The sequence below is a fragment of the Hylobates moloch genome, unplaced genomic scaffold (genome assembly GCF_009828535.3).
Source record: "Hylobates moloch isolate HMO894 unplaced genomic scaffold, HMol_V3 SCAFFOLD_2, whole genome shotgun sequence".
Lineage (NCBI taxonomy): Eukaryota > Metazoa > Chordata > Mammalia > Primates > Hylobatidae > Hylobates > Hylobates moloch.
The window spans coordinates 168,528,859-168,653,639 of record NW_026652277.1 but is presented as its reverse complement, the minus strand read 5'-3'; the positions used below and the strand labels follow the sequence as shown (position 1 = coordinate 168,653,639).

General features: G+C 41.9%; 1 protein-coding gene across 1 annotated transcript; it reads right to left on the bottom strand.

Moving 5' to 3' along the window:
* Positions 1-3,914: 3,914 nt before the first annotated feature.
* On the bottom strand, positions 3,915-110,190 carry SLC22A3 (solute carrier family 22 member 3). The gene is made up of 11 exons (XM_032161939.2): positions 109,754-110,190; positions 57,953-58,056; positions 48,742-48,896; positions 47,029-47,197; positions 45,734-45,851; positions 19,633-19,730; positions 19,299-19,513; positions 13,632-13,740; positions 12,759-12,871; positions 8,678-8,777; positions 3,915-5,437 (listed from the first exon to the last, which is right to left on the bottom strand). Exons 1-11 carry the CDS (start codon positions 110,180-110,182, stop codon positions 5,377-5,379), a joined length of 1,671 nt encoding a protein of 556 aa, XP_032017830.1. The 5' UTR covers positions 110,183-110,190; the 3' UTR covers positions 3,915-5,376.
* Positions 110,191-124,781: the final 14,591 nt, after the last annotated feature.

The following is a 124,781-nucleotide window of genomic DNA, read 5'->3' as shown; positions in this document are numbered from 1 at the left end:
GAGGAGTCACACAACATAGCTCAGATCTGTTTATCAATTTTCTATATGTTAATGACATTAGATCAATGGGTGTTCTCAGCTTCTCAGAGGGAGGTCAAAATTCTCCCTCTCTCTCCTTCATGTTTCCAGACCTTTCTTGACTTGGATATTCCAAATGCAGAGTAGATGTTGAGGCCAAGGGGCTCTTCCGTGTCAGCCCCATCTGCAATCACTGGGCTGATCCTGTGGCCCTCTCCCCAGGGCCCAATGAGGGAGGGCTTCAATCCTCAAGGTCACCTGTGGCCCCTCTGCCCTCAGAGGTGCCATCTCTACATTGGCCACTGGATGGCAGCACATACTCACAGACCGCATCAATTTCCTGGCAACTAGTGGTGGGTTTACCTCCTTATCAGGATGTTTGCCTTGCTCTGAGAGCAGATCTGAGAGCAGTGATATCTAACTTAATTTTCAGCAAAATATGTTGAAAAGGGTGCTCCCTCACACATCTACACAGTCCAGGTCATGCACCCCCTGCCCGATGCTTGGTAGTCAGGAGGAGCTTCCTCCATGCAGCTCCTTCTCGGCTAGGGCTGAGCTGGGCTCTGGAGCCAGGCTCTGGGAAGAGCGTCTTCTAGGCTGCTCATGTAAACTCCAGACTCAGTGTCAGTTTTCTGAACCTCAGACAGTGATCTAGGTGCAGTCCAATACTTTGGGGGAAGAAAGAGAGAGTGCCTCAGCTTTTGCCTGTGTCATGCTCACAAAGCAAAATATTTTGAGAAATTCTAATCAAAGCTGGGCTTGCAAAATTGGAAAACGATTATTTGTGAGAGCACTGAGACATCCCTTGGCGTGTCCATCTGGAAAAACAGCATTCCCTCTGGAAATTTAGCAGATGTTCTGTTTCAATTTGGCAAAGGAAATAAAGCAGTTTTTCACAAAAGAAAAACTACAACTAGGAGAATTGTCCCTAGTTGTATTTCTTCTCCCTAATTGTCAAGGAAGTGTAAATCAGAAAATGAATCAGGACAATTTCCACCTACTATGTTAGCTAATCTTTTAAAAATTGAATACTCACAAGGGTGAGGCGAATTAATTGTTTCCAGTAACATTTTATACTGTCACACCCTTTTAGAAAATAATTTGGGAGTGTTACTGCGAGATAGAAATATGTCTGTATAATTATGGGAACTTAGACTTCAGAAAATAATAAGAAACAAGAATGAACTTTATGAACAAACATGTGGGAGGTTGGAAGCAAGAGTGGGGCCGATGTGCACAGGGAGGAAGCATCTGGGCAGTGGCTCCGCAGACCCAGGCTCAAGTTGAGCTACACAACCTCCTTATGCCTCAGTTTCCTCAACTGTAGAACAGGAATGATAAAAGTGCCTGTTTCATAAGACTGTTGTGAGGATGAAGTGAGATACACCACATTAAGAGCTTGTGCCTGGAAAGGTTAATTCTTAGTAAATGATGACTGTTCTTTTTTATTGCAATAAAATATACATAACATAGAGTTACTATTTTAACTGTTTTGCAGGGTACCAGTGAGTGGCATTCAGTACATTCACAATGGTGTGCAACCATCACCATATTTTCAGAACATTTTCCTCATCCTAGAAGGACACCTCATGCCCATTAAGCAGTCACTCCCCATTAAAATATTAATTATGAAGATTGTAGCGTTTTTAAAAAAACTCATGATATACCTTGATTGAAAAAATCAGTGTATAAATTGAGCATTATGATGTAAGTAGTAAAGAAGCATATAAAAAATCTGAAAAAGTATATAAAAAGAATAGCAATTGCATTTCTCAGACTTTCTTTACATTGTAAAAATCATTTTCGTACTTTCAAAACAAAAGCAAAAAGTACACAAACAACAACCAACTGTAAAGCACCACGACAAAGCCCAGATTGTTAAATCCAGGTCTCAGGAACACATAATCATATATGATGTTTACACTCTCCAGGGTCAGAGAGTCCAGTGGCATTGGGAGCTGCCTCATGTTCTGCAGCCTCACAGACGGACAGGAGGTCCAGCACCGCTGCTCTGTTCTTCTGGTTTTCCTCCTGAACATGTTTTGGGTGCAGTAACAATTTCTTTCGTCTTTTTAAACACAGGTACCTTTGGAAGGTAGCCCAGCTTCTTGTGATTGAGAATAAAGTGTGCAATCGCTATGAGTATCTGAATGGAAGAGTCAAATCCACCGAGCTCTGTGCTGGGCATTTGGCTGGAGGCATTGACAGTTGCAAGGTAAGAAAAGATCAAGAGACCAAAGTTAGTCTTGTGCTCTCCCTTATCGGTCTCAGCCCGTTAGACTTGAGTCCCAAAGTGGCAAATTCTAGAAGGATTTGTCAACGTTAGACCCCAGTCTAAGTGTTGCTTAGAAACTCCCTAGATCTGTCCCTGAATGTGTATTCAGATAATCTAAGGGGATGTCTTGGAGCTTGAGTTCCAGATCGGTAGCAAGGGAGTTTTAAGTGCCATAACTACTTCAGGCCACTCACCCTCCTGGGGTGTGCTGGTGGCCAGGGACTAAAGTGGTGATTTTTCCGGTAGGGAAGGAGGTAGAGGGTACAGGACAGAGACCAACTGCACACACTTTACAGAGATGCCCAGGCTAGCCCAGTCTAAAGGAAACAGCAACATAGGAAGGGATGTGTGCAGGATTCACAAAAGATCTTTTTTACCCCCCGGAAAAACTAAGTGGTGTGGTTTCGCTGAATAGATTTGCTAAGTACTTAAGCACTGCAGATGCTCAAGTAATATGCTCATAAGTTCCTTTCTGATTTCAATTACTGGGAAAATGTACATATGGATAATAGATGGATGCCATAATAAAAGGCTGGCAGCCTAACCCTCACATGAATTTTTCCCCCCCTCTATTTACGGTGACAGTGGAGGGCCTCTGGTTTGCTTTGAGAAGGACAAATACATTTTACAAGGAATCACTTCTTGGGGTCTTGGCTGTGCACGCCCCAATAAGGCTGGTGTCTATGCTCGTGTTTCAAGGTTTGTTACTTGGATTGAGGGAGTGATGAGAAATAATTAATTGGACGGGAGACAGAGTGAAGCACTGACTCACCTAGAGGCTGGATGTGGGTAGGGATTTAGCATGCTGGAAATAACTGACAGTAATCAAACAAAGACACTGTCCCCAGCTACCAGCTATGCCAAACCTCGGCATTTTTTGTATTATTTTCTAACTGCTGGATTCTGTAATAAGGTGACATAGTTATGACATTTGTTAAAAATAAACCCTGTACCTAAACTTTGAGTAAATTTTGGTTTTGGTCTTCAACATTTTCATGCTCTTTGTTCATCCCACCAATTTTAAATGGGCAGACTGAGGAGGTTGTGCTGTTTTTGATAAGGAACAGTGCACAAAGGACTGAGCAGGCTGCGAGGTCACAGAGGGCAGAGCCGAAAAGTCCTAGGAAGTTGTCCACGCATTTACCTCATCAGCTAACGAGGGCTTGACATGCATTTTTACTGTCTTTATTCCCATCACTGAGATGAATGTTTTCAAAGCTGCAACATGTATAGGGAGTCATGTGGACCCATTCTGTTACTGGGAATGAAATCTGTCACTGACTGCTTGACTTGAGCCCAGGGGACACGGAGCAGAGAGCTGTATATGATGGAGTGAACCAGTCCACGGACGTGTAACACAAGACCAGCTGAGAATCTGAATGTTATTCTGGGGCACATGTGAGTCTAGGATTGGTGCCAAGAGCATGTAAATGAATAACAAGCAAATATTGAAGGTGGACCACTTATTTCCCATTGCTAATTGCCTGCCCGGTTTTGAAACACTCTGCAGTACACACGGTCACAGGAGAATGACCTGTGGGAGAGACACATGTTTAGAAGGAAGAGAAAGGACAAGTGTACATTTTTATGATTTAAAATTTTAATTGTTACCAAACAAAAATATCCACTCAAAATACAATTCAACAATGCAACAGTCATCTTACAGCAGAGAAAAGCAAAACTGCAAGTGACTGTGAATAAAGGGTGAATGTAGTCTCAAATCCTCAAAGAGTTGTGTTTATTTCATCGACAAATAGATTATTCGTATTCAATTCTGATGTGTTTTAAAGATTAAGATGCTCATTTTACAATTAGCACACATGTGTATATTGTCACCTGTTCTCCTTACAAAAATGTTCTTCCTCATGGTTAATGTTTCCCTTTGGTACCAGTTTTGCCTGTTCACATAAAGTATTTCATTTTTAAAACCCAGCATAAAATATAGAGTGCATCTGAAAAGATATTGAATATAACATACAAAGCAGAACACACACGTTCCACATTTCAAAAGCCTCGATAACAAAAAAGAAAGATCAAATCCCTTATTAGTCTCTGTAAAGTCATTTATAAAGCTCCTACTGATCCTGTTAAGCATGGATATAATTGACCTTTCTTTTAAATTAAAATGTAAGCTTTTCCCCAAGACATGTCAAAGTGAATAGGAATTGTCCATGTTTTTCACTTTTGACCATGGGCACCATCGGAACTGAACTCACAAATATAAGAAAAATATCCCTTCACTTTTAAAATCCTAAGACCCAGAAATCAGAATCCATGGGATTTGTTTAGTAAAGAAGGGAATCTGTGGCTTTAGGCATCCACTAAAGGAGAGCCAAAAATGTCCCAAATAATCTCAGAACCACAGCATCATTTTGCAAATAACAGAGCCAAGTCCTCAGATTGCACAGCAGATTGGTTCTTATTGCTGGAACAGGGCCTAAACCATGCCCGGAACCCCAGATGTTACAGAGGAGGTGGACGGGAGGGACTCCTGACCTGTTCACATTGCGAAGGTGTGCAGAAACCAAGGTGAGCAGAAGACATGAATGCTCACACCCTGTGGCCCAGGTGCCTGTGATTCAGCCTTCTCATTAACAGGATTCCCAAATCTCCATCCTCCATGCAGTCTTCAGAATGGTCAGCTAGGGGCTTAGTCCCTTGACTGATCAGATTTGATGAACACATTTCTGTACAACTTTCTCAAATCCTTGGTCGGCACATCCCACATTCTTGATGGAGCTGTCATGAGAATCAGGCGGGGGGCTTCTCTTGTCTCTCTTTAGCCTAATGGGTCAGAGACCACAGGGAACACAAGAAAAACCCAGGAAGGGCTGTGCAGCACCTGACAGGTTCTTTGTTAAACTGGCTACATATCATGTGTTCCCAGAAACTTCAACAGCATTACAAATCCTAACTCATCCAACATTATATAAAAATACTCTGGATAGATTGAGGTCTTTATACAGTATTACAACAGCGCGGCATGATGTAGCTGAAATGCACACGTGCATCTCCGCAAGGCACAGCTTTGCAAGGAGGATCAGCTCCTGGATAGCTCCTTCTTTCTGTCTTTGTCGGGGGCCTCAAAGGTGAGAGCTGGAAACTGGGGTTTTCTTATTCCTGCCACATTTACAGTAATGTGGACTGAAAAAACAAAGGAGAAAGTCTTTAGGAAAGATTATGTAACTAGTTAGAAGAGGGTGTTCTGTTATTATTTAATAGTATAGCTGGTTTTGATCAAATACATTCATGCATAAACCCAACTCTAAGGTAACAACAATATCTGTCTCCAGGCTCATTTTTTATCTGTGTTCAGACCTTAGACAGGGGTGTTGCGGGAAGTCAGGGACCCTGAATGGAGGGACCAGCTGGAGGCACAGCAGAGGAACATAAATTGTGAAGATTTCATTTTGCTATGGACATTTATCAGTTCCCCAAATTAATACTTTTACAATTTCTTATGCCTGTCTTTACTTCAATCTCTGAACATAAATTGTGAAATTTCTTATGCCTGTCTTTACTTCAATCTCTGAACATAAATTGTGAAGATTTCATTTTAATATGGACATTTATCAGTTCCCAAAATTAATACTTTTATAATTTCTTATGCTTCTCTTACTTTAATCTCTTAATCTTGTTATCTTTGTAAGCTGAGGATGTACGTCACCTCAGGACCACTACTGTGTTAACTGTACAAACTGATTATAAAACATGTGTGTTTGACCAATATGAAATCAGCGCACCTTGAAACAGAACAGAGTAACAGCGATTTTCAGGGAACAAGAGAAGACAACCATAAGGCCTGAATGCCTGTGGGGTCGGGCAGAATACAGCCATATTTTTCTTCTTGCAGAGAGCCTATAAATGGACATGCAAGTAGGGAAGATATTGCTAAATTCCTTTCCTAGAAAGGAATAATAATAATTAAGACCCTGGGAAAGGAATGCGTTCCTGGGGTGAGGTCTATAAACAGCCGCTCTGGGAGAGTCTGCCTTATGCGGTTGAGATAAGGACTGAGATATGCCCTGGTCTCCTGCAGTACCCTCAGGCTTACTAGGATTGGGAAACCCCGCCCTGGTAAATTTGAGGTCAGACTGGTTCTCTGCTCTTGAACCCTGTTTTCTGTTGTTTAAGATGTTTATTAAGACAATACATGCACCGCTGAACATAGACCCTTTTCAGTCATTCTGCTTTTGCTCTTTGTCTTGTGATCTTTGTTTTTGCCCTTTGCCTTGTGATGTTTGTTCTCCATTTTGCCCTTCGAAGCATGTGATCTTTGTACCTACTCCGTGTTCTTACACCCTCTCCCCTTTGAAACCCTTAATAAAAACTTGCTGGCTTTAAGGCTCAGGTGGGCATCACAGTCCTACTGATATGTGATGTCACCCCCAGCGGCCCAGCTGTAAAATTCCTCTCTTTGTACTCTTTTTATTTCTCAGTTGGCCGACACTTACGGAAAATAGAAAGAACCTACGCTGAAATACTGGGGGCTGGTTCCTCTGATACAGGGGTTTGTTAGCATTATAGCGTTTAAGTTCTTCATGAACTTCTACTGAATTAACATATATTTGGAAATGAGCTGTTAACATGAACAAAAACCAGCAGAAATGATAAAATAATCCAGTATGATTTTTAAAAGGGAAATGCTAACAAGTTTTAGTAGTTTAGCACTAAGTAATTTTTGCAGAGTAAATAATCATGGATCACAATCAATGTGCTTAATTTGTAGCACTGTAAACCATACTTCTACTAGATTTTTTTTCATGTATAGAGACTAGGTATAATAACCTAACTTTTCATTATGAAAAATTATAAACAGAAAAAAATTAGAATCTAGGTACCTTAAATTTTTGCTGGTATAATCCTGCATGTTTATATGTTAGTTGGGTATTGATTTTCCTTGCACACCATTTAGACAACCCCCTTCCACCCACATTCCCCAAGCCAAAAACAAACAAAAACAAAAACAAAAAAAACCTCTCCTAGCTGTTTATTTTTAATGTGACTGAAGCGGTAGAAGAGTCTTGATTTCAGAGGACTCCCTTTTCTTCCATTTTTTCCTGATGAGTTTGCAAATCTGACCCCTGATTGTTTTGGGGATAAAGAATGAAAGCATCACTCTCACTTTGTAAACAGACAGCAGTCAATGGAATAGAATCAAAGGGAAGAAAGCTGTTCCTCAGTATTTTTTATATATTAAAAATATTTAGAGCTCCATGTTCTTAATTCCTAGGTCATTATTAAGATTGCTTTTTAGTTGTTAAATTAGCTATTACATCATTTTTTAAAACTACACAAGCAACACAAGACTACGTGTTCTAATTTTTAAAGAAAATCAAACAGTACAGAAGTCCCTGGCAAGAAAGTGATGGTCCTCCCTTCCCTACCCCTCTTCCCAGCCCATTTGTGTCTGCAGAGGGCATATATTATTATTTTACATCTTGTACTATACATTCTCATATTCATATCTCTATCTTTTTAGTGAAAAAATTTCAAACAATTAGAAAGAATTTGTGTAATGTGAATTTTTCTTGACATAACTCCTCACGTTAATATATTGGCTGGGTATTACTTTTACTTATACCCTATTTAAACACCCCCCTCCAAAACTCAATCTCTCTATATCTTCCTACTAATGTTTATTATCTGTCATCTATTATCTATTTATCTATCCACCTATCTATCCAGACATTACCTATCATCTATCTATCTATCTATCTATCTATCTATCTATCTATCTATCTCTATCGTCTATCATCTATTATTTATCATTTATCTACTATCACTTATCTATGATTATCATCTATTGTATCTATCTATCTATCATCCATCTACCTATTATCTATCATCTACCTATTATCTATCATCTGTGTGTCATCTGTCTTCCTATCCAGCTGCAGAGAGAAACCACCTTTGGTTTTAGTTTTTTATAAATACTATAGCATGTTGTTCAGTGACATTTCACTTTGTAATCAGTCTTGAAAACCTGCCTATGCCATTCCATCTAGACAGACTCGATGCGTCCTCACTCTGTAGAGTAAGCCACACTGTTAATCCCCTGCTGCTGTATGTCCCAGAAATTTCCACTTTCCCATATCAGCAGTTCCTGCCTTTAGATCACTTCTGAGTCTTAGCACCTTACATGAAAATGCTTCTCTCTTCACAACCACATTAAAAAAAATAATGCATACTCTTATCTAGCTTTGGAGGGTTTTTTTTTTACGTTAACCTTTTGTATCTACTTTGAATTTTTTGCTTATGATATTAGATGAGGATTTATTCTTATTTTTTTCCCTGTGGATATTCAATTTTCTCAACATCATTCTTTCCCCAGTGGTTTTAAATGTTGCTTTTATTTAGGGTGCATTGAATTTTGTACAGTACCTGCCAAGTTTTTCTACATCATCCACTGTCTCTGGCAAGGCAATACCCTTGGTTTCAGGCAAAAGCATCACGAGGCCACCACAGATGGATGCTAGGATACCTATGGAATAGGGGAAAGGTGTTACTGCCCCAGGAAGACACAGCTGGGCCCTCTCCCATGGGCCTGGTCACTCTGAAGCCACCATGTTGCTCACTGGAGTAGCTCTCAACCACAGCAACCTCTGCATCCCAGATCAATGCCCCAGCTCTCCCTTACCACAGCCTCAGAGGTTCTCTCCCTTCCTCAAACCCTAAGTAGCACCATGGCCCCTGTATACCTGGCAGACATGTGTTCACTCACACATCTCACAGTGATTGACTGAGTTCCTTCTTAGGGTCCAACACCCAAGGCCTTCTCTCCTGCATCGCAGGGAAACAGAAGTGCTGGAGGGGAATCCCCTCTGTGCCTGCTCACTGACACTGTCACTTACCTGCTCCTCTCCCTCCAATTCCTCCTGTCACCTTACAGTGGAAAACTTGTCCTGGTGTCTACTCCGGGACCAGCCTTCTCCTAGGCCTGTCTCTTTGGGCTCCTCACTGTAGGGATCAACCCTTCCTCCAGTATCTCCAACCTAGTGGGAGAAGCTTTCAAACACATTCAGACCTTTCCTGTTTGACCAGCCTTCTCTCAATCTCACCTCATCCTTCCATTACCATCCTTTCTTTTTCTGCTCTTTAGAACCAAACTTCTTGAAAAGCCACCCTCCCCTATTTTCTCCACTTCTTTGTAGCCTAGTGGTGTGCTGGTAAATGCTTAACAACCCTCTTTGGGCAATCAAGCCCTGATTGGCAGCATCTGCCAATGTGCATGGTGTAAATGCTCCCACTGTGGGCCCTTCAGGCTAATGACACAACATCCCTGCCTGTGCCACTAGGAAGAGATGCAGGAGCCCCATCAATGGGGCTTCCACCATAAAGATGCAGCAGACACAATCTCGGGTACACAGGTAATACTGAAGATGTAGTAGCTGAATTAGGGACTGATGAGTGTTGGGTATTTATTGCCTCTGTTTCTCATATATTTCATATTCTTTACTTTTTGATGATATCTGTGCTTGATGACTGGCTTACAAAATTCTTGAAAATGTAGCTGATATGGTTTGGCTCTGGGTCTCCACCCAAATCTCATCTCGAATTGTAATCCCCACATGTTGAGGGAGGGACCTGGTGGGAGGTGACTGGATCGTGGGGGAAGTTCCCCCATGCTGTTCTCGTGATAGTGAGTGAGTTCCCATGAGATCTGATGGATTTATAAGTGGTAATTTTCCTTGCTCTTCTCTTACCTGCCACCATGTAGGACGTGCCTGTTTCCCCTTCCACCATGATTGTAAGTTTCCTGAGGCTTCCCCAGCCATGTGAAACTGTGAGTCAATTAAACCTCTTTTCTTTATAAATTACCCAGTCTTGGGCAGTTATTTATAGCAGTGGCAAACGAACTAATATGGTGGCAGTTGGCCCTGGTGAGTGGGAGGTGCCAGCACCAGCATAGCACCATGCTCCAGGTCCTGCCTCTGCCTACCCTCCTCTGGACTCAGCCTGTATACTCCCTGGCTCTGCTTCAGTCAGGTTGCTTCTGCCTCTTGCTGGCCACCAGATCCACGTGTGCTACTTTCAGTCCTTAGGATGGACCTGGTCTTGTGCCCTCCTGCCTCGGGCTTCTCACTTGGTTTCCACTTCCTTGGCCACCTCCTCTCCTTCTGCCTAGGTCTGTCACTTTGCCACCCCTCAGGTCTCTGTCCTAGGCCTCTGCTTTCCTCTTGCTTTGTCCTGATTTTCTGGGGGGGCCTGGGCCACTCCCTCAGCTTCAACCGTTCTCTACTGCCAGGTGACTTCCAGCTCTACATCCCGAGGCCACACTTCCCTCCTGAGCTCAGCAGTCTTGAGCCTGCTGGTTTCTAGTTCCACTTGAACTCTTCCAGGTGCCTCAAATTATGCACAGCTGACACAGAGCCCCATCACCCTGCAGACCCCCAACCTTGCTGCTACAGTGCCTGTGCCACCTGCATTTCCCCAGGCACCTGGGCTTCTCAGCTCACCATGCCTTCTCCCTGTGCCCATCAGTGATCCCATCTTGCCCAGCTGGTTTCTAAGATGTTTACTCAATCTGTCCACCCTCTCCATTCCCATTGCCATCGCTTTATTAGAAGAAGCCACTGTGATCTCCTGATGATGACATCCTTGAATTGTCACCCCCAACATGGTCCCTTCAACCCACTTGCATATCTACCATCAGAAGGACGATGCTGGGGGGTCCTTCCAACCCACTTGCATATCTGTGTTTCTACAATGCAAGGCCAGCTCTGTCCACCTCAGGGTGAAACTGTCCAGTCACTTTCCACTGCTGAGTGTATAAAGAGCAAAGCCTTGGCATGTCCTTGAGGCCCTTCCAGATCCAGCCCCTGCCCTGCCCTGGCACTGCCTCTCTTCAGGCCCAGCTCACAACTGCACTCCATCCTCTAGCACCAGGTGCTTGAGGATGCAGCATCCTCTTGCTTTGAACTTTCCACTGCCTGGAGCACAGGCAGCCCCTCTCAGCCTAGACATTGCTTCCTTCCTCCCTGGCCTGCTCCCTTCCACTCAGGGGTCAAGGGTCCCTGTGACCCTTCTCATAGGAGCCTCTGCTTTCAGGGTCTCAGCATTTATCACATTCTGTTGTCACTGTGTTTTTAGAAATTTGGCTGTCTCCCCTCGCAGTCTCAGGCCCCACCTGCCTGCCACTGGGCTGTGGGCTGCAGTCCTGAAGGTCATGTGTCCTGTCTCCTGGACTACTCTGTCTTTGCTGGACGGTGGCACTTTCTGCTTTTTCATGCTGACCACAGAATTAACACTCAGCTTGATGACCAAATCCCATACAATAATTTGAGGTGATCCTGTATTGAGGTCACTGGTATCAAGTGGTAGAAGCTGACTCTCTGTCCCTCACACTGTCAAAGGACTTTTGCATGAACCAGAAGGTCTGTCCTCATGGGCTCAGTATTTTCATTCAAATTTCAACTGCTGAACAATAAATGAAAAACATTCTCTACCAGAAGCAAGGAAGCAGAGGTAGAGAAAGGGTTGGGGGAGAAAGGGGCCAACCCATATCCTTTACTGCAGAAGAAGGCACAGGGGAAGTGTGTGAAGCCCAGGCAGGACAGTTGGAGCAGCCCTGGAGAAGTGGGACACTGAATTCCCCAAGGTCTCTCCTAGACTGTGATTCTGTCCCTTCACAAGTCCTATGGAAGGTGGAGGTAGGAGGAGGGGTGCGCTCGAGGGACCTGGAGGAGGTGATGGAATGTGTGCCTGGGGTACTGCGTCCCCTACTCCCTCCGCATGGATTTTTAGCATCAAGCCAATGAAGATATGATATCAATAGAGAGAGAACACCAGAAAAACAATTAGATATTAGGCTTATTTTTGTTATTTTTTATTATTTATTTATTTTAGAGATAGGTTCTTACTCTGTTGCCCAGGCTGGAGTGCAATGGCATGAACATAGCTCACTGCAGCCTTGATCCTCCTGCCTCAGCATCCTGAGTAGCTTGGACTACAGGCACCCATGGATCACCACGCCTAGCTAATTTTTTAATTTTTGTCGAGGCAGTCTTGCTATGTTGCCCAAGCTGGTCTCGAACTCCTAGTCCCAAGCAGTCCTCCCATTTTGGTCTTACAGGAGTGAGCCACTGCACCTGGCCCTCATTTTTAAACATATTGAATATTTAATTTAGTCCCCTGAAAATTATTGGTTATGTTCTCCAATACCATAAAAGTTTCATAGCATTTAACTCAGAACCCAAAGAATGCTAATTGAACATTATTTATCACTACCCTTTAATATAAAGTAAATTAAAACCATTCATTATAACTGAATTGGCTCCTCAAAACTGAAATAGTTATTATAATAAGATGAAATGAATATCATAATTATCAATGAAATAGTTATTATAATAAGATAAATGACTATCATTATCATTATCATTATCAAACCTAATAATTATTATAGGTTTCTTTTAATACAAAGAATGTAGATGGAGGCTCTTAAGAACAGCAAATGAGTTCTTACCGAAGATGATCAGAGGTAGTTCTAGCCACACGGCTGCTAGCCGAAAGAGCAGAAATGGGGCTATGATTCCCCCAAAATCACACAGACCTGAACAGAGCGAAACTCCGAAATTTCTGTTGAATGAAAAGTAATTTTAATTGAAAACTATTTCAACAAGTGACTTCAAGATAATCAACATATTCAGACATATTAAAAAACCAAAGGAAGTGTGAAGATACTTTGCATTTTCTAACTTTGAAAACGACCACTCTTGTGAACTCTAAGCAAAACATTTCCATTCTGCACATTTCAGTGAGGCTAGTGAGGAAGTCTCCAGCGTAGGTGGAGTGTGTTTGTTATCCATCAACCCACTGCTCTGCCTGCTCTGGGTCACTTTGTGCCACTTTGGTTTCCTCATATGAGGGGGAAGTGTGCCCAGGGAATGCTTCCCCAGCAGAGGAGGTCGATTTGCACCAATCTGTGCACACTGTTTCATTTCGTCCTTCATAACCAGCCGCTCGCCACTGCAATGCATGTAATGCAGTCAAAGAGAGGCCATAGTCTTGCAGCAGGTGATGCTGATGGATGCAGATGTAACCCACAGTCTAAGCAAGGGCACCTAGAGGTCTTCTGGTTCCAAGTCAAGTGCCTTTCCTCGAAACCGTAACAGTGTGTGAAGATATTAATATGAGAAATACTTCTATCACAAAATGCAGCAGGCAGCAATATAGAAAGCAGTGATAACTGAAAGCATATCTTCTTTACTGGCTGGATTCAGCCCAGGCTAATATATCACTGAGCTAAGGAAACGATTTCATAGTTTTTAACTAAATCAACTGAAAACACTGGTCTACCGAGTTACTTAGGAGAAACTATAATGTTTGTTAGAATTACCGTAATGTTGTTGGGTACAATTCTGAATTTACCAAATAAACAATTTCAAAGGCCATGGTTATCCCTAGTCTTCCCAGGGTAGCCACTGTGGTCCTCAACCATGCTATTCCTGCAAACACAGAAAGTTTGAAAGGGAGGAGTTAGGGGTCTGATTTCATTAACATTTTACAGAACAACAAAAGGTATTTGCTTAGTGGCCCCCAGTCTGAAGTCTTTGCCAATTTTAAGTACAAATGATAGAACTTTCTAATAACGTAACCAAATTTCAACAACAATGAAACTAGATGATAGGTAATATTTTAGAGTGCTAGATGCCTTTCTGAGCAGGTTGGATTATAGGAAGTACAATTCAAGAACCGTTTGTTGAGCATGAGTAGCCACTACATTGGAACACTGTTCCAGGCAATGACCTCCTAGAGAGCCGGAGCACACTGGCGTTTTGTCCGGGAGGTAGTTTCCAGTCATGCCTTTGAGCCACCACGTTCCCACAGCTGGTGCCCAGCTGTTCTTTCTGTGCATACCTTGCGGTGGTGACACAAGGAATAGCCATTCCTAGCACACCAGGGGAGCTCCTCACGTGAGCTGACCTTGGTTTCTAGAGTGGAGCAAGCTCTGAGGACCAGGATCTTTGGAAGGGGACATCTATTCTGTGTGTTACCACTAAGGCAATTGTCACTCATGGTCTTCTTCATCCCCCATTGTACTACTTCCCTCAATAAACCATCCAGAAGGAGCCACATTCATCAATGCTAATTGGTTCATCCATTTTAAAATGAACTGTTTTAGGACTGCTTTGGTTGTATGAAGAAATTTTCCTTTCCTCCCTACTAACTAGTGGGAAATGCCAAACATTCTATATTAAATATTTTATTTCTTTTATGTTTTAAGGGCAGAGGAGTTAACCATTTTTACTCTAAAAAGTCACTGCTCTAGCTTTCCTAGAAGTTGTGCAATTGATGTCATCCTTTCCTAGGGGATTTAGTATTGAGGACATAGGTCTGCATGAACAAGACCATATCTGCTCTCCAAAGCAAAACGAAGCAAGTCCAGTGTTCATGTGCCTTTCATTTTCCGTTTATACCCAACACATATGCTCATTTAGCACTAAATAGTCCTCCTGTTTTCTAGGGGAATTATTGAACCTTCCTGAATATATAATTTTTTAGTAGAAATAAATGAGGATGAAAGAAGAGAATCAAGCTCAGTAGACTTCCGTGTGTTCTCTCTAGAGAACAGCCAACTCAAAAAAAAAAAAAAAAAAAAAAAAAAAAGCTAAAATTCATTAAATAAAACAATTGCCCAGGAGCACAAGTGTAAGAAAAAGATGGCTCAAGAATCCAAGCCATTTCTGGGAGTCTGCAGTTTACATATTTTGACTGCAAACTGGCCAAGGACATCCTGGTGCACTTGATGTTTTTCCCACATGAGAACCCTTGTAGCTGTCACGTTAACGGTTACATCAGGCAGTGAGGAGGCCAGGGTTGCGCTGAAGTGCTGGGCCACTGTCTGCTCTGGAGCAGAAGGTTTGTCAACACGTGTTATTTAGGCTTTGCTTCTTTATGAAGGCCAAGAAAAGGGGGAGTGGAGACTAGGTAATGCATTCCACCCCATCTTTCAATGAGCATGTGGTACTGGGAGGGGAAAGTGGGAGCAGAGGTTCAGATTCCCTGGGTCCCAGCCCAGTGGGACCATCTCTTGCCACTCCCAGGCTGCAGTGAAGGCTGCCTGCTACCTAGGAAACAGCTTCACTATCCAGGTTGGGTTCCTCCATTGTAGGTTTCTTTTCACTAAATCAGGATTGCTCTAAAATTGAGTCCCACTGACAAATTCAAGGGCAATTTGGGTTTATAACCGAGGCAAGGTGTTTCATGGAAAAATCCAAACAAAAGCCAGAGACCAAATTAAAACACACACACACACTCCTACCATGATAAACATATGTGATTAACTCAGATAAATAGCCAGTCAATTCAGTAAAACATTCAGAAAACGCCAAGTTGCCCCATTTGTGGAGATGTGGTCTGTCTTGAACATTGACCTTAATCTGAAAGACTCCCAATTTTTTTCCAAGCAGTAGAGTCCAGTATCAAACTACACTGGAACAGAGATTTTGTTGAAATGTGTAACCAAAGAAAAGTTTCTAAGGCATTGCATGGTTCATTAACTAAAGAGTGAAAAGAAAACTATTAGGAAGTACAAATAAATATATACACACACAAAAATTCTTGATTCCAGTAATAAGCTAAATTCATTTTGAGGTGGGCATAGATGTCTTTTGGTAGCAATGACAAAAACCACAGGGCAATTTAAAAATGAGTACTGAAACTAAAATTGTCTTCCACAGAGTCATATGAGAACACAGAAAATGTTTTCTTCTGAATGTGGATTTGGTCAAGCTACTAGAGATTATTGGGAATAATACCTCAATTACTGAAGAAAGGATGCAGGACTTAAACAAAACTTTGTACGTTCTCTGAATGGATCATCTACTCTGAGTTCTGAAATAAAGTGTAGTGAGAAATTCTAGTAAAAATGTCTAAATTAAGATACATGAATTCACTTTTCAGTTAAAGAAAAATAAAAGTGGAAGACAAGTTTTCCAGTTCAAGAAGACGACTTATCCAAATTGCTAGGTTTGTGGCCATCCTAAAGAAACTCAAATTAAAGATGGCAGACAGGTATGGATAAAGAAAGGTCTTTATTTTCCAGACATTAATGAGCGTTAAAAAAATTGGGGCTAGAAGCAGTGAGTCTGAGATGAGAATGCAGCCAGAAATACTATTTCTTCTTCCAGAATTCCATTCTTTAGACCATGAAAAGTTGGGTCGAGTGGAGGGAAAGCTGATTAAAGTGTTTGCTGTGAGACAATTTTAGAGCTGGTTTCTCCAAAAACTCATCTGTATTCTCCCCAGGGGCTGGCGACCTACTGCTGACGTCAGGAATGGCTGAGCAGAAAAGCCTTTCTTGTGCTAATTAACCAGTCGCTGGAATCAAATCCAATAGGTCTTTAAATTGGAAGGACTCAAGGGAGGATCCTCTGTTAATATTTGGAACTCAGTTTAGGGATTTGAAATGTATTCTTGCCAGTCAGTCATGACTGACATGACTATAAAAGCAGCCAAGTCTGCAGAAGGTAAAAATAAAATGTGTCTAGAATAAGAGCAATTCGTTTTCAGTCTTGCTGAGAACAATTCTAAAGCTTCAATCAGGAAATTATATCTATAAAATAAAACAGGTTAGACAAGGGAGAACAGTCTGTTCTTGGTGTTATATTTTCCAATACATGAAAGTATTCTCTACAAAATAGTTTTATGACTATCTGGCTAGTTACTTCTATCTTGATTTGGACACACAGCCTTGAATGCTTTCTGGGGTCATTCTGAATGCAACAGTCATTAAAGTTATCCCAATCAATCTAGGACCAGAGAAAATCTTCTAGAGTAAAGTATATATATATCATGAAATGAGGGGACACTCTTAAGTTATGCATCTTTCTCTCTACATTTCTAATTTCATACACAATGAATATTTCATTCATTCCTAGTCCACATACGATGAGAACAGGGGACTTCATCTCAGGGAGCTACATTTTATGTTATATTCAAAGTACCAAAGTAAAATAGAACAGTAACGTCTCCAATGTTTGCGATTTTTCGCTCTTCTTAAATTATACAATTTTGAGGGCAGGAATTATGTCTATTTTGTGCACCTCTCCATCCCCCTCCTAGTTCAGTGGCTGGCAATTAGTCAATAATAAATAGATATGTATTAAGAGATAGCTATTGTACAGATCGTCCAACTCTTAGAATATGTTAATTCCATGTAGTGGGTTGAACAGTGTCTCCCCAAATTCATGTCTACCTGGAACCTCAAGGCTGCCACATTTGGAAACAAGGTCTTTGCAGATGTAATTAGTCAAAGTGACACTGACACAAGCAGAGAAGAGAATGTCCTGTGAATATGGAGGCAGAGATAGGAGTGACGCCAAGGAGCTGCAGGGATTACCAGAGAGAGGCATGAAGAGACCCTCCCCGAGAACCTCTGGACATAAGCACCCTTGGATGCCTTGATTCTAGACTCCCAGCCTCCACACCCCTGAGAGCATAAATGTCTGTTTTTTCAAGCCGGTGAGTTTGTGGTACTTATTACAGCAGCCCTGGGAAGTGAATGCACTCAAGGAAAACAAGAGAAATGTAAATAGGTGGTTGCTGTTTATCATCGAACATTCCAACATATCAGGGGACTTGTACATTATGTGTGTATGTGTGTGTGTGTGTGTTCTGAATATTGGCATTCCTGTAATTTTATTCAAATAGGGTATACCTGGTGTTTTAAGAATTCATAAACCTTCATTTAATTAATAAACTCATCTGTAAATGTCTGACTATTCTGATTCCCACTATATTATCCATTTCTTGGCTGGTCCTCAGAGGATTTTCAAAGAAAGACAGCCTTTCTTGTGTAGACACAGAGGACGCCTGGAGAATCCAGCTTTCTCTGTAATCCCCACTTCGCCCCCTCTGGAAGAGGGAAAAGATGAACTTGCTCTACTTCACATATCCCCCGGGATGTGAAGCCCTCCTCTTCCCAGTCCCTGGTGTGCTCTAGGGTAAGGATCTTCTGGGTGCAGCTCACCACACGTCAGGAGTCACGGCACCCTCTACTTCCTTCTAGCCTGCACCCCATCTACCAGGCATGGAGCTCTGAAAAATTTAACTCTGCAACATCTCTGAAATGAAATGACCCTCTCTCATCTAGGCCTGACTGCCCCAATTGTAACTCCTGCTCTCAGCATCTCCCCCTGCTTATAGCCGTCTCTAAACTGTTGCAGTTATGCCAAGCTCACTCCTCCTCCACAAGCTCGCAGGACCACCTGCAGGGCCGGTCATGCTGGTGACAGATCATTTCTCAGGCTCGTTGCCTGGATTCCAGTCACAGCAGTGAACCCTCAGTTCCTGCATGCACAAAGGTGTTTCATACTTCTGGAAACTCTTCTCTAGTTTGGAAACATCCGTCCTCTCTCTCCCTGATATCTGGCACATTTGAGTCTTCACGCATGTTTAGTTCTCATTGCTGGGAACCTTTTCTTGAATCTCCTTCTGGATTGATCACTCCTCCCCAGTCTATTTTTTTATATTTCTAAATCTTGTAAATAATTTACTTAGTTTCTAGATCTTGCAAATAATTCATGACAATAAGGATCGTGACAGTATTAAAGTATCTGTGTCCCTTAATAGATTGTGAACCATTCGAAGTCAAGAACTGCATTCTTCTTCTATGTGTAACCTCAGCATTTAGCATGGTGCCAGCAGCATGACAGAGGCTCAAGAAATAAGTTAAACAACATCAGAGATATCACAAAAGTAAGTCACATAAAGATGATTAACAGAAACCACATCACTATCAGCTAGATTGGGCACAATATCTATTTCATTCATAAATGATCCTAGCAATTGAGAGAAGAGAATCATCTACAGAACCAATCTCTTACTTCAAAATTTTTACGCTGATTAAGCAGAAAATGGAGTGACATCACAAAAGCTTGCCTGGTGCCAAGACTGTGATTCGATTGCACATTTCCTAAGAACAAGTGGCTCCCTATACTTGATTGTGGATTTAGGTGTTTTCAAGTCCTTTGGCTGCCAAACAGATGTGGGGTAAGATTACCTTCTGGTAAGAATGCAGTGACAAGGCATGCCACCCCTGCCACTATATTGCTTGCCGCAAAGGGGAGGCGTCGTCCAAGGCGCTCAATGGTTAGTAAGATCAAGAGAGCTCCCGGCAGTTCCACCACGCCCGAGATGAAAAAGTCTATATAGAGGTTGCCTCCTATAATTCCCAGGCGCATGACAAGTCCTTGATACACCACTGCGCTTGTGAACCTGTAGCAACATTGAAAGACACCAGAGAACAAGTAAGAGATAACTTCAAGCTGATTTGAAGGAAGGGATGTGTTGTAAATTTAACGCAAGCTTTTAAATCCAACACAAGTCAAACTTACCAAGCAAACATAAGAATAAGTGTGCATTTCCTCATTTGGGGAGTTCTCACCAGATCTAAAAAGGATGGATTACTAACTTCCTCATCTGTAACAGTGATCTATATAAGAAAAGCAGATTTCAGTAGCAATAGACAGAAAAGAAAAAAACACCTGCGTAGTATAGACTTGTCATTAACCAGAATCAAATGATCTTACTGAAGTGACTAGGGGCTTTCATAATATCTTAAAAGCTGACAATTAAAACACTTCTGCTCTGGCATTTAGAACACATCAAATTCTCAAAGATAGGACTGCTGCACTGAGAATCTGTTCTTAGGATAATTTCAGTACTTTATGTTAAACTGCTCTGTGTGTTCTAAAGTAGAATACACATGCACATTTATTACATTGGGGGAAATGAGAATCAGGGCGGGTGAAGCAAGTGGGATCCAACCAATTAAGGGTTTCTTTATAAACTAAATCCTCAAATCTGACTTTCACAAACAAAATAGGGTAATGTTAAGTTTAAGAGCAAGCACCAAAGGTATTATTTTGCTTTTGTCCATTTATTGTAATCTAGCATCTTTTTGATCCAGAAAAATTCAGCTCACCTCTAGCTGGCCATCCAAGAAGTTGGTCTTTTCAGTTCAATTCAACAAATACTGCTATTGGCCAACTACGTACAAGACACTGAAAAAAGTGAAGCTGGAGAGGACACCCCCGATCCCCACACCCTGCCTCCAGTCTAACATGTGGAAGCATCAGAGCGTGATCCCCTGCAGTGACCACAGCTCCAGTTTCCTGTGCTTGTCAGTCTCTTACCTCTGCATGGAGGGCTCTTTGACCTCCTCAGTCCTGATTTTACCTCTGCTGGGAAGCCTTTCCTAGCCTCAGATAGAACTGATGGCTCCCAAATTCTGCCTCTACTTCCCGGACCTCTATCCTAGCGCCTGTACAATAGCACTCCCCTGTGGGTCTGGAGCTCTTGGAAGGCAGGGAGTGCATTGTCACACCAAGCAAAGGGCCTGGTGTTCAACAACTGTTTGTGTAATGACTAAGTGCTGAAGCAAGAAGTCAAGTGCCCTGGTCGTATCTGCTCCTCAGTGTTGTCCTCGGTCTCTCTCCTCCTATTAAACAAAAATGCTGGCTACTAAGGACAAGACCCCTGCTGTCTATTTGTACAACTCCAAATTTGGCCCAGATTGAATGAAAATCTAGGCACATTTTCCCCAAAGCTTTGAGCCAAAGTCTCTACCAGTAATCACAGGAATTTGACTTAGAGCATATGCACACTGATAGTACCTTGTCAATCACAGATTCTAAACAGTAAATTCAATAGATCAACCAAAGCTTGATAACTTATGCCTATCCTTGCTCCAAGGAAAGTCACACACACACAAAAGTAGACTGCAAAATGAATGCCTTTGGTCACTTTCTTTTCCAAAGTCTTCACAATCCTATATTTCTTCTATACCAAGACACATTGGTTTTCTACATTTTAATATCTCTTAATTGGAAGGTGTCCTATAACTGAGCTGATAAGAAAGAAATGTGTCCCAGTTTAAACAACATGGTTTCCTTTACTTAGTGGTACATAAAATGACTATGTGTCTTAAAATCAATAGTGTCTAGAGTCAACAAAACAATAGTTTCCATGACAATCGCTGTGGAAGACTGCTGATTGATTCCACCATCCATTCTTCCCTTCCCTCTTTTGAGAATACGTAGAATTTTAGTTGGGCATATGGCAGCCTAGTGAGAGTCATTTTTTCTATCCTCTTTTTCAACTGTGAGTTGCACTGTGATTAAGACCTCAGCAATGAGGTGGTTGCGGGGGTCATGTGTATAAGTTCTAGGTCTCCGCATTTAAAAAGGTAATAACTTGCTGGAAAAAGATGCCGGTGAGCTTCAACCATACAACCTGTGTAGGCGATGGTGGAGATGCAAGATAAATGGAACTCATGGAGCAGAGCTGCCTCGCTAGAGCTGGGCTGCTCACCTCTGGGTGGGTGTGCTAGAGAGAAAGACACTTTTATCTTTTGCATCACTGTATTTTCGGGGCCTTGTTTCATTAGCAAGTTGACCTGGATCTTAACTAATATAATGTCTATTAAGATGACCCCTGAGCTAACCTTCTAAATTTGAAGACCCACATGAGGGATTTTTCTGTGTCTACCTTAAACTTTGCTGCTCAAAAAACAGGACAGGAATATCAAAAGTGAAAGATAACTTGATATATTACAAAAATACATTATGGTATAGTTTGTTGCCAAAATGTTTTCTATAATTCATTTCTATGTGTTAATACATTAAAATGGCTAGTGTTCGTGGAGTGTGTGATATTAGATTCTGGACTAAGCACTTTATGTGGATTATTTTAAGTCTCATCAAAGCTCTATAAAGTTAGTACTTTTGTTAATCTTATTCTATAAATAAGGAAAACAAGGCTTAGGACTTTAAGGAGTGAATAGTAGACAGGTAAACCAGCCAGGAATTGAAACCAGGCAACTGATTGCTGAGCCTATGCTCCTGATCCCCACACGGCACTGCTGAATATATTTCATTCTAGAAACATTCTTGATAGTTAATGGTCACATCTAAATATTTTTAAAGAAAGACACTGTGCACTTGACCTAAAACTGAATCTTTAATTAAAAAATTGTTCTATGAAAAAAATTTGACTGGATAATTTAGATTTTAAAGATCTTTAAATTCAGGATTAAAACCACCTGTCCTGCGAGGACAATGTTTCTGCACGAAAGTATCACCACCAACTTGTTCCCATGAGTTTTTCCTTTTACTGAGGGCTTTTCCACAACTCGGACTTGGGGCTGCCGGGCAGTGTCAGTCTCAGACTCTTCTCTCTCCAGGGATTCCCTGACAGGATCCCTTGTCTACATACCAACACCACTGTCCATTCAGCACACACAGGTGGCAATACTTTTTTCTTTGCTTTTCAAAAGAAATATTCACAGCAATTTATTACTAGCTCTCTTTTATTTCCTCTTCAGACTTCTGCTGAGAGCTATGACTTCTATCCACCAGCTATGAGTCTGAACAAATTCACTCTCACTCAAGTTTCCAGTTCTAGCATCCCAGAGTTGAAGGGAAATCCTACATCACGTATTTCAAGATCTCTGGTCAGTTCAGGTAGATAGTTTGACATTTTAAAAAAATTAAAAAAAATTTTTTTTGAGATAAGGTCTCTCTCTGTCACCTAGGCTGGAGTGTAGCGGTGTAATCATGACTCACTACAGCCTCAACCTCCCTGGCTCAAGCAATCCTCCCACCTCAGCCTCCTGAGTAGCTGGTACCACAGGTGCATGCCACAGCACCTGGCTTGTTATTATTATTATTACTAGTAGCAGTAGTAGTAGTAGTAGTAGTAGTAGTAGTAGTAGTAGTAGTAGTAGTAGAGAGAGGGTCTTGCTGTGTTACCCAGGCTGGTCTTGAACTCCTGGGCTTGAACAATTCTCCTGACTTGGCCTCCCAAAATGTTGGGATTACAGGCATTAGCCATCATGCCCAGCCTAATTTGACGTTTAAACACATTTGTAGATTTTTCAGTTGTTCATGATTCTTCACTGTCTTTAAGTGATAAAATAAAGGAGCATCTCTTGCTTTCATGTTAGCGCTGTAGATAATTGCCTTTCTCTGGCAGATCTCCAGTCACTCAATGACCATAGAATTATGACATGTTAGATTTTGACAAGAAAATAAAGATCTTATGTATTAACCCAGAGGTTGGCGAACCTTTTCTGCAAAGAGCTATATATTAAATATTTTTGGTTTTGTGAGCTCTAAGACCTCTGTTGGGACTACTTAACTTTACCATTGTAGTGTGGAAACAGTCATAGACAATACATAAATGGCTTCCAATAAAACGTTATTTACAAAAACAGGTTGCCTGCATGTCTGGCCTCCAAGCTGTAGTTTGCTGACCCCTGAATGAGAGGCTTAGTGCTGGAGCAACTTGTACAGATACTACTATCATTCCTATTACAGAGAGAAAGAAGTTGAGGTGGAGGAAAGCTATGTACCTTACCCAAGGAGGACACACAGACATTAAGAAGATGAACCAGGAGGTTGATAGCAGTCTGTATTTTTAACCATTATGCTGTAATGTGTCTGCAGTATGTAGAACAAAATATTTATTTTTTATAAGTATGCCGTATCATTTCATTAATTACTTTCTTCTTTTCAGCTACAAATATTCTCTGAAAATTAAAAATTAAGCCTACATTGGGAGGCCAAGGCGGGCAGATCATGAGGTCAGGAGTTTGAGACCAGCCTGGCCAACATGGTGAAACCCCGTCTCTACTAAAAATACAAAAAATGCTGGGCTTGGTGGTGAGCATCTGTAATCCCAGCTACTTGGGAGGCTGAGGCAGGAGAATCGTTTGAACCTGGGAGTCAGAGTTGCAGTGAGCTGAGATTGTGCCATTGCATTCTGGCCTGGGTGTCGGGGAGACTCCGTCTCAAAAAAAAAAAAAAAAAAAAAAAAAATTAAGCCTACATTATTTTCGTAACAAAAAAAAAGCTCACTTTTAAAGTCATGGACTTAAATTAGACACAGTGTACCCAAATGTTGACTTCCTTCTCTTTCCTAACAGAACTCCCACTACACTCTCCTGCACCATCAATTCATATGTCTATGGGAGCTGACTCTGCTTCTAGTTGTAGGGAGAGGCCTGATTAGGGAAATCATGTCCTCCATGTCAGTGACTGGGCACGTGACCCAATTTGAACCAATGAGAAATGGGCATACAACCCAATTCGGGCCAATGAGAAATGGACTTCTGGGAAAGTCCTTCATTGCTCTTAAGTCAGAAGTTCCTGAAGAAATCTTTTTTACTTCCTTCAAGGAATGAATGAGGAAACTGTGGGCTCAAATACATCTTAGCAGTCATCTTACACCGATAAGACAAGTCTTAAGATGAAGCTATCCTGTCAGCAGGATGGAGAGAGGGGAAGAAAACCATGGTTTAATGAGATTGTTGAGATCCTGGTCTGGCCAACCCTGAATGCTGCTGTTGCTAGAATTCCAGACACACGAGCCAGTGAATGTCCTTATTGTCCAAACCTATTTAAGTTGGTTTTCTGTTACTTGTTGCCAAAAGCAGAATTATCTGAAGAATCCAACCCAGAACAATGCTTTTGCTTTAATAATTGAATATTTTAGGCATTTTTTTTTAGCAAATAGTTAAAATAATTGCTTCTATACTCCAATCCACTCCATAAAAATAGCTGGTATAAGTATTAATTTCAAACTTTTAGGAGTTAAAACAGAGTGGTAATGCGACCTCTGCTTTTCCAGACCACGAGTTTACTGCCTCATATATATCATCTACCAAAAAAAAAAAAAAATACGAGGTGTTGATAACGAATGAAGGGAGTCAGGATCATGAAACCAGTCTTCCCTGTCCAGTGAATGAAAGGATTAAGAGTACTTCCAAGCAAGTACATATTTTGCTACATTTAAGGACAAATCCAGCTGGTCTTTGATTTACTAACATCTCCACAGTGACGCAGATATTCTGAAAGATGACCCACTTTCTAGGCATCCAAAGGCCTTGAGAGACTTAAAACTGTATCTTGGATGGAATTCATCCAGGAAAATTTTGGCAACTCCTGTGCCGTGGCGGCCGCCACTATTATTCTTTTACAATAACTTCTAGCTCTATATCTGTGCTGATTTTCTGTTGCCAAAGGGTTACTAAATTTTGCCTGGTCTGAGTCAGACACAAAAAAAACCAAAATGCTATACCAGTTTTAAAATTGTTTTTAAAAAATTGCTTTATTACCTCACATACCATTCACATGCACTTTATGATATTTACATGTAATTTATGTACAATAAACTTCAGCAATTCTAAGTGCACGCTTTGAAGACTTTTGACAAATATATAGTCTTATAACCACCACCACAAGCATGGTACAGACCCTTTCCATGATCCCCAAAAGTTTCCTTGTGTCTCAGTGAAGTCAGTCGCCTCCCCCCACTCTGGGCTCTGGAAACCCAGATCTGCTTTCTGTAATGACAGTTTTGCTTTTTTCTAGAATTTCATAGAAACAGAATCAACAATGTCTCACTTGGCGTCCCATTTTGTCATACCTTTTGTGCTGTCTAAATGGGGGATGCTGGTTTTGATTTGAAGCAAAGGGAGAAAAGGGTGATGTTCCGGGTAACACTATCTGTTCGGAGGTTTGTTGCCTAGTATCGACACTCTACTCATAGGAAAAGGTATCGCTCAAGGTTAAACTGCAGAGGTTAGTTTCCTTGTATTTATTTAATGAGCTGAATTGCTATTTGCCCTATTCATCTCTTTGATTATCTTTTAATTCTGCCAAGACTGTGTTTTCCATCAACAATGATGTACTCCATATTAAAAGAACACTTTATTCGTCTTTCTTTGATTAATTCAGCTCTCTTTGCAATTCTTCCTGGTGAAACATTTCTTCAAGTTGACATCTTAATTTAAATTGCCAAAGAAGAGAAAGACATTATAAATAACCACCTGTTATAAATATGATGGTCAGAGCTCCCCATGTGGAGGACTGGTCTCAGGTCAAAAAGAAGACAGTCAGGGTCAGGCCAGACATGTGGTATTCTACTCAGAACATTTTTTTACTAGCATGTTATTTAAACTCTTTGAGCCTTAGTTTTCTCATCGGTAGCAGGAGAATAATAATATTCAAATATATTATTTCAATATTATTATTAAATATTATTCATTTATCAAATCACACCTTATTAGTGTTTTGAAAATTCATTTAAATAACCCATCTATCTATATAGATACATAGATATGTGTACATATACACAGATACATACAAGTGTGTATATATATACATATATGCACCTATACACACACACACACACACACACACCTGGCACACAATATGTCATAGTAACAGATGCTGTCAACATTAATCTTATGTTTTATAACATTTGAGAGTTACTTTACTTTCAGGTGATAATTCACCCAGCACTTTTTCCTTTAGTAATTAGTGGCTAATGCTGTGACACATAAAGGGAGATGCTTTTAAAGGTCCTCAGATAAAGAGAATGGTTGCTCTGCCTTTTTTTTTTAAGAAATGAATTTCTTTTTATGTTGAATTTTCTTAAGTATACCAGATGTATTTAATGTTGATTTGGAACTGTGGATCTAACAGGCTTAAGGTAGGATAATTTTTCATGAATGTGCACACCGGCAAATACCACGTACGCAACCTTGCAACTCAAAGTATGACCCACAAGTCAGCAGCGTCGGTCTCTCCTGGGAGCCTGCTGAACAAGCCCTGCCCCAGATCTAGAGAGAGAATCTGCATTTTAACCACATCCCCAGGAGACTAGCATGAGAAGCACTAAGAGTGAAGGAACAGCAATCCCACCTCATCGGCTCACTCCCATTGTTTACTTCCACCTGGGGCTCTGGGTGCAGAAATGTGAGTCCTCCCAGGTTTAGGAGGGAGAAATACATTTACCAGCAGGGTTTACCATGGGCAGGGGGAAGGGGACGGTGTTAACAGCTGCTTGTTTAGCCTTGTGATTTCGTCTGGTTGTTCTCAATAGGAGACTTCTTCATCAGTTGCTGTATTTCACAAGGAAAGGTGACACCGATAAGAAAGAAAACTTATTTGCTCTTGAGTATAATACTGTGATTTATTCGGTGAATGTGTCATCACTAGTTCCCTAAAGACTCTGCTCTCTAGAAACTTTTAATCTCTAAGAAGTTTGTGTGAATAAAATGTTATTTGAGGTCTTTGGGCTCACCGATTGGGGGAGCCAGAAACCGCCTTCAAAAGTTAAAGTACCCATTGGTCTTACAGACAAGCATCAGGAACCAGAGGGCCTGGTGGGGCTGGGAGGAAGCTCGGCAGTGACAGCTGAGGTGCTCATGTCCTTCCATCCCACTGCCCAGTGGATAATGAGCTCAGTAGTCAGATGCGGACCAGCCCAGAATAGCCAGGAGTAAGCACGTCACATTACAGAGCTGTGGCCAGCTTCTGGATGGAAATAGCACTACCTGGTAGCCATAAAAGAGAATTTGCCAAATTACCTGTAGTACTTTGGCAATTTTTGAAAACCTCCTTATCCTTTAAAACAAGAGTAGATAAAATATTTACCATGCAAGAGCATATATGATGGAGAAATAGTTGTATTAAAATTATCACAAATGTTTGATGTTTTTTAAGGTAGTTAAAAATAAATCCCAGTCCTCTGGACCAGTGCTGTCCAGTAAGAATATAATGTGAGCCACACAAGTACGTTTACATTTTCTAGTGGCCACATTAAAAAACATAAAGAGAAACGGGGAAATTAATTTATAATACATTTCATTTAATCCAATATATCCAAAACATCATTTCAAGGTGTAACCAATATGAAATTATTCATGAGGCATTCTATACTCTTTGCTTCCTATTAAATCTTTGAAATCCATTGTACAGTTTACTTGACAGCACATCTCAGTTCAGACTGGCCACATCTCAAGTGTTTGACTGCACATGAGGCTAGGAGCTACCATGCTGCACCGAGCGAGTCTGGTCACCTGCAGCCCAGGTGGCTCTTTCATTGAGACACTGCATGGAGAAGATAGTTTATTCCATTAGTTTGGGTTGGCCTGAAAGAGTGCCCCAGTCCCCCACCTCCTAGATGACTGGGCATGCTGCCCAGAACAGCAAATGGGCCTCTATCTATGCAGTCCCAGGAGGGACCCAGAGGGCAGCCTCAGTATTGGCAAAGGTTAACGGATTGCAGCTGTGGGTCACATGTTGGAACATTTCTTCATTTCTTAAAAGCAAAGCTGAGAGTGTTTTATTTTTATTTTTTGTTTGTGTGTGTGGGTGGGGGGGTGGGGAAGGGAGCCTGTTGACGTAAGAGGAGAAAGGAAAAAAGAAGAGAATGTACTCTCAGTTCTAAAACTCTGACTCTAAAGGCTCAGAAATTAAGGGAATATGCATCAAAACTTGCATGGACTGAATCCAACATGTCATTGAAAGCTCCAGCAGCACCTATGCCAACAGTCATCACGGAAACAGAAAGTTTCTAAATATCACATTTTTGAAATGCCCAGTGCCTGAAACTATGGTAGCATGTATGGATACACAAAATTTTCAGTTCCATGAAGAGGCAAATTGAGTGTCTATAAGACACTGGCCAGCCAAAGTTGTTTTGAAGAGAGAAAAAAAGCAAGTTTGAGTGAATTCAAGCAAATCCTCTGCTTTATCACAAGTAAAAATCAAAACTACACACTTCTGCCCAGAACAATTCTTATCATCACTTCTTCTCAGTCTTCGGAATGCTTTGGGAATTATTTCAACAGGAACATGGTCTTTAACATCATCATCAATAACATATGAGCTCATCAGACCACCTGTCCACTCGCCAGCTGAGGGAACTGTTCCAGCCATTGGGTGTGGGCAGGATTCCAGGATCCCTGCAACCTTGTCCCACTAGATTCCTGGTAGGTGTCTCCTGTTGGGGCCTGGGCACATAAGGCCCTTCCTCCACTGTCTTGGGTTGGCAGTGCTTTCTGCACAGGTCAAGGACAGCCAGGGTGACATCAGCCCCAGTCACTGAGTGCTCAGGGCAAGGGTGACTGGGGCAAGTCCCGACTACATTCTCAAAGAGCCAGTAGCTGGGGCTTGATGCCGCCTATGTTCCTCCATCCCTTTTCTCAGGAAAATGGAGCCTTCCCTTGTTTCCTGCATTTTTCCTGCATGTTTTCTTGGCAAGCCGGCAGTGGGGGTCTCTGCCTTGCCCTCAACCTTCCCCATCAGCTCGGGTCACAAGCTTCTCCTCCATTGCTGCATGCTCAGGGTGCTTTGTCTTCATCCTGGCTCTGACCTGGTCCCTGCCTACTGGGAGAGTCCTGACTGCCCTTCGATTTCTTCTGTTTTCCATGTGCTCCAGTGAAGGTACAAAGAATCTCACCAGTAACTAGAGATGTGCAACTTAAAGCACTGAGGGGGCTGGAAAAATTAGGTAACTGGAGCATACTAAATCTAGATGTGGACAATAGGGACCCACAGGTCCCACTAGTGGGGTAGACACAGAAAGCAAGCTGGCGTTATTCAGGGTATGAAGCTTGCCTGCACACCAAGACCCAAGGGATCCGCTTCTAGGCCTTGAACTCCCTGGAGAACCATACACAGGTCAGAAGAGGACATGTATGAAAACACCAAACACAATTATTGAAGGCAACCCAGGTGCCCGTCATTAGGAAGATGGAGACCAGAGACACAGCAGGTGTGGCCTAATGAAAATCACACGACAGTTGGAAGCAATGCACTCACACATGAACAAGTTGGGTAGACATTTAAAACACATAGTTGAGTAAAAAAGTAAGAAATACAAGATCTGGAGTGGCACAATGCCATTTATATCACCTGAATACACACAGCACGCTCCACTTCATAAGAACACATTAATAGCAAACGTATAAATCAGACACATTAGAGTGGGAACCTACCGAGGGAAGAGTGGGGATAGAGGAGGAAGGGGAGGAGAAAATCAAGCAGGACATGAGACGAGTGTTGCACAGCCCAATGATGCCTGACCCATGCACAGAGTTCTAAGTAACCCAACTCTGCGCCCCTCAAAAAACAAGAACCAAAACCACAAGAACCAAAACTACTGTCATCTTGGAATTTCCTCCATTTTCAGTGCTTCCAAATTTGTCAAATAGCCAAATTTTGCCTTCCTTATGTAACTCAGAAAGCCTTTGGTTTTGTTTGAAAATGCTGAGAAGTATTCCAGAGAAAGTCAGGTATAGCTGAAGAATTTGAAGATCAGTTTAGATGAACCTCAAAATAAAGATCACAATTATTTAATCAGTTTTGGAGTTTGTGGGTTGCTTACTTTTCTGGTTCTTGATTTGAAGAATATTTTCTGCATATGGTAACTCATTGTTCACTGGTACGTCCTTTGTGCTGCTTAAGGCAGAACGTTTAGAGATAGATGAGATTCTCTTATGTACCAGCCATAAGCCAGTAGCACACACCATCTCTGGAATTCCAATCCTGAATGTTCTTGACAGTGAAGCATGTTATGTCTCATGGCTGGTCTCTGGGCCATGGTAATTAATCTGCATTAATATTATATTGTGTTCATTATTTATTCAAGTTTGAACTGTGACTTGATTTATCATATTCCAACAAATATATAGACTAGTTTCCATAATTAATAGCTGTACTTACCCTACCTAGATTTCAATGTGAACGTCTATGTGTACATCAATCAAAATTAAAACACACTGTGGTGATTTCCAGACATATAAGACATGTCTTATATGCATGTTCTTCAACTTTGTGTTTAGTTGTATTGTGCATATCTATATGATGAAAGTAAGTATAGTTAAATAAAGACCTATTATTAGGAGGAAGAGATGGAAAACAGCCCAAAAAAGGAAAAAGGAAAAAGGAAAGCAACTATAGAGGATTAGAGAAAATAGAAGGCATCTTGAATGCATCTGGGGAGACATTTTTGAAAGTGAACATTGCACAGAGGTTATTTTAAAAATAGATGCCTTGAATACAGCGCCCAGTAACTATCTGCGGAATAAATGGAGGAACAAATGAAGATAAATGACTGCTGCATTGTGTATATCCATACACTTTCGTTTCTGGGACAACCTCATGTCAGTGACATTAAAATAGTTTTTCTAAACATGTGGTGATCCAATAAGAATTCTGTGATTCAGTTTTTAATGTGAAAAATTTTTCACTTCAATAACTTAATACTAAACTCGTTTAAATTTAGAAGTTGGCTATTTCTGGACAACAAAATGTACCAAGTTGTTTACAGAATTGTGGAAAGAAAGGGGATGGCAGCAAGCAACCCTACATGAAGTTGATACTATATTTCACTTAATTGACATCAAAAACCTGTCCCCTGCTAACTTGAGAGCAGCCTGTATCAATGTAGTGCATAAACTGTTATGAACTGCAGATGGAACACCTGAAATGTCTTTAGAAAAATGTGTCTAGATCAGATCTCAAAGAGAAGTGTGTAAGCCTGGCGGAACACACATACTAATCAAAATATGTGTGTAAGTATTCAATCTCTATTTCACCCTGTGCCATAAAAATAATTGTGCTGAGTATTCCATAAGCCTTCCTCAGTCTTCCTAAAGATCTAAACTATTTGTGATGTGTTGGCTCTGAAATATAAGCCGGAAAAGGCCAAGATTCATCTTTGAGAGACAGGCAATTGGGAACCTTGGTACTCAACCCATCCTATTCACCTTTGAGAGACAGTAGGCAGTTGGGAGCCACAGCACTCAATCCACCCTACTTAACATGTAGAATTTGTCCCTAAGGCCAGTGGAAGATAAAAATATAAGGAACTCAAGTTATTTTATTGAATGAAAGAAATGAAGGGATCCTAGAAGTTGTTGTCATGAAGTTTATGTATGTCAAGACTCTCAGCAACAGGTAGAGACACCTTATTTGTGCTTACAGTGACTCATCCTTTTTGAGTATGAGGATGTCTGATTAATGTCAAAAAAATTTAAAGATTGCCCACATGACAGGAATTGTGCTCTTCACTTCTGTTCTTTGAGACCACATAATGACACAAATTTACTATGATTTAATAACACCTTTCAATTTATTATTGGGTATTAATTCTAACTGTATTTAATTTTATCTGAGGAAAGTACATTTTTTTTTATCCAAGATGTATTAATTCATTCAACAGACAAGGCTTGGTTGCTAATGGTTTGTGGACATTTGCAATAACTCCATAGTCCCTAGGATCTGTGGCCCACTGGGACAGATTCTTTTGTCAACTCCGGGGCTGAGGTTACAGAGGCTAGGAGACAGGAATGTGTTAACAAGAATATCCAGGATTCCCTGTCTGCTTACCCTCCATGTTCATCACTAAAGAAGTTGACATATGTAGAAAGCTGAAACTGGATCCCTTCCTTACACGTTATACAAAAATTAATTCAAGATGGAATAAAGACTTAAATCTTAGACCTAAAACCATAAAAACCCTAGAAGAAAACCTAGGCAATACCATTCAGGACATAGGCATAGGCAAGGACTTCATGTCTAAAACACCAAAAGCAATGGCAACAAAAGCCAAAATTGACAAATGGGATCTAATTAAACTAAGGAGCTTCTGCACAGCAAAAGAAATCACCATCAGAGTGAACAGGCAACCTACAGAATGGGAGAAAAGTTTTGCAATCTACTCATCTGACAAAGGGCTAATATCCAGAATCTACAAAGAACTCAAACAAATTTACAAGAAAAAAACAACCCCATCTACAAGTGGGCAAAGGATATGAACAGACACTTCTCAAAAGAAGACATTTATGCAGCCAACAGACACATGAAAAAATGCTCATCATCACTGGCCATCAGAGAAATGCAAATCAAAACCACAATGAGATACCATCTCACACCAGTTAGAATGGCCATCATTAAAAAGTCAGGAAACAACAGGTGCTGGAGAGGATGCAGAGAAATAGGAACACTTTCACACTGTTGGTGGGGCTGTAAACTAGTTCAACCATTGTGGAAGACAGTGTGGCAATTCCTCAAGGATCTAGAACTAGAAATACCATTTGACCCAGCCATCCCATTACTGGGTATATACCCAAAGTATTATAAATCATGCCACTATAAAGGCACATGCACATGTATGTTTATTGCAGCACTATTCACAATAGCAAAGACTTGGAACCAAGCCCAATGTCCAACAATGATAGACTGGATTAAGAAAATGTGGCACATATACACCATGGAATACTATGCAGCCGTAAAAAAGGATGAGTTCATGTCCTTTGTAGGGACATGGATGAAGCTAGAAACCATCATTCTCAGCAAACTATCACAAGAACAAAAAACCAAACACCATATGTTCTCACTCACAAGAACACTTGGACACAGGAAGGGGAACATCACACACCGGGGCCTGTTGTGGGGTGGGGGAAGGGGTGACGGAAAGCATTAGGAGATATACCTAATGTAAATGACGAGTTAATGGGTGCAGCACACCAACATGGCACATATAAACATATGTAACAAATCTGCATGTTGTGCACATGTACCCTAGAACTTAAAGTATAATAATAATAAAAAAAGAAGGTGACATAATTTTGCTGTTACACAAAAGATTCCTGTAGCAGAAAAACATCCTTGGTTCTGGCTGTTTTCCCTAACATCATCTAAGTTCTTCTCCTGCAAAGGATAAAAGGACTTCAGCAGCGATTAACACCTCCTTTATTCAGACACCTTACAAAGACTTTGTCTCAATCTGTTTGCCTTTCTGTATATGAAATTATATTTCCTTCCCTCAAATAACACCAAATTCAGAGAAAAAAGAAAACAGTGCAGGCCCATCTTATTTTTTCCAAACCAAGTAATCTAGCCATCTCTGCATTGCATGGGCCTCATGGTGTTTGTATGAGTGGGTGACTCCCACCATCAGTCCCCACATGAAGAAGTGTTGCTATGCGAACACAACCCAGGTGTTCATCCACCCATTTATGAGATGGATCTTAATTTTAATTCTTTCTAGGGAAAGCAGGATTGATTCCATGAAAATCCAGCACCCGATACCTTTTTTATCATCTTCCCGGATGGGACCTCAAGAGACTGAATGACAATGTGTTTTCTCACTTACTTACTTTTTAGTACAATTTCCTCCAGCTTCATCTACATCAAAGGGGCACATCTGTGTACGCCAACGTTCAATCTAGTGCTGGGGAATTTAAATGAATTTCATCTGCTCCTCGAGCCACATCTCTTTTCTTAGGATTATTTCATGAAGAAAGACAATTTTCCCGGTGGGTCAAAGGTCTGGCAAGCAGTACTGCCATGGCAACACAGCTCTGGGTTATGAAAACACCAGAACTCCTGCCAAGGTTGCTGGCTGCGCAGAGCTCTGGAAGTTGTACTCATTATTGTCTCCACGAAGGAGCGCGTTCACAGAGAGGAGTATTTTCTCATTTATCCACAGTCGAGAAGCACAATAATTTGGATTGCAGAAACTGGTTTTGCTGAAAACACAAGAATGGACCAAATGGCAAAGGAGCAAAATACATGGGGAAGCTGAGCCTCTTCCCTCACACTGATAGATGGAAGGATTCCAGAGAGGGTATCAGAAGGTCCTTCCCCAGCAGATGCTTGAAACGGAAAAAGGACAGACAAACTTGCTCCTCTTTTCTATTAGAGAGGGACACATAATTAAAATAATCAAATCAGATGCCTACACAACTCCTAAAAAAGAGAACAACCAATATTCACAGAATAAAACAAGCCTGTGTGGCCTATGAGTTTTGCCTTGTGTTTTACTTTTGTTTGTAATACTGCCGGGGCTCAGGGTAGACAGGAAAGAAGTAAATGCTTCTCTGCCTACCAAGGGGTGCTGGAGTAGAAAGGTGAGGACTTTTGCTCCTAAAGAGCAAGGGGAAGCCCAGCCTTTGAGAAGGGAAAGGTGGAAGCCCATGCATTTAGATTCATAACTAATCACGGATAACTGAGCAGTTGCCAATGTCACTTTGCAAAGCTCGGAACTCCTGCGTCATAAGCCACATGGACCTGCCTGTGTGGTCTGCCAGGATCCCGGTAGCAGTGAGAGAAGAGTAAGTGAGAAAGGAAAGGGCTTTGGCTCTCCACCTAACCAAGCAATAGGACTTATTCCTCCACGTGGAGAGACTAGTTAGGGAAAAAAGGGCTTTGTGTTTTCCATGGGCTGGCCCTGCTGTCTGTGGCCTGGGGACTTCTCTGGGAAATGGGTTGGCAGCAGCCGTCTCTAGGAAGGGAAGGTCCAGCCATCAAGACAGCATCAGCATCTTGCTTTAAGGCCATGGATGTGTGGGGACAGGACAGAAACCTGCCTTCTGAGGATGAAGGAGGCAGGAATGAAGCAGGGCCAGAGCCACAGTAGAATGGGCAAGGGCTCAGGACCAGATGAAGAACCGGGGAAATACGAGGCTCTGAGGAGAAAGGGGTTCGGGAAGAAAGAGGAAGCCTGGCAGGCAACTAGACAGGCTCAGCAACCTGCCCACAGTCCCGGGAACGGCTGGCAAGCAGATCCCAGGCCCATCCTCCAGCCAGGCGAGAATCCCGTGTCTTCTCCTAGGCATCAGGGCCCATGGGATGGGCAGGGAGGACTTGTGATGCCTCCAAGTGTAGACCTCTGGAATCTTCCTCTGAGAATAACTGGGGAGATGAGGACTGACCCAGTCATGGAGGGACCAACTCTACCCAGTTTGCCTGAGACATTTTTTGGTGTTAGCTCTGAAACTCCCAACTCCCCAGCCCTGGGCAAACAAGGACAGTTGGCCACCCTGCTGGACACTGCCTGAGTCCCTCTGTCGTCCTGGGTTCTGTAAATACACTCACTCTTTAGTAATATGTCGTCAGACACCAGAATTGATTGCAAGGACTGAACGCAGGAAGTTTATGGGACCATAATGCGGAATGCTTTCCTTTCCCAGTTCTGATGAATAGTTTTCAAGCCCTAACTTGTACAGCAGAGATAGTTAAGATTTTGATAAAGGCATGACCCAATTATTTATTTTCCCAGAGGAAATCTGGAAGATGAGTTTGGGTGAGTAGGGGGAAAAGCCCTGGCTCACCACGGTTCCTTGTGCAAAATGCTGCTCTCTGATGAGGCATCCCAGAAGTCTGCCTAGCCTGCTCCAAGGCTGCAATCTCATTCTTTAAAGCACCTTTAAATTGAATTTCCAATTCAATTAAAGCTGTAGGAGAACATCTTCCCCTCAATATCTTTCTGGGTTAAATGACAGCCCACTGACCTGAGCAATGCCAGGCTGAGTTTCCTTTTGGGGAAGGAAATGAGTGCTGGGCACCATGCTTGAGAAAGGAAGTTGGGGGTCTTGACATGCTGTGGATGGCACCGTTTACTGGTACAGTCTTTATGGCTATTTCATTGTAGCATGAACAGTTTTCTCATTTTATGCCACATAGTCTTGTTTTCAAAAAGTTAAAGACATGGAAAGTAAAGAAATCCATTTAAATACACACCATTTCTAGAACTCAGGCTATTTTTTAAAAATAGGAAGTGTTATTAAATTAATTATTGGCTACAAAGTTCCATTCTGTGTTGAGTATGTCCAGTGTCCTGACATATTTTTATGCATTCAAGCATATTCTAAGTTAAAGTGAGTGTGATGGCACACATACTACAGCTACCATTTTTATGAGTCATTTTAAAGATGAAGGCTTTGCTGGTAGAATTGGCACCATTCATCCTGTAAAGTGAGAGGAGGAAGACTTAGCCCTGTCAGGAGAAAACACTGAATGAGTTCCCAGTGACTTTCTCTCCAATAACTGTTTTTGAGACTTTCTTTGTTTTTGAGACTCACATCCTTCTCGTTCCAACACTGGACTGCCCTAGAGACCCCTCAGATACTCCCTGTGCCTAAACTATGATGTCTGGATCTTTTGAAATGAATTCCCCGAAGAGAGATTTCAAATCTGAAGTCTGAGATCACAACTAAATACAACAGTTAACAAAGACAGCACCCTAACTGAACTGAAATACCACCATCCCTGATGGGCTCCATGCAAGTTGGAATCATAGTGTGGTTCCTCTTTTGGAAGAACAAAAATTATGTTTATAAAAATCCCCCTTTGAAAGGAAATGTCAGAAACAGATATTCCCAAAGCTGGAAAGTCCCTTTCTGTAGTAATATTGGTTTTTGTGTGACTGCTCATTACATTATAGAAAAGATGGTAGCTATTAAGGTCTAGAAGTCTCCCTGACAACTAAGGTAATAAAAAAAAATCAGCAAGACACTTTCTAATGAGGTTTTAATCTTTTCTATTTTGGAAATATTTCAAACAATGGTATCATTTATATTGATGATGGGCCTAAAAGAATGCCTTTGGAATTGGAAAGCTCAAATTCCATTCCTGATGTCACATAAACATACCACCAAAGGAATGGCCTCAAGTATGTTTATGTGTCAACATGTATTGATATAACATCTAATGTTTAATTTTAAAAGCAATATATTTGCTATAAACAATACATAAGTGTATCCAAAAAATAAGGAAACTACAATCAAAGCTTATGGGTTTATTGAGCCAGTGTAGGATAAAATATCACTAACAAATATGGGCCTATTCAGTTCTGTAGTATCAGAGACCCCTTGTTAGCTAGAACTGTAACCTATTATTCTCTATGAGTATATCCCATACAAAAATGGGAGGTATGGGCAGCTGGGGGCGGAGGAGAGGGATCTTCAGGATAAAGGCCTTTAAGATCCTGGGAGTCAAAAGGAAACCAAAACTGCTGCCACAGTTACTACCTGTGTAGCTGCATCATCCAGGTCAGTACAGTGACAGTGGCTGCTCACTCAGTGTTGACACAGTCGGCTATTATATTGGTCAAGGTTCTCTAGAGGGACAAAACTAATAGGATCTATGTATCTATGAAAGGAAGTTTATTAGGAGAACTGGCTCACAAGGTCACAAGGTGAAGTCGCACGATAGGTTGTCCGCAAGCTGAGAAGGTAGGAAGCCAGGAGTGGCTCAGTCTGAGTCCAAAAGCCTCAACAGTAGGGAAACCAACAGTGCAGCCTTCAGTATGTGGCCAAAGGCCTGAGAGCCCCTGGCAAACCACTCCTGTAAGTGCAAGAAGAACCTGGAGTCTGATGTCCAGGGGCAAGAAGCATCCAGCCCAGGAGAAAGATGAAAGCTGGAAGACTCAGCAAGACATCCTATCCCACCTTCTTCTGCCTGCTTTGTTCTAGCCACACTGGCAGCCAACCGGATGGTGCTTACCCACCTTGAGGGGAGGCTTCTTCTCCCAGTCCACTGACTCAAATGTTAATCTCCTCTGGCAACACCCTCCTAGACACGCCCAGAAACAATACTTTCCCAGCTATCCAGGCATCCTTCAATCCAATCAAGTTGACATTTTACCATCAGAGCTATTGATAAATAATGCTGCATAAAAGCCATCAATCTTAGCAGCGTAGAATAGTAAGCATTCATTTATCTCATGTGTTTGTGGGCTGGCTGGGGCCTGCTAGTGTAGGTTCGAGGAAGCTTTGCTAGGTCAGCTCCATTCTGAATGTCTCTCAGCCTCCTTTGGGGCCCATAGGTGAGCCTGGGAGTTTTCTCTTCATGGTGATGGCTGAGGTGCAGAGATAAAGCCCAACCACACAAGCACATTTCAAGCTTCTATTGCATCACATCTAGCAACCTGCCATTGGCCAAAGCAGGTCTCATGGTCAACCCCAAAGGGCAGGAAGTCCACTGCACCTATCATGAGGCCAAAGCAATATCATTGCCATGCCCAGCATTTATAGACCCAGGAAGTATTTTCATCCCTTGGAAATGAGGGAAAATGTGAATCTCTCCAAACAGTAATTTAATCTACCACAATCAGATACCTTCTGTGTCACCAAAAAATGTATTGAAGCCTACTCTGGCAATTGAACTAGTAATATGACCAATTGCATTAGTTAGCTTTGGCTGCAAGAACAGATACCCCCAAATCTCTGTAGTACATGCAGACACATTGAGCAGTAGTTTACTGGGGAAACAGCTTTTTCTTGGCCATGTCCCATACAGCAGCTGTAGGTCAGCTGCTGCAGCTCTGCTCCAGGCTGCAGCTCTCCTTCTGAGACCCACCCTGAAGGAACAGCACCAATTTGGGATCTGCTGTTCTTATGGCAGACAGAAGGAGCAAGAGGGCTGTCAGGAATTCATGATGCCTCTCAAAGGTTCTGCCCTGAATTGATACTCTGCCACTTCTGCTCCCTGGGCGCAATCAAGTCAGGTGGTCAAGCCTGACGCTGGATGGGGAAATATATTGCCCACAGAGAGATACTGCTGTCAGTCATGTGGCAATGGGTGGGGATGGGATGCAAAATCCTCTTACAGAGAGGGAGTGAATAGTTGAGAGGATTAATACAATTTATCACAGATATTAGCAGTCCATGCTTACTTAGAAACAATCCCAGCTCTCCATTACTCACTAATAGACCAAGTCTACCACCACCAGAAGTGTGGGCACTCTGAAGTACTTGCTCATTCTCTTTTATTTTGACAAGCACATCCATTCAGCACCTGGGGCAATGGCCATATCCTCAGATAAGCATTGTTACTCCATCCATTATTCATGCTTGCACACAGTACTATTACTTGTCTATCATATGAGAATGAAAAGTTGAATTGAGTGGTTAGTGACCAGGTGTAAGGCAAGAAACAGGGCACTAAATTAACAAGCAGGAATAATGTCAAACTAATACCAAAGAAAAATTTCACATTTACTGCACTGTAAAAGAACTGTGCATTATGAGCAAAACAGAGGGTGTGGCCAGGGCAGAAAGCAGTTCTCTTCCTTGATATGTTCTCTGGGGTCAGTGGATGACTGTGGATGCTCCTGAAGACATTGTGAGACACTGTCATGCTGTAGCTGTGCTTGTGCTGTCATTATTGTAGACTTACCCATAATTTGTTTTTTTTTTTTTAGTAAGCCTTAAAAATTATCATATGCAAATGCTGAAAGGCTGAGAACCACCAGACTAGGTGTCTAAGCGAATCCTCCTTCTGCATTGGGTAACTACCTACTGCTTAAAATTCTACCCATCCACTGATTCTCTTTAATTTCTACCTAACCTCCTAGTTGCTCAAGCCACTTTGCTGTTTTGCATTGGTTTTTGATTTTGGGATTTTTCCTTTTAGTGAATAACAGTTATACTGTTTGTATGTTCAGAGAGCCTGGACCCTGATCACCTGTATTTCTCCCTGCTAGTGCTAGCTATCTCTTCAACAAAGCCAGAGGCCAGCCAGAAACCTTGGCAAATGGAAGCCTAGGAACAAGTAAGACAGAGACAGAGTTCGCCTACCCATGAAATGAGTAACATCCATGTGAACTGTAACTGAGATGATTTACAGGATAAACAACCCTCAAAATGCACCTGGTTCAATGTTGGATCAAATCTATCATACTATTTTCCTCTCATATTTTCCCTTCACTCACTAAAGCTCTGGGGATTGGTGTAATCTTAGTTTGTAGTGAATTTAGCTTATCTGTAATATGGAGCATCCTTGGGTAGATTTAAGCTAGGTCCTTAACTTCTCCTAAATATACCTGATCCTCTGATGTCAGCAATGGAACAGGCTGGGGTTGGCAGGTGGTTCTTTTCACAAGAGAATAATGCTGACTTGCTGGGTCTCCTAGGGCTTCTTTGAATCCAACTACATTCTTTCAAACCCATTCTAACCTTCTCCACACCCTATAATGGGCACCCTGAGAATGAGGTGGGAATTGGAGAGGTCATGAAGGATGAGGTCATTTACACAGTGATAACTTCTTCTAAAAGTCAGAAGTTACTGAAAAGAGGTTCTGTGAAAAGTAAAAAGAGATTGCTGGGAACTTCAGTCATGTGTCTGAACATCCTGGAAACTGTATCCAGAGAGAGGGATGTGGGCTAATGTGAAAGTAACTGTGTAAACATACAGTTTCAAGGCGATCCTAACATAGTCACGGACGGTATGTATTTGAATCACCAAATTATGAGTAATTTATACCGGTCATACTTGTCATTGCACAAAACCTGTAATGGAATCCTGCTGTGATTTTTGGGGTTGGAGTTGAAGTACAGTGCCTACCCTGCTGGCCAGTCCTTCTGTGTCATCACGAAGAGGTTTTCTGCTCAGGATGGTGCTTGTGGGGACATAAGGACCTTTGAGATGGAAAACTATGACGTGGCCCATAATGTGGCTGAATTCTGCTTTTAGCAAGGTGTTTTAAACTTAAATGTTAAATCCTTCTCTTGAAGATAACACTTTGCTTTTCTGCTTATGCTGTACAATTAAAAAGATTAAAGATGGGTAGGTTCGGTTTGAAGACATATGTTTCAAAAACCAAAGCTCCCTTGGAGAAATAGGTGATTCCATGTGTGAGACTGGAACTTACAAGATGAGACTGGAAAATCTCATCGTGCTAAAGAACAAGGAGGTATTCAGAAGCTGCTAGAGGATGGCAGACTCTGGATAAGCTGCGTCTGCCCAAAGATGGAGCAATTTGAGCATCCGAAAGGGTACTCACCAAAATAACTGCTAACATGGTTTGGCTGTGTCCCTACCCAAATCTCATCTTGAATTGTAATTCCCATAATCCCCATGTGTCATAGGAGGAACCCAGTGAGAGGTAATTGAATCATGGGGATGGTTACCCTCATGTTGTTCTCATGATAGTGAGTGAATTCTCATGAGATCTGATGGTTTTATAAGGGGCTTTTCCCCTTTGCTCGGCACTTCTCCTGCCTGCCGCCATGTGAGGAAACACGTGTTTGCTTCCTTTTCTGCCATGATTGTAAGTTTCCTGAGGCCTCCCCAGCCCTGCAGAACTGTGAGTCAATTAAACCTCTTTCCTTTATAAATTACCCAGTCTTGGGCAGTTCTTTATAGCAGCGTGAGAACAGACTAATGCAACTGCAAAGGATTGAAACATATAAACTATGTTTAAATAAACACATTCAACTCATTAATCACTTTGGGAGGATATAGGGAGCCAATTTATTATTTGGAAAAGAAAAAATGATGCATATGTCTTATCTTTCCTATATGAGCTATATCTCAGGGTCACCAAGAGTTGATGGGAGAAATTGGTCTTTATTTAAGCACTGCAGCAATAAATGAAAAAGTAATGATAAGATGAGAATATTGTCATTTGGCAACCTCTGGTGAGTTAGTAAATCCAGGCAGTGATTATCGTGGCAAGAAATGTTCCAAAAGAAGAGACAAGCAGCCACCAGGTATCTCTTAATGGAAATGTACTAAGCCACTTATGAAGTAGTCTTGCCAGAATATTAAACTTGAACTTGATTAAGCTCTAGATCTAACTACCAATTGACAGGGAATATAAAAGACAGAGAAACGTGTTAAAGGATCCTATGGATATATTCAACAAAATTTAGACTGTGGAAATTCTTCAGGAGAAAAACCCCAGGATTTTTTTTATTCCCAAAGTTGGAATGAAATGAAAAAGAGCAGGAACCTATGGATTAAATAAACCCAAAGAGATCAACAATTCACAATCCATAACTTCAGGAGAAGTCTAATGCAGAAAGATGCTGTGAAACATTGTAGGACAATCAGGGAAGTGGAACACTGACTTGATATTAAGGAATTGTAGCTATTTTTCTTAGGACAATGACATTGATATTAGTTTTATATTTATATTTTACATACCACTGCCCCATCTTTGCTCCCACAACAGGGATCAGTCCCCACAGGTGGATCAAAGGTGTGATTACTTGTATTGAATTTTAAGAACCACAGGAATAGTTCTTGCTCCTCCTTCAGCAGTGTCCTGATAGTGCACACATGGTTCCAGAGATATCTATGTGTTCCTACTTTAGAGGAAAATATTACAAGATGAAATGCTATGATGGCTGGATTGATTCCTACTCAGTTAATAGGGAAACTAGGCAGAGTATAGAAAAACTAAAATGGATCAGGAGTTGGTAACTGTTGGAGCTGAGGGATATGCATAGAGATTCATTAAACTATTTTTTGTATTTTTGAGTATGTTTGGAAATTTCCATATTAAAATTAAAATGACTTGGAAGCCACTGGATCCCACAGTTCATGATCTCTCATAAGCACAGCCATGTGGAACATTGAACTACTTACCTGTTGTCATGATCTCTACGGTGCTCATGAATAAAGCTGGGTCAGTAGGTCTGTGGGAGCAGTGCTAAACTGTACACTCATGGGATGTGTAATAGCAGCTGCTTCGGGGAATCAGACTCGTCTCTCAGTGATACTCACTATCACACATGACATGCCTGGTTAATCCAACATTATATTTCAGAAGTTACCAGCACACAGCTGTTTTTTCTATATTCCTTTCTATATCCTTTTCTAGATTCCTTTCTATATTCTTATCTTTCTATATTCCTTTCTATATTCTTATTTTTCTATATTCCTTTCTAGATGCCTATTTTTCTAGAACACTTTATATATTCCTATTTTTATATATTCCTTTCTTTATTCCTATTTATTTTTTATAATCCTATTTTTCTATATTCCCTTCTATATTTGTTTTTTCTATATTCTATATTCCTAAATATATTTCTATATTTAGACCTTTAAATCAAGATCTAAACCTTGATGTAGATGATATACATGCTTACCTCTGGACTATGTGTGCAATATCTTCAGGATACTGCTGAGTAAAGAGCAGAGATTATTCACTGGATGATTAAAATTGAATACAAATTATCAGATCTTTGACCCGGCTATGAGGACTATAGACAATGGATGAGTGCAAGCTGGGAAACAGGGATATATTATTTTTCCCTAAAAGGAACACACAGCTCAAATGTGCTCACTCAAAGAGTGACAAGGATGGACTTAAAATAGTGGTTTGAAAAGATCATGCTTTATCTTTACCACACATTTTATGATCTGTAAACCTCAAGGTACATCATTAATGTACTCGCACCATTGCACCAGTGACAACTGTTCGGTTGAAACTTCGGAAAAGAGCCTACTGCTTGCCACTTAATATAAGAGAGAGGAAGAAGGCAGAAATCCAAATATACATGACCAAGCTTCAGGGGCTGGGGAGGGGAAAATACAACCAACAAAACCCAGTTCTTCTTTAGACAGAGTTTCACTCTTGTTGCTCAGGCAGGAGTGCAGTGGGGCAATCTCGTCTCATTGCAACCTCTGCCTCCTGGGTTCAAGTGATTCTCCTGCCTCAGCCTCCCAAGTAGCTGGAATTACAGGCGCTCGTTACCACACCCCGCTAATTTTTCTATTTTTTAGTAGAGACAGAGTTTCACCATGTTGACCAGACTGGTCTTGAACTCCTGACCTCAGGTGATCCACCCGCCTCGGCCTCCCAAAGTGCTGGGATTACAGGCGTGAGCCACCGCACCCAGCCCCAAAACCCGGTTCTTATCAGAACGTTCTTATCAGAAGGTTCCTGTGAAATAAACTGAATGCTATGAAAAAAACAATGTTGACAACCTAGTCTTAAATCAAGATTCATATCATCCAAAAATTCTTCTCTAACATTCCTTTTATAACAACCTTTCTGTTATTCTGTAGTCACTTAAGTCTTTGGAGCTAAAACATCATCATATTTTTCTTTATATGCTATTCTCTAATTATTTAAGGGTTGCTTTAAATATGTGTTATATCCTCAAGTGCATGTCAAATATTCCAAAGGGCAAAAGCTTTTAATTTTTGTCCCATTTCATTTTTTTTAAATCTTTTTTAGAGACAGCATCTTACTCTGTCTCCTAGGCTGGAGGGCAGTGGTGTGATCATGACTCACTGCAGTCTCAAACTCCTGGGCTCAAATGATCCTCCTGCTTCAGCCTCCTGAGTAGCTGAGACAACAGTTGTGTGCCACCATGGCCACCTAGTTTTTAAAACTTTCTATTTGTAGAGATGCGGTATTGCTATCTTGCCCAGGCTGGTCTAGAATTCTAGGCTCAAGCAATCCTCCCACCTCAGCCTCCCAAAGCAGTGGGATTATAGGAGTGAGCCATTACACCCGGCCCTCCCCCATTTCTTAGTACACTGACGAAGAGGCATCCAAAAAGCCTTTCTTGGAAGAAGGAAGGAACGGAGGAAGAAAAGAAGAAAGGGAGAAAGACCAGCATATGGGAGTTTAAAGGCTGAAATATTACATTACTGCTCAAGCTCTGGTATGAATAAACAGATTTTTTCAGGGCCAAACTTAAAGCTTTAAATTAAAAGTCAAAAAAAGTTTTACAGTTTGTACAATCAAGATGAATGACTCAATATTATGGGGCTTACAGTAAGTAAAGTATAATAATTCAAGTAACTTGGTGCAATTATTAAAATATGCACTGAAATGATCAATTAACCTTGCCTATAATGCTAATAGAGCTTCATAATCATTTCTTCTTTAATATGTCCTATGATTTTTCCCAAGATTTTTTTTCAGTTAAGTCAAACTGAAAATGATTTCCCAGATGTTTGGTAGTGTGTGTATACATATATACATACATACATATATATATATATGCATATTTTGTATATACATTTAAGAAGCAACATTAAGTACACAAGCGGCAACAAAATCAATTCACCTACCTTAGCAATATTTGTTACTCATACTAAAAGAAATTACCTCTGAGTAATTTGATGAGAGGTATTTCCCATTGCACTTAGCAATGCGTCTCAGGATCTGTAATGCTTTATCTCCTTTCTTCCGAGTAATCAGCCAACGGGGAGACTCGGGGACCACCCTGGCAAAGAAGGAGGCTGTTGTGAGTTATGTCTAGGAATTTCAAACTCTAAAATCTATTGCCTTGAGTTTTTCTATCAAAATGGATCTTGCAATTAGATATACATTTAGGAGTCAATAAGAGTTGATAATAGGTCCCTGAAACACAGATTATTCTTGCAAGGTTATAATGGATGGGAAAAAATGCCAGCTTGATAATTGGATCATTGCTCATCAAAATAATCAATATGACATTGCTCTTGCAAAACCAGGCTATCTTACAATGTATTGATTCCATATATGAAAAGAATTGGGATTTAGTAAATATTAAGAAAAGCTTAGGAATCTGATTTATGTAAACTGACTTGCCCATATATTAAAATTAAATTAGAAGAATCATTAAAACATGTTCATTCCAATAAAAATCAAATGCTGGCTAGGCATGGTGGCTCACGCCTGTAATCCCAGCCTTTTGGGAGGCCGAGGCAGGTGGATCATTTTAGGTCAGGAGTTTGAGACCAGGTTGGCCAACATGGTAAGACTCTGTCTCTATTAAAAATACAAAAATTAGCTGGGTGTGGTGGTGCACGCCTATAATCCCAGCTACTTGGGAGGATGAGGCAGGAGAAGCACTTGAACCTGAGAGGCAGAAGTTGCAGTGAGCCGAGATCGCGCCACTGCATTCCCGCCTGGGCAACAGAGTGAGACTCCATCTTAAAACAGACACAACAACAAAAATCAAATGCTTATCTGTTGCTTTTTGATAATGTAATTTTTTGATGCTCTTAACATCTCCGTATTCCTCAGAGAATTTCTGAGTAATATTCATTTGCTTTATAGAACACACAGAGAAACAAATAGACTTCATTGCATTTAATTTGCATGTTGAAATACTGGCAGATATGGTTTGTTGCCTTACAGTTTTCATGAAGCTATTTATTACAAAACAAAACATAATGCAGTACCCTACTTAGAATTTTGTGTTCTGGTATTTTATTAATTCATTTTTCTTCACAATTATTAATAAAATCATCAACAAATACTCTCTTTAAATCCTAAAATTCTCTAAAAATTCTCAAAGCATGTAGCCATTTTAGAGATGTTTGAAAATTTCCTTTATTGCTTTCATTTTCATGTCGGTTTGGAGTCTAATTTCTGCAGAATCAGTATAAATATGATGATAACCAAAACCACATTACCAGTAATAAAGGAGGAAGAGAAAGTTGGGCAGCGTGATGGCTAACTGGATTCCTTGCCAATTGGAGATGAAGTAGGCAATTCCAGGGAGAATTATGATTCCAAGGGTAAAGAACATTTGAATCACGATTCCCACAATCCTCCTTTGTTTCGAACCTACTATTTCTGTCACTAAAGGAAAACAAACACAAGAGGTCACAGAAGCACAAGGTCAGCTCCAAAATAAACAAACAAATACAGAGATGTTACACCTGTTACATCCATCAGCATTGCTAGAACACGCTAGCACTCAGATACGGAGGCTTCCACACTTGCAGAAAGGATGGAGATGTCCTTCTTGATACTAAATGCTTTTCTCCCACTCTCACCTCTGCCACTTGTCACAGGCACTTGCCATGTTTCTCTTATGCACCCAGACCAGCACTCTTCTGGGTACAATAGGAAAATACGAAGAATATCTGTGTTGGTTTTAGGAACGCTTCAGTGATGATTATTTTAAAAGGTAATTGTAATTATCAAAACATAAATATGTTAAGATGGCTACATTTTATCACTGTATCTCTAGAGATACGCACATTCTAATCTCGTTAGAAGATTCATTATAAATATAAGACTCTACAAAGACTTTTCGTTACCACAGGACAACTTCTATTAAATGATAATTCTCTCCACAGTGTTGTACTTTTCATTGACATGATATGCTCTAAAAATCACGTGGGAAATTTTATTGCTGAAATCTTTTCCTTTCCTGCCCCTTCCCACTAATTGGTTTCTTATATTCTGATTATCCTGGGATAAGCTACTTTATTGTTGCCCTCAGATCACAACTTTGAAGATTCACCTAGGCTAAGTCTCCTTAAAAATGCCTTGCCTTCCAATGTTACTCTTTCTGTTCCAGACAGCGACAACCAATCCCTCTAATCATCTTCTCTCCTTCTCCCACTCACAGAAAGATCTTCAAGGGTCTCCAAAATGCACACTGCTTGGAGACTGTATAGCAGTGACAGAGGAGAGTGGAAGTGCAAAGATCTGCAGCAATAATCTAAGATGAGAATTCACATTTTCCTCGTCAGAAATCCACCCCTACTCTTAAAGTGGGTGGCTGGTCCTGAGTTAGAAATGGAACCAAAAGGAGTAGCCAGGGCTTTCCCAAGGGATATGAGAAAAAAGTAAAGTGAACTTTTTCTTTCTTCCATCACCAGAAGGTCAAACTTTCTGGCTATAGAAGATATCCAAGGGTCACAAATGAACTTCTCATTTTTAGAACATATTTCTCCCATAGTAAAAAGTTTCCCACTTGTACAGAAAGAGGAGAGTTGGCAACACAGGAAAGTAATCTCAAACTGTACCACATAACACAGTGCAGAGAAAATGCTTTAAAAATGCCTCAAGAAGCTACTGAGATTTTATAAAAATTAATTTCTTATAAAGCAAAGCTAGAAACCATATTATAACAGTATAGAAGTACTTAAAAGTAGTTTGCCCCAGTGTTTTATAATATTCTACATTTGGCTTCCAAAGTAAGGTGGTATTTTAGTTTCTAAAGCACTCAGAATCCTACCTCAGCTCTCCTACCGGCAGAAATAATTACTGTAGCTGCAGTGAAACCTCCTTTGTTAAAGGACACATGAGGAAGAGGAAGGTTGATGAACTAGCACTTGTTGGCCATCTGGCCCTAGTTTCCAAATAGAGAAGATGGTGTAAGAATGTCTTACCAATCACGTAGCAAGTCATCCATGTCCCCTTTCCAAACACACCTTGCAGGAAGCGGAAGATCACAAACACAGGGAAGTTTGGTGCAAAGGCCACCACAACCCCAGTGACGCCAACACCAAGGCAGGATAGCCAGTAAATGACGATCCTGCCGTACCTTTTTGAGAAAGACAGGAAAAGAGCTCACCTTAAACATTTTCTTCAACACAATGGGAAAATATAAAATAATATATCATACCATATCATATTATACTATATTGTATTATATCGTTTTATTTTAAAGATGTTTTGTAGAGACAGGGTCTCATTATGTTGCCCAGGCTGGAATTACAAAATTTAAAGCACAGAATGCATCCTTTGTGATTGCAGTTTCTGAAAAGATGACCCTCCTTAAAACTATTGTTTCACATAGAGTCTCCCCGGTGGTACAGATGTGACACTTTCTAGCATTTTTTATGTGTCAAGTCATAAGGACAGAGAGGCAGAAAGAAGAAGCAATGGTGTGTTATGGCCAGAAGGCCTTGCCTTGAATCTCACCTCAACCATCTACCAGTCATAAGACCTTGGGCTAATTCCTAAGGTCTTCAAAACGAAGGTTTTGCTTGCTTGTTTTTGTTTATTCCCACCTTTTTCTAGAGGGAGGTTGTAGAGAGGATCAAATGAGCTGTTAATGTGAAAGCGTTTTATAAACTACAAAGTTCACAGCCAATGTCAGTTGTTCTTAAATTTTGTATTTTATTTTCACCATTGGTATAAGTGTTATTAAATAGTTTAGGAAAAGGAACAAGGTATCATGAACAACATTCTGAGAGACTGGTGTTAATTGGTTCAGCATAGTGGTATCAAATTATTGTCTGGTAAATGCTTGCTATCAATGTCCATTAAGAGATTTGATTCTATGACATCTTTTCATAAAAATTTCCATAAAATATGTACATATAGCATCTTGCTTGAGTCAGCAGAGTAGAGATGGAAGTAGCCTTAGTTTATCTAATTTTTTTTTAGTGGACTCTGTGTCCCCTGCCCCTACACATGCACGGCATTCTCCTTGTTAACATTCCCCATGGGAGTGGTACACTTGCTGCAATTGACGAACCGACAGGGACACATCATAATCACCCAATGTCCACAGTTTACATTTGGGTTCACTCTTGATGTTGCAAATTCTATGTGTTTTGACATGTGTATAATGACACGTATCCACCATTAAAGTATCTAACAGAATAGTTTATCTGCTCTAAAAATCCTCTGTGCTCTGCCTGTTCATCCCTCCCTCTCCCCACCCCCTAGCAACCACTGATCTTTTTTTTTACTGTCTCCATAGTTTTGCTTTTTCCAAAATGTCATATAGTTAAAACCTTATAGTATGTAGCCTTTCCAGATCAGCTTCTTCATTTAGTAATACGTACTTACGTTTCCTCTATGTATTTTCATGGCTTGATAGCTCATTTCTTTTCAGTATGGAATAATATTCCATAGTCTGGATGTATCACAGTTTGTCCATTCACCTATGGAAGGGCATCTTGGTTGCTTCCAAGTTTTGGCAATTATGAAGAAAGCTGCTATAAACATGTATGTGTAGATTTTTGGGTGAACATGAGTTTTCAACTTTTTTGGGTTGGAATTGGAATACCAAGGAGTATAATTGCTGGATCATTTAGTAAAAGTATGTTTAATTTTGTAAGAATTACAAAAATGTGTAAGAATTTTGTCATCTAAAGTCACCATTTTATTTTGCATTCTCACCAGCAATGAATGAGAATTCCTGTTGTTCCACATCCTAGTCAGCATTTGGTGCTGGCATTGTTCTGGATTTTGGCCATTCTAATTGGTATGTAGTGGTATCTCACTGCTGTTTTAATGGGCATTTCCCTGATGATACATGACGTACAGCATCATTTCATATGCTTATTATCATCTGTATACTCTCTTTGGTGGGCTATCTGTTAAGGTCTTTGGCTCGCTTTTTAGTTGGGTTGTTTGTTTTCTTCTTGTTGTGTTTTAAGAGTTCTTTATATATTTTGGATAACAGTTCTTTATCAAATATTTGCCTTTTGTTAATATTTTCTCCCAGTCTGTGGCTTGTCATTTCATTTGTTCTCTTAATAATGTCTCTCACAACACAGAAAATTTTAATTTTAATGAAGTCCAGCTTATCAAATCTTTTTTTTCAGGGATTATGCTTTTGGTGTTGTATCTAAAAGGTCTAGATTTTTTTCCTATCCCGTCCTCTAGGAGTTTTATAGTTTTGCATTTTACATTTAGGTCTGTGATCCATTTTTTTAAGGGTGTAAGGTCTGTGTCTAGATTCATTTTTGTTTTTGCATGTGGTTGTCCAGTTGTTCCAGTACCTTTTGTTTTCTGCTTTGTCAAAGGTCAGTTGACTATATTTATGTGGGTCTATTTCTAGGCCCTCTATTTTATTCCATTGAACTATTGGTAGAGGTCTGTTCTTTCACAAATACCACGCTGTCGTGATTGTTGTCGCTTTACAGTAAGTCTTGACATCAGGTAGTGTCAGTCCTCTGGCTTTGTTCTTCTCCTTCAATACTGTGTTGGCTATTCTGGGTCTTTTGTCTCTACATATAAACTTTAGAATTAGTTTGTCAATATCCACAAAATAACTCTGTAGGATTTTGATTAGTCTTGTATTGAATCTATACATCAAGTTGGGAAGAACTGACATCTTGACAACATTGAGTCTTCCTATCCATGAATGTTGAATATCTCTCCATTTATTTAGATCATCTCTAATTTCTTTCATTAGAGTTTTGCACTTTTCCTTACATAAATCTTGTACATATGTTGTTAGATTTATATCTAAGTGTTGTGTATTCTTGTGGTGCTAATGTAAATGGCATTATGTGTTTAAATTCAAATCCTAATTGTTTATTGTTGGTACATAGGAAAGTAGTTGGCTTTTGTGTATTAGCCTTGTACCCTGCAACTTTACTATACTCACTTATTAGTTTCAGGAATTTTTTTTTGTTGTTGTTGTTAATTCTTTTGATTTTCTACATAGACAATCATGACATCTGTGAATGAAGACAGTTTTTATTTCTTCCTTCCCAGTCAGTATACCTGTTATTTTCTTTACTTGTCTTATTTATCATATTAGCGAGGGCTTCCAGCATGGCATTGAAAAGAAGTTATTAGAGATGACATATTTGCCTTATTTCTGATCTTAGTGAGAAAGCTTCTATACAGTTTATCATCATTAAGTATGATGTTAACTGTAGTTTTTTTATATACATTCCTTATCAAGTTGAGGAAGTTCCCCTATATTTCTAGTTTACTGAGAGCTTTTGTCATATATAGATGTTGGACTTTGACAAATATTTTTTCTGTATCTATTGATATGATCATGTCATTTTTTCTTCCTTAGTTTGTCGATGTGATGGATGACATTAATTGACTTTAGAATGCGGAACCAGTTTTACATACTTGGGATACTACACACTTGGTATGCTACAGTATTTGGTTGTGGTGTATAATTTTTTTATACACTATTGGATTCTACTTGCAAATTTTTGTTGAGGATTTTTGCACTTATCTTCATGAGATATATTAGTCTGTAGTTTTCTTTTGTGTAATGTCTGTCCAATTTAGGTATTAATGTAATGCTGGTCTCAGAATAAATTAGAAAGCAATCCCTCTACTTCTATCTTTGGAAAGAGCTTTTAGGGAATTGGTAGAGTTTCTTCCCTAAACGTTTGGCAAATTCACCTGTGAACCCATCTGGGCCTGGTGCTTCCTGTTTTGAAAAGTAATTAACTATTGATTCAATTTGTTTAATAGATATAGCCCTATTCAGATTGTCTATATAATCTTGGGTGAGTTTTGGCAGATTGTAATCTTTCAAGGAATTGGTCCATTTCATGTAGGTTATCAAATTTGTGAACACAGAGTGTTCATAGTATTTCTTTATTATCCTGTTAATGTCCATGGGATCCATCAAAATGTCCCCTCTTTTATTTCTAATATTAGTAATTTATGTCTTCAACCTCTCTCTGTCCTCTTTCTTTTTTCTTAGTCTGACTGGAGGCTTATTGATTTTTTTTTATCTTTTCAAATAACCAGCTTTTGGCTTTATTTTCTCCATTGATTTCCTGTTTTTAATTTTATTGATTTCTGCTCCAATTTGTATTTTTTTTTCTTCTACTTGCCTTGGGTTTAATTTGCTCTTCTCCAGTTTCCTAAGGTGAAAGCTTAGATTATTGATTTTATATATTTCCTCTTTTCTAATATATGTATTCAATGCTATAAATTTCCCTTTAAACATTGTTTTCGTTGCATTCCAAAAGTCTTCAGTGTTTTCATTTTCATTTTGTTTAATATACTTTTTAATTACTCTTGAGATTTCTTCTTTGACCTATGTGTTACTAGAGATGTGTTGTTTCATCCCCAAGTATTTGGGGATTTTCCATCTATCCTTCTGTTATGAATTTCTAGTTTAATTCCACTATGTTCTAGGAGCAGACACTGTATAATTTTTATTTCTTCAAATTTGCTAATATACGTTTTATGGCCCAGAATGTGATTTATCTTGAATATTGCATGTGAATATTTCATGAGAACTTGAAAAAAAATGTTAAGTCTGCTGTTGTTAGATAAGGTTGTCTAAAGATGAAAATTATATACGGTTGATTGATGATGCTGTTGAGTTCAATTATATCTTTATAGGTTTTTTACCTGTTGAATCTGACCATTTCCAACAAAGGGATGTTGAAGTCTCCAGTGAAATCGTGGATTAATCGATTTCTCATTCCAGTTTTATCACAGTTTTTGCCTCTTATAATTTTGTGCTCTGCTACTAGACACATAGATATTAAGGATTATTGGCTTCTTGGAGAATTGACCCCTTTATCATTATATAATGCCCATTTTTATCCCTGATAACTTTCCTTCCTCTGAAGTCTGCTCTGCTGATAATAGTATAGCTACTTCTGCTTTACTTTGATTACTGCTATCATGGTATAGTTTTCTCCATCCATTTACTATTAGTGTATATGTGTCTTTATATTGAAAGTGGATTTCTTGTAGACAACATATATGGTTGGGTCTTGTTTGTTGATCCACTGTGAAAATCTCTGTCTTTTAGTTGGTGCATTTAGACCATCTTACATTTAAAGTGAGTATTGACATGGTTGGATTAATGTCTACCATATTCGTTATCATCGTCTATTTGTTTCCCTTACTTTTTATTCTTATGTTTGTATTCCACACTTTTCCCCAGCTTTTGTGGTTTCATTGAACAGCAGTTTATAGGATTCAACATTTTCTTCATTTTTAGCATATCAGTCATGCTTTTTTAAAAAAAATCTTTTTTTAGTAGTTGCTTTAGAGTTTACAATATACATTTACAACTAATTCAAATCCATTTTCAAATAACACTGTATCATTTCATGAGTAGTATGAGTACCTTATAACAAAAAATACTCTATATATGCTTATGTATGCTTATATATATGAACATACACAACCACATTGTTGCTATTATTATTTTGAATAAACTATTATCTGTTAGATCAAGTGAGAATACTCAACTGATCTAACAGATAATAGTTTATTCACTTATTCCTCTCCAGTGCCTTTCCTTTATGTAGATCTGGATTTCTAACCTAGATCATTTTCATTCTCTCTAAATAATTTCTTTTAATATTTATTACAAGGCATCAAATTCCCTCAATTTTTGTCTAACAAAGTCTTCATTTCTCCTTCACTTTTAAATGATAACTTTGCACAGTATAGAATTCTAGATTGGTTTTTCTTGACACTTTAAGTATTCCACTTTCTTCTTGCTTACCTGGTTTCTGAAAAGAAGTAGGATGTAATTTTTATCATTGCTCTTTTACTATAGTAAGACATTATCCCCCCACTCTTCTTTCAGAATTTTTCCTTTGTCTTTGTCTTTCTGTAGTTTGACTATGATATAACTAGGTATACTTTTTTATGTTTATCTTGCTTGATTTTCTTTGAGTTTCCTGGATCTGTGGTGTCTGACATTAATTTTGAAAAATTCTCAGTCATTATTGTTTAAAATATTTTTTCTATTTCTCTCTCTCTTCTCCTTTTGGTACTCCTATTACACAAATATTATATCTTTTGTAATTGTCCCACAGTTATTGAACATTCTGTTCTGCTTTTTCATGTAGTTGTTAGTGTGTGTGTGTGGGGGGGGGGGTTTCAATTTTGGAGGTTTCTATTGGGATATCCTCAAGGCCAGAGATTCTTTCCTCAGCTATGCCCAATCTCCTAATGAGCCCAGTAACAACATTTTTCATTTCTGTTACAGTGTTTTTGATCTCTAGCATTTCATTTGGTTTCTTTTTTTAGAATTTCCATCTCTCTACTTACATAGCCCATCTGTTCTTGCATGCTACTTTATGCATCAGACTTCTTGGCATAGTTGTTTTACATTCTTAGCCTGATCATTCCAACATCCCTGCCATATCTGAATTTAGTTCTGATGCTTGCTGTGTCTCTTCAACTGTGTGTGTGTGTGTGTGTGTGTGTGTGTGTGTGTGTGTGTGTGTGTGTTTTGGCTTTTAGTATGTCTTGTAATTTTTTCTTGATAGGTGGACATGGTGTACTGGGTAAACGGAACTGCTATAAATAGACCTTTAGTAATGTGGTGGTGAGGTGTTGGGGGAGGGAAGGCATTCTGTGGTTCTATGAGTAGCTCTCAGTCTTTTAGTGCACCTATGTCTCTAAACGGTGAACTTCACAAGTGCTTCTCTATCCCTCTCCTCTGAACTAGGGGAGAAAGGCTAGAGGGGGCTGGAGCTGGGTATTTCCCTTCTTCCAAGTTGAAAGCTAGAGGAGGCTAGAATTTGGTGTTTCTCTTTCTCCACTTGGAAGGCTAGAAGGGGCTGGAGTTAGTATTTCCCTTTCCCCAGATCAATGAGGCTCTCAGAAAACCCCAGAAGATTAGGCTCTGGTTAAACATCTTCTCCTGAGGGCGGACATTGTTAAGAACAATATTCTGGCATATTTCAAAATTGTTCCTTTTCCCCTCTGGCTGCTAGAGCATGAGGGATTTTCCTTAATATTTACCTTTAGAACCTTGTAGAGCTTCAGGTGGAAAAAAAAAAAAAATCACAAAAGCTTGGGCCCTCCTTTGAGTGAGTCCCTCTAGAGTTTTTAATCCTCCAGGCCATCCACACTGATCCTCCAGGAATTCATCAATTACAGTTCATGTTTATCTTCCCTGGCTCTCTCAAGGAGGTTTCTGCGCCTGTGTTATGATTCTCTGTATTCTCCTGCCTTTCTATTTAGTGGGGCTGGGGGTGCGGGGTGGTGCTGAAGGCAGCAGTTTACCTTGTAATCTCACTTCTCTTATGGATCTGAGAAGAATTATTGATTTTTCAGTTTGTTCAGCATTTTACTTGTTGTCAAGACTGAGTGGCAAATTCTAAGCTCCTTATATGCTGAACAGGAAACCAGAAGCCCCAATCTAGATTTTTAAATTCACTTTCCACCCTTCCTACACTGTACTTTCATTGACTAACGGCCTATTATTTCTTGTTCTTCCTTCACATATATAAATCATGGATATGGAGGAAGAGAAGAACATTCATTCGTTCATTAGACATAGCGCATTTCAGTCAAATCATGTCTTGTCCCCATGGATGCCCCCTCAAATTTAGGAGGCAGAGTTATTCATGGCTCTTCTTTTTCCCAGGTCTGGCCCCTCCCCACCAAGACAGCATGTCCTATATGAGGACAGATGCTCAATCACTTATGAGAATACAGGTAGGGGAAATTCCCCACTTTAGTAAAGTTAATTTAGTTTGGAGATATGGTTATTGACTGAGTAAGAGAAAAAAAGCACAGATGAAGCAAAACCTACTATCTAAATTAGAAAGAGTAAAAACAAAAAATAAATAAATATTTAAACTGCACAGTTCCAAATTGTAGCCAGCAAAAAAAGAGTGGCATGTGGGGGAAATTAGGAAAGGAAAGATGAAGCTTGAAAGGGCTAGAAGTAGAACAGGAGAAAAGGACATCGATAAAAAGAAGAAAAAGGGGAAAGGGCATCACACATGAAAGGATCCAGCAGAAACTCACATGCAAAGGACAGCTATGGAGAGGGTGAGAAAGAAACATGAAAAAGAAAGAAAAAGTGACAGAAAATGAAACCCAAGGCTCTACCCATTTTGAAGCACTGGTCTGATTAAACTCAGATCTTCAATTGGCTACAGGATATGGGGCCTTTTGTTGTTCTATTAGCTAATTAATTGTATTTGCAGTTCTCTAAAAGGTACACTTAGTATCACCCACTGAATGGTACAGTCACAAGAACCCACCATGGGCTGGGCTGGATTAACCAGAACAATATTAGGCCAGATATGGCCATGAGTCAGAGATTGATTAACCAGAACAATATTAGGCCAGATATGGCCATGAGTCAGAGATTGATTAACCAGAACAATATTAGGCCAGATACGGCCATGAGTCAGCGATTCCCAGTCTATACTCCTATTACTCCTGCTAAGGGGGATAGAGAGGAATATTAAATTACTGCAAGTATTCTCATAGTTAGAATTGGGATAAAAATAGAGTTAAACATGAATACAATAGCTAGTATCAATAATGTTAAGGAAGAAGAATATTTAAATAGAAAGCATGATGTCTTGAATATACACACTCACCATGCCTGCCATTGGGCAGTTGCATTTATGAATACAAAATAATAGAAAAAAACTCCTTTAATGATTTTTGGAAAAATGTTTTGTTTTTTTTTCTCACAGAGTTTTACATTTGTAGAATAAAATACAAGGATTTCTTTAAAAAAAAATTAGGTGAAACAAATTTGGAATAGGCCGATCTTATGACTAAATTAATAAAACCACAATCAGTAAGCTGTTACTGAAGCACATCGAATTGATTGATTCTGTAGTATTCAGCACAACAGTGCATCAACCCAGTCATGATGTTCCTGCTTTGGAGGTCTGTGTTTCCATTCTGATGCTCTCAGACCTACTGGAAACAGCCTCAGACCTTTGTGAAGTTCAAGGAATAAGGAGATGAAGTTTGAGAAGAAAAGAATTAGTCAAACCAACCAAGTGTGGATGTCATGAATGATGGAATCAAGAATTGCTTGGGAATTTAGCAAAAATATTGTTTTAATAGTTAACATAAAACATTTTTCTCCCCGTATTAATGCATGGTATTATAGTGACATAAAATGGCTGTCACATTGGTACCTACCTGTCTGCTGCATAGCCTAAGGTGAATGCTCCAGTCAGGAAGCCGAGGTTCAGGATGGCTTGGCTGAGGTCCAGCATCCACGCATTGACACAGACAAGGTCAAACTGAGAAAACAAAGAAAACACACATGGAGACATGCCGAATGCAGATCTTCAAAACACCTTATCTTTTGTATGGATCAATGATCTGTAAACATTTTTGCTCATATACTCCCTAAATAAATTTTGAAAATGTATCACATGCGTATGTTTACATTAACACATAAATATTTTTGTCAGTTTAAATAACTGCAAAGGATGTAATTTTCAGTATACTATGTTGTTATAACATCTTTTTGTTTGTTTGTTTGTTTGTTTGTTTTTTGAGATGGAGTCTTGCTCTGTCATCAGGCTGGAGTGTAGTGAGCGATCTCTGCTTACTGCAACCTCTGCCTCTCGGGTTCAAGCGATTCTCCTGCCTCAGCCTCCTGAGTAGCTGGGACTACAAGTGTGCGCCACCACACCCATCTAATTTTTGTATTTTTAGTAGAGATGGGGTTTCACCATGTTGGCCAGAATGGTCTCGATCTCTTGACCTTGTAATCTGCCCACCTCGACCTCCCAAAGTACTGGGATTATAGGAGTCAGCCACTGCGCCTGGCCAACATCATTCTTTTAAGTGTATTGAATAGAACAGGGGTTCCCAACCACCGAGTCATGGACCTGTACCAGTTTGTGGCCTGTTAGGAACCGGGCCGCACAGAAGGAGGTGAGCAATAGTGGACCACAAGCATTACCGCTCAGAGCAGCATTACATTCTCACAGGAGCGTGAACTCTATTGTAAGCTGCGCGTGAAATCTCGGTCGCGCACTTCCTATGAGAATCTAACTAATGCCTGATGGTCTCAGGTAGAATAGTTTCATCCTGAAACCATCTCCCCCAACACCCCTGACTCCCTCCATCCATGGAATAATTGTCTTCCACAAAACTGGTCCCTGGTGCCAAAAAGGAAGGGACGGCTGCAACAGAGTATGAATATTATATGCTATCAGGTGTCCAATTGCTATAAACAGACTGTTTTTTAACAGTCTGAAATTTGACATCAATTTTTTTCTCTTTGAGCTCTTATTTTCATTTCCACAGACTTTTATTCTAATGTAATGTATTTTGTGTAGAAAATGTTTTATAGGTTGTCACCATACTTCTATGTACAATAAGTTACACATATAAATTGACATTTAATTTTTAAAATTTTCCTGTGGCAATAAGTCTCTAAATATTGGATTTTTTCTGCTTGGGTTATAATTACAATTACCTTTAGACCATAACTGATAAAAAATATAAGATGTAATAAATTTTAAGAAAGAATTATTACGCAGAAGTAAAATTTTGTTGGAAATGTACGTCTCCATGGCCAGAAAAATGTTAAGTGAGTCTAAGTTTTTCTATTTAGGTCATGAAATCAGTGGATATATTATTTATTACTAGAACGAGTTAGGGCTCAAAATTAATTCTATTTCTGTTTTTCATTTTTATAAATTTATGGGCCAAGAAGATTTTTCCATATAAATAAATCAGTGGGAATGGAGGGAGTTTTGTTACAGAAATGTTACTCAATTCTTTAATCACCTTCTCAGCTATATGCCAAGATTCACAGTGATCTATCACCAAATTATTTTTACTTTTTTATTAGCCAGCATGTGATGTAAGTTCTCCTACAGTTCTGCTCTAAGGAAAAAAATGGAAACCATCAGACTTACAAAAAGTCGTTTAATGAAATCTTTAGTCATTTACATTTACTTATAGTTAGTCTTAACATTAAGAAAGTTACTTTCTTAATACTGGAACAATATGTCAAATTGTCCCATTGTTTGATGCCCTGAAGATTTTAAAACTTCAAGTCAATGCCTCAGAGTAAGATGGGAGAGAGGCATGATTAATTTTGCAAAGTGGGAAAAGTACAGTTTTGGGTAGGAACCTGCATCCTTAAAAGGGACATGTTCTTCAACAAATTTGTTTTGGGAAAGAGTACAAATGTAAGTTGAGGATCTGAAAACTGGCTCCCTTAAAATTATCCAGGCCGACAATTCCTGTGATCATCTTTGCAAATCTCCAAGTGGTATGCTTACCCCAGTTTCATGCTGCAGTCTAACCACTGCATTAGACTCTAGCATGAAGAGAAAATTAATGTGGTTGGAATATGAATTGTGAGGAGTCTCATAAATACATATTCATAAGTAAACTATCATATGTACTTATACAGTCCAACTTCTTGCCTTGGTTTTACAGCTAATGACCTGTCACCTAAAATAGTTGGAAAAAACTTGGAGGCAATAGTAGTTGGCTTCTCACAGAGTTGCTGAGATGATCGGTCAAGATGTAAGAAGTGAAGAGATTTACAGATATGCATAATAGTTGTAATCATGGTCATTTTAAAGGATTTTTATTATCAATTTTGGTTTTTCAAGGTACAAAAATTTTATTTTGAGTAAACAACTTGATGATTATTTATCTGAAATAATTTCTCATTGGAATTAAGCAGGCAAAGAATGTACCTAAAATAAAAGTACATAGAATTTCAGAAAGCAAACAGCGAAATCAAACTACCAGAGGAAATGCAACGTTTGTTTTGGAAAAGCATCAACCAGTGTCAAATATAAAAACCCAAACAGTAGAATTTGCTTCATCCATCTGTACTTCACACAGCTGAGTTAGCTAGCAGAGGGAAACAGTGGTGCTTTTCGTAGATGACATAGCAAGGCCTATCAAGAGCTTGCCTTTTAATACATGTATTCAGCTGCTTTTGAACTATGTGAATTAAAATACCCCCAAAATGTTCTTTAAACCCATAAAATATTCTTTAATATAATACTGATTATCTTCTTGACTGTCACATAAAAGAAATAGTCAAATAGGATTTGTCTTATATTCGATATTTAAATAAGAATCAATTTAAAATAAATACTTCAATAGTTAAAGTGCAGCGATAACACAACATTTTCTAAAGCTTTATGATAGGCATCTGGGCCAGATACTGCCTGCCTTTCTGTGTTTTCTGTACCTCAGGGGACTACATTTCTCAGATTCCTTTACTGGAAGGGTTCTGTGTAGGTTGCACCAGTAGGGAGCTAGCGCAAGATCAGAAGGTAGGAGGGAGGTAGTGGACATTCTGCTTCTGGCTGTGGCAGCAGCTCCAGCTACAATCCTGACAGTGGTGGCTGTGGGAGTCAGCCAGTGCCCCGTGTGCCTGGCCACATGGGGGCAAAGGGATACTGCCCCACAGATGCCAGCTTTGTAATGGCCACCCAGCAGGGCAGGGACTGACCAGCAAGACACTGCAGGAACTGTCCTTCCTGACCCCTGTCCTCTCCTTCTTCTTCAGCTCTTCCAAAACAGCTCAAATCCTAACCCTTTTATTAAATCCCTCTCTGGTTAAAATACCTAGCCTGGTTTCTGTTTTTGTGACTGGGATCTTGCCATCTTTCAAAAGTAGAAAATAAAGCAACAAACAAATTATGTGTTTCTAAAGAAATGCACACACATCCACACACGCTTGTGTTTCCTGTACAGGGAAAACTGCAGGCCCAAGGATTGAAGGGCTTGATGTTGACTCTTGCTCATAGAGTCAGGGGGCAGACCTCTGCCTCTAGGGGCTGACGCTTCCTAATTAGCTCTCAGCTTGCTGCCTGCCTGCTGATGCAACAGCTCTGGGCCTGTGATGTGTCTTTCGTGTTTAAAGAGAGGTTAGCGGGCATCAAAGCCATGAGCTTCACAGGCTAAGTACTTTTTTTCTGATATAAAGTACTAAAAGCTTGTTGTAGTTCCTAGAGAGACCTAAAACCCACCTCTTGTTAATGCGAGATCATTGTGCATCACCAACAATTCACTTAGGTCACTTAAGACGCACATTTATGTCCTTCTCCTAAGCCAATCTATGTAGAACAACTGAGGCGTCTCCTATTTTTTTCAAAGTATACACATGCAAAAACATTAAGCAATTTTAAATGTTCACAAATCCACGTGTACCCATTCTGTTACTTATTAATCTTCAAAGTCACTTTTACACAAAGAAAATAACGCCTTTTGGCATGAGCAGAAAGTCAGTCTGATAAAAGACTCAAACAACTGTTGGTGTAATGTAAGGACAACATTGCTTCATTTTGCAGAAAGCCTGAGAAACTGTAGCCAAATGAGAAACTTTTGAAGAGTTTCCAAGTGAAGGTTTTTCTTAGCTTTTGTTCTTTGTTAAAATCCAAATAGACATTATGTTAATTTGAGTTGTAATGATGAAATGCTGGGGCAAGTAATTATTAGATATATGCTAAAGTTGTCATTTCTAAATTATCCTTAAAACAAGAGCAACAAAACATCTCCCATTTACAAAGGTCAAAGGTAAGAAGTAAGGTAGAAAATAATGCAAGGATTCAAAAGGCTTGGAAACTCAGGAGAGGGGCCTCATTTGCCCCTCAGACCATAGGGAATGGACCCAGGTGACCATCAGCTGGATTTTTCCACTGGGTTCTAGGTTAGCCCTCTTGAACAAATTCTCACTTAAGAGATTCTAAGATTAGACGATATCGCAGTATTTTACTTTAGTTATGAGCCATCGGAAATAGCACTCATTTGCGGTGTGCATTGTTCTAGGAGAAAGGGAAGTCTCTGAAGTCAAATTACAATATCTATGTGCTTCTGTTTTAATTTTCTAGGGATGAGTTGTCAATGGAACCTTTCCTAATCAGCTCTTAGCTTGAAATCAGGAGTCATTAAACTCTTCATCAGTATTAATAATAATAATAATCATCATCATCATCATCACTGACACTGTCAGGTGTGGTGTGCTCCTGGCTACATTTTGCACTGGCCAAAACAATGACATGTAGACATCCATGGGCAACTTCCATTTTTAATCAACCACACAGTACCATAACAGAGCCTAATAATGACTAAAAATCATAGTAATCCTAAATAATAATTTGGTTTGGGTTTCCATGAGGAAAAAGGATGTCATTATTAATTCAGGTCACCATGAAAAAATTTTAACATGATCTGATGGCACTATTTGGGCACCTTCATTTAATGTCAAAAAGTTAACACTTCTTATACTGCAAGTATAAAAAGCAATTATCAGGTATGTTGGAGATCACTCCAATTTGGTTTGCTTGGCATTATGCCGACAAGGCTGGGAGGAATACCAGGGATGTGCACACCTTATTTCTGCCCCTGGGAGGAACTTGTTATATAGTTTGGGAGCCAAGGTCAATTTATGTGAAGCAAATGTAGAGCAGCTGAGATCTAAACAGAATGGAATCGACTGAATGTAAGATAACTTCAGACAAAGAAATGGCCTGTGGAGGCAAGAGCAGCTGGAGACTTGAAGAAGGTGGGACCAGAGCAGGTCCCACAATGAGCTGGATTTAGACAGAAATCAAAGGAAAAAGAAGGGCACTGAAGACAAGATGAGGAGCAGGCACAGCCACAGCGACAGAAACGCGGGTGCCAACAAGGTTCTGCCTGGCACGTGGCTGGGAAGTACACTGTTTTAAGCTGGGCAGCCGCTTCTCCCCATCCCACCTTTGATGGGGAAGGGAGTGTGGGTCCAGGGCCAAGACAGGAAACCAGGGGATCTGCAATGATTTCCCAGAATGGGGTGATTTAGTTTAATGCAGAGAGGCATCATTATGAGATACAGGCTCTTAGATCCTCACTTGTCATAGAAGCTGTTCTCCAAGGTTCATCACTACAAGGCTTTACTGTAGGTTAGGCAGCTAAGCTTCGAAATAGGATGGAGAGATGTCTTCTAAATGCATCGCTTTTTGTCTAAACTTGTGAAATTGGGAGACATGAAAGTATTAAATCTGTTTGAATAATAATTTCTGTCATTTATTAACTTCTGCCCTTGGTGACTCATCCTCAGGTTGTACAAGCTACATATGATACGTCAGCCCCTCTCTGTCCAGGCTGTTTTATTTCTTTGTAGTGAAGGCTTGCAGTTATGCATCTTAAAATGTTTACGATTTCTCTAAATAACTGAGACTGTCTAAAGACGAGAAGAAGATGAAAGGTTCTAAATATGTGCAGGGTTCTCTTGGCAAAGATGAGTCCTAGTTCTGGAGCCAGACAGCCTGGATATCTTGACTTGGCTGCTCCCAGCTTTGTGTCCTCTGGCGATTTTCCAACGTTGTTGACCCTTGTGTTCCTATCTGTAAGATGAAGAGCTGGAATGATGAGTCATTGGTATAATATACATAAAGTACTCAGCCCAGTGCCTGAGACATAGTAACCGTCCAATAAATGTTACCAATTACATTATAATCAGTGATATAATACTGATGATAATAACATATATATATATAATTACTTGAGGTAAACGAAAAAAATGCCTGAGCCCAACTCCAGTCCAATTAAATAGGATCTAGTCTAATGTGCAGTTGATATAGAGGTTATCAACTATTTACCTGCTGGAAGATAGTTAATTTCAGCATATTTTATAGGATTAGCATCCCCCGCCGTCAACACCCTACATTTTATGTCTACCTGAAACCTCAGAATTTGACCTTTGGAAATAGTGTCTTTGCAGAAGTAATGAGTTAAGATGAAATCATGCTGCATCAGAGCGGGCCCTAGTCCAATGACAGGTATCCTTTGAAGAAGAGAAAACAGAGACACAGCCACATACCAGAAAAAGGCCATATGAAGCCAGAGACAGAGATTGGGGTGATGCATTTACCAGCCAAAGAGTGCCAAGGACTGGCAGCAGTGCTGGAGCCGGGAAAGAGGCATGGAACAGGCCCTCTCCTAGACCCCAAGAGACAGCATGGTCCTGTGCACATCTTGACTTTGGACTTCTGGCCTCCAGAACCAGGAGCGAATGAATTTCTATTTTTTGAAACCACCCAGTTTCTGATATATTGTTTCATCAGCCCTAGGAAACAAATACTCCTATCAGTTGCGTGTAAAACCAAGCATTACTAAAACAACAAGGAAGATAGCTCTCTCTTCTGCGTCCTCACTCCTTGGAATTCAGGGAAGAGCTTTGTGTTGGGTCCTGGTCCACACAGCTGCATCTCCCTGGTGGCTCACTCATCTCATTCCCCAGTTGCAGGCCCCTGGAGAGAGTGCACATCTTTTTCCCACCTCTCAGGTGTCAGCCTGGACCCTCAAGATACTGGCTTCCCAAGCAGAGAGGACCTGACAGCCTAGCCGTGATGGGACTGTCTCTCAGGACAGACTCTGACCAGTAAAAGATGGAACACAGGAGAAGAGGGAGCCCAACCCCCTCCATGGCTGCTCTGAGACACAGATGTTCCACTAGGCTTTGCAGAGCTCCCTGGGGAATGAGGCCAGTGCCTTGGCTGTGGAGTTGTGGCTGGCTTGGGGTTCCTCACTCTGAATTGCTCTCCCTCCTTCCTGCCACTCTTCCTTCCCTAGGACGGCAGCCCTTGATCAAGAATTAATATATAAGCTTTTGCCCCAGGCTCCAATTTTTAGGCCACTCAGGCTAAGGAGTGCTTAACAAGTGGATCAAAGCCATCTGCATAGGGCTAGTCTATTTTAAATTCATGCTTCCACATTTTGGAGGAGTCTGTTTAAAAAAGTATACATTATAAGTGGGGATTAATTAGTTCTAAGTTAATCGAAGGCACAAATACTTGGCACTCCTAGCTACTGTTTTTCATGAACTAAACATATTGAGTCACCGCATTGATTTAATGCAATTCCATCGAAAAGGATGAGACCCACACAGAGTCCCACCCAAGGCCAACCACGTTAGACTTCACTATACAGACTCTGCCCCATCCCTGCTGGAGCCAGTGCTGACCAGGTTCAACACAGTCTCCAAGGCTGTCAGCCCAACCAGCAGGTCCTGCCGCCTGGATGGGTTTTGTTGCTCTCAGCCCTGTAGCCATAAACCTGGCACTACCAGGGTTTCCCTTCCACAAAGACAGAACAGTGCTAAGCCAGGGCATGAGTTAAGAGCTGAAATTGCAGCCTTGCTCTGACCAGCTGGGTGTAGTATCATCAACACTGGGAGTACAAATGGTCAAGAAGGGACCAATCTCTGACCTGCTCTACCCATGGGCTAGGAGGAGAGACGTGTCACAGAGTCAAGTGGACATGCCATGGCTGCACATCAGGGCACAGTGATAGTTGCCTGACACTCCTTACTTGCTCCAGTGGCAGTGGCAGGACTGAAATTTGGAGAATCACCCTCCCCACTGTGAACAAGAACAGAGCCCTGTCAGTTAAGGTGCTTGGCCATCCTTTGCCGTGGCCTCCCACATGGCCACGTTGGATTATTCCAAGGACTGGCTGACAGAATTGATGTTTTCCTGCTTGGTACTTGATAGACTCTCCATAAATATTTGTTCATTGATTGGCTCAGTCAGTTGGATATTCCAAGGAACTGGCACAAGACTGATATTAAATACAAGACCAACAAATGGCTCATGATTAAGGGCCAATTCTATGGAAAAATCAGGTCACACAACTTTTTAATCAAGTGAGATGATCAGCCTTCTATACGAGACATTTCATCATCATGTCACCTGACCATGAGTGTTCTGGAAAGATGACTAAATTGGATGCTCTAGCCAGTGACTATCTAATACATTCACGTCTTTGGGAGCCCAAGAGGGGAGTCTTCCCCTTGGCTTCGCTCCTTGGTTTGGGGGTAACTGACAGCCAGTGGCCTGCAGCTCCAGTTGTCTGGATTCTTGCATTTCCTAACGCCGGTCTCCTACCTGCCCAAGCAGGCCGTGACTTAGCAGCTGATGCACAATGCAGCTTTGGGGTAATCCTTTCTCTGTTCCTTTACTCTCTAATAAAGAACCACAATCAGGTAACATCTCTATTTTCATCATACTTATTCTTGTTGCAGATAATTGCTGTTAGCTTAAGCTGATTCCTGTAAAGTTTATTTGTAAGAAAATAAAAATAGTGAATAAGGTGGTGTATAGAACAGTCCCAAAAGGAAAAATGACTAAATTCAGAAGCACAATATAGACAGGCAACTTAATGGGGACTGGACTCACAATAAGAGGCATTTCTATGAGCATTTTACAGAAATTTTTTTTAACCATAAAATAAGCAATTATAGTAGAAATTGAGAAACATACAGCAACTTAGTAAATCATTATTTTCTAAAGGACAGCTCATGACTTAACACGGTGTTCTCAAAGTGTGGTCCCTGGTCCAGCAGCAACAGCATCATCTGGAACTTAGAAATGCAAATTCTTGGGATCTACCTTGGATGCACTGACTCAAAATTTCTAGGGGTGGGTCCCAAAAATCTGTGTTTGAGTATAATGCATCTGTTTTCTATTGCTATATAACAAATTGCCACCAACTTAGTGACTTAGAATAACACATATTCATGATCACATGGTGCTGTAGGTCAGAAGGCTGGGGGAGGCTCAGCTGTTCTCCCTGTTAGTGTCTCCCACACAAGGAGTCAGGGACAGGCTCAACTCCATCTGGGCTCTGGGGAGGAATCTGCCTCCCAGCTCATCCGGGACATTCACAGAATCCCAGTCCTTGTGGTTGTGGGACTGAGACCCCTGTTTTCTTGCTGGTTGGAGGCTGGGAGTACAGAAACAAGGTCATGCCCATAATAAAAGGAATTAGAATTCATTTCCAGATTATAATCCAGGTAATAGACATTACCTCCAGGACAAGGATGAAATGCACATGCTATTATGGGAAGATACTAGGAGAACTATTAACTGAGCACATTTCTGGATTTTTGTTTTTTGTTTTCTTTACTAGTTTTTACCTTGGAAAATACTGACAGCATTTCTGAAGATATGAGATCCAAAGTCTGATGAGGCTGGCAAACAGAGAGTCTAGGGCAGCATTTCCTAAGGTGACGCCTATAAACACTACTCCCATGAGGCCTCCAAAAACGTGAGTGGAGACCATCATACATAAGTATAATGTCTAGGATAGCCCTTCTGAATGCAGACCTTCTAATACATTGGCATTTTAAGGTTCTGACAAGTCCTGTAGCAAAGAAATCTTTTTGCCTAAGCTGAGATTGTGTCTACATGTATTTCCTTGGGAGCCCCTCTTGCTGTGGGGTATTGGAAATACTGCTCATGCGTGTGGCAGTGATAACTGTAAAGCCAGAAGCAGGCTTTGGGAGAAAACTGGGGGTCAGACTCCTGCTCACTTACAGGCAGTGAGAAGAGTTTGTCTTTGGCCTCCTTCCCTCTGTCCGATGCTCCTCCCCTACCACTCTTTCTTCACTCATTTGCTTTCCTCTGCCAACCTGCAACCTACAGAAAGCAAAGTTGGGCTGGGCCTGTTTATGCATCTTCCCAGGTTTTCCTGGCTCCATATGCCCCTGGCCTTGGCAACTTGCTATGTGGGTGCTTGGGCAGTTGCCACCAAAGTCTGTGTCCTGACCTGTCAGCTGTCTGTCTTCCCCAGAGGTTAAGAGCTGGGCCTGGGCATGGCTGCCTTGATGCCATGTGCAGGAGGCACAGCAGCTCCAGTGCCCATCCCTGCTGGAGGAGGGTGGTACCCATCCCTGCTGGAGGAGGACCCCTCCTGCAGTGCTTGGAGCAGGGATCTGGCTGTGCTGGTGGCTGCATGACCATGAGGTGGCCAGGCAGCCTGGGAAGTATGCAGTGTGACCATCAAGATGAGAAACAGGAAAGAGCCAGAAGGTCCATTCCAGATGCATTACTCTCTCCATCCTCTCCACAGACTCTAGTCCCATGAGAGGCTCCAAAGCAACAGCAACAACGACACCATGCCTTGGGGTAAGTGCTGTGCATGCCTGCCGACCTCTGCCCTTCTTGGAGAGCAGGTGCCCTGGCTCCGCCAGCCCTTGGAAGACCTCTGTGCTGCTGGGTGACAGCAGCTGCTCTATGCATGGGACCTGGAGGGCTCTGTGGGGACCCCCATGTGTCCACCTTCCTGCCCACTCTGCCCCACTCCCCTTCCCTCACTCTGCCCACCTGGGCCTATACTTCCCCTTCCCACAGCAACCTAGCAGAAGCTTTGCTTCTCCATGTGTTTTCTGAGAAATCTGGGCTATGGAAAGATATAGGCAAACTTTATAAGATTTTCTCAGAATAAGGACAAAAGACTTAAAGATAATCTCACTCAAAGAGATATCCTAAAAACCAAGAACTGCACTTGAAGAATGCAATTGGGGATAAAGCCATAAATACCCTGCAGTGCCACAACCTTTCCTCTTCGAATATTCCCTTCTATTTCCCCTTCCTTCACCTAACCATGGAGGGGAAAGGGCAGGCTTCAGAAAACAGAAAAGACAGGCTGGAAAACAGAGAGTGAGATATATGGGTGGAAGTATAAGGAGCTGGAGGCGAAAGCAAAAGCCCCAAAGGCAGCAAGACTCCAAGAGGCTCCTTCATGTGCGCAGGTGCACGGGCCATGCCCTGCTCTGCAGAAGGTGCAGGTGGAAAAAGCCATACCATTGACAGTCCACATTCATCTCCAGGGGCCTGGATTCAAACAGTTGAGAGACACTGCTATGCACAATAACAAAATAAGGCATAAGAAATAACCTTGGCTTCCAATTCCTAAAGGTCACTGAGTCACAGATTTATGGATTCCTCTCTCTCCCCATTCCAATTGAAAGGACCCAGCCAATACATTAACACAAATTCCAAGCCACAGATAGAAACTAGAGAATGGTCATGCCCACAGACTCAATACTTGGGGAAGTTTTGACCGAGAGCAGAGCAGGCAGGAGCCACATCATCTGTCCCAGGCAAGACAGCCTGCGAGGGAGGTAAGCAAGGATTTATGGCTCCCTTTTTCTGTTCCCCTTCACTAACAGCTCCTGTACTTGCTGGAAGGCAGAGGAAGGCTGCAGGGAGGATTCTGGGGTCCAGTTGTGCAGGAGCCCATGGGTTCAGCTGCGCACAGTAGGGCCGAGGAAGCTTGGCCCTGGGTGCAGGTGTGTGTTAAGGGACTGGAGGCCACGGGGCAGACAGTACAGAGGTCAGAGGGGCTGAGCACCTGAAGGGAGGGCTTACTTCCTTCCCTAACTGTCTTGTTCAGCCCCATCAAACTCTCACAAGGAAGAGTGGCCAGAGCTCCTGAACCCTTGGGTATCTCCCCCTGAGCCCTGGCAACCAGAAAAAATACAGTAACTGGGAAGTGAAAGAATTGAACAAGGCACTGTGTCTCCCATGACAGAACGCAGGGCACCTGCTACCCCCAACAAACTCTGTCCATCTACAAATATGAGAAGATGCTGGCCAGGCAGGGCAGCAGGGCTCAGCATGATTCTTCAGAAGAGCGGAACTGGAGAAAATGATTCCATGCACAACAGTACACAAGAAACAAGAAGTAACTAAAAACCTGAATTCCTGCTTTCATTGAGACACAAGTCTGTTGCGTTGATAAAATGAGAGCAATTAATCTTGAAAAAGGAGCATCCTGCAAAAAGGAATCATTGGAGATGAAAATTATAACTGCTGAACTTAAGAACACTGGGAGGCAGGGAGCTGCACACCGGCAGCTGGAGGAGAGTGAGCAGGACCCGGAGCGCTGGTTTGATAAATGCACCAGGAACCTGAGAGCACAAGCCACAGAGGAGGAGCCTGCGAGACAAGAAGAGGAGCCCAGAGAAAGCCCACTGTGCGGAGCCTGCTTTCCCTGCATGGGAAAGAGGGGAGCAGAGAGATGATGAGGCACACAGATAAAGTCCACCATGTGGAGATGGCTTCCCCTGGGTGGGAAGGAGGGGAGCAGAGACACAATGAGGCCAGCAGAGAAATTCTGAGGGTGGAAGGAAGGTGGGAGTCGAGCAGCAGGTCATGGAGGGAGCACTTAGATCGCCTTCCCACCCAGCCTCCCAGACCCCTGGGGCTGCTTGGGGGAACCGGAGATCTGGGGATCTGGATGCTCCTCTTAAAGCTTGCGGCACTATTCACAATAGCAAAGACTTGGAACCAACCCAAATGTCCAACAACGATAGACTGGATTAAGAAAATGTGGCGCATATACACCATGGAATACTATGCAGCCATAAAAAATGATGAGTTCATGTCCTTTGTAGGGACATGGATGAAACTGGAAATCATCATTCTCAGTAAACTATCGCAAGGACAAAAAACCAAACACTGCATGTTCTCACTCATAGGTGGGAATCGAACAATGAGAACACATGGACACAGGAAGGGGAACATCACACTCCGGGGACTGTTGTGGGGTGGGAGGAGGGGGGAGGGATAGCATCGGGAGATACACCTAATGCTAAATGATGAGTTAATGGGTGCAGCACACCAACATGGCACATGTATACATATGTAACAAACCTGCACATTATGCACATGTACCCTAAAACTTAAAGTACAAAAAAAAAAAAAAAAAAAGCTTGCATGATTCTCTTGTGTTCAGCCCCACTGGCTCCCCTGGCTTAGAAACACCTGAGTCTTTCCTGGTCTCTAAGGTGCGAGTTGCCCCTCCCTGAATGCTCCTGTCTCCCGCCTTCCTCACTCTTAGTGTGAGATTCCAGTTTCTCTGCTGAACTAAGTCAATTATTGTCTATATTTATTGATATGGACAGATATCCACATTCTGCGTAAAAATTAAAATCAGATTATAAAACTGGGCATATGATTCCATTGGTGTAAAACACCCTGAATTTATGTATATACAATCATTCTCAGGAGATGACCATAATCTGGGGATTCACTCTAGGACCCTCCTTGGATACCAAAATCCACAGGTGTTTAAGTCCCTGATATAAAAGATATAGTATTTGAGCTAGGCGTGGTGACTCACTTTGGGAGGCCGAGGCGGGCAGATCACCCGAGGTCAGGAGTTTGAGATCAGCCTAGCCAACATGGGAAAACTCCGTCTCTACTAAAAATACAAGAATTAGCTGGTCCTGGTGGTGTGTGCCTGTAATCCCAGCTATTCAGGAGGCTGAGGCAGGAGAATTGATTGAACACAGGAGGCAGATGTTGTAGTGAGCTGAGATGGCACCACTGCATTCCAGCCTGGGTGACAGAGCGAGACTCCATCAACCCCACCAAAACTGATGTAGTATTTGCATATAACCTATGAATATCCTTCCATACACTTTAAATTATTTCTAGATTATTTATAATACCTAATATAACATAGCTATGTAAATAGTTGTTATATTGTATTGGTTTTTATTTATATTATTTTTATTGCTTTTTAAAACATATATTCTATCCATGGTTGGATAAATCTGTGGATGCAGACCCCATGGATAAGGAGGGCAGACTGGGCACTGAAATGTCAGAAGAGGACGCCTATTAAACTGAGCTAAAGATCTGAGTGGTTGGGTGATTGGTGAGTTTGTTTTCACATTTGTGTTTTATCCATTTCTTTTTGTACTGAGTGTGTTTTATTTTTATGTAGTTTTAAAAAATATAAAAATTATTCATTTTGGAAAAAAATAAATTCTATTTATAGAATGTGAAGTCACACATTAGGAGGGTGGGGAAGGAGTTTTCATTGAGGGAAATAAAGTGTAGTGAGCATAGCAAGAGGAAAGGGGGGAAGGGCCCCCCAGGGTCAGATTCAATATCTATCAGAGGCTGATTTGGGGTGAAGTGGAGTGGGGTACTCTTTCTGACAATTACATTTGAAGTAGTTGTTAGTGGGAATTGGGATGAGTTGGAATGGGGTGGGAAGACTGCCTTTAAAAGTCTTTCAAATGATATTTAGTTTCACTTGAAACTCAGGAAATAATTTAAAATGTGAAAACACTGAGGTTAACCAAGAACCTCTCTCTAAGTACAGTTAATTCTATAATGCCTAAGGAAAGTTCACTCGAACTGCTGACAAATCCAGCTGTGGTAAATGAATGTTCCTGGCATAGTGCAGCCCTAATTCACTGCCATTCCCTCATGTCCTGAAGCCTAATGCACAGGCAGAGCTTGGACTTTGTGTGCTGGACTCCTTGATAGTGTTTTTTGTGAGTTTTTTTTTCTTTCTATTCTTAAGATTGGGCCATTTTTAGAAATCTATTGTCAGTTTCACTTATTCTTGCTTCTGCCACCTCCAGTATGCTATTGAGACTGTTTAGCAAGTTTGTTATTTCAATTATTGTACTTGTTCAGCTCTGGAATTTCCATTTTTTAATAATGTAATTTCTCTGTTGAGATTCCCTATCTACTCATTCATTAAGACAATTTTTCCTTTAATTCTTTTAATGCCCTTGGGTTCAGCATATCTACAATAGGTGCTTTGAAGTCTTTGACTACTAAATTCAACATGGAGGCCTATTTAAAGTCAGTTTTGGGTGACTGACAATTTCCATAATCTCCCAGCCCCTGGCATTATCACATTCCCGGTTTCCTTGCATGTCTTACTAGCTTGATATATCAAAGGACAGCACCTAAAGCTAGTAGATAATAGTCACTGCAGCCTTTCGGAGTCCTGTTGTGCTCTCCTGGTGATCATTGGCTTATTGTTCTGGTAAGAAGTTAGCTGACCTGGACTCAAACTACAAGCTGTGCTCTCCTGTGATATGCAGCAACTGATAAATCCCTAAATTTTTCAGCTTCTGCAGTTGCTTTGTTTCAGGCTGGCCTACTGAAGTCTCCCTTATGTTTGCATAAGTTGGTGGTCAGCCAAGTATTTGGAAAGAGTTTATATTCAGATTTTGGGGTTCATCCTGTCTGTGGTTCTCCCATTTCTAGGGAAACTTGCCCTCCTAATTTTCAGCTGGTGTGCCAGTTTTAGGCTCTGTTCTCTTACATCTTTAGCCAGCAGGGCCTCAGCTTCCTATCACCCAACCTGCACATGGATTCAGGAAATGTACTCAGTTAATAAGTGAATAAATGGATCTGCATTTTTATTTCTTTTTCTAAGACAAGTCATACTGGATGAAATTGGGAATCAGCATACTTTGGCTCTTGTAATATAATACAATACCTACAAGATAATATTGCCTGCTTTCACATTTAAAAATGACAGGAAATGTGCTTTCAGACTACAAAATAATTCTAAAATAAATGATTTATTTTATTAAGAAGACTAAATAATTCCTACCATTATGCATATGTCCTTTAGAATTTTAAACTTAAAAAATTTTCTCCATTCCACTGGACTCACTGGAAATATAACTAAATGAAGTGTTATTGTCACCACATGTGATGCTGGAATCTCAGAGGTAGGATAGTTCTAGTACTCTCTTTGATTCCAACCCCAACACATCACCCTAAGTAGGTTTTTGGTTCCACTTTCCATTGGTAGAAAAATCATGGCTGAAAATAGACATCATAATAATCTCTTTGCTAATAAAAGGCCTCTATTATTCCTCTTCATAGTTGTAAAATAAATAATTTATGAAAATAAAATCAACGAGTTTACATTAAACCACTTCTTTCTTAGGCCTAATTAAGTGTGTCTCAATTTATGTGTTCAACCTTGAAGATATTGTAGTATAACTTTTAACTATTAGTGTTTAAACAATATATTCATATACCTTCCCTTTAGAGCAGTGTTAATTAGAGTTGTGCACAGTGTCCAACTCACACTTTTCCCAGTATTCTCAGTTCCAGAGACAACGGTCAGCCTTGAATACTGGAGAGGAGTCAGCTTCTGTTGTACCTTACTCCATATCAGCCATAACTCCTATTTGAAGTTCAAGTTTCAGAATGCATGCTTCCAAAAATGTGTCTGCTGATATGCTTTTAAAAAGTGTTACATCAATGTACAGATAAAAGACCTTCAGGCACTGTCTTTATAAGATACTACTAAAGTAATGATCCACCATAGAATAAGAACAGCTCCTACATGTGGTATTAGGAAGGAATGTCTCCTTTTGTTTTTTTTGCCTTGGAAATGAGATTATCTCTGCTTTGATTAAAACCTTCAGTAGCTCCCCACTTTTACAGAATAAAGTTTGGGCTTTTGGTGTTTATTCCAAGGCCTTTCTCATTGTGTCCTGGCACATTTTTCAAATCCTATCACCTTCTTGGCTGCACTGGCATATTCACCAATATTTGAATTATGTTTACCTTTCTGAGCTTCCAGCTGTTCTCTATCAGAGCCTTCATAGATATCTGGTTCAGTTCACTCTAGAAGCTGAACACCTCAATTGTGACCACATATCTTGAATTTTCTGGAAAAGTCCCAGTGCCATTATATTTTTAATCTCTAAAATGAACTTGGCACTTCTCAGTCTATGTGTCCCTGTTTTTTGGTTCAGCAACTATGATTTACTACGTAATCATTCTATGTCAACAGATTAAAAAGCTGATAAAAAACAATTTTTAATAGATTATTGCACATAACTTAATTTTTTGAAAATTTAAATAACATAGTGGCTCTTTAGAAATTAGAAGAAAACAACAGAAATCATTATCATCACTTGCATTTCCACTCTGATGTGCACATTTTTCTAGACCTTTGTCTATGTATTTATGCATATGTATATGTTTTATAAAGATAAAGTTATGTTCTATTAGTATTTTAGATGAGTCACATATGATTTGTGAGTCTGTGAATCTTTTATATCATCATCATAAAAGGTTGCATTTAGTACATGGTATATATGATCATAATTCTCAAACCAATCCTTTATTTTGGAAAAGAGATTACATGCCTTTATTTTTTATTATTGTTACAGAAACACATTGAAAACCTGTTTTCAAAAAAGGGATACTAAACCTATAAGAATTTGAAACTATAGTCAAGTCATAGCAAGAAAAATAAATGCACTGGGTACAAAAATTAAATAATAATTTCAGTTTATTATTCCAGTTGTTTTATAAACCTCACATTCCAACTTATTCTAAAACAAGTTTTTAAAATATTGTGTGACATGATTTGGTAATTTATGTAGATTACAGATTCTCTTGTGAAATGTCTAACAGACCTTCTAAAATAAATACACTTGAGTATATTCTATAAATATCCATTATTTTCTCCGCAAAGTTTTTAGCCTCAGTATGTGAAAAATATGACACAGGATCTGTCTAGATAAGCCTCAATTTAATTATAGTGATTACAACTTCTTCGTATAATTGATTTTGTATACCTTATATGACAATAATCCTCTGAAGTAATTAGGAGTTTTAAGGACTTTAGAAGAGTGTGATAAAGACATAAAAATGACTCAACATTTTTGAAAGAAGCCTGTCCAGATTCACTGATGGGAGAAATAAAATCGGGTGACATACTCAGCATATATATTTCAGATGTATTGATCTTCACATGACTTGTGAGCACAGGTAAGAAATGAAATACAAATCAAAAAAACATGGCAAGAACAGAGCATGAGCCATAGCTCCTTGCTTTCTGATGACTCTAACTGCAATAATCCATGGTGGCTGGTTTGTATTTGGAATTACACAACAATTAGCCAAAAGTGGGCCAAGTATTTAATAATGGTAAGTACTAAAAAGCAAAACTAAACACACAGGATAATAATAGTGCAGAGTTTCACTGGCTTTTATGGTTCTTTGATTTGGAAAAAGGAAGGTACTAAATTAACCCATCAGGAAGAAAGAGGCTTTGGGACTTCACTGTTGCAAAAAGTAGTTCTATCACATTTAGTTGGCATTTTGAAAAGAGTGTCAGAGGATATTCTTTTGCTACTAGAAATTTTCCTCAAATACAGAGAAAGTGATATTGGGCAGCTTTGTGCATTCTAAGACCCCATGTAAGGAGCAGGAGCAGTGCCACAGCCATCATGATGCAGAGAGGGTGTCAAGGGAGAGCAAAACAGATAGAGGAAAAGCATTAAAATACATTTTTTTAAAACCTTAGAATGAGTTTCACTATTCCTTTCGAGGAAAGGAAAAATAGGGACAACTCTCCCTCCTTGCCTTGATGTGAGGGCGTGATGCTGAGTTCTGTGTAACTGTTGGGGCTGCTTCCAGGACTTCTAGACTCCAATCTCTTTTGGCAATCTGCTGCCGTAAGATGTCAAGGATTGCCTGATCTACAGACAGTCCCCAACGTAGGATGGTTCAACTTGGCGATTTTTGACTTAATGATGGTGTGAAAGTGATATGCACTTAGTAGAAATGTACTTTGTTTTTCAATTTTGATCTTTTTCCAGGCTAGCCATATATGCTGGAAAGTGGCAGTGAGCCGCAACTCCCAGTGATGCGATCAGGAGGGTAAACAACTGATACTATATCCAATAAATTATATGAGCTATTTAACCCTTTATTACAAAATAGGCTTTGTGTTAGATGATTTTGCCCGACTGCAGGCTAGTGTAAGCATTCTGAGCAATTTAAAGTAGGCTGGGCTAAGCTATGATGTCTGGTAGATTAGGTATATTAAATGCATTTTCAACTTATGATATTTTCAATTTAACAATGGGTGTATCTGGATGTGATCCCATCCTAAGTTGAGGAGCCTCTATATATTATTGTCCACCAGACATTCCATGAAAAGAAATTCTAAGGTGGAGGAAAAGGGCCATGATATCTGATTAGATTTTAATTTCTGTCTTTCAACATTATGGTAGCCCTTTTTCTCCAGTTGGAAAGCACAGTTGCCAAAGATTTTCAAAATCTCATCAGAACATGCAGTAACACATGTACCTTTTAAAGCTTGCCAAAGCCTACATTTTCTAATAAGAACACCCTCTTATGACATAGACAGCCGACCTGATGAAACACGAGCACTAGTGCCATATGAAAATCCACCTTTCCAGAATATGAAAACTAGCCTACAGAATTTAAATATTTAGTATTTTCCCAGTTTAATGTGTATCTTTTTTAAACTTCTAAAAATCATTGACTTTTATATAAATATCAGAAAGCTATATTCTAATTCTACTACCATATTTTTGAGCTCAACATATTATTCTGGAATCTTCACAGCCTCAGTTTTGTTCACACATCAAATTAGGGAACACAAATCAAACAGTCTTGAAGGCTGAGGCTTTCTTGTTCTGATATTTTCTGATTCTGTGAATGTTGAAGGAGTGTTAAATACAAACACCAGGTTACTCATATCACTGACAGGATTACCATTAGATTAGGAGACAAGCATACAATGAAAAGGTTTATAGGAGGAACATAACACTAAATAAACCAATTTTAAAAAGCAAAAACTACTGTTAGAATGAGTGAACAAATTTCCATAGGTTAAAAACAGGGAACTGATTCAAACAAACAAAAATCTTTAAGCCAAACCTATGCTTTCTTGGCAGCCTCTGCAGAGGGCCCCTCTTCCTCTTGCGTCTTGCATCCACTTTTACTTTGTGTTTTGTTCTTTTGGTGGATTGTGTTTGAGAGCAAGAGTAAGTGAGACTTGACCACAGCATTATTTTCATAACATTTCCAATTGATTGGAATCAGGAAAAAGAGACTTGAGAAATCTCTTAATAATCTTAGGAGAGTTTTGGCAAGGTTTTCTGGGCAAAGAGCTTCAAGGAAGTCCACTCTAGCCTTAAAACAATAGGATTATTGACTGAAGTCAACCTGGAGATGGAAGCTTTGCAAACATTTCCCTGTTTCTTTCTTTTTTTTTTTTGAAATAGAGTCTCACTCTGTCAGCTGGAGTGTGTTGGCATGATCTCAGCCCACTGCAACCTCCACCTTCCGGGTTCAAGCAATTCTCCTGCCTCAGCCTCCTGAGTAGCTGGGACTATAGGTGCATACCACCACACCCAGCTAATTTTTGTATTTTTAGTAGAGATGGGGTTTCACTATATTGGCCAGGCTGGTCTCGAACTCCTGACCTCAAGTGATCCACCTGCCTCAGCCTCCCAGAGTGCTGGAATTACAGGTGTGAGCCACCACGCCCAGCCACATTTCCCTGTTTCAACTGGAGAGTTTATAATTATTTGACCAAGCCTGCAGACCAAACTTTGTTATCAAGCTCTGAAGAGCTCTGCCCGTGGAAAGATCTTGTTTCTAGTCTCGCTGCCCCCACACCAACAGCATCTTTCCCAAATTCTTTAGGATACCCAAAGCTGTCCTTGCCAGGTGTTGGATGTGATGGAGTGGGAGAACTGGCCTATCCCATGACTGGGATGCATGTTGATTCTGCCAGCTCCAGGGCAAAATTAACTTCTCACCCAGGATTGCCATTCTAATTTGTCATGGGACCTGAGGTCACATTAATAATAGTGCAAAGTCCCAAATTGATAATATTTGCTTCTTAATACATTTTGTAAATAATTGTTTTCATTTGGTTACTTGGAGTTATTAAAACAAAAAATATATATACAGGGACTTCATGATGACCCAGCTTTAAGGCCTCACAGAGCTAAAAGCAGGTGCCTCTCTGGGCTGGCTCCCTGAACATACTTTAACAGAGCAAGTAGCATAGAGCAATGCAGCAGCCTTCAACAATTGAGCAATTTTTATTCTACACATCCAGGTGTTCAGGTGAATAAATACATAGCTAGATGCCTAATCACAAGTACCACGGCCTACGTCAACTCTAAAATCTAGTGGCTAAAATTCACTTTAAAAAAAAATTTTAGTTTAGTTTAAGTTCTGGGATACATGTGCAGGTTTGTTACATAGGTATACGTGTGCCGGGGTGGTTAGCTGCACCTATCAACCCGTCATCTAGATTTTAAGCCCCACAAGCATTAGCTCTTTGTCCTGGTGTACTCCCTCCCCTCACCCCTCTCCACACCAGCCCCCCGTCCCCCCACCAACCAGGCCCCAGTGTGTGTTGTTCCTCTGCCTGAGTCCATGGGTTCTCATTGTTCAACTCCCACTTATGAGTCAGAACACGTGGTGTTTGGTTTTCTGTTCCTGTGTTAGTCTGCTGAGGATGATAGCATCATCCATATCCCTGCAAAGGACATGATCTCATTCCTTTTTATGGCTGCATAGTATTCTATGGTATATATGTACCACATTTTATCACTGATGGGCATTTGGGTTGGTTCCATGTCTTTGCTATTGTAAAATTCACTTTTCTTGAGACTTCACATTACCTCTCTGTGGGCCAGGCTTTAGATTAGTTGCTCTACATCTCATTAAGTCCTCCCAACAATACTGTGAGGTAGATATGATTATTATCCTCATTCTACAGGTGAGAAACCCAAGGCTTAGAGGGTTTAAAAACCTAGTCAGAGGTTCCAAGCTAGTCAGTAGGTGGAAGCCTAAACTCAGACCTCTGACTCCTGGGTCTATACCTCTCAACCCCTGAGAACAGCCATGAACAAAGAAATGCGATTTTTTTTCAAACTGCTGAAATATGTGTTCTTAGGCTGGGCGCAGTGGCTCACGCCTGTAATCCCAGCACTTTGGGAGGCTGAGGCTGGCGGATCACAAGGTCAGGAGATCCAGACCATCCTGGCTAACACGGTGAAACCCCGTCTCTACTAAAAATACAAAAAAAATTAGCTGGGCGTGGTGGCGGGCGCCTGTAGTCCCAGCTGCTGGGGAGGCTGAGGCAGGAGAATGGTGTGAATCTGGGAGGCGGAGCTTGCAGTGAGCCGAGTTCACGCCACTGCACTCCAGCCTGGGACACAGAGCGAGACTCGTCTCAAAAAAAAAAAAAAAAAATATGCGTTCTTGATTTAAGCAGGCTCAAGAGATCATTCTTAAAACACTTGTACTTAGGTAAATATACAGTGCAGGAAATATGCAAGACTTTCCTTTAAGAATTAAAAAAAAACTTGTCACTGTTCTTTCAATAAATAAGACTTTATTCCTTTCTTAAATGAACTACTTTCATCATATTTTTCCAATTGAATATTGTCCCACACTTGCTCTGCATAAGCACTTTCTGAAACTGGTATAAGGCAAAAAAAAAGTTGGTATCTTACCAGTCTGGTTTTTCTTTCCCTCTAAACACCACTCTGGCAGTTTATATTGCTTAGAACCCATTGCTTGGGGGTGGAGGGCAGGGGTGTGGGAAATGTGTAAGCTTTTGATCACAAGAGTTATGCATCTTGACCTTAAAATCATGTTTGCTTTGCAAAGAAGAGAAGGTTCTGGAATAGAGTGTCTCCTTGGCATTTTATATGTCTTTATCTTGGCTCAGACTTAGGCCAGACAACAAGCAAGCTGCCCACTGCTAAGACTGCATCTATTCTGTGAAAGCCTGTGGGGCATTTCAGAAAGGCAGGGGTCCTGGTTGTGTGCATGGAGGTGAAATCTGGCTTTTCATGATCCTGATTCCTTCCATTTCTTTCAGGAAAAAGAGGAGCAAAGGCATCAAATTTCCAGATCTGGCTTGCTACATTTCTGGAAAGATATGCTGCCACCAAGGTTTTGGGTGAGCATGTGGTCATTCCTGCCTTCCCAAGTTCACTTTCCCCATTAGGAAGGAAGTGGTTGTCATCCTTCTATGCGAGTCAGACAGCAGTCTGCACGTGCTCTTGCTCTGTCTCTGTGGAGTGCACCTGGGCAGCAGAGATGCCCCAGCCTCTGGCACTGCACTTGCCTTACAAGTTGAAGGTGGAGATAAGACACACGTTCATTTCTTTTAAAAACATCATGCTAAGTCCAGAGGTTGGCACCCTCCCCAGGAGAGGCCTGAACACCCTGCCCTCCCACTGGCCAAGTCTTTCTTTTCTCTTTCTTGTGGCCCTTCTTGACCCAGGTCTGCTCTAACTGGAAAGCCAGGTCCCCAGAGATGAGCCCTGTGGTGCTGAGGAGGTGGGAGTCATGGGAAATGCCCCCCATCACCAAAGCCAGGGGCCTCTCCACACACACTGGGTAATTTTGGGGGAGCAGGGATGATGTCTGTCTTACAAGACATTGCCACTTTAAAGTATTCAAGATCCTGTATTTTCCACAACCTCGGTGAGGCATGAGCATACAAAGCACAGTGAAAAGACAATTCATTCATTTATTCATTCATCCATTCAAAAGACTTTCACAGGTGGCAAGATGTCTGAATAGGAAAAGCTCTGGTCTGCAGCTCCCAGCGAGATGAGTGCAGAAGGGGAGTGATTTCTGCATTTCCAACTGAGGCACCAACTCTTCTCATTGGGACTAGTTAGACAGTGGGTGCAGCCCACAGAGGGCGAGCTGAAGCAGAGTGGGGCATCGCCTCACCCAGGAAGTGCAAGGGGTCAAGGAACTCCCTCCCCTAGCCAAGAGAAGCCTTGAGAAACCGTCCTGTGAGGAACTATGCATTCTGGCCTGGATACTATGCTTTTCCCATGGTCTTCACAACATGCAGACCGGGAGATTCCCTCAGGTGCCTATACCACCAGGGCCCTGGGTTTCAAGCACAAAACTGGGCATCCATTTCAGCAGACACTGAGCTAGCTGCAGGAGTTTTTTTCATACACAAGTGGTGCTTCAAATTCCAGCAAAACAGAACTGTTCTCTCCCCTGGAAAGGGGGCTGAAGCCAGGGAGCCAAGTGGTTTAGCTCAGTGAATCCCACCCCCATGGAGCCCAGCAAACTAAGATCCACTGGCTTGAAAATCTTGCTGCTAGCACAGCAGTCTGAAGTCGACCTGGGACACTCGAGCTTGGTGGGGGAGGGGCATCCATCATTACTGAGGCTTGAGTAGGTGGTTTTCCCCCTCACCATGTAAACAAAGTCTCTGGAAAGTTTGAATTGGACAGAGCCCATCAAAGCTTGGTAAAGCCACTGCAGCCAGACTGCCTCTCTAGATTCCTCCTCTCTGGGCAGGGCATCTCTGAAAGAAAGGCAGCAGCCCCAGTCAGGGGCTTATAGATAAAACTCCCAGCTCCCTGGGAGAAAGCACCTGGGGGAAGAGGCAGCTGTGGGCACATCTTCAGTAGACTTAAACATTCCTGCCTGCCAGCTCTGAAGATAGCAGCAGATCTCCCAGCCCAGTGCTCAAGCTCTGCTAAGGGACAGACTGCCTCTTCAAGTGATTCCCTAACCCCCACGCCTCCTGACTGGGAGACACCTCCCAGCAAAGGTCGACAAACACCTCATGCAAAAGAGCTCTGGCTCACATCTGGTGGGTGCCCCTCTGGGATGAAGCTTCCAGAGGAAGAAACAGGAAGAAATCTTCGCTGTTCTGCAGCCTCCACTGGTGATACCCAGGCAAACAAGGTCTAGAGTGGACCTCTAGCAAACTCCAGCAGACTTGCAGCACAAGGGCCTGACTGTTAGAAGGAAAACTAACAAACATTAAGGAATAGCATCAACATCAACAAAAAGGACATCTACACAGAAACCCCATCTGGAGGTCACCAGTATCAAAGACCAAAGATAGAGAAATCCACGAAGATGAGGAAAAACCAGTGCAAAAAGGCTGAAAATTCCAAAAACCAGGAAACCTCTTCTCCGCCAAGGGATCACAAGTCCTTGCCAGCAAGGCAACAAAACTAGATGGAGAATTAGAATTACTTTGATGAATTGACAGAAGTAGGCTTCAGAAGGTGACTAATAACAAACTCCTCTGAGCTAAAGGAGCATGTTCTAACCCAATGCAAGGAATCTAAGAACCTTGAAAAAAGGTTATATGAATTGCTAACTAGAATGACCAGTTTAGAGAAGAATATAAATGACCTGATGGAGCTGAAAAACACAGCACGAGAACTTCATGAAGCATACACAATTATCAATAGCCAAATCAATCAGGCAGAAGAAAAGATATCAGAGATTGAATATCAACTTAATGAAATAAATCATGAAGACAAGATCAGAGAAAAAAAAGCATGAAAATGAACAAACAAAGCCTCCAAGAAATATGGGACTATGTGAAAAGACCAAACCTATGTTTGATTGGTGTACCTGAAAGTGACAGGGAGAATTGATCCAAGTTGGAAAACACTCTTCAGGATATTATCCAGGAGAACTTGCCCAACCCAGGACAATAGGCCAACATTCAAATTCAGGAAATTCAGAATACCACAAAGAAACTCCTTGAGAAGAGCAACCCCAAGACACATAATCACCAGATTCACCAAGGTTGAAATGAAGGAAAAAATGTGAAGGGCAGCCAGAGAGAAGGGTCAGGTTACCCACAAAGGGAAGTCCATCACACCAACAGTGGATCTCTCTGTAGAAACCCTACAATCCAGAAGAGAGTGGGGGCCAATATTTGACATTCTGAATGACAGTAATTTTCATCCCAGAGTTTCATATCCAGCCAAACTAAGCTTCATAAGTGAAGGAGAAATAAAGTCCTTTACAGACAAGCAAATGCTGAGAGATGTTTTTCACCATCAGGCCTGCCTTACAAGAGCTCCTGAAGGAAGCACTAAATATGGAAAGGAAAAATGGTACCAGCCACTGCAAAAATATACCAAATTGTAAAGAGCATTGGCACTATGAAGAAACTGCATCAACTAATGGGCAAAATAACCAGCTAGCATCATAATGACAGGATCAAATTCACACATAACAATATTAACCTTCAATGTAAATGGGCTAAATGCCCCAATTAAAAGACACAGACTGGCAAATTAGATAAAGAGTCAAGACCCATTGGTGTGTTGTATTCAGGAGACACATCTCATGTGCAAAGACAAACATGGGCCCAAAATAAAGGGATGGAGGAATATTTAACAACCAAATGGAAAGCAAAGAAAAAAGCAGGGATTGCAATCCTAGTCTCTGATATAATAAACTTTAAACCAACAAAGATCAAAAAAGACAAGGAAGGGCATTACATAATGGTAAATGATCAATGCAACAAAAAGAGCTAGCTGTCCTAAGCATATATGCACACAATACAAGAGTACCCAGATTCATAAAGCAAGTTCTTAGAGACCTACAAAGAGACTTAGACTCCCACACAGTAACAGTGGGAGACTTTACACTGTCATCCCACTTGTAAACAAATTTACAAGAAAAACACAACCCCATCAAAAAGTGGGCAAAGGATAAGAACAGACACTTCTCAAAAGAAGACATTTATCTGGCCAACAAACATGAAAAAAAAGCTCGTCATCACTGGTCATTAGAGAAATGCAAATCAAAACCACAATGAGATACCATATTAAGCCAGTTAGAATGGCAATCATTAAAAAGTCAGGAAACAACAGATGCTGGAGAGGATGTGGAGAAATAGGAGCGCATTTACACTGTTGGTGGGATTGTCTTCCAACATTGTGGAAGACAGTGTAGCCATTCCTCAAGGATATAAAACCAGAAATACCACTTGACCCAGCAATCTCACTACTGGGTACATACCCAAAGGATTATAAATCACTCTACTGGAAACACACATGCACATGTATGTTTATTGTGGCACTATTCACAATGGCAAAGGCTTAGGAACCAACCCAAAAGTCCATCAATGATAGATTGGATAAAGAAAACGTGGCACACATACACCATGGAATACTATGCAGCCATAAAAAAGGATGAGTTCATGTCCTTTGCAGGGACATGGATGAAGCTGGAAACCATCATTCTCAGCAAACTAACACGGGAACAGAAAACAAAACACCTCATGTTCTCACTCATAAGTGGGAGCTGAACAATGAGAACACATGGACATAGGGAGGGGAACATCACACACCAGGGCCTGTCAGGGGGTAGGGTACTAGGGGAGGGATAGCATTAGGAGAAATACCTAATGTAGGTGACGGGTTGATGGGTGCAGCAAACCACCATGGCACATGTATACCTATGTAACAGACCTGCACATTCTGCACATGTATCCCAGAACTTAAAGTATAATAATTAAAAAATAAAAAGACTTTCACAGCCTGCTCCTGGGTGGGAGGCATGTTGTTGTGCACGGAGTGCTACAGAGACTGGGGTCTGGTTTGCTAGAAGCTTCCAGGTGAGCCCCAGTGATGTGATACATGAAATAGAATACAAAAGATGATCTGTGTAAACCCACGAGAGAAACACAGAATGCGATAAAAGCAGAGAGGAGGGAGATGAGGTAAGCTGGGAGGTCTGTCTCAGGAAAGGATTCTAGGCAGCATTTGAGCCAGGCCTTGAATAATTGATTGTATTTGGACACAAGAAATGAGGCAGAAGCGAAGATTACAAGTCAGCAAAGAAATGAGAGGAAGCCTAGGACAGGATTACAATATCAGAAAATCAGACTTAAAGACTTAATGATAAGGGGCAACTTAATAGCTCTGCACAGTTTACAAAGCATTTTGCTATCTATTATTTTATCTCATTCATGCAAAATATGAACTTAAGTCTCAAGACTCTTATTTTATTTTTAGGAAGCCTGGACTGAAGGAACAAATGTGAAAATAGTTTAAGCTTTGCAAAATCCTACATGAAGTACTATGCTACTCTTTATTACTAATGATTACAAAGTATTATAATAGAGAGTATAGTATAACTAAATCCAATGTACATATTGTTTTATTAATGCCACATTCCCCTAGCCCAGCTTGAATAATAATAACATAAGAACATTAACAATGCTTGGTTCTAACACTGGATTTCATGACTCTGTGATTACTTTTTAGAAAGATGGAGATGCAATGAAGAGACATTCACGTGGATACCCACATATGCAGGGAAAGTGCCCACACATGTTTGGACTGGAGACAAATACAAGAGTGGATGTCCCTAAGGAGGGAGACTGGGACTTCTGGCCTATCCAATGATGGCATGACTCCCCCACACATGCTGTTTCAGAACTTTGCCCCACCTTCATCATGAAATGGCATCTAATTCCCTTTCCCTTGAATCCAGGAAGGGCTTGTGACTCTCCTGGAACTAACAGAATACAGCAGAAATGAGGCAGTGTGACTTCTGAGGCTAGGTCCTGAAAGGCAATGCAGCTTCTGCCTTGTGAGCTATTATAGAACACACCTGTGGGGCTCTGAACCACTTTGTGAGAAGTCTGCGGCCGCCATGCTAGGAGGAAGCCCAAGCTACACAGAGGCATCATGTGCAGTTGTTGCAGCTCACTGAGGCCCAACTGACATCTGTACTGACTGCCAGATCAGTGAATGAAGACACCCTGACGGCTCCTGCCCTGGCCATCCGGTCATCCCAACCTCTAAGGCTTCCTATCTGAAGCTGCACTTTGTGGAGCAGAAACAAACACTCTTATGGTGCCTGTGCAGGATTCATGACTCTCATAATCTGTGAGAAAAAAAAATGGTTGTTTTAAATCACTAAGTTTTGGGATAATTTGTCACACAACAATAGTAAGTAGAATTTCAACTTGACCTATAATGGCTTATTTCTCTGCAAAAAAAATCTAAAGAAAACATGACAAAATCCTAACATTTTTTCATTTGGGGAGTTGGGTACATATGTTATATTTGTTAGACTTTTCTTTGAAAGCTTTCTTACTTTTAATTTGATCTAACATGAAATACAAATTGTTGAAACTTCCAGTAAATTTACAAGTGCTAATGTTAAAAAATAATTCTAAAAGACCCACAAATAAAGATATTTACATTTTACTTTGTATATTTCAGGATTAAAAAATGGAGATGAAAACACAGAACTATAAAGTGGGCAATAAAGATCACAAGCAGGCATCACTGGAATTGCTATAGTAATGGTTCTACACAGCAACAAATTCTGATATTGTTTCCCATGACTTATAAATGAGCTAAACATTTTCATAATAGTCTGGAATGCTACAGCAGCATTATTTGCATGATAGCCATTTTGGAATAACTATGGATTTTGGCCTGATAAAAACAGGCATCCAGGAATAATTTGTCAATACACTATGTCAGGCTTTGGTTGTTTACAGATGGAGCATTACTGAAAAAATAAAGAACAATGGCAAAATGCAATCATTGATATGAAAATCCCCTGAAAGTATCTATTGTTCAAGTAGGCACTTGGTAATTATGGCACTGGAGATAATGAAATACATGATAGTTGACCTAAAATTACTTCAACATTTCACTAAATAGAATGCTTTCTACAGACCAGCTCCAGATTTCAGATTCATGGCTCCTGGAAGTATGGGTGAATCAGAAGCCTGAAGCACGGCCAGTTGTGTCCATCTGCTAAATGTGTTTGGCTTCATCAGAGCTTGGAAAGAATATGCGAGCAGTGAAAGAAGAGATGTACCGGGGAGCACGAAATGAGCAGAACGGTGAAATATGAACTGGTGACTATGGCAGCTACTGTGCCAGCCACAGGGGTCCCTACAGAGTAGGAATCCTATTCCTGCCTTTCGCACAGCTGACGCTTTGGTGTGATACACAAGACCAGGGGTGAGGAGGTGAGTGAACGGCAACCTCAAGGTCATCGGAGACCCTGGGAAGCACAGATTCTGTGTTGTGGCAGGGATGATGGAGACCACACTAGGTTGAAGAGTGAGTGGAAGGTGAGAATGTGGAGATGATGAATGTGCCTGTGACAGGGAATTACAGGTGCTCAGCTGCAGAGGAACACAGGGATACGGGACACTGCTCTAAATAGCAGGTGAACTTAAGCAGGTTTAAGTGTGGACGAGCAAAGAACACCAGTGAAGGAGAGACTGAAGACAGGCATCAAGGGTATGGTGGGCAGGTGGAAATCACCTGAGAAGCCAGGAGGGGTGGGGACCAGAGCACAAGTGGAAAATAAGCTTTCAACAGGGGGCAGTATTATAGCTCTTCTGCTGTGGGGTTAGAAGGAAGCTATGGGAGCAGAGATAGAGAAGTTGATTGTCCTGGTGCAGGACATTGAAGAAGTGTATTATTCCAAGTTTTCTATTTTCTCAGGGAAGTGGAGAGTGAGTGGTTTGCTAAGAGTAGGGTGAGAGGGTATGAGTGGGGAGGGGCAGGTTGGAAGTTGGCAGAGAACAGAGTCTGGAGAGCCAGAGTGGACATCAGGACACTCAACACAACTCTCAGGCAATATCAGGACACCAGGAACTAGAGAGGACAGAGCAGCATGTGCTGGGAGTGGTGTCTCCAGCAGTGCTCTCAGCCCAGGCAAGCCAGTGGGAAGGGCAGCAGGGCCACTGGAAGATATGGGCTGAAGAACTGGACCAGGGACCTAGGCTGGATAGAGGACGAAGTGGAGGTAGACTCAACAGAGAGGGTGCAGGGACATTATGGGTGAAAGTAGCTGAGTGGCATGAGGCTGGCACTGACTACAGAGGTACAGGGGAGGGACCTGGGCCTCTTGTTCATGGCAGTGTCCCAGCACCCATAGCAGTGCCCCATGATCCACGATGTGCCTGGATGCCCTGACCACTCTGTACTACCTCTCAAATGAGCAAATTAGTGCATTTCAGGCATGGCCCAAGGCAGGGCTTCCAGGATGACAGGAACATCACTTGGAGACAGCAGAGGAAACACTGAGCAGCAGCATGGCCTGTCAGGGCAGAGGAAGTTTCAGTTAACTTCAAAATCTGCACATGGAGGTGCTATCAATGCCTGATGGGGGTATGTGCTGTTTTTATAGGACTTGCAACTTGCAATACAGGTATGCAAGTTGCCCTAGAGGGGGAAATGCTTCAGTGAAAGAAACCACATGATATGGTTTGGCTGTGTCCACCCAAATCTCATCTTGAATTCTAGTTCCCATACTCCCCATGTGTTATGGGGGGAACTTGGCAGAAGGTAATTGAATCATGGGGGCAGTTACCTCCATGTTGCTGTTCTCATAATAGTGAATGAGTTCTCACGAGATCTGATGGTTTTCTAAGGAGCTTTTCTCCCTTCTGCTCAGCATTTCTTGCTGCCGCCATGTGATGAAGGACGTGTTTGCTTCCTCTTCCACCATGATTGTAAGTTTCCTGAGGCCTCCCTAGCCCTGCAGAAATGTGAGTTTCCCTTATATATTACCCAGTATTGGTTATATCTTTATTAGCAGCATAACAATGGACTAATATAGTAAATTGGTACTCCAGAGAATGGGGTGCTGCTACAAGGATATCCAAAAATCTGGAAGCAACTTTGGAACTAGGTAACAAGCAGAGATTGAAACAGTTTGGAGGGCTCAGAAGAAGACAGGAAAACGTGGAAAAGTTTGGAACTTCCTAGAGACTTGGGGGCTCAGAAGACAGGAAGATGTGGGAAAGTTTCGAAGTTCCTAGAGACTTGTTGAATTACTTTGACCAAAATGCTGATAGTGGACAATGAAATCCAGGCTGAGGTGGTCTCAGCCTTAAGCCTTGGCAGCTTTCACGTGGTGTTGGTCCTGTGGGTTGGCAGAGGACAGGAACTGAGGTTCAGGAACCTCCACCTAGATTTCAAAGGATGTATGGAAACACATGGGCGTCCAGGCAGATGTGTATTGTGGGGCACAGCCCTCATGGAGAACCTCTGCTAGGGCAGTGCAGAAGGGAAATGTGGGATCAGAGCCCTCACACAGAGTCCCTACTAGGGTACTTCCTAGTGGAGCTGTGATAAGAAGGCCACTGTCCTCCAGAACCCAGAATGGTAGATCCACTGACAGCTTGCACTGTGTGCCTAGAAAAGCCACACACTCAATGCCAGCCATGAAGGCAGCTGGGAGGGGGGCTGTACCCTGCACAGCCACAAGGGCAGAGCTGTCCAATGCTGTGGGAGCCCATCTCTTGCATCAGTGTCACCTGGATGTGGCTTGTAGCATCTTTATTTTGGACAATTTTTCCCATTTGGAATGGCTATATTTACCCAATGCCTGTGTCCCCATTGTATCTAGGAAGTAACTAAATTACTTTTGGTTTTACAGGCTCATAGGTTGAAGGGACTTGCCTTGTCTCAGATGAGACTTTGGACTTGGACTTTTTAGTTAATGCTGGAATAAATTAAGAATTTGGGGGACTGTTGGGAAGGGATGATTGTGCTTTGAGATGGGAGGACATGAGATTTGGGAGGGGACAGGAGTGGAATGATATGGTTTGGCTGTGTTCCCACCCAAATCCCATCTTGAATTGTAGTTCTCATAATCCCCATGTGTCATGGGGGGACCTAGTGGGAGGTAATTGAGTCACAGGGGTGGTTACCCCATGCTGCTGTTCTCATGATAGTGAGTGAGCTCTCATGGAATCACATGGTTTTCTAAAGGGCTTTTCCCCCTTTTGTTCAGCACTTCTCCTTGCTGCCACCACGTGAAGAAGGAAGTGTTTGCCTCCCCTTCCACCATGATTGTAAGTTTCCTGAGGCCTCCCCAACCATTCTGTACTGTGAGTCAATTAAACCTCTTTCCTTTATAAATTACCCAGTCTCAGGTATGTCTTTATCAGCAGCATGAGAACAGAGTAATACACCATATCAGTGAGTAGTAGCTGAATTTTAAAGAACTGAACTTCTGATGACTTTCTTTGAAGAAAGCCACATTTTTCATTCAAGTGTAAGGTTAGCCATCATCATCACAATGAAAAAAATCACTAGCTAATACAAGCCTCCTTCTAGACCAGTGGTCCTCAAAGTGTGGTCCCAAGACCTGTGACAACAGCAACATCTGGGAACTGCAAGTGTTAGAAGTGCACATTTTCAGGCCCTACCCCAGACCTACTGGATCAGAAACTCCAGTGAGGCCCAGCAGTCTGGTTCCACAAGCCCTCCAGGTGATTCGGAGATCTAAAATCTAAGAGTCCTCAAGTCAGGTGGATTGGGACAGGACATTGGTTTAGGGTGAGGCAGACCTTGCAGGGAAACAATTTTTCATGATGTCTTAACTTGGGCGAGTCAAAAACTGCTCCCAGCCTCAATTCCACCCTTCAAAATAGGGGAAAATAATGACTTACCTCATGAGGCTATTTCTGATGCTGAAGACAGTTTAACATTTAAAACACCTGGAATGTATTTAGCTATTATGTCTTGTGACTAGAAATTTTCAGTAATCAAAATAACCCCAAAGAATACATTATCTCACACAGATTTTAAAAACTTAATAGTTCATGAATCAAGTTAAGTGTATTTTGCTACATAGTAAAAAAATTATTGATTTTACTATGTAAATACACTTACTATGTAAGTGTATTTTTTTACATAGTAAAAAAATCATTATATTGATATAAAATAATATAAACTCAATAAGGTAAAAGATAATGTGTACACTTTAACAGAGCATAGCTATTAAAAGCTGTAAGTCAGATTACAACCTAAATGAAGCCATTGCCTTTTCAATTATTCATATGGAGGAAGGTAATTGTAGGTTTCGTATACCATTTTAGCCTGATTTATCATCTGATCCTGCTCTGAGCGATGGAGTCCTTTTGTTACAACAGTTTCCTAACTGGGGAGTCCCCTCTGGTGCCAGAGGCTTGATTCTTCTCTAAACAGCCCCCTCTTTTCAGAGAGTCTTTTCCTTCACGTGGACAAGGTAAATCTGTAACTAGGTAACAATTTTGCTTAAGAGATCATCAATAGGTACTTTTACTAACTATAGGTTTTGACAACCTCCCTCTATTGTGCCTTACTGAGAAACAATTTGGTGCCTGTTCCTTTACTGAAAACCCAATCCAATTTGTATACTTTAATTTCTGCATCTTTGACTTGTTCCTCAGAAATCCCGTCAAGTTGAACAACATGACTGCAGTTATTGTCAACGCTGCACCCATCTACTCATCTGTGTTAAATGTGGTGCCACCATGAAGGCTGCTTCACACCTCCTGGCTTTGCATTTGGCAAAATAATATCTGAATTAGTTAAGAAGAAAGTGTAAGCAGCAGTAACTAAAAGCTCTTGCCTTTAGGGCCCCTATGCAACAACAACCCATCTACCACATGGAGTGTACAAATATAGTTGAAATCATACAGTTTGCACAAATGTATAACCCGGCCTTCTTCTTCCTTAATATGTCATCAATATTTCTGTGTTATTTTATAAGCATGGTTTCCTCATCCCTGTAGTAACTATTTCAAATGGCTACACCACATTTATTTAACCATATTCCCCCTCTATTACACGTGCAAATAATTCACAGCTTTTCATTATTACACATTTTATGAATCATTTTTCTACTTGCGGGTCATTTAGGGTGACCAATCGTCCCAGTTTGTCTGGGACTCTCCTGATTTTAACACTGAAAGTTCGTATCCCAGGAAACTCTTTCACTCCCAGCAAGTGGGGACAGCTGGTCAGCCTGGGAGAGCCCCAGATACAAGCAGAAGAAACTGGGGCCGGCATGCTGAACAGTCATCAAGGAAAAAACCCCACAGACAAAGGCGAGTTTGAAGGCAGCCCCTGTGCTGGGGGCAGGGGCATGTCTAAGTGAGGTTTATGGGGCTGCCCCTTCAGGCGGACAAAAGATGGTGGCAGGGAATGCAAGACATGCAGGTGCTTGGAAACAGGGGAGCAGCATTCTGCGGAGTGTGGCCTGGGGGGATTAGGGGCAGGGTCTGTGCTCTGTCCTGTGGGGAGTGGGCAAGGATGGTGGTGGCTTACTAGGACTCACCCCAGGCCACAGGAAAACCCCAACCCGGCCCCATCCAGCGTTCAGAGCCAGCTGCAGGTGGATCTGAGCTGGGCACACGTCTGCCAGGGGTGACAACCGGAGCCTGAGGCTTCACCCAGGAGGGCCCCGCTCTTGTGACCAGGCTGCCTAGACCTGGGAGAAGCTCTAGCCCCCAAAGAGGGGCACGGGGCCTGGAGTCAGAGCTTCCTGCCTCACAGCTGTGCCGGTCACGTGGGACTCATGAGGCCTTCACGATGGGATCTTCCTAGACAAGGGGTCACGACAGAAGCGAGACTAGGCCGGGCAGGAGCCGGCTGCGACGTCTGCTCCGCTTCCAGGTCACTACCCTCACCTGGAACTCCCACCTGCTCTTCCAGCCCTTGCTCATCCCAGCTCCTGCTGGCCACATCGCCCCCTTCCAGCCTCTTCTCGGACCTTCCACCGGGCTTAGGCCAACACCCTCTCTTTCTGCCCCTCGGCAACACTGTGCGCATTGGGGCGCGATGCCCTTCGTCTGTCTGAAATAGCTGCCTGCGTCCCCGGGAGCCCAGCCCAGCCTCAGCGGGCTCCGGGGCTGCCTGCGCTCAGAGCCATCTCCGTCGGCCCAAAGGAGACCCTGGCAGGAACGAAGGATCCGTGGGTCCCTGGATGGGACGTTCTCGTGCACCCTCCTGGCTCCCTGGCCCCTGCCCAGCCCTGTTGGAGCTCTGAGCGCGCCGCTGCCGGCACCACCTCGAGCTCGGGCCTCCTGCCGCACCGCTCCCAGGCGCAAGCTTCTGCGCTGGTGCCGCCTGGGTCCCCTCCAGCGCCGAAGCGTGAGCCAGAAGGCTCATGCCGTGGACACAGTCTTCCTCCTCTCCCGCTCCGCACCGTCTGGCCCGCCCCCACCCCCTGGGGCCCGGACTCTGGACATCCCGCGGTGTCCCTCAGTCCCCTCCCTGTGGCTGCTCCCCGGAGAGTCTAATGCATGAAACAGCTCCCACGCCCTCGCTTCAGCCTCTGCTTCCCTGGAAACTCACATGGAGACACCACCATACTAAAGACCAAAAAGACGACGGTAAAGGGTGAAGGAAAAAGGAAAGCAGTGAGAGGCCAGAGCGTTTGGTTTCAGGCAGGCCTGCGCCTACCCATAAAACTGCCAGAGCAGAGTCCCGCAGAGGGTTTTGGACACATCTGCTACCTTCTCTTCCTAACCAGGAAGCTGAAGTGCTCCCTGAAGACAGAAGCAATCCCTGAAATTCTGAACCTGAGAACACAGAATAGCATCCTACAAACTGTGGATTACCCAAAAGAAAATCTGGGGAATGCAACTACTAAATTTGGTGATTGAATTATTGGATTAATACCAGGCTTTTCAGATGGAAACTAAGAGGCATCTTCCATGTGACGTGTTCTGAGGTCGCAGCATCCCTGGGTGACCCCTGAAATCTGTGCATTGTTCATCCCCGTTTTGCAGCCAGGTGACACCCACAGGTAAACAGCTCCTGGGAAGGCTTGGGTTAACTGTCCTAAGGGGATCAAAGTATCTGCAGTATTAGCACACTTAGGATGTATTTAGCCTGCAAGATACCAGGAACATGCCACAGGTTACTTTAAATGATGTTTCATTGTATTCTCAAGTTACCACACAGAAACTGACCTAGTATTAGAAGGGGAAAGCTCCCCAGACACATGCATTTCTTCATGTGCTTAGTGGCCTTTTGGAGAAGTTTCTTCTCATGAAAACTATCTATATCCTTTGTTGATTCCTCTGCAAGGCTTGCTATCTTTTACTTGTTGATTTACAGAACTTCTTTTCCTATTCTAGAGATGTCAGTTAATTACTTGTTGGTTGAGACATTGCAATTTCTTTTCCAAGTCTCCTATCCTGCAGCTCCAGATTCTGGACAAGTTATCTAATCTTTCTGTACCTTCCTTTCCTCCTCTAAAAAATATCTACAAAAATGGCACATGCCTCATGAAGTGGGTAGGAATTAAGTGAGTTGAACACATGTCAAGTGTCTACAGCAGTGTTGAGCACACAGTGAACATTATTGAAGCCTTTGGTATGCATTGTATAACTCCCATAATGACCCTTATTAGAGTAGTATGGCTCTACTCAGTATCATTGTCATCATTCAATTAACTCTGCTGATGGTATCTGTCATGAGACAGAAATCTGATATAATCTAGATAGTCCATTTTTGGCTTATACTTTTCTTTAAAAAGTCTTTCCCTGACCTTGTCAGGTTTCTCTGTATGTTCCTTCGTTAATATTACCTTTTACTTTGACATTTAAGTCTTCAATTCACCTTGAGTCCACCTTTGTACGTGGGGATAGGTGGATTGATTATTCTCCATATCTGATGAGTCATTACTTTCCTCAACACCAGTTAGCCAACAATCCATCCTCTCCCCATGGAGTTATGGGGCCATCCTTACTGTATATGATGTTCCTCTGGGTGGAGTCAGTCTCCAAGTGCTCTGATCTGTCCATTGGTCCACTTGTCTGTTCTTGTTCCAATACCATGCTATTCTGATTACTTTGGCTTGGAATTTCACTTTAATTTCTGGTAGAGGAAGCCCTCCTCTTACTCCCTACCCCTTCTTTTAGAATGATTTACCTGCTTCTGGGCCTTTATTCTTCCATATAAATGTTAGAATAGCTCCCTTTGCCTCTTCTTTCCTTTAACTGATGACAAATAGGAACATGGATCCCAGCTCCATGATCACTGTATATCTTGTCATCAAGTCAATAATAGATTAAGGTAAAAAAACTACATTTGTGGCGGGGGTGGGGGGAGTCAATAAATACAAATCATATACCAGCATTAACTTAAATGCTTCTGCAAAGGGAAATAGAGTGTGGACCTTCCTGAGACTGGTTTAGGAAAGGTAGCCTTGAAATGCACTTTCTTGGATAATGTTTTCTGAGTCAGGACAGTACTTCAATTTGACTAATGCTGGACATTGAAGCTTTTCTAGTAGTTGTTGTTTGTTTATGTTCTTAAGGGAAAGAGGTTTAATAAAGAGAGACTGAGAGAATGAAAAGGGAGATCAATATAGAGTAATTCAAATAATTTGTAGCTTGTATGTATCTTTTTTTTTTTTAAGATGGAGTCTTGTTCTTGTTGCCCAGGCTGGAGTGCAATGGCGTGATTTCGGCTCACTGCAGCCTCCACCTCCTGGGTTCAAGCAATTCTCCTGCCTCAGCCTCCCAAGTAGCTGGGATTACAGGAGCCTGCCACCACAGCTGGCTAATTTTCGTATTTTTAGTAGAGATGGGGTTTCACCATGTTGTCCAGGCTGGTCTCGAACTCCTGACCTCAGGTGATCCACCCACCTCGGCCCCCCAAAGTGCTGGGATTACAGGCATGAGCCACTGTGCCCGGCCACTTGTATGTATCTTTTATACTTTGACAGGTTTTACGGTTTAAAAAAAGAAAAATCATTTAAGTGAAATGTCTATGAAAGTTTAGTAAGGAAAAATAATTTTATAGCATGCTATCAAATAAGAATTGAAAACTACTATAAAAAGAATACTATGATTATAAATACTTGAAAAGTGTATGAAATATGTTTTTACTATTCTTCTAATAGTTGTAATAAGATAATGAGTTAAAGGTCATGCTGTACCAATGTGAAATCCAAAAAAGGAGTTATAATTAATCTTTCTTGGACTCTCTTTACCAATGTTATTACAGTTCTTTACAGAAAATCTTCACATATAAAAAAAATCACTGCTCAAACATAGACTATGTATAGGTCAACAGCTTCCACTGTAAATGCTTCTTGAACAAGGTTGAGTTTCAACCCTATCACCAATTTTCTGTTGTTTTATCTCCTGGTTTTGTGATATATCAAATCCATAAGGCTAGACTTAATTACAGCTTTCTATTGCTTCATAAAATAGCCTGTTTGATGTAGACCATTAATTAAACTGCGGGGTCTCCTTCTGACCAAAAAATCCAGATGCTAAGATGTCTTTTTTGATATTTCCCTTTTTGCTGAACACCACAAGCTCTCTTTCCCTAATTTTAAATTTAGTATGATTATTAAATGTACTATGTTTTCTGGTAATTAAGGAAGAAAACAAGTTTCTAAGCAGGAAATGAGTATTGATAACTGTAAGAATAAATGGAGTATATTATAACATGGCTTTTTGTCCCTATTGGCTATTAAACTACTTTCGTAAATTTTTAGTGTCTATTCAATGTTATGAGAATTGGAATGCTCAATATATAAAGCACTTTAGCCCAACTTTACCTCAACCCGAACCTGAAGCTCAACATTCATAATTACTGCCCCACCATAACTGCTGTGTCTTCATTTCATAGATTTGGATTTGGGTTGGGGGAGTATTTTCTTTGAGGTCAGATTCTCATAGCAACACAAGCAAACTATGATCTGATGTTTTCATCGCCTATAGGACCATTGCAACTGCCCACAAACAACATAAGGCAAATTTGTCTTATTGACCCAACCAGAATACAGGCATGAGCCAGATGGGTGCCTTTCTAACACAGCACCTTTGGGGCACCTCTTGTTGTTCATATTTATTGAAGGATTTCCAGGCTCATGAGAAAACATGGGATGGAGTTCAAGCCCTGCAGCCCCACAGCTGAGTCTTCAGCCCTCACTGAGCTCTGGTCTAGTCCTGTCCTGGGATTTCCTAGTTTTAGGAAAGTCCAGGGCTCTCTCCCAGCGTCCCTCTGCTCAGACTGCAATTGGAAAGAAGTGTGGGGTTCTGAGTGAGTCTACATCCAGCATCCTCAGACTAGACCAGGCAAGGGGAGGACTTGGGCACCACAGTTAGTGACAAAGAGCAAGTAGGAGGGAACTGGCATGTGCCCAGGACCTTCCACATGCTCAGCAGTTCCTGCATGTTTCTCATTTGTCCCCAGAGCCACCTGGATGGGGGGATTGTTCACTCTATGTCACAACTGAATCCATGGGCTCTTGAGAAATCTTACCAAATCAGGTAGCTCCGACCTCTACCCTGGGCTTTTCCCTGGTTTTCATTACTAAGCTCCAGTTTATACCAGCTCCAGAGGGTCGACCCCGGCCATGTCCTTAGTATTAGAATCTTGGTGCCCTGCCTAAAGCACACTTCCCTCAGCCCTAGGGGCTTGCCATCTGCCCGAATTTCCAGGCCCAAGCTGCCTCTCTGAGTCAACTTCCTCAGCATCTGTTGTCAGCATCTATGATCATCACCAGCTACTTACATATCTCAGACGACAGGACAAGCACTTTGAATGCCTTATTTACATAAGTCTCCCCCCTAAAACCAGGGAAATCTCAGGACTGGGCTAGTCCAGAGCTCAGAAACCCTCAAATTCAGCCATTTGCTTATATCCACAAAACTAGGAAGTCTATGTTCTTAGCCACCTATTTGCCTTAGCAATACACTACACTAAACCAGTTCGGATCTAAAATTTGAAATTTTTTTCAGAAAACTTTGCAACAATAAATTGTTATTATCTAATGATCTCTGGAGTTGATAAATAGAAAGACAATTTTATTTGGTTTTATAATGTATTCAACTTGGTTGGATTTAAAATAAAAATTATTGTGTATGCTCTATTAGATACAGACCGGATAGGGAATTGTAGCAATCTTACAAGGATGCTAGGGGCTGACAAAAGATGTGATAAATTTGTCACACAATTTCCCACTAACTGCCACACAGGAAGATCAAGAACCTCTGTGGAAAAGGTTCCTGGAACACTTTCTTACACGCTAATAACTTGGACATTTATTTATTTGATTTCTTTAAAGTTGATGCCAAATTAATCTGAATTAGTTTCAATCTAATTTTCTCCTCTACCCTGGGTAGTTAACGTTTTTAACTATCCAGGTGACTTCTCTATGGGTGTTTTCTTTAAAATACTCATTTGTGAACATTTAAAGGGCATTGATTTCTCAACAGATATTTTCAGTGCATTGCTTTTTAAAACATCATCAATATTAAATGTGCAGGCTGTTTTCACCACAGCCACTTAATCCCCATAAATGTGCTACAAACAGTTTTTAGTATAGGAGCTCCTGGCACCTTGTCCCTTCGGTTTCTGTCTCAGAAGCATCAGCTTACGGCGTCCCTCCCCACTAGCCTGGAAACACACATGTTGTCTTTCATTTTGTGCTGTCGGTTGCCCAAAGCTTCCCGTTGGCAGAAGTGTCATGAAATCAGAGCCATCCTGTGCGTATGCTGGGCAGACGCAGCTACTGGGAAAGGCTTCTTGAGATGCTTTTCCATGTTGGGACCAGTGGTCTCTGTTAACATGGAAAGCCAAAGACTTGCTTATCACTTGGTTATCTCCACTGCTGGTGCCCTATAGCAATCCTATGAGAGAGGTCACCTGCCCTCCCAGGACTGAGTTTGAAAGCAGAATAGGTGCCTTTGTTTCTCAGGTCCAGGCTTGTGCCTACCCTTGCTTCATCCAGCGGTTTCCACTATGCTCACAGCCAAGGACAACTCCCCTCCTTGGACTCTACAGGGCACTAGGATCTACAGCAGATGTTAAGGAAGGTGGGATGGATGCCTGCCCCAGAATTGTTTAAATCACATTTACTTATTCACCTTCTTCTAAGCTCCTAAACTTCACCCCTCACTAATTTTCTCTATTGTCACACGAGTACCAGCCACAGAGTTATTTTGCTTTATTACCAACACAAGGAAAAGTAAGAGCATGGTAACCCTTAAAAAGCTGTTACTGATCTCACCCAGATAAAACAGTATTAGCCATCATTTGACAAGCTCAACAGTCATTTATCATTTTAAAAAGCTACACCAAAGACCATTAAAACTTTGATTTTTCCTCACAGACTATAAATAAATGTCCTCTCTTGGTTATGATTTAAGAGGGGGTGGGGAAAAAACTGAGGCAGAATGTTGGAAAGGTTTTATTTTGTTTTGGAAGGTAGGTGGTGTTTGCTCCCCACTCCATAGCCGTGAAGGGGACAGCGCTGCGTCCTGGGAGCTGCTCAGCCCAGGCCCCTCAGTGATCCTCGCTGCACCGGGCCTTGCACCTGTGCCCAGCTGCCCTGGAGCAGGCTCGGTTGATGACACAGACTACTGTGTGGTGCCAGGACAGCTGGGAAAAGTCTCTTCTGCACAGTGGACGTCAGCACATTAAAATTATGGCCTCAGAGAGCCAGCAGTTCTATTCCTTCCTGTTCCTTTCATGTTCCAGGTCACATCCCCTACATTAGGATTCTGTGGACATAGACCCCGTGAGTAGATAGGAGTCGAGTGAAGTGGAGGCCTGTTTTCCCCCTGCTGCAGAGGTCTGTGGGGGGCCATGGCCACCGATGATTGTTTACCCTGTGACTGATCACACCTCATGGATGCAAGGTGGAGGATGATGCAAGGCAGAGGATGAGGCAAGGAATCAGCGTTAGGGGTCAACAGGAAGCAACACCATCGGTAGAGGGCCTGGGTTAATCTCTGAAAGCCAATCCCAGGGTTGGCCTAGCCATGGTCATAAAAAGCATTACATGTTCCAAGGAATCCCTTTCTCATTCATTCATTAATTTAATCACAAATATTTGCCAAACACTGCGTTAGGCTAGGAGGGCAGAGCGCCAGCCCTCCAGCACCCCAGAGTCTGATGAGGCAGTGGGCACAAGGTAAGTAGAGCGAAGGCAGCTTGACACAGAAAGGAAGCCAAGCCCAGCCCTGGGCGGAGGTGGCAGTGGGGAAGGTGTGTCTGGAATAGGTGTGTGTAAAGGTACAAAATGGAACAGCCTCATGAGGAAAAACCTCATGAGGTTTCTGTTTTTTTTTTCTTCTTTTTTTTGAGACAGTTTTGCTCTGTCACCCAGGCTGAAGTGTAATGGCGCAATCTTGGCTCACTTCAAGCTCTGCCTCCCGGGTTCACGCCATTCTCCTGCCTCAGTCTCCCCAGTAGCTGGGACTACAGGTGCCCGCCACCACGCCCAGCTAATTATTTTTGTATTTTTAGTAGAGACGGGTTTTCACCGTGTTAGCCAGGATAGTCTCGATCTCCTGACCTCGTGATCCACCCGCCTCGGCCTCCCAAAGTGCTGGGATTACAGGCATGAGCCACCACGCCCGGCCAAGGAAAGACAGGCGTTTTGAGGAAAGGAAAGCAAACAGCACACAAGAGCCCAAGGGGAGGACAGCTGTGGCACGTGTCCCAGGGTGACCCCCTGGAGAGTGGGACCCCCAGGTGCCCAGAGAGGGAAAAGCCTCTATAGGCAGAGACATGGGGTGGAGGCACGGAGACCTTGTGTACCAGACCCAGGGGAGGATGCTCTTAGAGGCATCAGCCTCCATACCATTTTATCAGGTGCCCGCAGCCTTGTGACCTGTGCCCTACCAGGAAGCACACTAAATGCTGTATGAGTCAGAGCAGCCTAACAGGAAGAGCTGCAACAAGCAATCTCGCAAGCCTCAGTTGTGTAACACAATAAAGCTTATTTCTTATTTGCAATCCCATATTCCTGTGCAGCTGAATTGGTGTGGAGGGGAGGTGTGGGGCTCTTGCCCTCCTTGCATGCTTCCAGGAACCCATATCCTTCCATGTAAGAGCTCCACCATCCTCTGGGGACTGCAGGAGAAAAGTCGCTCTGGCTCCAGGCCTAGAAGTTCCACATTCGCTTCCCCAACATCGTTGACCAGGACTCAGACACGTGGCCTCTCTAGCTTCAAGGGAAGCTGGGAAATATGACCTACCCGTGGGGTCCAGTAGGAAAGTATTGGTATTCTCAGCCTCTAGAGCAAATTAGTGTCTGAGATATTTTATTTTATTTTTTAGAGACAGGGTCTTCCTCTGTCACCCAGGCTGGAGTACAGTGGCACAGTTCAACCTCCTGGGTTCAACCTCCCAAGTAGATAGGACTACAGGCATGCATCACCACACTTGGCCAATTTTTAAAAATTTTAAAAATATTTTTGTATAGATGGAGTCTCACTATGCTGCCTAGGCTGGCCTCAAACTCCTGGGATTACAGGCATGAACCACCACACCTGGCCAAGGGTTTGACTATTTATATTTAAGGCAAATTTATCAGTGATTTATTATGCTAGACCAGGGATCAGCAAACTTAGAGCTCCAGGGTCAAATCTGGCCCATAGCCTGTTCCTTCCCTCCCTCCAGACTCTCACCTGGCTTAAGGGTCTTTATGTGTTCATAGGAACCAACTGTTGTGAGCGCCACCTATGACCAGGCAGAATGGCAGGCACTTTGCATGCATATGTCAAGCCAATTGCTAAGGCAGGCATTCTTGCACCCATCCTAGTGCTGAGGAAACTGAGGCTCAGGCAGATGCTCAGTTGACTTGCCCTTCAAGTTAATAAATAGAGGAGCTGGGATTTAGGACAAGATTTATCTGACACCAAAGGACATGTGTATTCTTTCCACTCTACTAAGACGCCAATGCCAAAAATAACCCGTGGGTCCAAAAGTACAGATGTCTCTGCAACATCTGTTGGAGTCCCCTACCTTTGCACAAAGCTGCTTTCTGAGGTTTACCAAGATTCCCAGAAACTGTGATTCAGCTGTGGGCTTCCCCCCTCCCCAGTTAATTCTAGGAATTTATTATCAGTTGCCCATCCCTGGAGAGCTCAAAGCTTTCTGAAAGTAAACAGCAGCATTTCATCTGATAAGATTTGGGAGACCTCAGGATACAAAATCAATGTACAAAAATCACAAGCATTCTTGTACACCAATCACAGACAAACAGCCAAATCATGAGTGAACTCCCATTCACAATTGCTTCAAAGAGAATCAAATACCTAGGAATCCAACTTACAAGGGATGTGAAGGACCTCTTCAAGGACAACTACAAACCACTGCTCAATGAAATAAAAGAGGATACAAACAAATGGAAGAACATTCCATGCTCATGGGTGGGAAGAATCAATATCATGAAAACGGCCATACTGCCCAAGGTAATTTATAGATTCAATGCCATCCCCATCAAGCTACCAATGACTTTCTTCACAGAATTGGAAAAAACTACTTTAAAGTTCATGTGGAACCAAAAAAGAGCCCGCATCGCCAAGTCAATCCTAAGCCAAAAGAACAAAGCTGGAGGCATCACGCTACCTGACTTCAAACTATACTACAAGGCTACAGTAACCAAAACAGCATGGTACTGGTACCACAACAGAGACATAGATCAATGGAACAGAACAGAGCCCTCAGAAATAATGCCACATATCTACAACTATCTGATCTTTGACAAACCTGATAAAAACAAGAAATGGGGAAAGGATTCCCTATTTAATAAATGGTGCTGGGAAAACTGGCTAGCCATATGTAGAAAGCTGAAACTGGATCCCTTCCTTACACCTTATACAAAAATTAATTCAAGATGGATTAAAGACTTACATGTTAGACCTAAAACCATTAAAATCCTACAAGAAAACCTAGGCAATACCATTCAGGACATAGGCGTGGGCAAGGACTTCATGTCTAAAACACCAAAAGCAATGGCAACAAAAGCCAAAATTGACAAATGGGATCTAATTAAACTAGAGCTTCTGCACAGCAAAATAAACTACCATCAGAGTGAACAGGCAACCTACAGGATGGGAGAAAATTTTTGCAACCTACTCATCTGACAAAGGGCTAATATCCAGAATCTACAATGAGCTCCAACAAATTTACAAGAAAAAAACAAACAACCCCATCTACAAGTGGGCAAAGGATATGAACAGACACTTCTAAAAAGAAGACATTTATGCAGCCAACAGACACATGAAAAAATGCTCATCATCACTGGCCATCAGAGAAATGCAAATCAAAACCACAGTGAGATACCATCTCACACCAGTTAGAATGGCCATCATTAAAAAATCAGGAAACAACAGGTGCTGGAGAGGATGTGGAGAAATAGGAACACTTTTACACTGTTGGTGGGACTGTAAACTAGTTCAACCATTGTGGAAGTCAGTGTGGCGATTCCTCAGGGATCTCGAACTAGAAATACCATTTGACCCAGCCATCCCATTACTGGGTATATACCCAAAGGACTATAAATCATGCTGCTATAAAGACACATGCACACGTATGTTTATTGCGGCACTATTCACAATAGCAAAGACTTGGAACCAACCCACATGTCCAACAACGATAGACTGGATTAAGAAAATGTGGCACATATACACCATGGAATACTATGCAGCCATAAAAAATGATGAGCTCATGTCCTTTGTAGGGACATAGATGAAACTGGAAAACATCATTCTCAGTAAACTATTGCAAGGACAAAAAACCAAACACCGCATGTTCTCACTCATAGGTGGGAATTGAACAATGAGAACTCATGGACACAGGAAGGGGAACATCACACTCCGGGGACTGTTGTGGGGTGGGGGGAGGGGGGAGGGACAGCATTAGGAGATATACCTAATGCTAAATGACGAGTTAATGGGTGCAGCAAAACAACGTGGCACATGTATACATATGTAACAAACCTGCACATTGTGCACATGTACCCTAAAACCTAAAGTATAATAATAAAAAATTTAAAAAAAAGATTTGGGAGACCTGTCTGAGGATAAAGGGATAATGGTCCCCTCTGAGAGTCTCCAGGGTGTGCTTGGTGGAACTGGCACTTCTCCCCCAGTCATTATATTCTCGTCATGCTCCTCATTAAGAAACACCCAGCTCGTCTCTCTGTGTGGTCCATGGATCATCTGAAAGGGCCCTAGATGTTTGTGAAAAAGGAAAATTCCTGAACTCCAACCCTCATCTTTTGATTCCAAACCCTGTGTGTGCAACCTGAGAATGCACACCAACCACTGCTCCTGAGGGCACAAAATAAATGGGTGCAGAGAAAATAATGAAGATGAGAGGGTGTGAGAATGGACCATCTTTTCCCTCATATTTTTGTCTTGGAATCCTCCTTGTACTCTGAGGTTGAGGTTAAGGTCAATGTACTTTCTGCCCTGGTTCACTCCTCTGTCCCATCAGAGGGTGGTACCCTTTATCACACCCACAGCCACTGTCATCGCATTATCTCTGCAATTTTCCCTGCCAAGCTTCATGCTGCTTGGAGAAAGACTTGTATATCTTTGTATCCCCAGCCTAGCCCAATGCCTAGAATATAATAAATGCTAAATAAACTTCAGCCGAACTGATGTTGATAATCCAAAATATCAGCTGCCAGAGAGGAGCAAGAGATACTCTTGCATAATCTCATAATGAAGATCCTTATTGTAAATATTTTCCTTGTTCTGAGGTCCAGAAAGCATTGCTACATGAATCTGTTTGGCCATTCTGCTGCCTAGACCAAGAATCAGACATCTAGTGGAGTGGCTGTTCACTCATTAGAGTCCTGCTTTCACTCCATTAAAAATAAACTATTAGGCCGGGTGCAGTGGCTCACGCCTGTAATCTCAGCACTTTCGGAGGCCTGGGCAAGCAGATTGCCTGAGGTCAGCCTGGCCAATATGCTGAAACCCTGTCTCTACTAAAAATACAAAAATTAGCCAGGCATGGTGGTGGGTGCCTGTAATCCCAGCTACTCAGGAGGCTGAGGCAAGAGAATTGCTTGAACCCTGGAGGCAAGGTTGCAGTGAGCTGAGATTGCGCCACTGCACTCCAGCCTGGGCGACACAGCGGGACTTTGTCAAAAACAAAACAAAACAAAACAAAACAAAACAAAACAAAAAAACCTATTACACTATTAAAATACTTTTGTCATCAGCAGAAAGGACTAGTTACTCTGAGAGACAAGGGTCAACATAAAATAAAATTTTTGTTGAATTGTTGATGTTTCAGAAAGTATGGGAAAGACACACTCTTCTAATAAAAACAAACAATGGATTCAGTTTTTATAGATTCAGCCAGGTAATCTGGAAGGGAAAAAGTGATTCCAAGTCAAAATGATCTGGAAAGGAAAAGCAAATGTGATTCAGTCTATTTTTAAAGGTGTTCTGAAGCCCTGCTCTGAGTGATAGCCTAGGGAGAAGCTCTTTTTTTTCATCCATGGCATATTAGCAAGCATTGAAAAATCCTAACATCAATCTTGAAGACACTCTCTGGGCAGTGAATTGAAATATTTGGGACAGGGGGTTAGACTCACTTCTCTGTATTACATCGTATTTTATTCTGCCCAGTATCTGACAACAAGATAAGGCCGAGATTCAGACATTAGAAAAGTCTCCACTGAGGAAGTTCAATGTAGGTGATAAATCCACTGTCTTGCCTTGAGCAGGAGACACAAATGGGGAGTCGGCCATAAAGGGATGTGCAATTGGCATTGATTTCTGACTTAGTGTCTTAGAACTGTCTCAAGTTGTAAGATGCGAAGGGGGTGTATGACATTTAAATACCATTTTGCAACTTTCACGTCAGGAGGCTAGAGAACCATTCCCACCAAATGAAAGCACAGCCTTCCCATCTGCCAGTCTGGCTGATTGTGGATCCTGACACCATAAAATGAAACAAAGTAGCCCATTGGAGGACCATGATAGTAAGAAAATAAATACGAAGTTTCAACAAGGCTTCTGCAGGTTATAAAGCCTGAGAGATCTGAGTACCATGTTTCATTGACTTGTTTGAAGGATTTTGAACACTTTATGGAGGAAAGTGGACTGACTTACAATCAAGGCCCCCGGATTTGAATCCAATTTGGCTACATAAATGGCATGGGACCCTGGAAGGTCCTCAGGTCTCTCTTCTATAAAGCCAGGACAATGATACCCCTCCCACCATAGTGCAAGGATGAAGTATTATAGCTATATGGAGGCATTCTGGAGTCTGGTCATCCCGCCCACTTTGTAAACTCTCCCAATTCACCCCTTTGCTTGATTTATATCTCAGGCTTCAAGTTTATAAAAATACACTGGATACATAATGTTAGCTGAAGATGGAACTACAGTTCCTTTCATCAGACAGAATTTGAAAGAAAAAAATTAGTCGAACCAAAGACAGCAAAATATTAGCTATGCAGAATTCAGAGAGTGGCTGACTTGTTATGGATAGTTGAACTTTATGAATAGATGGAGGTTTTCCTCTTAAGAATCCAAACATGAAAAACAAACCAAAAGAAGCACAAAACTATTTGGAATTTAAAAAAGAGGCCGGGTGCGGTGGCTCACACCTGTAATCCCAGCACTTTGGGAGGCTGAGGCGGGCGGATCACAAGTTCAGGAGATCGAGACCATCCTGGCTAACAGGTGAAACCCTGTCTGTACTAAAAATACAAAAAATTAGCCAGGCATGGTGGCAGTCGCCTGTAGTCCCAGCTACTCGGGAGGCTGAGGCAGGAGAATGGCATGAACCTGGGAGGCGGAGCTTGCAGTAAGCCGAGATCACGCCACTGCACTCCAGTCTGGGCCACAGAGCGAGACTCCGTCTCAAAACAAAACAAAACAAAACAAAAAAACAAAAAACAAACAACAAAAAAACGAATCTCTCCAATATATTTCAAAAACTTGTTTGGGGCTTTAAGAGGTACATTCCTAATATCATTCTACTTTCTTAAAGACTTTTTAATCATTGTTCTGGGCACACCAAACAGTAACCAGGTGGTGACCCTGATGGCATTTGGAGCATTGTAATGGGCTGAATCCAATGGCTAATTTTACAGATGAAAAAAAACAAGCCCAGAGAGGGCAAGTAACTCACCCAAGCCATACAGCCAGCTGGAGACCGAGCCAGCCCCTGACCCTCCATCGTTCCACACCGCATTTTAGGAGCCACTGATCTTCATAAAATCATCTTATTGTAACCCCAGAATGCTAGTAACCCTGCAACCCCAGAGTGCTTCCAAAGTATCTGTTGGAGCATTAAATTACAGATTTTTATGTCTGTCTTCTTTGATGCCCATGGATCATGCTCACTCATGCAAACCTCGCTTGAGCACTTGTTGAGGCTCATTTTATTCTTCATCTTTAAATGTCTTCAAAAATCAGCTGTCTGCCCTCCATGTGGGTCTTCTGGTTCACTTGGGAAGTAAGCACTAGGCTGAGTGGAGTGGAACGAGCCACCTAACAGATGCGACTCACAGAGATAATGCCCTCTGTCACCCAAGTCCATGCCCTGTCCTTTCAACTGTGAAATCTCTAACAAGACCATCACCAATTATAAAGCAGTCCCCAGCCTTACCATGGATTAAGTAGAAATTAAAGATCCCAAACACACATATGTATTGCCTGGCTGTCTTGCCAGGGGGTTTTATCCTGAGATCACTCAGCATAGAGCCACTCAGTGTGCGAACACATCTGCATATGGCATTATAGAAACACCCTGAACACACATACACATTGCCTGGCTGTCCTGCCAGGCGGTTTTATCCCTGGAGCACTTAGCATAGAGTCACCCAGTGTGCTAACACACCCATATATGGCATTATAGAAACACCCTGAACACACATTGCCTGGCTGTCCTGCCAGTGGGTTTTATCCCTGGAGCACTTAGCATAGAGCCACCCAGTGTGCGAACACACCAGCACATGGCGTTATAGAAAGATCCCAAACACATACACACATCGCCTGGCTGTCCTGCCAGGGGTTTTATCCCTGGAGCACTTAGCATAGAGCCATCCACTGTGCGAACACACCAGCACATGACGTTATAAAACATGCACAACTGCAACCACCGACCCTCCCAACTGCAGCGAGATAAGCTCACCAGACCAACAGCAATAGCGGCAGAAAGGGCGCTCCTACCTCCTAATCCAGTGTTTACCCCACTATTCAAGTAGGTGATTTTTAAAGGTTTATCACACAAAAAAGACAAACCTTTTTTTCCTAATGTACCTGATCACATTCAATCATTTTTTTAAAATTAACTTAAGCTGTGATTGTAGACAAAGCTCAACAAAACTGCTCATCCCTGCAACCCATGCTCAGTTGAGGCCGTTTCTGAGTTCTGATTGTTACAAAGTGACTCTGCTCTGTATCTGGACCTCACAGAGAAGCAATCTTCCATTTCAGCAAGGATGCAGAAACAGATTACTGAGGCCAGGGGTGAAGGAAGCTCCCCTAACTTCCAAATGCACTGACTGCCCAGAATGTGGGGATCGCCCCCGCACACCCGCCGGCAGCAGCCTGTAAATGGGTTGGGTATTTGCGTTGGAAGGCTGTGGCCCTCCCGCTATGTTCCTGAAATTTATTACCAGAAAAAAAGACTAAAATTTATCCAATACTTCAGTTTTCCCAACTTCTCTCAGATGTTGCTCTTTGCCCCAAAGCAATTTTACCAAAACCATTCCCCGGGAAAGCCTAGACCTTTGTCCCCTTGCATTTTGGGTAACCATTTGGGCAACTGGAAAAAAGCTGCCGCTGCCTTCAAATGTTGGTTCGCCCTTTCCTTTGCCCCTGGAGACCACAAGCGAATCCGGAACTGCCAACGTCGCTCGCCCCAGAGACTGAAGTTCCCTATCGCGCACCTAACCATAATTTCCAAAGACGGCGCCCGCACATCTCAAAGATAAGGAACGCGGTGCTGGGTCTTTGATCCTGAGCAGGCGTGTGCCAGGCGTTTACAACTCGGCTTCGATGAAAGTTTTTGTTCACACCCGAAACCAGAGTATCTGTGCATTAACTCACGGGCTCAGGCAAACAACGAAAGGCTTTTCCCAGCATTTACGACGCGGCACTTCCAAGGGTGCGCTGAATCCTGTCTGTGCCCAGAGGTAGCCGACCGGTCCCCGTCTCCGCCGACCTCCCCTGGCGGCCAGCGTCTCACACGCGGCGTGTCCGCCTGGGAGCCAGCATCGTCCTCTCCCGCCGGCTTCCAAAGGGCCGGGCCGCCCTTACCTCGCTGACGATGGTGGAGTGGGCCTGGGCGTAGCGCCAGCCGCCGCGGCACGGCACAAGGGGCGCCGAACGGTTGGGGAAGGCGGCGAGCGGGTCCGCGCAGCTGAGAGCGCTAGTGGCGGAGGCGCTGTCGTTGGCCGCCTCCAGGAGGTAGCGCTGGCAGCGGCCGCGGCGCTCGGGGGGCTCTGGGCCGCGGGAGGCGGGCGCCGTGCGGTTCCACTCCTCCTCCGGGCTCCAGCCGCAGCGCTCGGCCAGCGCCGCGGCACTTGGCCCGCGGCACCAGTAGTGGTCGGGCTGCGTGCCCAGGAAGACCACGCCGACGAAGAGGAAGGCGAAGGTGACGCCCGTCAGGCACAGCAGCAGGAACACGCGCCTCTGGAAGCGCCCGAACTCGCCCGCCCGCTGCAGCGCCTCGTCGAAGGAGGGCATGGTGTGCCCGCCGCCCGCCGCCCGCAGCCCCGGCCTCTGAGTGACCCGCGGACCCAGCCGGCGGCCTCTCTTTACTCCGCCGCCTCCCCCGCGCCACCCGCCTCACTCGCCCTGGCGCGGTGCCGGCCGCAGCCGCTCCTCCTGCCCCCCGCGGCCCCCGCCTCTCTTCCCTGGGCGCCCGCAGCAGCCCCGGGCCGCAGGTCGCGGGAGGGACGGCCGCGAGCCGGGCGCACCCGGCCGGGGTGGGCGCGCGGTGGGGCCCGGGCGGCGTGGCCTGACTACGCGCCAGGGACCCGGCCCGGGACCGCGAGTGACGGGCGCAGCCTCCGGCCTGGCGCGGAGCTCCTTTTGGTCCCTGCCAGCAGCCTGCTCTGCAGTCAGGCCCAGGTCGGGCTCCAGAAGAAGAAAGTTCCAGGGTCACCCGACCACTCCCGGAACTTCTGGGACCCGATCTCTCAGCGGTCCGGAGTGCAGCCCGGGGACTAAGGACGCGCGCGCCCCGGGTCCGGTGCCTGTACCCGGGAGAGGCCCCTCCAGCCCTTGGCCCTTGCGCGTGCAGAGGCCTCCTGCGCCCATGTGGGGCAGGACAGGGCAGGGCTGCTCGTTCCCAGCACAGCGCTGGCCATCGCCCTCGACCCATCGAGGGCTACAACTTGGGATTTGATCACCCAACTTTCCCCAGAGGGCAGCCGGGCAACCCACACCGGCGAAGGGGCTTGCTCAGCGTCCAGGAGGTTTGGTGTGAGAAGGGATCGCCTCAACGCCAGGCCTGATGCAGACCTCCTTCCGCCAGGGCCTTCCTGCCCACCTTCGGTCTGAACGCCAGGGAAGGTGTTGGTGGTTGGTTTGAATCCTGATTTTTCCGCTTACTTATTGCTCCTGCCGATTCAGCAGAGCGCGATCAGAACTTCCCGCCCAGGCTGCCCAGGCTGCTGGGTCCATGCTAGGATGCCTTCCCTGGGCTGGGTCGCGGTCCCCCCACGCCCCCACGTTATCGGCCCACGTTCTGCCTTTAGCTCACTTTTCTCCGAGGCCCTGGGAGGACTTGCGGTTCCTCCTCCGGAACAAGGAGTTTGAAGCCAGGCTGCTTGGATTCAAACTGGCCTCATGTCCTCACCAGCAGTTTCAACTGCCCGCTGGACCCCAGACTCAGTCTGTCTCGCTCCAACGCAGCTCCCCTTTCCTGCCTTGCCTTTCTGTGCAACCATGTCCTGGGCCCAGACTCAGAACCTCAGTATGGCGGGGACACCACTCACTCCTCAGGCTTGTACTCTTAGGTCATCTCGGCTTGGAACTCCTTTTGCCAATGTTGGAGCTCAGAAAACAATACACCAAAATGAAGGCCTCAGAAGCAGTCTCTGTGTGATCTTCTGCCCTCCTGTCTCTCGTCCCATTCTCCCCCAGGCTAGCCATCGAAACCAGAACGCTTTTCCCCAAAGCCTGTCATAAAACAAAAATATCACTGTGATTTTCCCTCACTTGTCTGTGTAAAAACTGGCCATAAAGAAATCACCTGTTCTACCTTGTTGATTGCAGTCCTAAGACCTCCCATTCCACAGAAGGACCTGCCCCTTACCCAGAAGGAAAAAAAGGCTGCTCAGAGAAGCCCAGAAGAATCTAGAGCGACCGGCCTCGCTGGGTTTCCCCACTCAGTATCAGCATCAGATCACACCCTTTTGGTCCAATCCTATTTCGACAGGGCTATCCATGTTTTGTTGAACCTAAGCATAAAACTAGGCAATTTCCTCTGTATCTTTGGGCCTTCACTCTGAAGGCCCCCATGTACACCTTAAATAAATAAGTACACCTTTTCTTCTAGCCATCTGCCTCTTGTCAGTGAATTTTCAGGGAACTTTGACCAGTCAACAACCCACCCCAATCTCTGCACACACAAGCACATTCCCCCCTTTCCTGCTTTGTCTCCAAAGCACTTATTGTCATCTAACATAGATATGTTTTTATTTGTTTATCATATATTTATATTTGTACTTATTCATTTTATTTATCTATCTTATCTGTGTCTCTCCATTACAACTCAAGTTTCACGAGGGCAGACAGTTTTGTGTTTTCTTCTGTCGCTATCTTATGGAACAGTGATTGGTGCATTGTAGGTGCTCAGTAAATATTTGTGAAATAAACAGATGCTTCTTGACTCCCCCACCACACACACACTCACACACACTCATACACACTCACATGTCCCCTCCTCTCAGCTATGTGATTGCCTTGGGCTCCCCTCAGGGTTCTGTCCCTGCAGCACCTGTCCTCTGGTCCACCCTGCACTCGGGATCATCTTCCCACAGTGCAGCTTGCCTTGTTTTCTAAAATCCTCCTTTCTCACTCTCCCTTTCTGGCTCCTAACCTGTATTCCTCCTCAAATTGTCTCCTGTGGACAGCCAAACAGAACTACTTGCCAATCTTCACATTCTTCTTGAAATTTTTAAAATCTATGCCTGTACACACAAAGTTTCCTTTTCTTAGAATTTCATCCTCCTATTCCTCCCTGCCCATCACCCAGCAAGGCCTGGTTCAAATGTCAACAGCCCCTCTTTAAAGTCTTCCTCAGCCACCGCCACTGCCTTCCTCCCTCGGCAATGCAGTCCCCATCAGTGCTCCTAACATATCTAAGAAAATTTTCATGGAAGTTCACTATTTTTTTTTGTATTGTGGTTGTCAGGGTATTTTAATTTTAATCACTTTTTTTTTTTAAAAAAAGGAAGTCATCTCAGCCTATGGACAGATAGACCCAGTATAGTTGCTAACTACATGGTGGACCTGGGAGCCAGACCCACTGGGTTCAAATCCCCCTCTCCTCCTTATAGCTGAGTGATATCGGGCAAGTTAGTTAGTCTCTTTTGTAAAACTGAGTAATAATGGAACCTTCTCATTTTTAATGCAAATCACTTATAACAGGCCTTGAAACATACGTGCTAGGTAAGAGTCAGCTAATAATAAAAAGAGCAATAAAACTACCACCCACCCCCAGAATTAGCAAACGTCATCCTATGTTTGCTTCGGATATATTGTTATAAAGTCCTGACATATCACAGACACGGCTGAAGTCTCCTTCCTATTGCTTCAGATCCTATCCTCTGTCTCCTCCCTTCCTCCCTGGGGCAGCCGTTAGGTCTTTTCTTTGGGACATGGGGCTCAGAGCTACTGGGCAGGGAATCCCAGGGTCCCAGCTCTCAGAGTGTGGTTGGAAGTGGGATGGGGAATGAGGGTGATTGGCTTTAGGTGAGCGCAGCCTCTTGCCCCTGGAGGAGGTCAGGAGTAGGGCCTGAGTGGGCATCCGCAAGGTCCCAGGCCTCTCTTGCCCAGATGTAATTCGCAGGAAGCTATTATTCTTATCTGTTTGAAGCCTTTAACACACAGGTATTGCAACGAAACAGTAGATAGTATTTAGAGTGCTTTGAAAATTTTACATAAATGCTACCATACTCTATGTAGTTTCCTGTCCCTCCTTTTTTTTACTCCACAGTATATTTTTGAGACCTGTTAGCCTTGATATGTAGAGATCGGGCTCGTTTACTCTAACTGCTTGCGTCATTCTATTGAAAGGTCATCCTATGACTTTTCCATTCCCCTACTGGGGAACATTCAGCTCATTTTTAATTTTTCACAATTACAAATTGTGCTGCAGTGAACATATTGTGCATATTTCTTTATGTATTTATGCAAGAATTGGTCAAAGATAAATGCCTAGAAGTAGACTAGATGAACCATAAGTGTGCATGTTTGAACTTTACTAGACATTGCTGTCAATGGCTGTCCTCAATTGACATCCCACCAGCAACACATGAGATGATTCACATCCATACCAACACTTGGTCTGGTTAGACTCAATCACATTAGCAGATACTATGGGTGAAAAATGCGGTCCCATTGTTCTAATCTAGTCAGGGATGTGACTAACACATTTACATATTTATTCATCATTCAGGTTTTCTCTTCTGTGAGTTGCCTCTTCTTATCATCTGCTTATGCTCTCTTTGTTATTTGTGGTGTTTTTTTCTTACTGAATTTTTGGGAAATTATTTGCATATTTGTGTATTCTGCTTCTCTGCCAGCTGTATATATACAATCTTCTCAGTCTGGGGCTTGTCTTTTAACTTTTAGCATCTTGGATGCTACACAAATTTTAAATTGTGGTATAGTAAAACCGATCATCCTCCTTCATAGCTTCTGCTTTTTTAGACTTGTTATAAAAATCCTGCTCTAGTGTGAGATCTTAAGTACTTTCTTCTGTGTATTCTTATTAAATCATATTTTTCAAATTGAGGTTTAATATCTCTGGAGTTATTTTTGTGCAGAGAATGGTGGGATCTAACTTTACTTATGTCTTTTGAATGGACAACCACTCGCCCAGATGCCACTTAACTGAACTTCTCCTTGACTTACACTTACACTATTGCCTCTCTCTTAAATTAGGTTCCTGCCCCTGCTTCCATCTGTTTCTGAGCCTTCATTCTGTCCTGCTGAATCTGTTAATATCTGGTAAGACAAATCCCAACTTTCCTCTCCCCTCACCTTGTCCTCTCCAAAATTTCCTTGAGTATTCTTGGACTCTTTTTCTTCCATACAACTCTTACATTTGATCAAAGTCCACAAAAATCAGTTGAAGTCTTAGTTTTAAATCATGTATGCACTTTTTTTCTCCCATGGCACTGTAGGCATTTTGAGAAAAAAACCAAATCACTCTCACCTTTGTATCTTTGAAACATCTGTTACCTGTTCTATATCTGCACCATCCAAAATGTTGTGCCCACTTAAACGTAGATTTATTAAGATTAAATAAAATGAATAATTCTGTTCCAGCCATATTCCAAGTGCTCAGCAGCCACAAGTGCAGGAACTAACACATTGGCTTGCACAGAGACAGAGAGAGAACATTTCCGTCGCCACCAGACATTCTGGTGCACAGAGCTAATCAACACATAGTAATCAATAAATGTTGGTTAAATAGCAATAATAAGAATCAATTGTCCCACAACCATAGACTTTTGTAAAAACATGCTGACATTAACTTTTCTTAAAAAGGTAATCATTTTAATTTATTCATCTGAAGTTTTATAGTTGGTAGTTTTATTGCATTCAGAAATGAATATACCAATACCAGAATATTCACCACATATTCAGCTGCCGAACTAAGTCATCATGACACTTACGCAGTTTGGGAAGAGTAAAGAACTAAGAAGATTAGTTTGGGAATGCTATAATAAATGTTGGTTTCAAGACTTTTTTCCTAAGATTCATGGGAGGGAAATTTGGCAGGTGAACTGGTACATGCGCCCAGGCCTACAGAAAAAAAAGTGAAAATTCATATTTACTTTTTTAACAAGTGGATAAGAATGTCTGAAAATCTCTCATTCTTTCCTTATCTGGCGTGGAGTTGCTATTTTTTACCTTAGCATGTGAATGTAATAAAATCTACAGAGCACTCCCATTATTCTGTGGCCTATAAATAGATCCTAACATTGAGTTAAATTGACCAACAATCATAATTATCTGTCACTTGCCAGTGGATTAAAATTTGGACTTCGTTAGAGGAAAGTCTTCGTTTTTTGGGGAAACTATTACAGACCTTTTGAAATAGATGCTTTTTCTATATTTAAAGCCTATAGGATCTTAGACTTAAAGTCACCTTTGGAGAAGGGGGTAGCCAAAAAGAAAATGCTAAATAGGATTAAATATTCCAGAGTTGAATTACAACAAGAGAATTCTAGAGTTCATATCTTTTCATTAAGCAGTTTTGGGCAGGGATGGGAAATAGGCTTTTGCTCATGCCCCACCACTCTCATTTGGCAGGAGCTATCTAGAGCACAGTGTTGAGGCTGAGTGGAAAACAGGCCCCAGCTGGTTAGGAATGTCCAACACAGGAAGAGAAAAGGGGAGTGGCAGAATGAGTGTGAAAAGGTGGTCATCCTTCCACTTCAATGTAGCTAGAGAAGCACCACATTGCCACAATACTCCTCATCGGCCTCCACAACTTTTAGGGCAGGCATCCTGTCCCTTAAGTCACATCATAAAGTGCCTCATCTAATGAATCACATTTTTTCCCACAGAGCTACTGAAATTCTCTTAGAATATTCCATTTATATACAGATGTGGTTTCTAACAATTTGGAAACCTGGATTTGTTGGGCCTTCTATGTTTGCTTGTGTTGTAGAAATCTTAAAATGGAATATGAAGCTTCATTTCTATGTGCAGAGGATCACTATCCAAATAATGTTGCATATATGGTTGTATAAGAGTCGAATGAAACTGTTTTTCCCCTGATGTGACCAATCTTCACTTTCCAGGCTCAGAGCCTGTCCAGTGCTAAGCCCATAGTGCTGGGTTCAGAAGCCATTGGATTTGGCACAATAAATGCTAAAATTGAAATTCCTAACACAGTTAAAGTAGGCAGGTTCACTTATAACACTGTGAAGGTTTGATGTAAACACTTTGTGAAAAGTATTAATGGGATACTCAAAAAAAATTTTAAATTACAGCCGCCTTTCTACTTGTAGACTACTTTTGCAATTAGTTTTTGTTTGTATTTTTTAATTATAAATGATTTTTTCTGAGTCAAAGCATAATTTCTCATTCTGGTATAAACCAATAAATGATTTCTTCCTCAAAATACAATAAAATTAAGATCATTAGACCATTTCCTGGTTGTAAAATGCAGCGGATTCAAGTTATTTTCCTTTAAACACGAAGCGAAAATGTACAAATTATGGCCATCCAGGTTATTTTTCGTGCAGTTTATACATATTTGTACAAAACCTATACAAACTGAGGCAGGTTTTCTGAGGCAGTTTGTAGAACGCTGGAAGATGAAATATTCAAAAATTTTTCTTTTCTTTTTTTTTTTTTTTGAGATAGGGTCTCACTGTGTCACCCAAGCTGGAGTGCAGTGGCTCAATCACAGCTCTCTGCAGCCCCAAACTCCTCGGCTCAAGCCATCCACCCACCTCAACCTCCCAAGTAGCTGGGACCACTGGCAAATACCACCACGCTCAGCTACATTTTGTATCTTTTGTAGAGATTGAGTTTTGTCAGGTTGTCCAGACTGGTCTTGAACTCCTAGGCTCAAGCGATCCTCCCACCTCAGACTCCCAAAATGCTGGTATTACAGGTAGGAACCGCTGTGCCCAGCCTGAAATTTTCAGTTTTGTAAGATTTTAAAGCTATGTATTAAACATGGAAAGGGAAATCCATCTGAAAAATTTAAAAGGAAAACTTTTTATAATGAGTCCCAAAGAAACAGAAGGGGAACAAGAATATCTTAGGAAATTTGATGTAAATGACAGGAGTATATACAAATATTTCTGTTTTAACTGTCTTTTATTCTTGTTTTATGTAATTAATTGTCTAGATAATTTTACAATTTATATTGAGTAGCAGCAATCGGAAGACTCCGTCTGAGATGCTACTGTAAACACTCAGAGAAAAGCCCTGGAGAATGGCAGAAGAGAAGAGTTCATGGAGAAGAAACTAGTATGGGCAGCAAGTCACCGAAGTGTTGTTTTGTTTTTATATTAAGATATCTTAGGTTCTCCCTAGAATCCACAGTCCAAATTCTGATCTCGGATTTACTGTGAGATAAAGGGTACGTGGGACCTGTTTGCCTTTCCTAAACATGAATGAGAGAGCTCTGGTTTGTGCATTTCTGGCTCTCTGCAATTCAGAGCCCGTTGAGACCAAGAGTGCCTCTCCAACCTCTTGTGAGAAAGCCCACTCGCATTCCTCAGTTCAGCCCAGTCAGTGCCCAGGTTCCAGACACACCCAAGCACGGCAACATGTTCCCTTCGGGGGCTTCCTCAGAAACCAGGGGCTCCCCACTTAAGCTAACAGCCGCTGTCAGAGGCAGGCTGGCTCCCTGGTTCCCTCCACATCGTCCAACTCGCACTCTTCCCAGGCTATACTTCATTCCCATGGGTTAGGCTCTCCTTGTCCTCCACAGAATGGGCTCTATGCCAGGGGCCCTGCTGTTTGCTGGACATATTGTGGCCCTGTAATCCTCAGAACCACACTGACGGGGGGCTGCCAGCCTTTCACAAGTGTGGACACTGAGGCTTGGAAAGGTTGGCATCGGTTGTACAAATGTCATGCAGGCTGAAGTGGCTCCCTCGTGGTGCCCCACAGCCAGCCCTTCCTGATGCTCTGGGTCACCCACAGGTGTCCTGGTTCCCTGGACACTCACGACACCTTTACATTTTCTTTCCAACTTTCCCCATGACTTTTATGTTCTGACAAGGCATTTTTTCTTTTCAATTAAGTTCTAGTATTTTTTTAAAAATAAAACCATTTTATGCGTTCTACAATGATCTCTATATAATATCTTAGACATGAAGATATCTTAGGATTTTTTTTTAATTGAAAGAAGTTTTAGAAGCCATGTAATCTAATTTCCTTGCTTTACAATAAAGTAATTAAGGACCAAAGAGATTAAATGACTCAACTAAACTTTACTCAGTTTATAGCAACTGCGGAAATAGGACCCAGGCCCATGCACTGGGATAAACACACTGCCTCAAATTCATTTTTTAAATCCTTCATTTCATAAATCTCCTTTTGGTTACAGTATATTCTACACATTTAAAAAAATTGCTTTATTTATGTTGAAATTAATTTGTATGAATGAACCTACCCAGTCTTCATTCAAATAACATTTTCAGTAAAGTTTTTCTACAGTGAAGAATGGAAGCTTTTGTTGCAAAAATAAAGATTTTTAGCATTTAAAACACTTGAAAAATAATTCCAGAGCACTGTATTTGATTAGGGAGAAAAAAGGGAATAAATCAAATCCAAATAAGCTCTCTACCTGAGATAATAGCATTGTATGAATGTCGCCTTCTTGATTCTGACAAGGCACTCTGGTTCTGTAAGACACGGTCATTGAGGAAGCTGTCTGAAGGGTAGATGGAACCCCTCCATACTATTTTAGCAACTTCTTGTGAGTCTTGAACTACTTCAGAACAAAAAGTCATTTTGTTTGGTTTGTTTTTTCAGTGATGATGTATAGTTAGGACAACCAGTCCTGAAAAACTTTGCAAAAATGATCAAGAGTACAATTCACAACTGTACTCTTGAAGTCCAACCCATCTGTAGGTTGAGGGTGGTCTACAACCTGCTGTGACTGTGACCTTAGGTATAACACAGAGGACAAGTGAAATGGGAGCCACAGCTATGGGTTTCTTCTGCTTTGAAATAAGCATTCATCTAAAGATGAATGGGCAAAGAAACAAGTTTTACAAATATGGTGACCAAGCATATTTCCCCAAGCCAAAGTCTTATAAGAAGGCCATTACTGGAAAAAATAATATTTGTGTTTCTCCTACTCTTTTACTGTTTTAGTTACTGGTGTTAATTAGTGATCTTACTGTAAAAGACTTGCTATCTTTGCTTAATAAATACAACAATACAGCATGGTGCATAGGGCTTGTGTGTGCACATCCCACAACACACCTAAATGTACCTCCGAACAGTTTGCATTTAATACCTTGTTCTCCAGGGCATCACTGTCTGTGCTCACAAATGCAACCCCTTCAACATCTCTGTGTGAACCTCAGTAGCAGTCATTCTTCAGTCCTGCAGGAAGCCCTGTCCTCGCAGGAGTCTCACACTCAAACGTCTCTGGGAGTTCCCAGGGGCTGATTTTTATAATTCCCCAAACACCATTTTGACCGATTTCTGCACTTCTTCTACCTTTCTAGGAATCTCTAGGACAAGGATGGGTGGGGGTGTCTCATGTGTACTGTGGATTTGCATTTTACTCATAGGCAAGTTCTTAAGTCAGAGCACAAGAAGAAAATAGTATATGGTTAACAATCATAGTTGATTGTCTTTTCAGTATCCAGAATGAGAACAGATCATGGGTTCTCTGGTCAGGGGTTTGATGAAGCCATTGGCTTGAGCACAGGAATCATCTTGTTGGAAAGTAAACAATTCAACTGGTGATGTATACACGTGGGAGGCTTGAGAATGCCAGGAACAGCAGGTTCACGTCTCTTAGTGTACACTCACTAGGGGCCTTTCTTCTCTGGATAGGAGTGAAAGGGAACTGGACGAACTTCCCTTCCAGCCCCCCACAGGTTCCCACTGCTCCCAGCTCCAGTTTATCCCTCAGATTGGCATGCCTGAACCCCAAGTACAGGCAGAGTTCAAGTTCTCTCCCAAAGGTTTCCTGGACTCCAACCAAATCTGGGGATATCCCTGGCATCTAGGCTTGTGTCCCTAAATATTCTGTGTGCCCAAAGCCCACAGACAAAGTATGGTGGTCACCTATTTGATCAACCACTACACACCTGAATCTTTGTTCCAGACTAGCCAACACTTCCTGTCACATGCTAACACTAACCCACTGGGGCTTCCATAACCCATCCCCTGATCATGTGGCCCCTCACAAGATAAGCCCTCTTTATCAGTCAGTCTTTTCATCACCACCCCAAGCCCATGCCAATTCCCACTTCATACATGTGCTTAATCCTTCTCTTCAATCTGAGATGATCTCTCTTATCACTGTCTCCTGTTCACACCACATCTAATATCTACATCTCCATTTATACCCATATCATATCTATACCCACTCCCTGTAGATCAACATAGCTAGCTATTCCAGCAAGGTGGCCAAGCAGCCAACTGCTAGAAGCTGCTCTGGAATTCCACCTCTGTCATTCATTTGCTATGTGTCAGACATATTGCTCACCCTCTTTGCATTTCATTTCCTCTTTGGTAAAATGGGGATAAATAACAGTATCAACCCTGTAGAACTGTAGGGAGAAACAAAAGAAACTTGTAAGTCCACTGCTCAGCATAGAGTCAGAAAAAAAGAAGGGTTTGATCAATGTTAACTGTTTTTCAAAATTCTTGCCATTTCCAAATTGCACTTAATCTCACCTCCCTCATGCCTCTTTCCTAAATTCTGCTTGTTTCTTTTAACTCCTAAATATTTATGCTCACATCAAACCACTTAACCTTCAATAGCATACCCGTAGCAGGAAGTTCCTCCAGCCTTTTTCTTTTTTCTTTTTTGAGATAGGGCCTCACTCTGTTGCCCAGGCTGGAGTGCAGTGGCATGATCTTGGCTCACTGCAACCTCCACCTCCCAGGCTCATGCAATCCTCCCAAGTAGTTATGACTATAGGTGTGTGTTCCCACACCCAGCTAATTGTCATATTTTTTGTAGATATGGGGTTTTGCCATGTTGCCCAGGCCGATCTCAAACTCCTGGGCTCAAGTGATCTACCCACCTTGGCCTCCCAAAGTGCTGGGATTATAGACATGAACCACTGCACCTAACCAGTACTTTTTAAAAATTGTGTTAAATAAGTTATTATTGTGTCCTTAATCTTATTGAACAAAGATACTGTATTCTATATTTCTCTCTTGTGTGAAAAATGCCCAGTGTAGTGCAGGACATATCACTAGATATTCTACAAATAATTCGTTGGCTCTCTGAATCATTTTGAGGAAAACCCAACAACTCATTTGATTATGAGTTTAGAATATTCATATTTTCTGCACCTTTTTTTAAAAAAATGATTTGATCTAATCATACCTTCCCCCATACCCAAGTGAACAAAATAAATTAGGTCTTCTGTGGTTTCCAAACACCATTATTTTTTGTTCATCCAAGAGCAGGAAAGCCATGATCTCACATTATCAAAATGGGCCCAAATGCCTGACGCGGTTGCTAATTATTGCTCCACTGACGTTTTCAGATGTGCTTCTGAGCAGCCTGTCATGAGCTGGTGATGCCAACACAACAACTTTACAAAGGAAACTTGCCAGAGTGAGAGTTGATTTATGGCCTCATTGCCCTTGCAGGTATCATATAGACGCAACCTAAAAGATCCTCAGTTTGTGTTGTTGGCAGACTTTTGTTCAATGGGGGTGCATTTTTATACCTCAGATACAGTGGTAGACAAACTGATTTTAAAAATCTTTCCACTTGGATATTTTATGACTGTGAAATCTCCATTAGAGAATATCAGAAATTTGTTACAGATGTGATGTCTGAAGCATTGGCATAATCTTCACTCATGAAATGCCCTAGGAATGACTTTTCAGATGGCTGAAAGTATGATGTATACATAGCATTAATTAATCAAAATACATAGAAAATTAGGTATGGAAAAATGGTGAAATTGAACTTTTAAATATCAGCTCTATAACAGAATTTGAGATTCCTGTTATCCTTTCAGAAAAGCCAATATTAATGGAAATGAAATGAAAATGATTTAATTATGCTAGCTCACCTGTAGAAATCAACTAGATGGATGGATGATTTGGATGATAAAGTATCTTTAAACTTTACTTTTAAATAAGAAGTATACGTTTTATTCTAGGATATCTGTATGGATATACTCTAAATTTCTGACTCCGAAAACTCAAATTTCAAAACACGAAATATTCAGGTTTGAGGCTCACCATCCAGAGCATGTTGGAGAATAATTTAATTTGTCTTTCCTTAAGGTGCCTGGCACGAAGCCCCAAAAGGCAGCAAGACCCAACTTTAAATTACATTTCAATTAAGAAATCAAAATAATAACATTTATATATCTTACTTTATCAATCCTCAAACAGTTAAGGTGGAACAAAATGTTTTCTACCAAAAAGAATATAAACCTCATAAAATAAAGGGAATCTCTTAGATAAGCATAGATGTTCCTAATTGAGAAAAAATAATCAATTTGTAAAACATGTCATAAACTCAAAACATATTGTGTATTTGAAAAGCAGAAATATGTTGAAAACTCATAGCCATTTTGTTTTCAGAAGACTGCCCCGAGTCACTGCGCAGGAATCCAGTGGGCTATCTTAACCAGGGCCATCCCACCATGTTAGGAAATTGAAAGACGATGACAGCACAGCGTTCATGAACTTTAGGAGATATTAAAACTTCAAGATGTGACTTGAAGAAAAAAGGGTTCCATTTCAAACATGTTTGGGAGGCCCTGGGCAACCAAACTAAGCTTTTTACTGTAAAACTTCTTCCCAAGAAGGAAAGGGGTACACACTGTTTGCAAAACTTATTGTGACATTGGTATCTTTCTCTCACAGAACATCTTGAAAGACTAGTGGTTCCTGGGAGCAAACCATGGGAAACGCAGGCAACATGGCACTTAGTCCTCTAAGTGTTTTACTGCTACAGATAATTTTGAGTTATGTGTTTAAATAGTTATTAAATCTTGATTTCTTGTCCTAGGAACCTTGGGCGGTGTCTCCTGACTCAACCATGTGTGACGAGAATACCAGCTTTCCCCCATCTCTGAGCTTCTAACATTTTTTATGTCTCCCCTGACTTCAAAAGTGTTAAGAGTTCCCATGGGGTTGGTGAAATGGGCCATTCCTGAGTGGTATAATAAATCTCACCAAACTTCAGGCAAGTCTGTCGTCAGCCAAGTCCTCTGGTGGGGCTGCTAGCATTTGAAAACGAGGCTTCTCACAGTGTATTTCATTTCCTCGGCTACTCAGTTCAAACTTCAGTTATTTCAGTGTTCACTCTTGTGTTAATTAGCTTTGAGGTAGAGTCACAAATACAAACATCAGAAAGCTTTTTGCCGTCTCCTGAACAGGACTGAATGACAGGGAAGGATGAAGAGTGTAGGCTAAAATGTAAAGGAGACCCAGTTCCTGGCTCAAAGCAACAGACCTCTATTATCTCATAGTTCTGGAGGATGGAAGCCCAAGATCAAGGTGTCAGCAGGGCTATTCTTCCTCCTGAGGCTCTAAGGGAGGGTCTGTTCCCAGTGTCTTCCGTCTTCTTGTGGCTGCAGGCTTTCCTGGGCTTGTGGCTGCACGGCTCCCTTCTCTGCCTCCATCTCCCCATGGCCTTCTCCTCTTCTCCCTGTGTTTCTTTCCTCTGTGCAGCTCAGGCACTTGGCATTGGATTTAGGATCCACCTGCATAATTCAGGATAAGCTCATGTTGAGATCCTTAACTTAATTACATCCTCCAAGACCCATTTTCCAAATAAAATCACATTCAGAGCTTCCAAGGGTGAGGGTGTAGATGTATCTTTTGGGGTGACATACTGTTCAGCCTACTACATTGCCCCTGGAAAAAATATGTTTTGATATAAAAATAAAGGTAGAATCCTTTTTCTCCCTTTGTCCTCTAAAAATAGGGAAAGGAAGGAAGCCTTCCCATGGGAAACAGCTACAGTCTTTTGCCCAAACCAGGCCTCAATTTAGGTATTGTTCTTGATGTTTTGTGTTTAAAATTTTTTTGAGGGTGAGGCTTGGAGGCAGGTTGCCCGCAGGAGGCACTGGCCTCATGGAACTACTTTCTATGATGCAGATTCAGTTCCTGGAGATTTTGGGGGGCCAGAAGGGGAGGACTATTTAAAAGAAGCCCCTAAACTTCACTCTGACCCACAGGGTGCCTATTTGTGTTTTTTTTTTTTTTCCCCTTAAGGGAGAATGGTTGTATTCCATCTCATCGAGTTCTCTTAAGATAAGCCCACACAACTGCTTTTGATATGAGAATCTAGACTGAATGTTCTAGGGCTCTCCAGCCTTTAGGAGGAAATGATATTATTTTGGCAGGTCTGCTTATGTTATGAGGGCTGAGGGCTTTCAGGTCTTACCCACTGAATCAGCTCCCA

Bases quoted from the DNA above. Each gene is read 5' to 3' on its own strand.
- SLC22A3 (XM_032161939.2), bottom strand. From the start codon at position 110,182: ATGCCCTCCTTCGACGAGGCGCTGCAGCGGGCGGGCGAGTTCGGGCGC. The intron at 45,852-47,028 runs GTAATGTGGTTT...CTTCTTTGCCAG, and splicing joins CTCTTCCTCCTTTATTACTG to GGTGGTCCCCGAGTCTCCCC. The intron at 13,741-19,298 runs GTAATCTTACCC...CTGTGTTTGCAG, and splicing joins CACTGCATTCTTACCAGAAG to GAATAGCATGGTTGAGGACC.